This window comes from Pongo abelii, chromosome 1 (genome assembly GCF_028885655.2).
Source record: "Pongo abelii isolate AG06213 chromosome 1, NHGRI_mPonAbe1-v2.0_pri, whole genome shotgun sequence".
Taxonomy (NCBI): Eukaryota; Metazoa; Chordata; class Mammalia; order Primates; family Hominidae; genus Pongo; species Pongo abelii.
In genome coordinates, this window is record NC_071985.2 from 35,364,894 (window position 1) to 35,506,324 (window position 141,431).

The 141,431-nt window shown below is 40.5% G+C and overlaps 1 protein-coding gene, 1 long non-coding RNA gene and 1 other non-coding gene across 5 annotated transcripts; 2 read left to right on the forward strand and 1 right to left on the reverse strand.

The window, feature by feature from the left end:
* The first annotated feature begins 23,082 nt into the window (after positions 1–23,082).
* Positions 23,083–32,362, forward strand: LOC129047999 (uncharacterized). Its single transcript, XR_008509963.2, has 3 exons — positions 23,083–23,658; positions 31,241–31,389; positions 31,760–32,362. It is a non-coding gene; the product is annotated as an uncharacterized LOC129047999 (long non-coding RNA).
* A 1,405-nt stretch (positions 32,363–33,767) lies between these two features.
* On the reverse strand, positions 33,768–85,275 carry PROX1 (prospero homeobox 1). 3 transcript variants are annotated; one of them, XM_063725230.1, is made up of 6 exons: positions 84,732–85,272; positions 84,494–84,599; positions 75,018–76,809; positions 68,013–68,120; positions 61,595–61,789; positions 33,768–37,600 (listed from the first exon to the last, which is right to left on the reverse strand). In XM_063725230.1, exons 3-6 carry the CDS (start codon positions 76,740–76,742, stop codon positions 37,415–37,417), a joined length of 2,214 nt encoding a protein of 737 aa, XP_063581300.1. In that variant the 5' UTR covers positions 76,743–76,809; positions 84,494–84,599; positions 84,732–85,272; the 3' UTR covers positions 33,768–37,414. The 3 variants fall into 3 exon arrangements, with proteins under 3 accessions (XP_063581300.1, XP_054376481.2, XP_054376493.2); XM_054520506.2 differs by lacking the exons at positions 33,768–37,600; positions 61,595–61,789; positions 68,013–68,120; positions 84,494–84,599 and having other exon boundaries at positions 74,698–76,809; positions 84,732–85,275; XM_054520518.2 differs by lacking the exons at positions 33,768–37,600; positions 61,595–61,789; positions 68,013–68,120; positions 84,494–84,599; positions 84,732–85,272 and adding an exon at positions 83,894–84,023 and having other exon boundaries at positions 74,698–76,809.
* A 46,109-nt stretch (positions 85,276–131,384) lies between these two features.
* LOC112130845 (U2 spliceosomal RNA) lies at positions 131,385–131,581 on the forward strand. The gene has a single exon (XR_002913041.1). It is a non-coding gene; the product is annotated as a U2 spliceosomal RNA (small nuclear RNA).
* The last annotated feature ends 9,850 nt before the right edge of the window (positions 131,582–141,431 follow it).

The following is a 141,431-nucleotide window of genomic DNA, read 5'->3' on the forward strand; positions in this document are numbered from 1 at the left end:
AGAAGTTTAATTTTCTACTACTCAAGTGTCCCCAGCATGTTAGGGCAAACCTTAACTCATTTATGCCTAGTGTTCCATTATTGGAACGCTAAGCTTATGGGAATTATTTATAGCTTACTGCTCAAGGTCATCGCTAAGGTCTGAGTTTTCACACACAAAAATTGCAAATTCTGGCATAAATGGGTTAAACACAGCTACACACATTTTAGCAAATACAAATACCTTCATTCTTAAGGAATAAACAAAAAGAAATAAATGAGTTTCCCGTTTTCAATGAGGTCACATCACAGGGTCTTCAGTCCAGGCTCACTCTGCCTCCTCCTTAGAATTAATGCTGAGCGGGCAGATCGTGGATGGGATGGGTGGGAGGCAGCTTTGGGGACCTGCAGAATCTTGAGACAGTCTCCCCTGACTGTTTAAGCACATGGATGATGAAAAAAAATCACAAACTGTGGACTTAGCAGATTCTCCCAGAACAGGAGGGGAAGGTGATAGCCTTCTCCCAAGTCAGAGGAGGGATGGGTATTGAATAAATCACAACAAATATGTGATCTGTCCTGCGAATGATATGAAAAATTAAATACGAAGAAAAGTGAAGACAGGGCTTCTCAAATGACAGAGCTGCAGAGAGGGTGAAGGGGGAGGCAGAGGGAGGCAGCAGGGGGGAGGAGGCAGAGTGCTAAATTTGTGAAAAGAAAAACACTGATGCGGTGCATAGTGTGAAAGATGACATGTTTTCCTAGTCCAGATGGCATTTTTTTTAAAGAGTTTTAACTTGCATTTTCTGATTGAACAGCCTTTGCTTGGCTACTGTTATCAATGTTAGAAATCAGGGCTTGGGCACCGGTTTTCCCGCCAATGCAGGTTGACACTGCTGTTCAGGTGAAGGAGAGTTCAGAGTCTCAGAGAGCAGCAGCAGCTTGTGCTTCTGGGAAAATGGAAGGATGACTCCCAGGCAGCCGATCCTGCCACTCCATAAAATGGAAGAACCTTGGCTCGCCGTGTGAATTCTCTTTGTGATTTGGAAGACAAATACCTCTGCTGAGTTGTCTATGAACAGGTGCTGCAGATGGTTGGACCCTGGTTCTTACAGGCTGTGCTGGAAGTGAGGGAAGTGATTTCACTCTCGTTCAGCCCTCCTAAGTGGTTAGGTAAGGGTGGGCTCTTGGAAGATAATGAGTGATGTACAATATAAGTAACTCTGAGGGACAGTAGGAGTGGTAGGTTACCATATTAGGTCTCACTGTGAATAGATAATGTATTATATAAAGTTGTATAAAGTCATTGTGCAACTTGGAGATGTATCACCATTCCTTTTGCTGTAAGGCAGTGCTGAATACTTTTTCTTAGGGAATCCCAGGCAATAGGGAATTCCTCAGAATCTCTTCTCATCTTGATATTGGAATCCAAGGGCTACTTTAATAAGATCAAAGGACTTCAAGGGAAGCAAGAAAAAGAGGGCACCCAAATACCTTCCAGAATGTTTTGCTCTTCTTGAGAATTCTAGATAATGATGCATGGCCCACTCCTTTGTTCAGAGATGTCAGCCTGTGAATCAGAGGCTAAAGCTCCCTCTTGGTTTTAGTTGTCACTGATGTCTATTTATAGTCATGGCCAAATGTGACCTCATCCTCCAGGTTTTGCAAGCTCAGCAATATGAGGCCAGGTTAGCCTGGCCACAGGTCTCCGAGGAGCACCCCAGATGCTGCAGTGTGTCTTGTCAGCAATGCCAAGGTTTTTCTCTTTCTGCTACTCCTCAAATGCCTTTCAGCTCAGCATGTCAGAGAACAAGGTGATTGGAGGAGCCATCTTTGAGGTCAGGAAGAAAATGGAAGCCCATGAATATGTGCAAGAGTTGCTAATTTTTCCGTCTCTGTCGCTCTTCATTCTTCTGTTTTTTTCCCCTTTTTCTTTTTTTTTTTTTTTGAAGAATGGAATGGAGAAAGTATAAAATAGTGAATCAATGCAGGATGGGATAAATCTCTGATGGAAGAATAACCTCGAGACCAGACCACTAACAGTTTCCAGGGATTCAAGCAGGACCCTCATCCTTTCTCATAAGCATTTCAATATTGGGACCTAGTCAGACCACACAGCTGAGAAAGGACAGCTCTTGCCTTGGGAGAAGCCAAGGTATTTTGATGCCCTCCTTTTCTTGCTTCCCTTGAAGTTGTTTGATCTTATTAAAGTACCTCTTGGATTCCAATATCAAGATGAGAAAGGATTCTGAGGTATTCCCTATTGCCTGGGATTCCTTAAGAAAAAGTATTCAGCACTGCCTTACAGCCAAAGGGGTGGTGATACATCTCCAAGTTGCACAATGATTTAGGGCTCTCCCTAATTTCACAGTCCATTTCCTGGGGCCCCACTTTTTCTCCAATCAATATTTACTGTACACCTATATGCCAGGCTCCCGCAAAAGTCAACTGCTATCCTTTTCCCTGGGGATTTTCATCCCTGGTTTGAGAAAAACTGAGTATATAAAAAAGTTAGAGCTTTATCTTTAAAAAGCAACTCCATTTCTATGACACAGTCTACCTCGTGGAAGGTAGACTGTCTTGAAATCCAAGAGTCTTTATCAAGCTGGTGATGGCTCAAGTGATCCCTTCCTTCCTATTTCATTTCATATTTACTCAGCTTGACTGAAATAGTGTGTCTTCAAGTCTACAAAATCCTAGGAATCAGTTGATTTAGTCGATTCAGTTGAAATATCTGTGTAGCCAATTGTTAAAGAAACTTGCCTCTTTAGTCAAGAGCAGTTTCTGGGTCTGCATGTTGGTAGGATGAGCGTGGGTAACATTATGTGGGGCCTGGTACAGAATGATTTCCACGGACGGGGTCTCTGTTCACCAGTTAATCAATGCAGATCAAAATGCAGGGCACTCAGAGAACCTGAAGAATCATGGGGAAAACCACAGGAATGAGGAGAGTTCCACAGCACTTGGGGAAAATCCAGAGGCCTTATACTTGGGAAGAGAGCGTACATTCTGTTCTCAACTTTTACCAATAGAAACCATACTTAAATATCATTTGTGTCATAACAAAAATGCATTCTAAAATGAAACCTACTTTGATTTTTTGAAGTGTGTTTCAACTTGAGCTTTTCTAACATGAGGTTGGTCTGAGATAAAGATGAAGAAAATCAAGGAGTAAAAATGTGCAAGAGATACAAATATTCCTCTTTCACCAACATCCCTGTAAACTAAAATCCCAAGCAGCTTCTTTGATTTCATTTTTGGTAATTGCAACAGAAAATTGCATCTGGACTGACAATGTGTATGCCACGCTTCAGCCCAATGTGCTTACAAATTGCCAAGTTATAGCAAACCTCCAGCAGAAAAGATGGAGATTTCTCACAGAAATACTGGCAAACCCCTTAAGAGCAATGGCACTTACTGCCACGATGTCCTCGGAAAAAGAAATGAGCTGGAAACTGTACATCAGGGTAATCATCAATGTCAACCGAGTCTTGATTTTTCTTCTCACCCCCTCTTCCAATAATTTGGCTTTCAAAATTGCATCTGCTGTTCTCCCTTTAGTAGATACAAAAATTATACAACATCTAGTTGGAATTCTCCTTGTTTCTCTTTACTTCTGCCTCCTAGAAATTTCTTCATTTTAAGATAAATCTGGATATTTATCAGGAGCAGAGGGAAAAACATAGACAAATCTCAATCACATAGGTGGGTAAAATAATCAATTTTTAAAAGCTAGAATATAAATATTTTAGCAAATATTTGATTCCACACTGGTTTCCCTGCCCCACCTAGAACTCTCCTGGTCATCTGCCCCAGGTTGTCAGTGAGTAAGTTTTAAGGAAATTCAACCCTATTTCAATATTTACCTGAGTGGATCATGAACAGTTCTTAACCAAGGAGAACTGATTTTCATATACATCACTGTGTGGGATTAATATATCTCTGTAGTTATGAAGGCTCTAGAGTGAATTGGAGTTAAAAGTGGATGTTAGAACTTTCACTATCCTGCAGCAGTGGCTGCCAGCTTTGGGGTCCAGACATTCTGAGTTTACAGAGTGATTTCAAGGGGTCAGTGACCCCCTCTGTCTATAAGCATCATTTGTGTACAGAATGAATGTCACAGGATGCCAGGGGTTATAACAGGGTGCCTGTCCCTGAAGAGGCTGGAAGTCTTTTCTAGGACAAACAACTTTCTGGGTTTAATCCAGGGCTTTTGTCAAGTTCCCTGGAAGAGTTAAGAATCTGATCCTCTCCCTGACAGAAAACAAACAACACCATGACATATGCACATCCCCAATACTAAATAGCAATAACATGCTTGTGTGTACATATTTTTGTTTGTTTGATGCCTCGGGTCATGTCTATACATATAAGCCAGCTTAGAAAAAAATATATCAACATCCACTTAGTCTCACACAATAATTTCAAACAATTATTAACCAATTCCTTTGATGGTGTTCAAAATAAGCAGTTGTTTGGCAAAAATCAACTGCTGTTTCATCCTATTTCCTACAAGGTAAACAAGGGCTGAATCTCCCCTTGTTTTTGGTAATACCTGGCCGAAAAAAGGTGTTTACTGAATACAATTCACTTATTTATATACTGCAAATAATTATACCTTAATAATAATCATCATCTTCACTAAAATATAGTATTCTTTTTGTCTTTTTAAACATACAGGACTTCTAGAGAGTATTAAATGGTCACATGGTAAAAATTCCCACTAAAACAGGAAAACAATAGAAAGATACACACTGTCTTGTGTTCTTTAATAGATTCAACATTGTGCAAGAAGTCAATGTCCAGTCCTCTGAATAATTATCAGTCAGCCCCATCATGCTAAAGTGGGTTTCTATCAATATTGAGGTTAGCTTTGCTTTGCCTCGGTTGACCCCGAGTGGGAAAGGAAGAATAGCCCGGGCACACCTAATGGCTACTTTCCGTCAGGCAGCCTACGAAGGGCAAGTGTATTGAAGCAGCAGAATCAATCACTGGACTCATTAACCTGGCAGCCTCCCACCCTCCCACAGGCTCCCAGCCTCACAACTTCCCACCGCCCTCCCTTCTCTGTGCTTCCAACTCACTCAACTCATCTTCAAGGGGCTGTGCACATGCTCACTATACCACACTTCCCTCCTGGCCCACAAGTCCTTGCAAATGTGCAGCTGAAACTTATAAGAGAATATTTCCAAAACAAAACCCTCATTGGCCCCAGCACACACACACACACACACACACACTCGTACACACACACACACACACTCGTGCACACACACACACAAAGGTTCCACCAGTGCCTTGTCATCTGCTCACTTTCCTAGCCTCCTCATCCTTTCTGCCCCCACCACCTCAAGCTCTGGCTCTCGGTCCAGGGACGCCATGCTGCCTGCATTCTGAGACCCTCATGGCCGCTGCCTTCCCTCTCTCCTGCTTGGAAGCGGCCGCTTCCCATCAGGGCTCTGTTTGCCAGCTCTGTACTGTACTTCATTAGGCAGCTCTATTTAATGGTTTCAACAAAAGCCATCATTTTAGCCCAACTGCCTTGACTAAATTAAAATTTCCAATCTCTGTTTTAGTGTTCTGCAACTGATGTATACATAAGCAAAACTGGTCAACATCTGCCAGGGGGTTGGCCAAAAGTTCTGTAAAGATGTACTTCACGTTTCTGAAGCATGTGCAAAGTAACAGCGTCCTTATCCTCCCGAGAGCTCTCATGGTTTTACTTCACCATTTGTTCAAACACACTTTAGCTGCGTATGAGCCATACAGTTGATTCTCCCCTTGGTTGCCGTTTTATCTGTAGTGTCATTTTGAGTAATTGGGGTATGGTAGCTGATCAACTTACAGGTTTCTCATTGGCAGAAAGGGACAGTATTGGCACCAAGAAAGAATATGATGGGTCCTCTTGGTGCATAAGCAAGTGTCCCTCTCTTGCACTTGGCTACCCAAGGCCATTACAAAATAAGCTTAATAAAGCCTCCAAGTGTATATGTCTTCACTCTTCCCAGGCAGAGGGAGGCACCTATAGAAGAAACATTGCAAACCAGTGTGGAAAGATGGTCAATGTACATATTTAGTCAGTGATCCATGAAAGTTTTTGAATTAGTTTTTAAAGCTTTGTTAAGACCAGAACGCACAGATGTTGAAAACAAGTTCAGATGTAGCGACAGATGGTATTTGATTATGAAGCAGACTGTTCATATAATACAAAGATGCTGCTTCTGCCATACACAAGTAACTGCAGAGAGTGCAGTAGAAATTTTGGAAGGCAGGCAGTTCGAGAGGGTCTTTGTGCAGCAATAACTTTTCCATTTTCCAGCAGTGCTAGAATTGGGATAATTTTCCCCTTTTCTTCTCAATCAGCACCACTCTCTGCTCTTTCAGGCCCCTCCTCTTTTTCCAGTCTCTGTTTCTCCAGCCTTAAAAGCTCCTTTCTCCTTTTAGTGAGTTGTCTTACCTAGCCATTGCATCTCTTACAACAATGTCGAGTTAGAGAAATGCATGGCCTCACTGAGGCAGGCCTGCACCTAAAGTTAGAGGGAAATGGGAAATGATTGCCAGTGCTTCAATAGTCGAAGGAAACAAATTTCTCCTCAATTACATTTTGCCATGAGAATTCAGTCTTTAAACAGAAGCTAGGATGACGGCTTTGAATGTGCTGCCACAGGTGTGAGGCTGAGTTTCCTGCCGGCACAGCATGAGCGTCATTTAGACTCAGCTGCTTCTTCTGTAAAATGGGAATAAGGGTTGCCCTGCTTATCTCTCCAGGGTGCCAGGAAGATCATATAGGATGCTGCCTTAGTAAGTGTCTTGAGAAATAGGAAGTGACATTCATATGCGTGGGATTGTCATTGTCAAGATCAGAAACAGGATTCTGAGAGTAGGGGAGTGTGGGTGTCCGACGTTGAAAGGAGAAGTTGCCCTGTACCTTGGGAGTTCTCAATCAGAAATCCACTTCCTTCTTCCATGTAGGTCCTAGAAAAGTGCTGTGGTATCAGAAGTTCTGCTCATTAAACATGGTGACAGCAGCAGAGCCCCTGGCTGGAGAGCTACGCTCCTCCACATGATTGCTTTACTTTTTCACAACGGAGAATTTTGGGGATCAGTCATTTAGAGAGCATGTGCCGCCAGACCTTGGCCAATGGTAGAGTTTCTTGGTGAAGGTTCTGGTTGTAGTGCCAAGGAGAGAGACAGGTTTAGAAAACAAGAAGGGGGATTCGACAGCCTCAGTTCTAGCTGCTTTCACAATCCAAGCTTTTAAGTCTAGGTAAGCTACCAGGCCTTGTTTCCTAAAGGTTTTTATGGCCCTGGTGCATTTCTTTCTCAACACATTTGTGTGCCTGTCTGTGTCATGGTGTTGATGTGGGTGGGGGAGGGATGAGGAACCGGGGAAGCGCCAGCACAGCCTCATTCCTGCGCAAATCACAAGCCCACAGCCCATCCCCTGCAATCCAAGTCTCTTTTTCTGAAGAACTTCCTATGTGCCAAATAATATTTAACAAACACAGATGAGCAATAGGAGATGAGGGAAAGAACCGGCATGCCAAGATATATTGGAGGAGATTTCGAGGGAATGTTGTCAATGACACAGCTCCAGTGGAGAAGGGGGTGTGTAGGGAGTAGAGAGGAGTCCAGGATGGAGGTGGATGGAAGGAGCTGAGAGCAGTTTTCAGGAATCCTCCTGTTGTGGGACGCCATCCTGCGATGTTTCACATGCTGTTCCTACACATCCTTTCTTCTCTTTTGTTTACTTCATTGGTCTGCAGGCCAATGAAATCAACCTAGTTTAATTGAAAGTAGTGCTGATATGACACTGAATTATAATAAATGCCTGATGTTTGACTGGCCAATAAGAAAAGGGATTTCTAGTCTCCCTCCAATTTGCAAAGGTATTTTGAAGTTCATTATTGTATCTTTATTGCAGACAGGACCAGTGAAATAATTTTGTGGGGCTCAATTCAAAATAAAAATGTGTGACACATTGTTCAAAAATTACTAAGAGTTTCAAGAGGACAACAGCAGAGCAGTAAAGTAAATGTGGGACCCTCTCAAGCACAGGGCCCTGTGCGATTGCACCAGCTGCATGCTCACAGCATTGGCCCTGATTGCAGGAGGAGGATGCAAAGCAAACTTCTCTGCCCAGCTCCCTTTCTCTGTAGCACTTGGGAAACTTCTGTGGTTTGAGTATCAATGTATTGAAAGGGAAGACATGAACAGATGGCCCAGGATGAACAAGGAAATAGATGGCAGTGACCACAGATCCTGCATAGAAAGTGGGATGGAGTAAAAACAGGCTGGACAAGGATTCAGAAGTCCTGGCTTTACTCTCAAATCCTATCACTAATCTGATTTGTAAACTTACCCATGAGAGCGGGATAATCAGGCCTTCTTGCTCCATGAGTCTTCCACCACTGATGGGAGCCCAGGGATGATGAGGTGGGTGTCAGAGCGTGGGGCACAGAGAACTGACAAGTGTGTGCTCTTACTTCAGACGATGTACACTGCAGAGTTGATGAACCAGCAAGTCAGGATTTATGAGGCGGCCCTCATGCTCTATACTGTGGGGGATGTCAGAGTTACTGCAGTGATAATTATGCAGACACTGGTTGCTTGGAACCAGGCTGATATCTCCCTTTCTCTGAGTATTCCCCATGCCCCTGACTCAGGGAGAATATTTAAGTGAAGGTAGGCAAGTCCTTAGAGGCACATGGACCACCCGTGAATGTTCACTGGGGCAGGGAAACCAGCCCTGGAAGAGCCTATGTTAACCTTTCAGAATTACAGAATTGCAAATAACAGTGAACTTAATGATGTACAGAAATAATATCTGTCTGCTGAGGAGTAAGTACTGTTCGATTAGAGAGTTCCATTAAATAGCAAGACGCACAGCTTCAGATGCAGAGAAGAGAGGTGGCAGAGGTGTTTGGCCCTGACTCAGGCTCCATCCTCTTTCTGGTCATTTTTCTGACAGCTGTGTTTGATGGGGACAGATCAGGCCTTTCCCCTATCCCTTTTCATTTCTGTACCCCCACCCTCCCCATCCCCACCCTCCCTCTGTCACTCCTGCATGGAGGGCAGGAATCTCTAAGGGAAGCATTGCCATCACTGTGGCTGGGACCACTCTTCCCCATTGAGCCTGATTGGGGAATGAACCTGATTTGTGTGTCCTGCTTTTGGGGGAAATTGCCCCTATTAAAGTGAGAGTGCCCAGCTAGCCCATGCCCACATTCCTGCCTCACAGAAACTACAAGATAATGAATTTGCATTACTTTAAACCACCAAATTTGTGGCAATTTGTTACAAAGCCATAGAAAATGCATACATGTGGCAATATTTTATGATCATATAGTAATAGCTATCACTTATTGGGTATCTATTGTGTACCTGGCTTTGTATTAGAGGGTTTATACCTGTTCTCTTAATTGTCACAGCAACCTGGTGATGGAGGTATTTTGAAGCTTGTTTTAGGGAAGATGAAACTGTGAGTCAAGTCACTTGTTTAAGAGCTAAGAGATTGCGTGGAGGATTTAAACCCAGCTCTGTCTTATGCTAGATCTCATGTCAACTAAGCATAAGGACAATTACCTTTTATTGTGATTTCTGCCCTTCTTTCCCAGCCTTCATTCAATCTATTGCATTACTGGTTTGGTAACACATCAAGACTCTGCTCTGCACTTGAATTTGCTTGTTTCCATTGTCATTTCTGCAAAGTGTTGGTAAACCTAGCTCATATCCTGTCCAAGTCACTGAGCACCAAGCCCTCCTTCACAGACTCATAGCATCCCTTTGCCTCAAATAGGATTGCCCTGATTTGGCATCTTTGCTCCCTCCTGGGATGGGGTTCCTGGGGGTGTAACCCTTTAGGCTCCAGTGACTTCTCACAAGGGCAACACCACCCAAACAGACACTGCCATTGACATTGTAGTATGCATTTGTTTTCTATGGCTTTGTAGCAAATTATCACAAATTTAGAGGCTTAAAGCATCAGAAATTTATTATCTCAGCATTTCCAAGGGGCAGGAGTCTTGGTGTCAGTGAGTTGGGTCCTCGGCTCAGGGTCTCACCAGGCTGAAGTCAAGGTGTCAGCCACGACTGTGATCCGAGGTAAGTCGTGGGATTCTCTTCCTAGTTCTCCAGTTGTTGGCAGGATTCAATTATTGTGGTTATACAACTAAAGTCCCTGTTTTCTTCCTGGCTGGTGAGTAGGGACCACTTTTAGTACTTAGAGGCTGCTGTCAAGTCCTTGCCATGGCCTCCTTCATAGACAGTTCACACATGGTTGTTTGCTTTTTCAAAGCCAGCAGGAGACTCTCTTTTAAGAGGTTAGCTAATTAGACCAGGCACACTCAGGTAATCTCCCTGTTGATGAACTCAAAGTCAATTGCTTAGGAACCTTAATTATATCTGCAAAATATCTTCACCTTTGCCATGTAATGTAACCTAGTCATGGAAGTTATCTCTCATCACCTTCACAGGTTCTGCCCATGTTCCAAGTATGAGGACTATACAAGACATACACACCAGCTAATGGGTACCTTGAGAGCTGCCCAAATACTGCCTGCCATGCAGAACTGAAGAGAGTGTAGCTGTCTCTGAAGGCAAGAGGTCCCTGAAACATTAGCACGTAGCTGCTGTAATTCTAAAAGATGATTGAGGGAAATTCCATGTAGGTGACAGCAGTTGCATATCATGGTCTTCCAACGTAGACTGTAAGGCTGATGGCTTGGAGTCCCCTCATCCGGAGATGTTTAGAATTGCCTTCCAATTTGCCCCTTCCTACAGTTAGTAACACATTTTCCTCCCATGCACTTTGTTTCTCTTATTTATACTAGGGGGAAAATTATCAGTCTTTTTTCCAGGAAAAAAATTTATTATCAGTGCTTGCAATGTTCCTTCTTCCTCTTGGTTTCTAACAGGGAATGATTATTGCTTCTAGGGACAGCTGTCAGGTTCTCCTTTGTTGTGGAAAACCTAGGTGATGGGCATATGATAGAGAATATGAAAGAAATCTGAGCGCTTCATAGACCAGGTAATGTAGTAGTTGAGAGCACAAACTCTGGAGCCAGACAGACTAGGGTCAAATTCTAGGGTGGGAGTTTCTACTTCAGATGGGATTGTCAAGGAATGTCTCCAAAATAAGGTGACATTTAATCAGAGACCAGAAGGAAGTAGGCAACGGAACCATGTGGCTATCTGAGGGTTGAACATCCCAGATAACAGGAATAGCAAGTTCAAAGGGTCTGAGGCAGGGATGTTCTCCGTGTGTTTCAGCAACAGCAAGGAGGCCTGGATGACTGAAACAGCAGGATGAAGAGAATGATTGGGAGATGGAGTCAGAGAGATCATGGGGTCCACTTATATAGAGCCTTGAGGCCATGGGAAAGACTTTGACTTTTACTCTGAGTGAGACTAGCTTTTGAAATAAGAGTTTTGAAATGACATGATCTCACATTTTAAAGGGATCGCTGTAGCTGCTGTGTTGAGAATATGTTGTAGAATGGGGCAAAGGCAGAAGCCGAGAAATCAGGTGAGAATAATATGGCTTAGATCAGCATTGTGTAGTGAGGTGGGAAGTGCTGGTGTCTTGATACAGTTCTGAATGTTAGAGCTTACAAGGTTTGCTGATGAGTCAGATATGAGATGTGAGAGAAAAATAAAATCAAAGACCTGTCCAAAGTTTTTGGTCTCAGCAATTAGAAGGATAGAGTTGAATTTACCCAGCCAGGGAAGACTGTGGAGAGAATAGGTTTGGCTATGTAGAGAAATTAGGAGTCCATTTTGTGTATATTAAACTCGAAATGTTTAGTAGACGTCCATGTGGAAATGTTGAATAGACAGTTGGATATAAGAGTCTGGGGCCAGGCGCGGTGGCTCACACCTGTAATCCCAGCACTTTGGGAGGCCGAGGTGGGTGGATCACAAGGTCAGGAGATCGAGACCATCCTGGCTAACATGGTGAAACCAGTCTCTACTAAAAAAATACAAAAAAAAAAAAAATTAGCCAGGCTTGGTTGGGGGCACCTGTAGTCCCAGCTACGCGGGAGTCTGAGGCAGGAGAATGGCATGAACCTGGGAGGCGGAGCTTGCAGTGAGCCGAGATGGCACCACTGCACTCCAGCCTGGGTGACAGAGCGAGACTCCATCTCAAAAAAAAAAAAAAATACATATATATATATATATATATATATATTCCAGCAGGAGCTCCACATTTGGGAGTTGTCAGTGCATAGATAATATTTCAATCCTTGAGACTGGTTAAGATCACTTAGGCGTGGTACATAACAGAGAGAAGTTTCACAGTCATTCTAGGGTGCTCCTAGTCCTCCTGGTTTCCTTTGTACCTTCAAATATCACTAAATAAATCTCTAGTCATAGTTTTATCACCTTTAGACTGTTTCTTCTGACTTTCAAGGTGAATGTATTCATAGCTCCACTTTCTCTCTACCTCTTAACTTTGGTCAGTCATACCTTTGCTTTTTCATTGTCAGGGTTGATAACATTTACATTATTCTCTAACCATCCTTTTAGTCCTCTCCGTTAGGTCCGTGTGTTGCTTCTCAATGGTAAACAAACAAACAAACACACAAAAAACCCAGCAAACAGCATTTGTATTATTACAATTTATAAATTTTGGACCCTCCTAAGCCAGGCAGTGCCAGAACTATATTTTCTTCTTTACTGGTCCATAGTCATTCATGAAATAAATAGTTATCGATTCCCTGATATATCTCAGGCACTGTTTTAGGTGTTAGCATTACACAGAGCAAACTGCCTGTCCTCATATCATTTACCTTCTTGCATGGACTCCACATCACTTGAGGGAGAATATTTCTAGAGTTAATATTAAAATGATCCTTTTTAAAACTTCTTTCTAATCTCTTTTACCACTCTATTTGTCTGATATTAGTATCACTGTATCAGCTTTCTTTTGGTGTTTGCATGGTATAGTTTTCTAAAATGGATTATCTTCTCTTATAAATGATTGATTGCTTGAACTTACACTACATTTTATATTTCTTTAATTTCGCTTTCTTGTTTTTGCCTTCTGTTTTAAAAATCCTCCTACAGTTTCTATTTGTTTTCCTTATTATGAAACGGAGCATTCCGTTTTGTTTTCATTTCACAAGTAGTTTCCAGCTTCTTGCTTATTCTGCAGAATTAAAAAAATTTTTCTGAAGACATTTCTCTTGGAACCATTGGGTTCCTGTTCTAATTTGAACTATTAATAATTTCATCTCAGCCAGCTGCACAGTTGTCCACCTGTCCTTTATATAACTTTTTAGTTTATTTTACTCTTTCTTTATTCCACATCCTCCCCTTTCTTGGTTTTTACCTTCATCCTGTTGGAATACATCTCAAGTGAGTTTTTCAAAAAGAGTATATGGAAAATAATCTTTTGAATCAGTGAAAATTGAAGTCATTACTCTTATACTCGATTGATAGTTACATTGATCTTATATTCTGGGTTCACGTATTCAAAATCTGAATAGTGTTTTAAGGAGTAACAAAAAGTTCAAGCAGCAATGAGAAAAACAGTCAGGCAGAGGGAATCTATGCAAATGTATTGAGGCATGAAATGACAGTGTATGTCTTGGGAATCACAAGCAATTTAATATCTTAGGGACATGAAGAGCAATAATTAGAGGAAAGCAAGAAAGTGGTAGAAAATAAAGCTGAGGAAAATGGTAGGGGTCATATCTTAAGGAGTCTTGTCTGCTATGTTAAGGGGATCAAATGTAATATTCAAGTGAAAAGGAACCCCAGAGTAGTCTTAATTGGGGAATTACCATGGTCACAGATGTGATATCGAAAGATGGATTGATTACAGCAGTAGTGTGGAGGATGGCCATGAGACTAAACAAAAAGGGACCAGCACAAGATAAGTAACTTACTATAGCAGGAGTAGAGAATGGCAGTGAAGTTACTAGAGACAGATTAGAAGGGATATTTAGAGCTATGGTAAGGAGTTTGGGCTTTATTCTGGAGCAATGGTAAAAGTAAAACACACTAGATTTTGAAAAGAGGGACAGATTAAGACGTTAGAAAAATCACTTCTGGATGCAATGGAGGCAAATGAATGGATGTGGTGTAGAAAGGCTAGAGATAGGAAAGCCAATCACAATATTGTTAATTTGTTGCCATTGTAGATGCTAAGATAAGAGTCGATGGTGCCGTGAACCAAGGTACTGACATAGCGGCTGGAGAGAAGTGAATGGATTTCAATGATGTAAGGGAGATGAACTGACAACAAAATAATTGTTGATAAGATCTGGGGATTGAGAGAAGAATGACAGAATGTAGGATCTTGATTTGTGCCAAGTGAATGGGTGCTGCTGCTGTTCACTTAGAAGAAGACTTTTGTTTTGGAAAAATTCTTTTTAGATGAAGCAGGTCAGTCACTTGTACATCCCTTTCCTTTTCTCTTCAAATGTAAGCCAACTTTATCTGTCTGGTAAAGCGAATAAAATAATTTTCTATTTTTCCTCCTTCAATCAATACCCCCAATCATTCCATCCTGTCTTGGAAACATCCTCTTTTTTGATCCCTGGCTACAGAGCAAGCCTTCTTTCAGGTCCTCAAATCCTCTCCATTTCCTCCAAACACAGGGCCTTTGCACTTGCTGTCCCCTGGACCTAGTACCATTTTCCTTCCTCTTTGATCACATGCCACCACTCAACCTTTAGAGTTCAGTGCCAAGTCAGTTTTTCAGGGGAGTCAGCCTGCTCCTCCCTCAGCTCCAGGAACTTCTGCTTCACTCCCCAAGTTCCTTTTCTTCATACTACTCAGCTCCTTTGCCAATAAAACACCTTTTAGTCGATGCAGTTCCTTTGTGTTTGTGAACAACTATCTCCTCCACTGGAGTATTGCCTCCATGAGGTTAAGAACTATATTTATTATATGTCGCTGTTGCTGCGAAGGCTAGAACAAATGTTTTTTGAAGGAATGAATGAGAAGACTGTCTCGCAGCTTCGCTGTAGCTGTGACTACAGAGGCCCTTTGCCCCCGGAGTGAAATGACTCTTCTCAGACAACTCTCAGCAGCTGTTTGAGAAGTGGCGTGGCTGATTCCCAGACAGCAATTTATCACAGGCCATGCTGGGGCCACTGCACACGGTTCAAGCAAAACTGTAACTTCAAGGTTCCTAAAACACACTGCTTCAAGTTCTGAGTTGGAGAAGCCATACCTGCTGCCAAGTCACTCGGGGGCAACAACCAGTAGGGAGCGGCAAATTTACCTGGGAGGAAAAGGGGACACATGCAACCGAGATGCTCTGCTTCTGGAAGGTTTGCCACCTTGTAGACCATGAGCTCCTTGACTGTAGACTTCATCCTGTCTGTGGTATCCTCCTGGGTCCAGCTGAGTGCTGGGCACATAAGATGAGCTCATTAAACATGTTAAACAAGCAAATACATTAAGATGGTGCTACTGATCTACCACCTATCTACGATGGATCTATCTGTCTGTCTATCTATCTATCTATCTAGCTAGCTATCTATCATCTATCTATAATCTATCTCTGGTACAAATTGGTCCAGAATCTCCAGAAGCAAACAAGAGGACATTTTCTTTTATAATATGCCGCAGCCCCCTATCAACAACTGCTGGCTAGACATCTAGTCTCAGTTATTTAAGGGGACTCTCTTTCTCCCTTGAGGTTGATCTAGAACCCCAGGGTTTATGGGACCCAGGAAGATTGAGGATGGACCTTGGGTCTCTAGTTAATTGTGTTTCTTGTCCACTTGCTTCCTGCTTATAACACTAAAGGCTAGTAATGGAAGGTGACTCTACTAGGACACCTCTGCCATCCTGATGATTTGGTGGCAGATCTCTTTTCCTCTGCCTTCAATGAACATATTTATCAATCTGCTTCACAGTCACCCATGCAGCAGTTCTCCCACCCTCTTGCTTCAGGGAAGCAGTTTTCTTCCTACTCCTAACCCAAACCCTGAATTCCCATCTCCTCCTAGGCACAAGGACCTGGGGTGGGGCTAGTCTACATCCCTCCCTTCCTCTTTAGACACAAAAGCCTCCATCCGTTCCTTCTCAGGAACAATACTATTAACCCACAGATCTGATGATTAAAGATTTGTAAAGTCCCCTGGAATAAATGGGCCAAATTCAAGAATGCAAAGACCAGGCTGTCCTTAAAGGGAAAGGAAGAAAATTTTCCTCCTCCCCCTTCTTCATTTCTTCTTAAGACTAGTACACAAGAAAGGCATCAAGTAAATTCTCAATTACTCATTCTGTTAGATATACAAATAAGTATATTTTATGGGATCATGTGATTTACTGTATTTCATCAAATCTAAGATGCAATTGTAAGACATATCATCATTTTACGTTCTTCTGAGAAGAAAAAATGCTACTATGATAAGTATTAAACACTATTGATTGCATGATGCATCACAATTTCAAAAGTGTTGATATTTTAAAAAATGATCTTTAGGGCTGGGCACGGTGGCTCATGCCTGTAATCCCAGCACTTTGAGAGGCCGAGGCGGGAGGATCACAAGGTCAGGAGTTTGAGACCAGCCTGACCAACATGGTGAAACCCTGTCTCTACTAAAAATAGAAAAATTATCCAGGCATGGTGGTATGCACCTGTAATCCCAGCTACTCAGGACACTGAGGCAGGAGAATCGCTTGAACCTGGGAGGCAGAGGTTGCAGTGAGCCGAGATTGTGCCACTGCACTCCAGCCTGGGCAACAGAGTGAGACTCTGTCACCAAAAAAAAAAAAAAAAAAAAATTAGAATCAACAAAATGTAATACTACATTATTCAACTCCTAGCCTTTTTTAGTTAATACTTTGCCTTGGAGGTCTTTTCATGTTGATTTATAAGGATCTACTTATTGTATAAATCATTTCATGGTATTAATCATTTATCTACTGGTAGATCTTATTTTTGCATTTGAAAACAATGTTTTAATGAAGACTCATTTTTGTGCATTTTGTAAACATTTGTCAAAATGTAATATGATCTCGTAATTCTACCAGAATTACAGTCAATTTGTCCCATTAAAAAGCCTACCTACTTATAATCTTGCAATAGTGTGTGAGGCTGTTGTTTTCTTCATGCCCTTGTCAAAACTGGATAATACCAGTATCAATCTTTTCTATTTTTCAAATCTAATTGGCAAAAAATGGTATTATGTTATATTTTGCACTTGTCTGATTGTCAATAAAGTTAAGCCTATTTTCTTGTTTTCTTTCTTCTTCTTTTTTTTTTTGAGATGGAGTCTCACTCTGTTGCCCAGGCTGGAGTGCAGTGGTGCAATCTTGGCTCACTGCAACCTCTGCCTCCCGGGTCCCAGCAATTCTCCTGCCTCAGCCTTCTGAGTAGCTGGGACTACAGGCATGCGCCACCACGCCTGGCTAATTTTTGTATTTTTAGTAGAGACGGGACTTCACTATGTTGGCCAGGCTGGTCTTGAACTCCTGACCTCAAGTGATCTGTCCACCTTGGCCTACCAGAGTCCTGGGATTACAGATGTGAGCCACTGTGCCTGGCCCATATTTTCAAATGTTCATTGGCCATTTTTATTTCTTCCCTATTGACTATTTGTGCTCATTGCCCATTTTACCACTGAATGGTATAGTTTTTTTTTTTTTTTTTTTTTTTTGAAACAAGAGTCTCACTCTGTCACCCAGGCTGGAGTGTAGTGGCGCGATCTTGGCTCACTGCAAGCTCTGCCTCCCAGGTTCACGCCATTCTCCTGCCTCAGCCTCCCGAGTAGCTGGGACTACAGGTGCCCGCCACCAGGCCTGGCTAATTTTTTTTTTTTTTGTATTTTTAGTAGAGACAGAGTTTCACCATGTTAGTTAGCCGAGATGGTCTTGATCGCCTGACCTCATGATCCACCTGCCTCGGCCTCCCAACGTGCTGGGATTGCAGGCGTGAGCCACCGCCCCCAGCTGGTACAGTTTTTTAATTGACTTATAAGTACACTTAATGTATTAAGACTTGATAGTCTATATGTACTTAATATATATTTTATCTCTGCTTATTTTCTCTAACTTTTCTCATGCTTTTTGTTGTTATTGTTGCTGAGATGTAACTTTTATGTAGCCATATCTTTTATTTTACTTCTTTGTGGCTTCTGGGTTTTATTTTGCTTAAAATGTCTTCTAAACTGCAAGAGAATAAAATTAGTTTTCCAGAAGGTTCATGCATGTGTTATACGTGTGTGTGCTTGTGTGTTATACGTGTGTGTGCTTGTGTGTTATACGTGTGTGTGCTTGTGTGTTACGCGTGTGTGTGCTTGTGTGTTATACGTGTGTGTGCTTGTGTGTTACATGTGTGTGCTTGTGTGTTATGCGTGTGTGTGCTTGTGTGTTATATGTGTGTGTGCTTGTGTGTTTGAATACACATTTTCAACCTTTTGTCTATCAATAATTCATTTTTGCTTGTCATGAGATGTGAATCTAACTTTATTTCTTTGATATCATTAGCAAATTATTCCTATGCTATTTGTTGAATGGTTTATTTTTCCCTCCTGAATGGAAAGTAATCTTTGTAATAGACTAAATTTCCATGTTTCTGGATTTTCTTTTCTTTTTAGAGGTAAGTCCTTTCTCTGTCACCCAGGCCAAAGTGCAGTGGCATGATCATGGCTCACTTCAACCTCAAACTCCTGGACTTAAGCGATCCTCCGGCTTTAGCCTCCCAGGTAGCTGGGACAACAGGCATGCATGTGCACCACCATACCTGGCTATTTATTTATTTATGGAGACGGAGCTTCCTTGCTGTGTTTCCCAGGCAGGTCTTGAACTCCTGGCCATAAACAACCCTTCCACCTCGGCCTCCCAAAAGCCTGCGATTACAGGTGTGAGCCACTGTGCCTAACCTGTTTCTGTGCCCAACTTGTTTCTGGGTTTTCTAATCTGCTTCCTTGAACTGTTTTCATCAATTCTTGTATTAATAATACATATTTAATTACTGTAATTATACATTTGGTTTTTATATGTATTGGAGCAAATCAGAGAAACAATATTTAAAAATATTCATTAATTCTCCAAATATTTATTGAGTGTCTTCTATGTGTCAGGCTCTGTTGTAAGTAATTGAGCATCTCTGACAACTTTATTGAACTTTAATATAATTTTAATACTTTTTAAATTGATTTTCTTTTTTACTAGTGTTTTCTTCGGTTTTGTTTAAAGCATTTTCTCTTTTCGTGAACGTTAGAACAGTTGTGCTAAGATCTGTAAACAGTCCTCTAAAATTTGACTGTGATTACTTTAATTTATAGAGTAAATTCATTGCATTAATTTGCAGGGTAAAGTTATTGAGTAAATTAGAAAAAATAAGCATATTTATCATTTTGCATGTTTCCATTAAAAAAGTTACCTTATTTCGATATATCCTAGTTTCCTTGTTTGAAAAATGACGATAGGCCAGGTGCAGTGGCTCACGCCTGTAATCCCAGCACTTTGGGAGGCTGAGGAGGGCAGATGACCTGAGGTTGGAAGTTCGAGACCAGCCTGACCAACATGGAGAAACCTTGTCTCTACTAAAAGTACAAAATTGGTTGGCATGGTGGCGCATGCCTGTAATCCCAGCTACTTGGGAGGCTGAGTCAGAAGAATCGCTTGAACCCAGGAGGCAGAGGTTGCAGTGAGCCGAGATGGTGTCATTGCACTCCAGCCTGGGCAACAAGAGCAAAACTCCGTCTCAAAAAAAAAAAAAAAAAAAGGAAGAAAGGAAGGAAGGAAGGAAAGAAAGATGATGATAGTAGTGTTAACTGCCTCATGAAATTTCCGAGAAAATTAAAGAAATCACCTATGTAAAAATCTGAGAGAATTCTTGGCACATTGAAAGAACATAATAAATGTTAGTTACTATTATTATTATCATTATTGTCTGTCTCTATTTTTTAGGTCTTCTTTATGGCTTTACAGTTTTATAGCTTTATTCCTAATGTTTTATAGGTTTGGTTACTATATTTTTCCATTAGATGTTCCAGTTGTTTATTTATAGCTTTGTTCCTAATATTTTACAGGTTTAGTTACTATTTTATTTCCATTGGATATTCTAGTTCTTTATTGCTAACACACAGAAAAAGTAGATTGAAATACACATTAATTCTCCAAATATTTATTAAGTATCCTCCAGGGCCTGGTGCAGTGGCTCACGCCTGTAATCCCAGCACTTTGGGAGGCCAAGGCAGGCAGATCACGAGGTCAGGAGTTCGAGACCAGCCTGGCCGACATGGTGAAACCCTGTCTCTACTAAAAATACAAAAAGTTAGCCAGGCATGGTGGCATGTGCCTGTAATCCCAGCTACTGGTGAGGCTGAGGCAAGAGAATCACTGGAACCTGGGAGGCGGAGGTTGCAGTGAGCCGAGATCACGCCATGCACTCCAGCCTGGGCGACAGAGCAAGACTCCGTCTCAAGAAAACAAAACAAAACAAATAGTATCCTCCAGGGTTTTTTTTTCCCATTTCTTCCTCCAGTCTAGCTCTGGTGATATTGGGAAGTACCAAGAGTGAAGAAAACAAAGGCTAGAATCAGAAATATGTTATTTCCTCTCAAGGTTGATATGTTTGATTGCCAAAGTCAAATATAAGTACAGTACATTTTCAGTGCTGTATTGTTCATACTAAACTTCTGTGTAAGCAGTTTGGATACACTGAAGAACTGACTGCATTGAATATGGAAATAATTATTGCTATTAGAATCTTTGAATACTGGCTTATACTAAATGTGTATATTACTGTGTTTGACCATCTACTTTGTAAATAGACATATTATCTAAATGTTAAAAAACAAGTTTGTTTTGAGACAATTTGGAGAGTTCAGGATACCCAAAAGGAGGATATAGCATAGTGGATTCCAACCATTGCTAAGAGAGGAAATCGCTAAATGTTGCATAAACTACTAGAAATTTTAGATGTGTTACCTTGAAGAAGAGATGTTAATGGGTAGAACTTTAGGTGGGACATAGCAGCTGAAGTTGCTATGAGGCTAAAAGAATATCACCTGTCCTTTGAACAAATTGTCCGGGGACTCATCAGTTCATTGGGTAACTGAGTCCTTTTATTAATACTCAAAAGAATATTGTGATAATCTCTAGCATTTTTAGATTAAAATTCTCCCCAAAGGTCTCCACATGGAGATTTTCTTTTAGGGGTGGAGCTGTGTCCAGGTCTAGGAAGAAGTCACACAACTATACATTTATTTATGTATTTGCATTCTTTCAAATGTCAGTGGAGCACCTATAATTTATGCTTAGACAAGTTTAAAGTGAATATTGGTGTTCTGAACATTGTTCAACCTTTCCTTTTCTCTATTCGTTGTAACTAGGATGGTATCCCCTCAAGCATTACTGGCCTTGTTCCACTATGTGAAATGTATGCAGCAGAGAAAGGGGATACACCAGCAGCTGGAGTGGCTGAGCGGAAGGAAGGACACTAGAACATATTAATCCCATTTTAAGCAACAGGCACTGTGTTAAGTGATTTCAGATACAACCACATTTAATCCTCATAACAATCTTGCAAGGAGAACATTGTCATGACCATATTCATATATGAAGAAACTGAGGCTCGGAGACATTAAGATTTGAGCCAGGATCTGTGCTCTTCCAAAGCCCATGGGTCAGAAATGCCAGTTCATTCTGGTTCCAGCTAGAACTACCAGACATCTTAGGCCAGGTCTCAGGAATCCTTGAGGCAAAAATCTGCAAAATATTGAGGCCAAAGATGAGCCTAATAGAGTTGGACCTACCCATTTAGTGGTAGACTTCTTTGTTGGCAAAATATTCTGTCAAGATCTCCCCTGATGGACAAGTCAAAATTCCTTCCAACATAACAAAGACCTATTGTCATCATGGGAATGCTGCGATCTTGCTCTTTCAGCTCAAAAATCTACCTTCTGGAACCAGGTCATGGACTTGCAGGACTTTCCATCTACGATTTTGCTTAGGGAATTGAGATCAGATGAACAGGGCCGAGGAAGCTGTAGGCAGACAGAATTAGTGATAATTCTTTCCCACAATACTGCACTCCATTCTTCTAACATACCTCAAGTGCATGCCCTCGGCCAAAACAGATCTGGCAAGAGGAAGATTAACAATGATGACAAAAATAGTTCCTGACTTGATAAAACAAATATCAACTGGGACAAGAACAAGAACTGCCCATAAACCAACCTTGGGATCTAATATGTTCTTCATTAGGACAGGATTGCACCATCTTAAGTATGTCACCTCATGCTAACTCTGAAGTTAGACCTTAAACCACTGCCCTTGAACTTAGTCAATATTTGCAAACCGTGAAAAAAAAAAAAAAAAGAGGATACAGATCAGCATGAGGGGTAAATGTAAGATATTCTGAAATAACTTTTTTTTCGTTTTTCTCTAAGCTCCTAAGTCCCTATTTGTTGATCTTTCAGAACCAACCTTTGGAGACTAGGTTACTTAGGCAGATGTTTCATGTAATATTGTGTGCATTGGGAGGGTGGGGTGGTGGTAAATTTTCACTGAATAAAACGTGGCTTTGTCTGGGTCTGGGCTGCCTAATTTCCTCTCAAGATAAAGATGAGCTCATTTGAGCCTATCCGTCTCCAGATCAGTAAACACTCCGCATGGGTCAAATTCCAGTCCCAAACCCGGGGCTCCTGCACTTCGGGAGCACATCGATTTTCCCTTTCCTGAGGCTTCAGGGTGACAGGTCAGGGCAGGTGTGGGCGTGGGTGGCCCAGATTTCCTCTGCCTTCCAGCTTTGCCTCTGTGCATGCTCTGCCCAAGGCTCAATTCCCAGAAGTGGGAGTGTTCATTCTCACTAAGCCCAAAGCAAGTTTCAGCAGCAGTGTGCCTTCTTCACCATCTCCTTCCATTCTCCGATTTTGCCCTCTACTCAAACTCAGAGCGGGATTTTTGTGCCATCTGTTTTGCAAGTTAATTTCTTTTCCAATTACTTACCATGAACCCCCATCTTCCTAAATAAAGTTCCTCTGCCTCTTTCCCCACTCTACTCCACTTTTACCTTAACCATGGTAAGAACTGCAAACCCACGACCACACTGAGAACAGCACAATGCAGCATTATGACTTGTGTGTATTTGACGCCCTCCCTCCCATCTGTAACACACATACCTGTACACCCATTGGGAGCTTCCACCTTTTGAGGACAGGGCACATAGCTCACTCCTGTTCATGTATTCTGCTTGCCTCCTTTACCAGGTGCACAGTGTGGGTTGATTTGGGCTACTAAATTGAAGAAAAACAAGAAAAAAGGAATAAGGCACCAATGGTGGCATTTAAAATGCCAGTGACCACCCTGTAGGTGCACTCCTCGAGGTTAACAGTAATTTGTCCTATCCGACTTCTTCTTCCTCTACCCTCTACTAAGCACATGCTATTATACCACGTACCTCCCACAGCACATCTCATTTATTACTCAGTTTGAAGGGTAGATGTTATTTCATAAAAGAACAAATTATGACTCAAAAGGACTGACAAGTGAGCAAGTCATGGACTAGGCTTCAGACGCAGGTCTGTCTGACTCCATAGCCCAAGCCAGTAACTGCACCACTGCTCCCTCCTGCCTTCTTCAGGTGGAGTCTCCAACAGCTGAGGCAAGCTGGTCAGTGCAGACTGCCCATGGGCTAGCACAAACCAGACAAGGGGATGCGTGCATCCAGGCCAGAATCTTGTTTCCTCTCTGACAGTGAAGGGTATGTTCATCCCCAAACCCTGCCCCACTGCTCCTCTGCTCTTGTCTCTTAATATGCTTCCTGCAAACAAAAGTTGTGCTTGCTTGCTAAAAAATTTCAAACACTTTGGAAATGCATAAAGTAAACGTAAAAATTAACCCCTTACCTAAATGCTTCCTTGCCTATCTCCACTACTCAGAAATGACATTCATTTATTTATTTCTAAATTATTTTCTTTCATTTTAAGTTCTGAGATACTTGTGCAGTTACATAGGTAAATGTGTGCCATGGTGGTTTGCTGGACCTACCAACCCATCACCTAGGTATAAAGTCCAGCATGCATTAGCTATTTATCCTGAACTCTTCCTTCCCCAACCCATCTCTGACAGGCCCCAGTGTGTGTGTTTCCCTCTCTGTGTCCATGTGTTCTCATTGTTGAACTCTGATAAGTGAGAACTTATAAGTGAGAACATGCAGTGTTTGGTTTTCTGTTCCCGCGTTAGTTTGCTGAGGATAATGGCTTCCAGCTCCATCCATGTCCATACAAAGAGCATGTTCTCAGTCCTCTTTATGGCCGCATAGTATTCCATGGTGTATACGAACCACATTTTCTTTATCCAGTCTATCATTGATGGGCATTTGGGTTGATTCCATGTCTTTGCTATTGTGAATAGTGCTGCAATGAACATACATGTGCATGTATCTTTATAACAGAATGATTTACATTCCTCTGGGACTATACCCAGTAATGGGATTGCTGGGTCAAATGGTATTTCTGGGTCTTTGAGGGATTGCCACACTGTCTTCCACAATGGTTGAACTAATTTACGTTCCCACCAACAGTGTAATTGTGTTCTTATTTCTCCACAGCCTCATCAGCATCTGTTGTTTCTTGAAATTTAAAAATCTCCATTCTGACTGGCATGAGATGGTATCTCATTGTGGCTTTGATTTGCATTTCCCTAATGTTAGTGATGTTGAGCATTTTTTCATATGTTTGTTGGCCACATAAATGTCCTCTTTTGAGAAATGTCTGTTCACATTGTTTGCCCACTTTATAATGGGGTTGATTGTTTTTTTCTCGTAAATTTGTTTAAGTTCCTTGTAGATTCTGGATATTAGACCTTTTTCAGATGGCTAGATTGCAAAAATTTTCTCCCATTCTGTAGGTCATTTGTTTACTGTGATGTCAGTTTCTTTTGCTGTACAGAACCTCTTTAAATTAGATCCTATTTGTCAATTTTTGCTTTTGTTGCAATTACTTTCAATGTTTTCATCATGAAATCTTTTCCCATGCCTATGTCCTGAATGATATTGCCTAGATTTTCTTCTAGGGTGTTTATAGTCTTAGGTTTTACATTTAAGTCTTTAATCCATCTTAAGTTAATTTTTGTATAAGGTGTAAGGAAGGGGTCCAGTTTCAATCTTCTCCATATGGCTAGCCAGTTCTCCCAGCACCATTTATTAAACAGGAAATCCTTTCCCCCTTGCTTGTTTTTGTCAGATTTGTCAAAGATCAGATGATTGTAGATATACAGTCTTATTTCTAAATTCTCTATTCTGTTCCTTTGGTCTATGTGTCGGTTTTTTGTACCAGTGCCATGCTGTTTTAGTTACTGTAGCCTTGTAATATAGTTTGAAGTCAGGTAGTGTGATGCCTCCAGCTTTGGTCTTTTTGCTTATGATTGTCTTAGCTATACGGGCTCTTTTTTTGTTCCATATAAATTTTAAAGTAGTTTTTTCTAATTCTGTGAAAAATATCAATGGTAGTTTAGTGAGAATAGCATTTAATCTATAAATTACTTTGGGCGGTATGACCATTGCCATTTTCACAATATTGATTCTTCCTATCCATGAGCATGGAATGTTTTTCCATTTGTTTGTGTCCTCTCTGATTTCCTTGAGCAGTGGTTTGTAGTTCTCCTTGAAAAGGTTCGTCGCTTCCCTTGTTAGCTGTATTCCTAGGTATTTTATTCTCTTTGTAGCAGTTGTGAATGAGAGTTCATTCATGATTTAGCTCTCTGTTTGTCTATTGTTGGTGTATAGGAATGCTTGTGAGTTTTGCACATTGATTCTGCATCCTGAGACTTTGCTGAAGTTGCTTATCAGCTTAAGAAGCTGTTGGGCTGAGACAATGGGGTTTTCTAGATATAGGATCATGTAGAAATGACATTTATTATGATGTGGTGTGTTCTTACATATTGTGTGCGTGTGTGTGTGTGTGTATGCTTTGTAGGTATACATAAAGATATATCACTTTTTTTTTTTTTTTTTGAGATGGAGTCTCACTCTGTCACCCAGGCTGGAGTGCAGTGGCATGATCTCAGCTTACTGCAACCTCTGCCTCCCAGGTTCAAGTGATTGTTGTTTCTCAGGCTCCTGAGTAGCTGGGATTACAGGCGTGCACCACCACACCTGGCTAACTGTTGTATTTTTAGCAGAGATGGGGTTTCACAATGTTGGCCAGGCTGGCCTTGAACTCCTGAACTCAGGTCATCCACCTGCCTTGGCCTCCCCAAAGTGCTGGGATTACAGGCATGAGCCACCATGCCTGGCTGATATATCAACTTAAAAAGCACAAAAGTGGAGTTATGTTATCTAAAAATATTTCTGTATTTACTTTTCAAACTCCATAATATATTATGAATAACTTTTCACTTCATAGCTATAGCTCAATCTCAAACTTTTAGTAGACGTACAATATTCCACAAACCATGGAATCAAAATACAAATTTACACCTGAAAGCACAAATAAAGCTTTTTTTTTTAAAGCAGGTATAATTTTTGTGTGGTTGTGGTGACATAACAGGGAAACAATTATTCTTAGGGTTAGTTCTACCCAATTTGAGTTCACCTTAAAGAGGCATAAAGTCACACAATTTATTTCAACAATTCACCTGCTGATGACATTTGGTTTGTCTACAATTTTCCATTACTACGTATAATCCTGCAATGACTATTGCTGAACATGCAACATAAAATTTAGATGTATTAAAGGAGGCCCACCTGCTTCAAACTCCAGTTATCTGTGACTCTTCCCCATTCAGTCATGGGCAAGCCCTGCTTCTAGAAGGGATGCATAAAGGAAATGCAGGGAACAAAGAATCAAGGTTTTGACCACTTAAATGTCTAAATAAGGTCTTAAAACTCAGTGTTGAGAAAATAGTCTTGAAAATCAAGGCTTTTAATTTGCTGGAGCATGGCTTTTTTGTGTGCATAATAAAAAGAGTGTTTTTAGTTTCAAAAGTTTTAGCACCAAAGAATCAAGGCATAAAGCTTAAGCCGGGGTGTCCAATATTTTGGCTTCCCTGGGCCACATTGGAAGAAAAAAAATTGTCCTGGGCCACACATAAAATATACTAATACTTATGATAGCTGATGAGCTGAAAAAAATTAAAATATTAAAAATAAAGAGATACATTTCATATATTATTTCTGTCAAAGAGTCCTATTGCATATAATGGCAACTCTTATAAGCTTTATCAAATTGATTGGGGTCAGCACTGCCCAACTCAAAACTTACCCTACTTATCCTTTCCTTTTAGAATATAAACAAATAGGTTTTAATTTTAATTCAATATTTCACAAAATAAAAATATCATGATTCCCTTTATGTAGAATGAATGGCCTCTCTTTATTGGCATTACTTTGTTGGATTTGTTTTTTTTTTCTTCTTTATTTAAGTTACTGAGGGAAGTCCTTAAAGCTGCACAAGATGAATCTGGCTTTTTCCAAAAACTCAGAGTTCCAAAAAAGATTTGTTCAAGTAAGTCAGGGCCTCTTAGTTAGGTAACCTTGCAAACTAAAATGGCTGAAAGAGCAAAGGTTATTTGGCCCTAGTAAAATAAAAAATTAGAAGACAGTAGCACGTAGTGATTGCCCAGTAGCAGATAGCTGACAGCCCAGAAAAGAAATATTTGCTTTCACCATTATTAGAAGTTAGAGAAAGCAAATCAATCTACCAAGAAACTTTCTCCTGCATTTCACTCAGAAGCAAGTCCAGATCTTTCTTCAAATCAGCTTGGTACAAGTAATGAGCCCTATTTGTAGTATAATATTACTTTTACTATATGTACTGCTGGACTGGATTTGATTATGTTTTGTATTTACATTAATACATGTGGACTTTATAAAGAAATTGAGTTATATATAAACACTGTACCTATGTGTATAAATACTGTATATATGTGTAATATGTATACTATTTATACAATATAACTTATTTTTGAATAGTTGATAGAATTCACCCATAAAACTCTGAAGGCCAGGTGCCTTTGGGGAGAGGAGAGGAGTTTTGTTTTGTTTTTAGAGCAACTTTAAAATTTTCTTCTGTGGCCTTGATTCTCTTGAAGGTGTTTGCTTCTGGAGTAAATGTTGATACCTGTATTTTGCTTAGAAATGTATCCACTTTACTGAGATTTTTCACATATGTAACCACACTGTTGATTCTACAAATTCCCAGATGTTAAGTGAAGAAAAGACATCAATAATGCTCCATTGGTAACCTATATGTTGTTCATGAATTTTTCTAGCAGGAGATACCTACACTCAGATGCCCATGCTCATATTATGCTTGGACACGTGCACATCTACCTTCCTTTGTGCCAGACTTCAAGACTTGCTCTGTCTTACTGTCAGTTGCTGAGCCGTGAAGGGGAATTCAGGGAACACTTTTTTTTTCTGGTTACTAAAGATTTTTCAGTTGTGAATAATCGGAAGTATGACCATTGATTTGGGGAATTATTTCCCAACAGGTCAAGGGTAACAACAGTGACAAGAAATCCATAACTTCAATTTTCATGGTCTAGAGCTACTTATACCAAGGAATTTCCAATACCAGCAAAGCACAGAGTACTATTTGCACAAGCACTGGGGAAAACCCAGTGCTTTCTACACTGGCAGATTTATTTGCAGAGACACAGGCATTTTTTCCAGGGTGGCTGCCAAACTATCTCCTGAGCCTGTCTAGCTAGCACCTGGGAGACTCAGCAGGGGGCTTTGCAAATAATACCCTCCCCTTTGCCAGGATTGAGGCAGCCTAAGTGATTCTGTTTCAGTGTGTTATGGCACCTTAATCTTTCTAAGCTGTCCCACTCTTATTCTGGAGCCTAGGCAAGCATGGCTGGCGGAAGGTGTGGCCACAGCAGCTATAGGCCTGAAGCTGAACACAGGGGCCTGGGGAAATGGCAAGAGTGGGGCAGAAGTTTTTAGTTCCTGCTGCACTTCTGTGTTCTTCAAAATTTGAATGTCCTGGGAAGTTGGAATGGGTGTGGGTATTTAAGCCCTTAGATCACAACTTAAAACAACATCGCAAAGTAACTAAAACCACTGACTGGAAGAGAAGAAAGAGAACAGAGATTCAGTACAAACCAAGTGCCAGGCTCTGTGCTGTTTCCATGGTGCAAAAATAGTCTCTTTTTTAAAGGTTTGATAGAACTCACATGTGTTATTATCTATTTTAATTTTCCTGTTCATCCTTAAAAATCTCTTACCCTACCCAATGGGAGTATTGAGTTGTGTTGTTGAGCAGAGAACTCCTTTCTTTAAATGAAGATTTGGTAGAATTACTCGTTACTTAATACTCATATTCATACATAGAAATCTGTTTTATCATACTTAAAGAGATAATTGTTTTAAGCAGAGAACTCTTTTTATTAAATGACTATTTTATTATACCTCAATATAAAGAAGAAGCTCCTTTTGTTGAGGTCCTAATCTGGTGGCCCCTGAGATAATAACCACATTTCTCTAGAGATCTAGGGAGTAAAATCCACTGAGTTAGGTTGTCTCTGAAATATCTTCAGTGATAATAATTTTTCTTTGGAACCAGAAAAACAAACCAGGCTTTAGTGGAGAAGTGTGCCTCCTCCTGTGAGTTTTTATGAATGATTTTTGGGGGGATGTAGAAGGACTCTATGATTATGGGCAGGAAGCCAGTCCTGGAGACAGAGGGGAAGGAGGCCTGGGAGACAGAAATGCCCTGACAGACCATACCGCCTTTTGGCAAGATGCAGCCAGGAGCGACACCATTCAAAAAGCCTGGCCTGGTGTTTGGTGGGGAAGGCCTCCAGTACATAATCACTCGCATTCAGGTGACCTCAGACCTAATACAGAAGCAGTAAAAATGTATTCTTGTATACTGCATATCTTTTTATGAATGTACCATTGGTAAGAGAAACATATCAAGTCAGTGATATCTTAATGTTAACTTTAGTAGACGGCTTGTTGCTGTGAACAGAGGGAGGGCTGGGGCAACCCAGGAGCATCAGATGCTTGACAAGAAGCAGAGACACTTACCCAAGAGAGAACCAGTCACAAACAGAGAGAGAAGGATCTAGAGTCACACTTGGCTATCTTCAGAATTTTGCCCTTGTCACTTAAATTGCCTTCTCACGAGAAGCAAAAACATCCTAACACAGCATTTTCTCGGCAGGTAGGAATCCCTGGCAGGTGAAAGTCAACATGGTGACCACACTGAATCTAGCCATCCTTTAGCTCTCATAATTATTTCAATTCTCCTGGGACACTGAAGCACTAAGTGGCTTGCTTAGCTTTCTCTGGGTAGGCTGTGTAAAAAGTTTTAGAATTGAATGGATTGGAGACAGGTCTCCTAACACCCAAAGCAATACTCTCTTGACTTCTTTAGTTTCAAAAGCTACTATTTAGCTTTTTATCCCAATGTAAAGACTCCCTCTACCACATGGTTATATCTTTGGTAAGGGAGTACAGCACCATTTATTTCTTCAGTAATCTTTCATAAATTTGCTTAGTTATTGTATCTGTTATTTTCTAAAATTGTATCTGCCATTTTCCTTTGTACACCCTTCTCTTGTATTTTATGCCTTTTAAAATTCAGGAATGTTCATAGACCCCAGCATTTTGCAGTACATGACAAACATCTGATGTATTTCTATGACTTTTATTCAGGGGCATCTGTATCTCACCTCTGCATGTATTAAATTAATTGTAAATATGTACTGATTTTTAGCCTTGCTTTTGAAGAAAAACTTGTTAATTTTTAAAAATTAATGGAGATGAAAATGAATAAAACCAATCTTTTGTTTATTATGAGGTTGAGAAGCTTATACTTTCAACTCTAAAGTGGGCACTGGTCCCACTGAGATGCGTGTGGAACAGGGTTTACGGTGACGGCTCAGATCAGTGTTGAAGGTGGTGCATTTTATTCTAGACTAATGACACCAGATGATTTAGAGTCACAAAAGTAAGGGCTTGAAGGTATATTTTTAGTAAACCTCCTACCTGCTGTAACCTCTTAGTGATTTGGTGGCTATGGAAATTATCCAATGTGGCATAAAGCAGATAACTGTTAAGTACAAGAAGATGGAGGAGTCACTACATTCCTGCAAATGTCTTTTCCCTTCCAAGAAGAGACAGTGGAAGGAGGGAATTTTTTTTTTCCAATCAGGGAATAACTATTTTGGCACAGAGGGACTTAAGTATGCACTTTTGCAGAGTTTAGTTAGGAAGACTAGGATTTAAATATGTGCCATTGATAGAAAAAAGAGCTGAAAGTGGAAAAATGCTATTATCCTTTAACAAAGTTTTAATATTGCATTGACTCCAGGCACCCTTGTGTCAACAGGGTCAAAATATAAAGTTTTCGTCATTAAGGGGAAAGCAAAAGAAGAAATCTGAGAGATGATGAAGACTCAGTCTGCAACAGCATGTACTTTCACAAGCGAGGTACAGCTGCAGTGAATGGTGGATAATAGAGTCAATCTCAAATAGCAGGTGATTTCTGCTAGTTCCTCTTGCTCTTAATTTAAGAATAAAGGAGATATCATTTTAAAACAAAGTGAAATAGATAAAAAGAAATTTTCAATAGCCATAAAACCAATGCTCTTAGTATGGAACATGCTGCCAGCCACGTCAAGAGAAACATTTTAGAAAGGTTTTGAAAATTTACATTAGTACTTAGTTCCGAGTACATCCAGAGTAAGAACAGTGCAAGCCCCAAATCCCCATATTTTAAGTAATATATTTGCCATTCTGTGACTTTTGGGAACATCTTTCCTTGTTCTTAGAATTGTTCAACATTAACAATTGTTGAATTAAGAGTAAAATATTACTTTGAGCTAAAGCTTTTTTTTTTTTTTTTAAGTTTCAGAGCTAAATAAAGTTAAGCCTGAAAGAAGATGTTTCACAGAGAGAAATCCAAGCAATTATTCCAAGCATCTAAAGTAAAAACGGTTATTGCTAGGAGTTGCACGTTAGGCTAACAGAATGAAGAATTGTAGTGAAAGAAAATCTCCATACTTGATATTACAGGCACAACTAGCCTACTGTCCTGCAATTGGATACAGGTCCAAAAATTAAAAGTCACTCTTTCTTTAAGAAAATCAAACGGCACTGAGCTTGTAATGTATATTTTATTTTGCACAAGCTTGCATATATACTGCACATACATTCAGTTTAAGAGGAGATGGAAGGCACACAAGGCAATTGGACTACTGTATCCTTTAAGTGGTACAAAGCAAAAGGTAAAAGTTTGGAGAGTATACAAAAGCTTAAAACACACAAAGTAAAACCCCTTTCCCACCCTCCCCACAACAACTTTTTTTTTCCTGTTTTAAAATTTAGTAGCTGCCAAACTAATTTTTTTAACTTTTCCTTTAAAATCAATTGTCTACTGCACCTTTTTATTTTCTTTTTAATATGGACAGGGAGTCTCATTGTGTTTATCATTATCAATTAATATTACAGTACATCCTTGGTAATACAAAATTGTACACCTTCATCAAATAAATTAGGATAAATTAAACCAATAAATTATGCAAAGTCTTCAGAACAATAGACAACAACAAAAATTCACAATTGAAATTGCCTCTAGCTAAAAAAAAAAACAAAAATCAAAAATTGACTTTATCAGTTCAGTTATTGTACTATATTCAAATCAAAGGGTCTTTATTACAAAAAAGAGCTTAATAATGCTATTTACAACATATTGCTAAATAATATAAAGGCAGTGTTTTGTCACGGTTTATACTATATACATATGAGAAATGGCTGGGACAATATTGAGGGAAGCCACGACCTTTGATTCTTCTAGGTAGCGCTGAGACCAATCCCAAATACGTTTTTTTCTTAGTTCTAAATTTGAAGTGGTAATATATAATTTTAAAATGTTTTCTCCCCATTTTTAGGGGAATTGAATATTTAAAAAAATACAGAATGAATACGTTTTCACAAAAGAAGGTAAGCTTGTTTGCCTTTTTTGCTTATGTTTGTGCATTTTGAGGGGGTGTCAGATTTGAGAGAGGGCTCAGTTGAAAAGACTCAAAGTCCAGACACTTCCACATTCTGTTATATTCTTAGAAGGATAATTATAAGAAGATGCAAAGGTTAAATACCAGTTTTGATCCCAGCTCTGAATATGAGCATTTTAGCTTTAGTTTTATAGATGGTTTACAACCAACAGATCTACAGAAAACAAAACTGCATTTCCTTCAACATAACATTTAAGTGCAATACGGTAACTGCTTACTCATATAAACCAGTTACATTTTTTAAGGGGAGCTTTTTGAAAACAATGCTTCTTGTAAATTTGCAAACACAGAGTTTGTACCAGAAGGAAACATTTGTACTATTCACACCAATGAATACGCTATAATATACATGGCAAAGAGATTTTTGCACTGTCTTCACATATACACTGCTTCTTTCAGGGGAGTCTGTAAACTACTCTTTCTTTCATAAATTTATGATTGTTCCTGGAGGACATCCTATTTTTTAAAGTCCCCAAATCATTAGCTTTATGACAGTGTGTGTGTGTGTGTGTGTGTGTGTGTGTGTGTATGCGCACATGCGCGCATGGGAGGGGGGGTGTTACTTACTAAATGTCTTCATGTACATAGAAAAAGAAATTTCATAAATTTACAGAAACTGCATTACCCTTGCCCTTGACATCTGATAAAAGAGATTTTTAACTTTTAAAAGGAGAGAGCAGGATTTTCAAGAATGCTTTCAACTGTCTATACAGTCACTGTAGTGTTCCTAGTAAATTCGACAGATGTCGTGAGAATGTAGTTATTTATTAAAATCTCATGTCTTACATAATGACAGCCATAAGGTTAAATATTTACATTGCTTTATAAAAGTTCCCCTCTTGCTTTAGTGTTTCTGTTTTGCTTTTTTTTTGTTGTTTTAAATTTTTTAAATGATATTCACCCACATCCCTAGTACAGTAACAAAGATTCTGCAAACATAAAACACTTTAATTAAATAATACTCGGAGGCACAAAGCAAACTTCAGGAATATGTGGGTGAATGTTTACTTAAATAATTACTACATTCTAACATCTTCCACGTGTTTTACCATTTAATGTGAAACGTCCTCATTAAACAGCCAGAGATACAGTAAGAATTAAATGTTTTGTTGCAAATAGAACATTCTTTTCACAAAACATAACAAATGTCTAAAATAGGTTCTTAAATCTAGATAGGAAAAGGTAAGCTTTCCACTTCACACGCATATATATATATGTATATTTTTACATGTGTGTATATGTGTGTATGTGCTTTTATGTTCACACATCTGCACACACATATATAGCACATGGTATGAAATATTGCTTCTATACTACTTTTCATTAGGCTAAGAAAACACAAGATTTGCACCACAGTTACAAAAAATTGGCTTCTACAAGAATTTTCAAAACTCGAATGCTGCTCAAACAATTGAGGAAAAAATAATTTGCGGTATCAAACTGTTCTAAAAATTCTCTTCTTCAAAAACGTATTCTCCCGCTTTGTTTTAAAAAGACACAAAATATGCATAGCTATCAACGTTATGTCAAACAGCCAGAAAAAAAATCTAGTGTTTATTGCAGCTGTAGTAATTGGAAATAAAGTCAAAAAGATGAAATCGAAAGCCACAGAAGGCACAAGAACAATTGTACTTGTTGGGAAAAAACTGGTATTTTGAAGGATTTTTTAAAAATCCCCCCCGCTGGTGCATTTTAGGTCTAGGCACAGACTATAACCTCAAGCGTATACGCAAAAATAATTTAGGGTTAGCAGAAAATAAGTGGTAGTGTGGTTTTTCAACATGGACTTTAGACTTTTTTTTCTTTTCCTATGTAAACTGTCCCTCATCCTTCACCCTCCCACCATAGAAAGTTAACTTTCTCCCAAGTAGCCAATTTTCACTTGGTGAGAGTTGAGCTAAGATTTGAAAGATGGTGATTTAAAAAAAAAAAAATCAAACTGTTAAATAGGAATTTGGAGAGACAGGCTTTTGTCATTTTCCAATGCACTTGGGAGGCACAAGATTTTGACTGTAAAAGGGAAAACCACCAGAAAGCATAGTGATAAGTTCTATTTTCAGAACAAAGAGGTGAGTTTATCCTCATGCTGCAATTTCTACTCTGAAATAATTTCTATGCCTCAGTGAACATTGAAAGGATATTATCAGCAGATAAGAGCATCAACATTTGGTTGTGAACACACACTTTTGCTTAATTTGTCTATTTAAATTAGAAAGGGAGGGGAAAATAATACTAAAAAAATCCAAATAAGTCTGGAATCAATATTGAACTCACCCCAGATCAAAAAGATATCTAGCAATCTGTCTACATAGGTGAATACACTACAGCTTTGCCTTTTACCTTGCAAATGGCAACACAATGTTGATATGAATTACACGGAACAGCAAAAACCCAGTGGTATACTGACACGAACAAGGAATGCCATCCTCTTTTAAAACAAAGCCAGTCAAAAAAGTGTGACTACAAGTTGGGATTACTTCCCTATTTTGTGCTGATTGAATTTTTTCTTCCCACTTTATTCCAATGTCATGATTATCCAAACTTCTTTTTTTTAAAGCAAGTGAGAAAAATAACAAATTGGATCTAATGACTCTGTGCATTAGTAGAGTGTGAGCTGGGAGATGTGTGAGGCCGTGGGTGCAGAGTGAAGTGGCTGGTGCCCCAGCCCATGTGGCTGCACCCTCTGTCTACACTGCGAGGCCCTGTTAGTCCCCTGGATGGTGCAGGGCATCATAGGACTGCACCATTTAATTTAAAGTCAGCAGGTTTTAAGGCTTTGTGCTGACAATAATTGAGTTCATACATTCCTGTCCATCAGCAGAATTTATAAATGACGTTAAATTACAGCGATCGGGTCAGCTAGTCAGTCACATGGGTCAAAACCTGTATTCTCCAAAGTCAAATGTAATTCTTATTAAAATTGAATTAAAAAATGGCATTTATGTTCTATATGTTCTAAATACCAGATTTGTTACTGTGTCATTTTAGGAGGTGTATATCAAATTACCTAAGGGGAAGGAGGGGTCTTGAAAACAGTTTTAGGATGAACAATGAATTCTTACTGCATCTGCACACAAAAACCCACCTAAGAAAAAAAGTGTGAATGCCATACGATTTTTTTTCAATGCAAGTAGGGAACACTGTACATCATTGAAAAACAGGGAAAAATAAAAAGGAAAAAAGAGGAGAACCATTGAAGAAAGCATAAAATAGCAGCTAGCTTTCTTACGTGTGCTGGAATTGTGTCTTTTGGGTTAACTCCAAATTTTCCTGTGCTATACACTCTTCTCACATTTTGGTCAATACTAGCTTCTGAATTGGAAGAGGCATTATCAATTGCTTTAAAATATTATACCTAAAATGAAGAAACACTGAGTTAGACTGTCACCACTTTGCATATCCATCAGGATAGTGTGGAATTGCATGTGAAAATATATGTGTTCCTCTTAGGAGATGACGATCAAGTCAGCTAACGGCTGTCAACAAACTTCTAGTGTAGGCAAGAATTTTATGGCCAAGTTGGGCTTTCCTTTATTCCTTACTGGAAGAAAGTGTTCAGAAAATAGTATTTTAGGGGAAAAAATTGTTAAGTAAACAGAATCCTTTTAAGCATATAAACAAAGTTGAGCAGTGTAAATTGGAAAGTTAGTGCCTTTTAGTATCTGAAGCAAAAATGATAACAAGTTATAGGATTTTTCTTTATGAAGAATGATGTAAGCTCACTTATGAAGAAGAACCTATTTTCAAGTTTAGAGAGGTGGCTAGAAGACCAGGTATGAATTTCTAGTCTCATCTTGAGAGAGCTGGTTTTGTGCAAAATTGCTTTGCCTCCAGAAGAAACTGGTACTACTTTCAGAGTTTGCCTCTTTTCTTAGACAAGGCTTGAGAGTGATTATTTTTCTTTTTTAATTTGACCTTTTGGGGTACTTTGGAAAAGTGAGCTGCTCATCTGTCATTGGAATTATTTTTAAACATGTAAGGAAAAGCTACTGATTGAGTTCAAACCAAACAAAATACTTAAATGTATGAAGTGGTTTCATTAAATTTTCAGACCTTCTTAGCAGTAAAAACAAGAGACACATCACTGTCTGTAGAGTTGTGCTGTGTCATGGGTTTTCCTCGGCCAACCGCCATTTGCAATAAGTCATCAATCAAGTGGATGCATCGTTAACAAATTCCCTTCATTGCTGATAGAGACTTTACACATGCCAACATTCTTTTTCCCTGAAAATTAACCCTATTTTAAGTGTCCAAATGTTAAGGGCCTTGGGCAAAAGTAAACTAAAGGCAGAAAGAAAACAACCATCCCCTTGCAATGGAAAACAAAAGAAAATGAGAGAAAGGTGATGAGGAGGAATTACCAGCTGATTTCATAACATATCCATGCCTCCCATACACATATATATGAAATCAAAATCTAGACACGTATAACTTGGACATCCAAAGGGGACTGCTACTCTTCATACATTCAAAAAGAGTTGTTGAAATTTCTACTCATGAAGCAGCTCTTGTAGGCAGTTCGGGGATTTGAAAATCTCAGGGACTTCACTATCCAGCTTGCAGATGACCTTGTATATGGCCTTCTTCCAGGAAGGATCAACATCTTTGCCTGCGATAATGGCATTGAAAAACTCCCGTAATGTGATCTGAGCAACTTCCAGGAATCTCTCTGGAACCTGCTGATACAAGGAGACAATGGCATTAATAAAGTTTTCAGTTTCAAGTCTACAGTTATTCCAAGGAAACTGAGCTAAGTTCACTCTTGCAGAAAGGAGCTTAGATGGCACCTGCATTTTCTAAAAATGGCTGGCTTCTATTCTTTTATGTAAAGTCATTATATATAGTAGCATTGTGATGTGGGGTTGACAGCTTTGTTTTAAGAAGAGTGTGTGAAAGATCTAACGCAGACCTATTGAAAAACTAGGATTTCATTGTGGATATTAGGATAGTAATATGGGATGTGACTTTTGGGATTCCTCACTTTATTAAATAGGCGCTATCCAGAGGAAAGTCTCCAATTATTTTTTCAGAATTTGAATCCTATTTCCTTTTGATTGCCATTATGAAAACAAAATACGTTCTCAAAATAGAATAACAAATAGTTGGTCTTCTTTATAAATTAAACCCACGCTTTAAATGAAGAAAATCTTCTAAAATCTCAGTTATCTGTTTGTCTCACAGGACTGTTGACTCAGATGCTAAGTTGTATGTTAATCTGCAATATAAAGTACTCTATATACATAAAGGAGTAAAATAATGATATTAACATGAAGTCACAAAACTGATCCTAAAATATTACATCAGAAACTACTTAACCTTGAGATTAGAATTGCTCCATAAGAGAGTGATTTATTCAGCTGATAATAATAATACAAACTAACTTTTTTTGAGTATTTACTACTTGCCAGGCTATGTTTTACGTACTGAATGTGAATTATGTCATTCAGTTCTCCCAATCTCTCTAAGAGATGTTATTATCCCAGTTACACAATTTCTCAAGGCTTTTCTTCCACAGCAATTAATATGTATGTGTGTTTTGTGTGTGTGTGTGTTCTCTTAATTACTTATTTAATAATCTGATCTCTTGACTAAGGAAAGCGGTAGCTACTGATGTACTTATTTAGTATTCTTTGTAAGTTACTTATAGTAAAGCATGGTCTATCTATCCCCACACCAACATAATAGAATCACAGAATAATCCATGAACTCATAATTTTCCAAATACACATTGACACTTAGTAGATTTCTTTTAGTGGGGTACTTATACACCAGTAAAGTTTCATTTTTACATTAAGTGCAGACATATGAGGACATAAATGTATCATAGGTGTACATGTAGCCATATTTATCTACACATATACAAGAGACGAAAGACTTTTCATCTAAGTTCAGACATGCCACGTACCAAAGTAAAAAGGAAGTATTGTAATATTGAACATGTTTCATCTCTTTCTTCCCACCCTGGGTGCAATGTACTTTCTAATAATAGTAGTAACTGGTAAAGAAAACCAGAATCATCACCCGACATCCCTGTTTTTCACGTTTAAAATTGGACAAAGAAGTTCATTTTTCCCATTGGTAAGTTAATTGTTGTTTATAAAGAAATGTAATAACTCTGCAGAAAAAATGAAGGGGACTCCATTTGGGGCCAATCAGTCTTAAGCTTACATTTTTAGCAGACCCTCCTAAAGACTTTCATGCTGGCCCATTTCTTAGGACGTATTTCCCAGTGTTGCCTGGAAAATCCTTCAAAGTGCCGCCTTGTCCGCCATGAATGTGCAAACCCATACACCCCAAGGGCCATTCTCTGCTGAGAATTCATGTGGATTTTCTACAGGCCTTTGGGTGATTTCCTCCCAAATTTCTTGTATACATGAGTATCTGTTGGAGGAGAGCTTAGCCCTCCCACTCACGTTATACAAATAAAAATTCATGAAGCAATCTTTTTTAGCACAGTCACCTCCACCCCCAAAGATAATCCTCCACGTTCTATCAAATGAGCATTATTGAGGGAGGGAATGTGGCTGGAGAAGAGTGAAGCAGTGCAACTGCCCACTCTCACTCCTTGGATTGGGAGCTGTTAGCCAAATGCTACAGAAACATAATCATAGGCATTTATTTATTTATTTATTTATTTATTTATTTATTTATGTATTTATTTATTTGAGATGGAGTTTTGCTCTGTCACCCAGGCTGGAGTGCAGTGGCATGATCTTGGCTCACTGCAACCTCTGCCTCCTGGGTTCATGAGACTCTCCTGCCTTAGCCTCCTGAGTAGCTGAGATTACAGGCAAATGCCACCACGCCTGGCTAACTTTTGTATTTTCGGTAGAGATGGGGTTTCACCATGTTGGCCAGGCTGGTCTCAAACTCCCAACCTCTGGTGATCTGCCCGTCTTGGCCTCCCAAAGTGCTGAGATTACAGGTGTGAGCCACTGCGCCTGGCCAATTATAGGCATTTATTAAAATAAACGTTCCAAGAAGGGTGGTTTCATTGGCCAACAGCAATACAGCCTCAATGAAATTCTACGTGCCTTGAGCACTCAGGGATGCAGCATGACATGGCAGAGAGCTTTGAGGGGTGAAGGTGTGGGCAGCTGCCCCAGAGAAGCCAGAGAAGGCCGGAAGCCCTGCCCACACCAAGAACTGCACAGGAGGTCTGGGGAACCAGGGACAGGGGAAGGGCAGCCATTGTTCAAGATTGTCAGAGGAGAGAGAAGAGGTACATCTAGAACATCAGCACAAGAGGAGGGAGGGAAGTGTAGTTGTAGGATTTGCATGAAAACAAGGCAACTTCTTTGGGGGTTGTATGCAGTCTCCTCTTCATCATTTTTATAGTTTGTCATGCTTGTTAATGGTTTTTAGTGGGTTTTAACCTGTTTTAAATATTCCTTTCTTGTGGTGGCAATCATAGGCTATCCTTTATCATCTTTTGCATTTGTGTCTTGATGCTGTTTAACTTTTTACCTACTTTTATGTACTCTCAATTACCTCATCACAAGGTGTCTCTAGATAAGGAGCCTCAGCAGAGTATCTTTTGCAAAGTTATTTGATAAATAGCTCATAGTGAGATCTTGCCTTCTGCTTTACTCCATATTGCTGTAGAGTAGCAGTTACTTAATACTTTAACAATACTTAATAAAGGGAAGCTTCAGCCTGAGCAACATGATGAAACCCCGTCTCTACCAAAAATGCAAAAAATTAGCTGGGTGTGGTGGCACGTGCCTGTGGTCCCAGCTACTGGGAGGTGGAGGTGAGAGGATGGCTTGAGCCTAGGTGGCGGAGGTTGCAGTAAGCTGAGGTCGCACCATTGCACTACAGCCTGGGTGACAGTGAGACCCCATCTCAAAAATAAAAAAAAAGGAAGTTTAAAATAATGGTAAAGTAAGATAGAATTCAAAGAGTTGGAATAGATCTCAGAAATCATCACTTTATAGATGAAGAAAGCATGAGATTCTATGAGATGAAGAAATGATGAGACGAAGAGATTACTGTGAGGTAAGGTGTCTTTGCATTAAACGATGCTGGCTCCCTTTTAATGCTTTTTCAGCAATTTCTACTATTTATATGAGGCAGCAAAACCTTGAAAAGCTGTGCCTCTGTAATCTTGAAAAACCACAGAGAAGCTAGTAACTTCAAAATAAATGGAAATGGTATAAAAGATGCGCTGGAGGAGACTTTGGTTATTGGTTTATGTTTGGGAAGAAATGAATTCTTTGTGAACAAATAAAATGATTAGTTAATATAGTGCTTACTTTGAGGTGATACTCATGCAATGGACTGGACTGGATAAAAGAAAGTTGTAATGAGATACTGAACTACTGGAGCAACTCATGTGTTTGGTGGCTCCCAGAGGTACACTTTTGGGTAGCAACTGATCTTCTGAGAGGGTTCCAGTGAGTTTCATCCACACATAGATACATAACCCATGGAAAAAGAGACCTTTACCTCTGCTTGAAAACACCCAGCTCCATTTAACAGAATAATAGGGGGTACTTTCTGATGTTTTGTGGGAGCATCTTAGAAATCAGTCTTATCAGAATGATGTTGTCCATATTTTTCTGCACCTCTTCACACCTAATGGCTTTCCAATCACCAATAAACATCTGCAGAAAATCCCTTAGTGACAAGTAATCCCTTATCTAGGTTTCTTTTAATAGAACCCAACAATCTGCAGAATGAACCCTAGAGTATCTCCTCAGCATCAGGTGGTAACAGTCAATCAAGTCACTGGAATGCAAGACAATGCAGGCAGCCCGGGGGGGGGGTGGGCGGAGGAGGGGAGAAGGCCCTGCCTTTGGACATGCCACAGGGAAAAAACAAAAGGCTTCCAAAGTCTTTGGCTGGAACTCTGAGGCTATTGTGGGAGCTGCTTTGCCCAGCGTTCCTCAGGAGAGGAGAGTGGAAACTTTGTTTTGATAAAAAGGCATCCCAGTATAGGAACGTCACCCCAGATGGTCTTGCCTTGATATTTGTAGGAGAATATAAAGTAATGAGGTACTTGAAGATATGCATAAATTTGAAGGGGGTTGGCTATCAGCTTCTACCAATTTCATCACAGACTTGAGTATCCTCAGAGCAAACAAGAGCCTTCTGGGCTTCCATGAAATGCGGAAAATGAGAGGAGGTTTTCAAGTCTGCCCAGTCCACGGCTCGGTTGCGTGTGTGTGCGTGCGCGTGCGTGCACACACACACACACACACACACACACACACGGTGTGTTGGATGGGTGGTTGTTTTGCTGTTCTTTTTTTTTCCATCGGAATGAGTGGCAAAGACACATTTTTCTCCTGTCTTCCTCCTCTTCCCAGTTGCTTTACCTTCAAGGATGATTTGTTTTATTAAACTGACTGTCCCTAGCCTCTGCAGTACATAATAAAAGCCTGACATAGCAGGCTGCCTGCCTTCTGTGTCCTGCAGATACTCATCATAAGTGTCAGGACATACCAAGGTTAGCGGTCACTGGAAGTGTGCTCGCTGGCCCAAACCTTGCCAAACGCTCTTGGCAGCTGAATGAATGTCACAGAGAATAGAAGGGGAATTACAAAGGTTAAAAAGAAGACAGCCTCTCCTATTTTCTGGAGACAGAGAAGCTGATTTTTCACACCTCTGAACCGTCCGTAAGCTCATTGATCAGCCTCTTGCGGGGGACCTAAACCTTGCCCCTTGCTCAGTTCTCCACGGACACTCCTCCCTCCTCAATCCCCTTTAAAAATTGGCCCTCTGGCCTCATTTCATCACTGAAATGATCTTCACTGAAATGGACAGAAAACAAACCAGGCATCGACTTCTTTCCCTGGCCACCCACCTCCCAACCCATAACCAAAGGCTCCAATGGCCTATCAAGCCTATCAGTAGATTACAAACTTACCAAGGGAAATCATCTTTATAGTTGATCTTTTAAGCTAATTTCTGTTTTTCAAACTTGCTTCGATGGAGAAATGGAAAAGGATGCATGTGCACTGGCAGGCATGGCTAGCGAATGGGAAAGTACAATCCTGCCTAGTATTTTGGTGAATTAGTTTGTGTGTGGGTTTTCCTTCTTCTTCCTCCTCCATTTTTTTAATACTATAAAAGGGCAATAAAATGCTGACTGTAAGAAGACAATGTCAAGGAGAAAAGGGTACTGGTATTTTGGATACTCTTCACTGCTCGCCTTGGAGAGAGAGTTATTCTTGTCACAAACCCTTTTGTCTGCATCTGCTGACTGCTTGCCTGTAGCCAGCAGCATACTTTAACTGTTTTGTCACCTCCTAACATCACATGCATCAGCTGTTGGGCTTTTGTTACGGGTATTGTAGAACTAATCCGCTGTGGCTGTTCTACTGTGCAGTAAATAAAACAGAAACGGGCTTCTCAGACTATTCTGCATGAATATTTCAGATGGCTTTTACAACTCCGATTCAGAAAATCAAATAAATAAATAACTCCCCCAGCCGCCCCCCAGCCTCTCCCCAAACCCAGAAACAAAACCCCTCGATCTAGCCCCAGATGCCTCCAAGTCAACTGCATTCAAGGGGCTGACTTGAGCCTTCAAGCAATTGTTTCAGGGAACTCGAAAGAACAGTGCTCTCTCAATTTTCACACTGTGGAATTCATATACAGTATTAGAGTTAAATACATCTAATGCTGAAGCAGCTCTGAAAAATTGGAGAAAGTTACTTTTTGTCCCTGTGGGCTTTTAAAAATATATAGGTAATGCCATCAAAAATACATAGTTAAGAGCTGCCTTGTCAAACTGCTTTTATTGTTTCCATCTGTATTTTCTTCCCTTCCACTCATCTGAAAGGGGTCAAAGGTAGATGCTTGTGCATTTAGTTTATCCTAAGAGTCTTTCCAAATGGTTGACCTATATAAGAGCACAAAAGAAGAATCAAACTTTGCTGGGTTAGAAAAACTGAATCTGCATCATGAGTTCTTTAACGGTATAATGATGTACCAATCATACATAGCGAGGTATTTTTCTAGATGACTTCGAAGTGTCTTTGGAGAAGTTAAAAAGAGAATGGGCATCTGCACACGTGTGTGCACACACACGTACACAAAAATCTTAGGGAAGGAGACAAACAGTTGAAGTACTTTCCCGAGCATTCATTCACCCTAGTGTGCACACGATTCCTCTAAACAAACTCTCCCATCCCTGCTGTTTGTTAAGTAAATATTGATCAAGGAGAGACCCATCTCCTGACAGCAGTGGCACAAGCTGGGGACTTACACTGCAGACAGAGTGGACTTAAATGGATAAACTCAGATGCTTTAATAACTCCTCATAGAGATTATCAGGTGAAAAGGCAAGAACAGATACGTTATTGCTGCTCCCCTTCACTGTCTCACTCACACTAAACTCTCCTGCCAGAGGCAGAAAAGAGGAATCATGGAGCTGTAAAATATGGTCACAAGACGCAGTTACTAAGGGTCTCCCTTTGCAGTCATGCATGCATTTATCCTGTGTGTACAGCCGGGGACTAACAGGCCCTCCAGAAGAGAAGGAATGGTACAGGATGCTATACACGGTGAATCCTGAGATTCTATTCCAGTGCCCTCTCATTCCAGGGGAGGATCAAATGGAAAAGCAAACATGAATGCACTTTGGGAAGCATAAAATATCATCCAAATATAAGGTGGTTTACAAGTTTGAGCCTTTAAAGAGGAGCCCTAATTCCTGGGAAGCATTCACTGTGATTAATAAATGTCTGCAAAGCATCGTTTTGAGAGGTGCTCTGAGGAGGTTCGCTTGGGTGAGTTTGTTGGCTGAGTCAACCAGTTGAGAAAAGTTGCTTTGTGTTCCCTAAGTTTTATTTTGGCCATTTCATAATTATGAGTCAAAATCCTGTTTTCTGCACTGTTCGTAGCTGAATGGATACGTGTACTTCTCTGGGAAGGTCAGTTTTAAAATCATCTTTAGAGATTAGGTTTTGTGTATTGAACACTGAGCACTGTGGTCAAAGGGCAAGATGTTATATTTAGAGTTCCCAAACAGCTAAATGGTGTTTGAATTTTATTAGGATGCTTGTATTTGGAAAAACTAGCAGGATCCAGGAGCACTGGCTGTGAAGTTGCTTTCGGGTGCCTGCCGAGTTACCCCAAATGAGGCAGAGGAAGGTTCTCCAGCAACATCTGGGCTTAGGACTAAAGTCTTTCTCCCTCTGATGCTCCAGGTGGCATTCAGCTTTCAGGAACACTGAGGATTAGATTCATCTAATACCCATGCAGTTTGGGCCCACTTTCTAGTTACATGTTTTGCTGTTTAAATATGTGAAAAGTAAATGCTTGTAGGAAGTGGCTATAGTTCAAGGCTGTCTTAAAAAAAAAAAAAAACCTAAAAACTATGTTTCCTTGGTCTAAACAAAGGAACACATGGCAATAACAGTCTGTATCTTTTTTTTATATATATAAAGCTTCGAAAGAACAATGTTCTGTTAAGCAAAATTCAGTAGCATTCTGTAAACATTAATTTAAGGAAATCAATAGACTCAGTGAGCTAAAGCCATATTGCAAGATAAACTGGCCAGAGTGCCACTTTGTCAAATAGATTTTCGTTTTCTCGGCTAGATAAAGACAGTTTCAAAACGGGGCAGACGTGTTGCAACCAGGGTTTGAAAAGTATGTGGCCTTCAAACAGTCTGCTTGTTCCTACTACAAAGCTGGATAAACATACTTTAAAAATGATAAGCCTGGTTTAGAATTGATTTGGCTTTCAAATTTTACATATAGTAGATTTCTTGGTCATCTCACAGGAAAAGAATAAACAAAATACCATGCATTCAAAATAGAAAATGTACTTAGGTGAAAGGGGTTAAATTGTCTTGAGAGACAGAGCTTTGGGAGCAGTTTCGGTTGATGCTTGACTTTAAAAAAGAAGGGAAGAAAGAAATCTTTATTCATGCTGACCTGATGGGCAATTGGCCTTCTTGCCAAAATCCCGAAGCCAAACTCTCTAGCGAGTTTGGGATCAGAGGTTTCAGCTGGTGGAAGCTGCTCTCGTTCTGTGCTCACCAGGCAATGTCATGTTAATATGCGAGGGGGTGTGGGGGTTGGGGGAAGCAAACCCAGGGAAAGGCTAGAGAAGGAGCAGAAGTGATGAGCCACCCAATAGCCCCAAGGTTTTTGTCAGCCAGACCGAAAGAGTTGCAGGGATAATCCGAAAAGGTGGCAACGGGAAAGCAGGTCTCTCCTCCTGTCACCTACATGGAGCTTGTGGCAGTACACTTCCAAGTCAGACCACTTGACATCCTCCAATGCCACACCAGCTCTCATAAATGCTGATAGCAAACAGATATGACGTGGTGAAAATGGCCCTCTGGAGGAAATGTAATAAAAAGAATGAACAGTCACATGCAAACTGCCAAGGAGGGAGGTTAAGGATCTACCTTGAATGGACAGGGAAACTCCATGGAAAAGCATCACAGGAACTGAATTTTGGTCTGCAGTGTGGGGATCTGGGGCGCTGCTATTGGCCAAACCCCTTACACAGACTTCTCTGACTGCAGCATGAATGAAGGGCAGAGATACACCCTGAGTATCTTCTTTGTTTTTCTTCCTGAATTTGAGTCTTTATCTTTTAAGAGTATTTAGAAAATACAAAATTCACAATAAAATTTCTACAACATTATGATGTTGATAACATATGTGTTGTTAAAATATTATATAATTATCAACAATGTGCTAGAGTTGAGCATTTCGAATAATTGTGACCTTCAGGTAATAGAAAAGAATGTCTTAACATCTTCTATTCTACGTTTAATAAATTGTGCGTACATTTTAAATTATGTAAGTATTCCATTGGCAATTCTGCATGTAGGGATCGAGGTAAGTAAAACCATCTCTTCCATAGCCCCAGTAAAAGATAGTACTAGCTTGCTAGGAGCAGAATGACAAATGTCTATGAGAGACTGTCAAAACTATTTTGTGGGGCTGAAATTTGGTCAGTGAACATGCTTTAAGTGGCTAGTTTATTTGCTCACACATGGAAGCCTTGGTATTATACGTGTTAGGAAACATAATTGTCACATTATTGGTTGTGATGAAGCAAATTTTCCTTCTCTCCCAAACTCTGCATAGGTCTTAAAAAGTGATTCCAAGTTTAAACAAACAAACAAATATGCAAGCAAAATCAAGGAAAAAGCATCAAAAACTAAAACCTAATACCTCTTTCTCTCCCCGAGATACTACACAGATACTCTTAAGATCTTAAAAACAACTAGAAGCACTGTGCAGAAATTGCTCATCTGGTAGGCTGTTCAGGTAAGAGCTGGACCAAGACTATTCCATCAAAGAATCATAGAATTGGCCAGGTGCGGTGGCTCACACCTGTAATCCCAGCACTTTGGGAGGCTGAGGCGGGTGAATCACGAGGTCAGGAGTTCAATACCAACCTGGCCAAGATGGTGAAATCCCGTCTCTACTAAAAATACAAAAAAATTAGCCGGGTGTGGTGGCCAGCGCCTGCAATCCCAGCTATTCAGGAGGCTGAGGCAGAGAATTACTTGAACCCAAGCGGCAGAGGTTGCAATGAGCCAAGATCACACCACTGCACTCCAGCCTGGGTGACAGAGTGAGACTCCGTCTCAAAAAAAAAAAAAAAAGAAAAAAAAGGGAATCACAGAATTTTGGAACTTGAGAATTAGAAGGAATCTCAGAGAGTTCATGTCCCACAAAAGAGAGAAAAACCTTCAGCCAGTGGTCAGCAAAATTTGTCAGTAAAGGGCCAGATAAATAAATATGTAGGCTCTGTGGACTGTATTTGGTCTAGGTTGGATATTCTCCTTATTTTTTACAACCGTTTAAAAACTTAAGTCATTCTTAGCTTGGGGCCATAAAAACAGATTGAGGGGCAGCTCTGCCCATAGGCCATACTTTGCCAGCCCCTGCTTTTAGCCAAACTTGAGGGCTAACAGCTTTTCTAGAGGCCTAATGGTCTTTCATTCTGCACTGATCCTGGGTGCCTCACTGGGTGGGCACACCAGTTCTTGCAGGATAGTTCGATTTATTCACTTGAATTTGACCTGCAAGGCCACACCATTCCCCTGATGGAGTTAAGGCTGCCCATGTCTATGGGAATAGAGTTAATAAACCACACACGTGGTGGTCAAGGACCAGGAAGACTTCAGTCTTACACTGCTCAGATTAGGAACCTTTAATTGGGAGCTTTCCTGCCAGTACATATTTAAATGTGCTAAACAGAGGAATGTATCCTTGCTTCATGACACATCTGACAAATCAGCTCAATACTTAGGTGGAAAAATAAGCCCTGCAATCATATACCAGTCACTTTGTAGTGTTAACAAGTTCCCCTTTAAGTCAGCCCCGTAAATTTGGTGCCATTGGTGTCTGAGTTCAAGACAAGCCGACAGTCCTTGAAGTTTGACTTTTGCTACAATTACTGGGTGAGGTGGTAAAAGAAGCAGGGCCAAGTTTGGTGCCATTCTTGGATGGGACATTATCCAAAAACAACATAGCACAAACACTCCAATATTGCATGAAGGGAAGCTGGGGCACAGATAATCCACAGTTACTCCTGTTTCGTTCGAGAATGTATTACGTGATTGTTTTCTGCCACAGCTTTACCTTCATAATTAAGCTTTGCCTAGGCTAATATTAAAACTAGTCTGTGTGCCCTGTATTGCTATTGATGGAGCAATGTGAGTAAGGAGCCTAGGGAGAAGCTGTTAGGAAGTGGAGTTCAGGCAGGTTGTGATGAGAAAGGGATTGCTCATAGTAAACACCAAAGAAAGCGCTTGTGATACAGATGGTAGGAAATCAGACAGAGCTTCAGAGAACACCAGTTCTTGGGGGATGCTGGCACTCTGCTGGCAATAGCTTATGACACCCCAAATAATATCCGAGTTGCTTTAGGAAAGGATGGGGATTATTGGCCTCAATCTCATTCCTTGGTTTTGACTGTGAGATATTTGTTCTGTCAGAGAAATTCTGTTCTGTATTTCCAGGGAATTCTATTGGTCTTTACTCTGCAAGCACCCTTTGCAAAACTAAGGATGGGCTGTATTTCAAAAGCTACTTAAGAGCTTGTGAAGGGCTTTGGAATCCCTTTTTCAAGACAGGTAAATAGATTGGAAAGGCAGGCAGATTGCAGAATGAACTCAGGGGCTTTTGGAAGTCCACTAGACTCCTACCTAATGGGACTTGAGGTAATGTTTAGGGTAGGACAACCTAGGATGCTGTCAATACCTAGGATTGGCCCTGTTGAAAGGCAGTTTCAGGTATCTACACACAGATTATCTTGTACACCTTCAGGTCACTGAAAATGATAAATCTTTAAAAATGGATGCTCTAAATGAAAGGAAACACAGTGGCCTTGAAACCATGACCTTTCAGCTTCTTCTACATACGGTCAGCTTCCCATCATTTCTCTGTTTTCACCTCTACTCAAACCATCCTTCCCAGCCCAAGTATTTACTTGTTCTCAGGGAATACATTACCTTTTGCTAAAAGTCACTTTTAGCACCATATTCTAATTTAAAATGTTAATGTAGCCTTAAGAAAACAGAACTTAGGTGCAATAGCCATAAGAAATATGAAGAATACATATCCAAATGGCTTGTATGAGGACTCAATACCTCCCAACCACAAACTCTCATACATGCAAAACAGTCTCAAGGGAAAAGACTTTTATGATCTATATTACTATCATTTGGGGAATATTTAAAGAAAAGGGTGGTGTTGCTTTTGCAAACACTACCAAGTAGGCTTAGTAGGGAAGGTAGTTATATCATATAAAACTGCCAATTCTGGCTGGGCATGGTGACGCACACCTGTAATCCCACCTACTTGGGAGGCTGAGGCAGGAGAATTGCTGGAACCTGAGAGGTGGAGGTTGTGGTGAACTGAGATCACGCCACTGTACTCTAGCTTGGGCAACAGTGCAAGACTCTGTGTCTCAAAAAAATAAAAAAAATAAAATAAAAGAATAATAAAAAAAAAAAACCCACAGCCAATTCTGCTCTGAAAGAGAGGAGATGTACATTATATAGAGGTTAATGCATATTATAAATGCTGATAGTCTGTGTTGAGGCCTGCATGGAATGTGTGTGGGGACACTTAGTTTGTTCAAGTCCATACTACCTCCTAGAAAACCCAATGGCACGAGGGCTTCACTGACAAATTTCCTCATTGTTTGGCCACCCTGGTCAAGGCAACAAATAAAGTGAGCAGCAAGTCTCATGATAGTGCCAATTCAGTCAATAAATTGTTTATGAATTTGAAAAATTAGTCTCTATAATCCCAGTAAGGGAATTGCCATGTCTCCAAGGGCACTGTTGAGATTTAGATCTGCAAATAGGGCCTTGGGAGAAAACGAAAATGGGCACCCTGGAGATTTTGACGGAGATAATTAAGCTGCAGCAGAGTCGCCAGGGTAGAAGGGCCTCACATGGAAGCCATCTGGATTCCCAGGGCCTCTATACTCACTGCTTAAAGCTTTGCGTCATGACCAAGACTCAAAAGAGACTATTTAGAGAATGCAGAATGCCCCTCTATTCCAGAGTCACAAAATTTCAGAGCTAGAATGAAACTGCCCCTCTACTCTAGAGTCACAAAATTTCAGATCTAGAATGAAACTCTTGAATTTCATCTTATCACTTTCCAAAAGGTAAGCACAGTAGACCCCAATGAGGCAGGTATGGCCAGAGCCAGACCCTCCAGGCCAGCGCTCCTTCCACCACCCCCAGCATCTCACCGTGTCCTTCTCATCTGGAACGGATGACCCCAGAGTCCTGGAGCTGTTCCAGGCTAGTGTCGCCTTTTCAGCCACATTCAGAGCAGGAACACTTGCTCTTGTGAAAACCAGTTTTATATTGAATATATGTCCCAATTCTGATGAGAGCTCCCTCATTGCCTGTTTGTTTACTTTCCTATTTAGGGTCAGCAGGAAATGGTGCAATAATTGGACTACAGATGTCACAGCAACAAGGCAACATTTACTTGGCTCTGCAAATGAATAAATGTGAATGCTTATACAACACTTACTTTGTGCTAATACACTTGTGTAGATTCATTTAATCCTCACAATACTCTGTGAAGTAGTCACTATTACATCCCCTGTTTTACAGACAAGGAAACTGAAGTACAGGCAGGGTAAGACACTTGCCAGGGTTTCACTGCTAGAAAGCAGCAGAGCTGGGATTTGATCCCAGGGCCTGGCTGGAGAGTCCATGCTGTAAGTTCTACATCGGTATTGATCCAGGACCACTGACAGTGGAAAGACTCCCCAAAGCATTTTCTTTGTAAGATTTCAAGGGGTTGCTTTTATATAAAATATTGACTACTTGCAGGTGAACATTTCATTGCCTGCCTGAGAATAGCATCAAATAAAGCAGAAACTGGAGCTTTCCCCCAGAGTTGTCATTATTATAGACTCAAGTTCAAGACTAAGGCTATCTCCTCATGATGTCAAATACCCCAATGCTTGATCTACAAGAACACTGAAAACATCTGGACGGCCAGGTGGATTTGCCTATTTTCTATTTGGCTGGGTATGTCCTATAGACACAATCATATTTGCCAGAGTACTGGCCAAGAGTCCCATCAGCTGGTCTCATAGGATCATTTTAACCAATAAGAACTACTGAGATCCAACTCCAGGATTTCAGCTTCTGAGGATAAACTTTTGGGGTAATCAAAAAAGTCTCACTGGTTGTGCACGAGGCACCATCACCAAACCGTGGCGTGACTGCCCACACCTGGAGTTCTGCCGTGTGAGTTAGTAACTGTAACTGTCCCTCAGAAAAACACAGTCAGGCTGGAAGCGCATTACAGCAGGACAGCTAAAATGATCCAGGGCAGCCCACTTACTGTATGAGATTATGCTTTTAAAAAGGATTAGATCTCCCTAATCTGGAGAGATGAAGATTAAGAGGGAGTAATGATCAAAGTCTATAAAATCAGAAAGGAAATGGAGAATATGGACACAACCCTGTTCACAAATCCCAGGATATTATAACAAGGGATATCCCTGTGGAGTTCTAGGGGAATCATTTTTAGAGCCATAAAAAGAAGACAGTATTTTCCCAGCAGGTAATACACTTAGAGAATTATTATCTTAAGGAGTGGTATATTCTGACAATGAGGTTAAGTTTAAAAAAGGTTTAAGTAAAACTCATGGGTGATAAAACCATAATGGTGGGCAACTGGGAGGTTAGGAATATTTTGGATACATCTCAAGCCTTTTGAAAAATGATTCAATGACAGGTACCAGCCTCTCCCAATATGCACCCTGCCCAGGGCTGACAATGGGTTGGGGAGCCCACCCGCCTGATCTGACCACCTCTCTTTTCACCTTGTTGGCTACATTGGTCCTAATATTTGCAACATGCATATTCTTGTGCCCCTCTTTGATAACTATTTGAAAATCGCAGCAACCCAGTACAATGTGGCAACTCATTCCTCTGAGGAAGTTTTCTTTAATCCTTAACAGAGTCTTGTCTTGAATTTCGAATTACAATTCATGGCAGTGATCTGACCATGATTTCCATAAAATATACACTTAACTCCTCTAACTACATCTGAAAACTAAAATCTTATGGTTTGCTCAAAGACGGAGACATTTAAATCATTTTATGTTGCAGTAGTTAAAGAATTTAAAAACTAGTTAAACTCTATTGGAAAAGCTGCTCATAATATGCTAACACAGATCAATTAATTCAAATTTAAGGGGAAATTAAACATACCAATTATGTAGTACCCATCACAGCCCAAGATATTAAGCTCTAAAATTTACTGCAGCTAATGTAGAAACCAGCACACCTTCACAAAAGCTGTGGCTCTGTTAGATATATAGAATAAAACTTTAGAGAGAGAAATGTTTTAGCTGTTTCCAAAACAGCCAAGTGTTAATCACTTTAAGTATCTAATAATAGGTCATTGTTAAGGGCTGGGGCAGAAGGAGGGGGCAGTGGTTTTGGGAGAGGGTAGAGTGGAGATGAAGATTCACTTAGAGAAAGGAACGTTCAGAAGACTGTAACATGCACAGCGAGGCATGAAGAGTATTTTCTGTACTCACATTTCAAAGTGCTTTCAGAAAATTGGTAAAATGTGGCAATGCACAGATGCAAATAAAGGAGCCAAGGAAACAGTGAGGGGGGTAGAGTGGGGACGGAGGAGGAAGGCACACAGATAATAAGCAATATCTAATAACACCAAACTCATTCTAACCCTGTCTCTCATCATAAACTGGAAGCAATTGCTTGGTGTCTTTTCAAATTGCAAGTCTGAAAACGTTAGTCTTCATGGTGGGGAGCTATTCAAAGTCACTATTCATTTGGGGAAAAAAAGAGTAGGAAAGGTGGTCAGGAGTGGGGAAGGATTCAAGGGTAGAGAGTCACTTCGTTTCTCATTGTAGACTTTGGAGTGATTTGGGCAAGAAAACTGGGACATCTGGAGTTCAGAAGTCGAGGAAAATGGGGAAGAACCAGGAAGATGAATACATGATCATCAGCTACACAAAAGAACGGAGCAAAAAGAAGCCGGGATTTGGGCACAGGCGTCTGGCAAGGAGGCCGGCAGCAGGGCTAATGAAGCATTTGCGGCGTGGGACATTTGCCAACGCAACAAAGAAGATGTGCTTGGGCTCTGCAGATGTGCCAGGGCCCCCAGAGCAAAATAATGACATAATCACCATCAGTGTCACAGACCAGACTGTACACAAGGTGACAGGGGAGGGGAGGCCTGTAATGCACACACAGGGAGGCCTCCCATGGCCCACGACGGCTGCTGCCCTGAGGGTCGGGATGCAGGCAGGACTACCCACCTAACGATCTCTGCCTAGATCTTAAATCCGAAGGTGAGGTTTGCACCCGTCTTTGGTGGGTGTTTTCTGTCCAACCCTAGTGAGGCAACAGAAATCTGAAAAGCTATAGTGAGATTTGAACTAAATGGAGGCGCAAAAGGAAAAGAGGCAGCAGGAGTTTTGTGAGTCAAACTCCCCGTCCTCTGCTAGAAGTGCGCAAACTTCCAAGAACCCGTGCCTAGCCACACAAGCGTAAGGCAGAAATATGATCACGGATGTCAATGTTGCACACTGCAAAGAAAATGCACAACATATTTTGGGGAGCCTGTTTTGGGGTGGGGGGGCACAAATGAGCAGTCAATGGGCCATCTCAAAGTGAGTGCAAAAGCAACGTTAAGGCACGAGAAAGTCACCCCTGCTCATTTTCAACAAGGTCTCTCAGCAGGCCTTGTCACCTGCCAGTGGCTCTTGCTCAGTAAGGTGGGTGTGTTAGTACAGCTGTCTGGCTTTTAAGTGACTTTTGTCAGTTTGAAAGTGAAAGTCTGTTTGAGGAGCTGAAAGAACAATAGCTCAGAGCCCGGAAGAAGAGCTTGTAGCACAAAGAACTTGGCTACACTAGTGTCCCTTTTCATTGCTTCTCATGAAAGATTCATAAGAAGAACTTTAATTTTTTATGACCCCCTTTTTGGTATGACTATATTAGTTGTGTCAACTTCCATATACAGATTCTCTTTAAATACCAAAAGGTCTGTTGTGAAATTGTTTTCAAAGAGCAAAGGGGGCAGAATCGATTCTGGCCATCCTGTCGGTCGTTTCCTCCAAAAGAAACTGCTATAAGAGACACAGAGATTGCCTTTAAATATGGTTCCCTTCAGCCTTGAAGTTGTCATGAACACTATAATGTAGTTATTTTAAACCTCTGTGATTTACTAGTTCAACTGCTCCTCGGAAGAACGATTATATTTGTTTTTCTTGGCTTCACCCTATTTAACAGGAACAGTAGTATAATGATCATTAATAGACGGTTCTCTTTTTCCTACCCTTCTCAAATAGCTCTCTCCACACTGCATCTTTATTTTGTATCTCAGCCAAAAATTGGGGGGTGCAGGAAGACAAAATGCATTTGTTTCACATCATCTTACAAGATAGAATTGAAGATTGGCTGAAGGCAGTCATTGAAGGAGAAACAATATTTTTAAACTAATTATCTGCCTTCAAGTATTAAACTTCTATGCTTCATCAAAAAGGATGTTAGCAAAAAATTTATTGTTGTAAATTAATATTGATGTATTTAAGAGCAATGAGTGAATAGTCATTAAAATTTCTGCCCTGTGACTGACAAAGAACCAAGCAGTTCAAGTTAAATAACATCCTGCGGGGGGAAAAATGAAGAAATTTGATCTACAATGTTATCTGCCATGTGAAAAGGGATGGCCAACTTCGAACAAGCTTTGGTTTGCTAAATGAATTTGTTTCATCTAGGCGAAATAAACAGGCTGTCTTTCAAAAGGTTGTTAGAACTTCTTCAGACATTTAATCCAGGATGGGCTGAACACAATGATAACATCCCACTGAAAGCTACAGCCACCACCAGCAGCTCTCAGAAGAGAACTTGCTCTCTTTCTCCCATTGATAACCCTTTGTGGGAGGAAGAAAAAGAACCAAGGCAAGGAGAACTGAATATCAGACAATAGGCATCACTCCACACACTGTTTCTGAACTTTCCTCATCGCTGAAGGACAATTAATTATGAAGGCCTTAGGGGTAGGTCGAAGCAAGGGAAAACCCGCCACTGTCCCAGCACCACAGCCGCTACCTCTGTGTTTGCTAAATGGCTTCGCCTGTTGGGGTACAGCCGCCGAGAGAGCCAATAGATCATTTGGGGGGGGTGCGGGAGGTGAGGGAGGAAAGCAAAGATTTTTTTGTGTGTGCGCCTGCCCTTGTATAATTCTATTCTCACTGTGAACTCATCCATACACAAAACACAAGGACGATTTTTTTTTTTTTTTTAAAGAGAGAAAAGCCACAGGGTAGGTTACAGTCAGAAACGGCCTCTCAGTGGTGTGTTAAAAAGGATGGTCTTTTCACCAAATCATTTCACAGAGGCAAAACAGACAAACACAAAGAGTTGAGACTTTTTCTCCTACATTAAATGGAGTAACTGATAAGGTCAGACATATGATACCTAAAGACATGAATCTGTGAACTCTTGAAGTCAAAGGGCCTCTCTGTGCCGAGGAACAATCTTTCAAAGGAAATAGATCATAGAACTCCACTGAATCCCCTTTAAACTTTATGAAGCAGGAGGAGAAAAAGCTCTAAGTAGGGAAGCTTGACAGAAGAGCCTTGAACTATTTTCTGAAGGAAAGATGAGACCCTCCCTAGGCTGCCACAAAACATCTTTTTTTTTTTTCTAAAGGCTCCTCTGAACTTTGATATGTGCCAAGACACTGCTATTGAAAGCTGTATAATTATGTGATATAGCCACTGTAGAAAATGCTTTGTTCACCCCAACAAAGGACAATAAGCAAAGTAAAGCGACATTACACTGTATCTTTTTCTTTAAGAATGTTGAGAAAGGTCATGGAATGCTATAACTAATAAAGCTGTTGAGTAAGGAGGTTTTAAAGTTGATCTTACTGTGCTTGAATGTAACCCAATGACAAAAAAGACACAGGGAGCTAAAAATGCAATGACATTACCAAATAGATGATAAATCAATGGGCCCGCTTCATTATACTGATGAACACCTTGAATCCCAAAAGGACAGTGGTACAAAAATGAAGCCTCATGCACGCATAGAATTCTACCTCCACTCTATCCCCCTAGCCCTTCAACCCCACTTCCAACCTGGTGTCTTTACTGCGCTCTCCTTCAAATTTCAGGCAATCATTCTGCGGAAGGAATATGTTTCCAGGCAGCCATGTGTGTACATATATTTAGAGAACATTCATTTGGTCTCTTAAAAGATCAATTTGGCTTGTCAACGGTGGGACTGGCAAGGGAAGAAATGGTAAGGGTTTCTTTTCCTCCTCGCCACCCACCAAGAGTGTGTTATGCGATTATTTAAACGGCTCAGCAGCTTTGAGGCCAAAAGACTGCAACAGCAGTGGAAGGCTCTCACTCATGTGCCAGTTTTCTAAACGATCACTCATATTTAAGTATCTATTTGGAGCAGAGGGAAGCGCTTCCTAAATCCACCTGTCCTCATTTTTCTTTAAAGAGATGACAATGCGAATAAAAGTCTTCCAAATATATTAAATCTTCTGAAAGGTGGGTTCTGTTGAAAGTGGGAGTAGGTTGAGAAAAGAGTAGGTATGGGGTAGAGAACATATTCAGCAAGTGTGTATGTATTAGTGTGTGTGTGTGTGTGTGTGTGTGTGTGTGTGGGGAGCAATGGGGTGTTGCTTTTTTAGTTTCTATTTCCAAGAGGAAAGTAAGAAAACACATTCAAAGGTGTGCGGAAGTACCCTTCTTCCCTGTCACGTGTCACCCAGAAAAATGTCAAACCCACAGTCTCTAAGATGGAGCATCTGCCCAGTGAGGTATTAGTACCTTAGAAAATGGCATTCATAAGGCCACTAATGAGTGAATCAAGTTCCCTATTCAATTTATTTTGAAGCCTTCCATTCCCAAACCTGGGCCTTTAGCGAGGATAAGAGAGATTTGTCATTCTTACTGGAAATTTAGACCCTGCCTACAGGTGAATGATTAGCCACTGAGGGGCCCAGGAGGGATGCGTGGCTTACCATGGCATGGGAAACACTACCTCCCGGTACCCTGGAATGAGAAAGAGAGCTCAGTGTGACTGGATGAAGGAATCTGGCACATTCTTTTCTCAACCTACACTCAGGCCGTAACAAACCCTCCGACCTTTGGATGATTCTGCGTTTCGCAGCTGCACCATATAGAGAGGCCAACCTAGGTAATGCAGTCCAACCTAGGGTGCTATGTCTTTTGGCTCCTTACGTTGTGCAATTAACCTTTGTGAGTTACACAAATTAGTTGTCTCGGTGGAGCTCTTTGCAAAACAGGTAAACCAGCCTCAGAAACTGACAGAGATTGTCATCTTCTTTTCCTGCCACAGTTGTGAGGAAAACAACAAAAGCGATAAAATCCAACTCATATGCCCCTAAAGTCACAAGTATCAGTATGATTTAAAAACTGGGAAGGAATCCCAAACTTGCTTTGTCTGCCCACAAAACTTTTTTGGAAGCCCTTCAAAGTGAAGTGAGAATGAAGCATAGAAATATATGCCATCACACCTGGAAAGACAAATTTATTGTTGCCAATCTCATTAAATGTGAGGAGCAGGAATGAAGGATACAGCCCATAATTACACACCCCTCTCCTGCGTGCCTCACACACTCACGCACAGAAGCAAGACACCCCACCCGGTGTGATATGGCCAAGCTTCTGCCCTTTAGCACAAACTAAAAGTGTACTTCGTATTTTTCCCCTTCGGTGTCTTCTTCCACATCCCTTGGGTCTTCTCAAACGCTCACCACCCTAAGGCTGCACATCGTGCCAAGAATTCTGGCAATTGTGTAAACTGATACAAAAGGCAGAACAAGCTCTCCTGCCACTTAGAAGGTCCTGACTCATAAAGGCCAGGAAATGCAGGGTCTAGGAGAGGAGAGCAGGCAAGCCACTCCCTCTTTGCTGCTGATAAACCTTCCCCATCTGCTTTATTTTCCTGTAGGCCAGGGGTCAGCAGCCTGTCTAGCCTTGAGAGCCATCAGCAGCAGGGGCTGGACGGGGGTGGTGCTAAGCAGTGACAAAGGTGCCACTAGCAAGCTTATGACAGAGGCAGAGATGGGAGTAGAAGGCTGAGAGAAGACAAGGGGTAGAGAAGAGAAAGAAGGAACAAAGTAGTAGTGAAGAGACGTCAAACCTCCTTCTCTCTCCCTGGCTGGATCTGCCTCTGCCCAGTTAGAATAACTTGAAGAATAGTAAAGCTTTGGGCAAATTGAAGTTTTTCTTGTAATTGTATTGGTATCACCGTCATTATTATTACCCACATTAAATAAGCCCTATTTTGGTAAAACACTTAGAAGAGTGCCTAGAACATTAATGAACAGTCAATAAATGTTAGCTATTTTATTATTGCTGCCTACAACTGATTGAGAAATCTGGGAATACAATCAATACGACATTTTATTGTTTGACCAGCTACTACTAAGCTGGGTGACACGATTCCTTGGAATCGACTGGATCTTGGGACACTGTGTAGACGTAGCTTCAAAGTCCCTCTACCATGTTTTAGTTCTGTTTATAGCATAGTTCTCCATTTTGCCATCCTCTTCACTTGCTAATACTTAAACTATAGGTTCATTTTACTTGACCTTAAGAGGAGAAACTTAAATACAAAAGTAAAGCCGTGCACACAGTATCAGTGGAGGTATTCAGCTGAAGGTGCCGGATCTACTTTTGGCTCTCAGCCACGGCCCACACTAGCAAAGCTACCACGATAAGAACGGTGGCTTTTTAAGCATCTCACTTAAGCAGTGACCTCCATGCACAAAGGCACGGAAAAGAAGGGCTCACCTTCTCTGAAACTGTTGTCAGTAAATGAGCCAGACCAAGAGGCTAAAAGAAAAACGATTTCGTGATATTAGGATTATGTGTGGTGGTGGGTACGTGTGTGTACCTATGGATGCGTAAGTGTGTGAGTAGAGGGGGCAGGGCACACTGCATGGTCCTGCTTTCTTCCTTCCTTTTCACTGAAGGAGGAATCAGATCCAGAATAGTCCAATAACTGTCCGAAGTCACATGAGAAGTGACAAAATTCCTGCCCAGGCCCCATACTCCTTGCAGTGAAGCAGTCTTAAAATAGACACTGCAGATAAAGGAGAGGTGGCCTGGCTGGAAGTGGATATGATTCACAAAGAGAGAAATATTAGATGTTAATCATATTAAAGAGGATTTAGATGATGCTAAATGGAGCAGCTTGTCGGGTACCTCCTGATGCCAGCCGTCCCCTGTTTGTGTCGTTTTGGCCTCTGGCCTGTGGGTAGGGGATTAAATTCCAACCAGGTAAGGTTTAAGCAACCCTGAAAACCCTCATGCACACTTTAAGGATTTGTCCTCTTGGGTATTTTATATAGTAAAAATGCAGAAGTCATCTCATGAATCTTGGCCAATTCTTTCATGAAGCTTGATGTATGCTGCCAAACAGATACTTATGTCATCATGTAATGTAAATAATTCACTAGCACACAGAAGTCTCTTAGCTTAAGGTTTAGGGCAACAGGCTTAGCAGAAGGGCGGGGGAGAAAAGATGCTCTTAATGAGATTTCTTTAAAATGGTTAGCCATAATCATATTCTTCAGCTTTAGAAGAAATCTGCTAGTGCTCTGCCATTATAGTGAGCCAGTGCTCTGTTACAACTGAGACTTTAAAAACAGATCTTAAAATAGTGGAGCAGTACATGAAGAATTCTCACTTTTAATGTATTTAGCAAACACACACACACACACACACACACACACACCCCCCACCCAAACTTCATTTATCACACATTTGGCAAAAAATATATTAGTCTTAGAGAGCAAAGACAAATTAGTAGCTTACACTATAACTACTCAAACTTTCAAAGAAAAACTGTGACTTTCCCATTGCTGAGCTTCCATATTCAATTCTTTATAAGCCACTATAACTGGTCTGCATTGCCAAGAACCGTAGGGACAAGAGATGAAAAAAGGGGGGTGGGGCAAGCAGGAAGAGTACTAGGGGTCAGACCCATTAATTGACAGAGCGAGGCCAAGATGTCCTCTTTCCTTTGAAATTTGGAATTTCCTGGGTATTCCTGGATACCTATCTACAAGAAGAAAGCAAGAATATTAACATAAGGTCCAAGTGCACACAGATGTTGGAGAAAAAATGCCTACCCTCAAGATGGCACAGCATCTAGCCAAGATAATACAAGAAATGGACCAACTTTGTCAAGCCACAGCGTGTCTGATCTCATCATCAGGGAGTTCAGCCTGCAGAATTCTTGCCATGTTCCCACCTCCAACTACTGTTGCCTCAGCCAGCAGGGCTCAGCAAAATGCCTTTGTGAGTACTGGGAGATTTGCTAGTGTTGTCTCACAGAGAGTCATCATGTTGTGATGAAAACTGTTTGCTGAGGCACCACATTAGCCCATAAAGAAATGCCTTACTCATAGCCACACATCTTTCATTGTTGCATGGATATTGCTTTCTGGGAATTCTCTATGCTGCTTTGTGTGGATCTAGAATATACATGTCATAGATATATGTAAGTGTGTATGAGAGTGTTTGTACGAAGAGTAGCATGCTTGTGAAGGTACACTTAGGCAAAATAAACACACGAGTCTCTCCTCCAAAAAGAACAAAAACAGAAACAAAATCCCAAAAAAAGATGTCAATGGATCTCTTATGATACATACTTAGTAAATTATCATACCATTTCCTCCATAAAGGGAATAAATGTCAAAGTCAGAAACCATGGAATCACTCCCCCATCAACGTTTCTAGACTTTTTAAGAAAACAACATTGGTAGCTACCATTGCACATAGCATGTATCAGCTCATTGACATCTCAGAACCTAAATATGAAAAAGGTCTATTGGAGTAGGGACCTCTTCCTTGGAAAATGAACCACTCTGTCTTTGCTGCTTGCTGCAATTTTTCTTTGGATTCTACAGTTCCCTTTTCTGTGGCCAAATGAGTCTTCCATACAAGCTGAAAAGCCAGGGAATGGGGAAAAAAATGGCAGTGGGTCAGAGCCTCATGATTCCAATAGGGGCTATGGAAGCTCCTCATCACAGCTCTACCTGTTACTCTATTGGGGGATGCTTATATGCGAAACCAACACAAAAACAGATTTGGGTACATTTCTAAAGAAAATAAATTTTTTAAAAAAGGAAAGGGAGATGACCAAAAAATAAAGATTAGTTCCTACCTCAAAGTCATTTGCTTTATTGTAGTGCATGTTCAGAGCCCTGTACAGCTCACAGTCTCTGGTTATAGACAGCTCTTCAGTACTGGTGACCCCATCGTTGATGGCTTGACGTGCGTACTTCTCCATCTGAATGTAGTAAAACTCACGGAAATTGCTAAACCACTTGATGAGCTGAGAGGTAATGCATCTGTTGAACTGTTAAATTTAAATGTTGAAAAGGATAAGAACATTGCCATTTTCTTCATTTTTTTTTTAGTGTCTGAAGCATTTTTAATGTTCCCGTCCCTTCTTTACTTGGAAAGATACATATTTAACTCCACCAAAATGGTGGCAAGAGAGGCAAGAGGAGGAATACAGTTACTAGAAATTATAAAAACCTGTCAGTAATGGAAATCATATCACAACCCTTTACCTTTCAAGTGGAAAAGTCACATTCTAAATCAGACTTTCCTTAAGCAGAACATCTTTATTTTTAACCATTGTTCTTCATCTCTCAGTAGAACAACTTGCATTTATATACTTCTTATGAACATTCATTGAAGCCATAGAATCCTGCAAGTGTTGTTACTCCCAAGTACCAGAGGTGATGTGCCACATGACTCTACCACTAGTTTGATATACTTTTTTTTTTAAGTGAGGATTTGTATCACCGCATTACAGCCCCCTTCAATGCAGACAAATGGCCTTCCCACAAAATGGGAGGAGTTGGCATTTGCTTATTTTTTTGGCAATGAGTGATTCCCATGTCCATCCAACTGTGATTCCACTTAATGTTTGCCCACGGCATTCATGTCTGGTGAGGTCTGGTCAGCTCCTGGTGCCTGTTCACCTGCTTCCTGAAGCCAGCATTGGATAAGACCCATGTCCCCCTCCCTTGGTATCTCTGCCATTTGGGAGGCATAGTTAGGACACAGTACACGGATGGCATAGACAGGACATTTATTACATTTTTTTTAAATGCCAAGTTACTATAACATGGTTAGGCCTTAAAACTTTGTTTACCAAGGTTTCCTGATGACCTTTGAAACGAAGATGTCTTCCTGGATGCACTGCAAATGATACCATGCTTATTGACAGTCCTCTGCTCACGTAAAGGACAGATGCGTCTCAACTTGCCAAGTCAAAACCAATAAATCCATAGCTCTATATCAGGCGGGCTGACAGACAACCCCCTGCCTTTTGTCATCACAGGCATCCCCTTCCCTGGGCCCCCAGAAAAAGATGTACATTCATCAAAAATCAACAAAGAGCACTTATCAAACACTGGCCATGAGAACATCCAGACTCCAACAAGATGACAGCTAAAGTGTGTATTGGGGCTCTAATTACTACACAGAAAGTTGTTTCTATACTAGCAAAGATAATAAATGAATGAAAATTTATGGCAGAGAATGGAAGTCACAAGGAAACAGAAGCAGAGAGACTGGTGTTTCTCCCAAAAGGCCAACTTGCATCATAATTGCCATGGAGTTGCAAGGGCCCTTACAGATAATTGACCAGAAAATGATTAAGTCATCAGCAAATCGCTTCTGCTTGCAAGAGTTCAAACATGTACTTAACCTATCCAAGAATTATATTTTCACTCTGTGTGTCTGCTCTGTCTCTATTCAGCCTCGCGGGGAACCCGATTAAAAAGACAACTGAAGGACCCCCATTATCTGATCTTCTGGTTGCCGATTTCAATAGAACTTAAACCCATTACGATTTGCTGAACTTGGAGTTCTTTCCATTTTATCTCAGCAGTAAAATACACTGTCCAAATTTCCAGACACTGAGATAAGGACTACAGGCCCCCGTGACGGCTTACTGTTCCTTTTTAATTCTTTTAGAATAAGAAACAAAACATTACAAAATGATAGCAGGCTGTGCACTGGGGAATGAAAATTGCTTTGACATGGAGATTAGGCTTCTGCATTGTTACAAGACATTGTCTCATATGGACAAGAGTACTGTAGAGGAAAAAAATAGAAGGGTATTTTTTTTTCTAGAATGGTCATGAATGACCTAATGGGGAGGACAAAAAAGTAAGTGCACTTGCCATTATTTACGAATGGGACATAAAGGGAGATTTAAAGCTTATTGTTGGAGAATGGAAATACCAGAGAGAAAGAATGGACAAAAACAACAGACTCCCCAAACATGAGACAAGTGAAATGACCAGCCCAACAGCCTAAGGAACAGGGTTTCCCTCCAGGAGAAGTGAACTAAAATTTGTTCAGTTTTAGTTGCCGGCTAAAAGCAAAAGCAAGCCCCCCCTTTTCTAGATATTCACACTGGGGGAGAAAAAGTATTAAACTTTAAAGAGTTAATTTCCCTCATTCTGTAGTGGCTTACAAGAAAAGGATCAATTGTTCTATAAAGGAAAGCTCTGTAGTGTGTTAATGTGTTACTGCAAAAACTAATCGCTACAATAAAGAGGCTGTGTTTCCACAGTGTACGAGTCTCTGTGACTTTGATTAATGCTTCCCACGGGACATCTCAGCCTCAATATGGGCTAAAGAAACTTCCTAAATATTCAATGAGCATGGTCAAAAGATGTATAAAACAAATCAATCTGACACCTTAATCTGGCTAGGCAGCAGTTGACTCAAGGGGTGGAGGGAATGAGATACATCATTTAACACTGCCGGCTTGAAAAGCTGTGAGCGTCTGTTCTTCAAAGCTAAAATGACACTGAATCTGCTGTACTTAGTGGTCTAAGAGTTATTAGTTTGTACATTAAAATCCGCACCCAGTAGTGAACGGGGAGCTGGTGCGGCCCATCGATCCCTGGCAGCTCTCTCACATTTGTCCACTTGTCCTTCTCAAAGGATTTGTAGCCCCGATGAGCTGAGCTTTTTGTTTGGCTAAATGTCATTATGAGGGAATTAAGTTGGCTCTCTGTGAGAACATAGAACTTTGTTTAGATTCTTGCTCTAGGAGTTAAACCAGGTCGGCCCTGGTTTCATCCTTCATATACATCACCCCTGTAGAAGAAGAACTCTCGCCATCCCAACATCTCTGAATTGTATGATTTCCCTCCTCTTTCGTTCCAAGGTAATTGAAAAGCATTTACCTCTTACCCAAGTGGAAGTCATTTGTGGAGAGTTAAGCACTGTATCCATTCCTAAGGAGAAATACAAAGGAGTGGGCACCACTTTGGCCTGACTCACCTTCTAGAGCAAGTCAGAGGATTTACCCCATCTAGCTCTATCCTCCAAGTGTGGCTTTGATGGACAATTACGTTATACCATATTCAGGAAACAAGATATTTTCTGCTCACGTTTTTTACTCCTGTTTTTTTTTTTTGCTTGCAAAGTGAACTTACGATCACTAAATAAAATATGAGGGCTGAGCGCGGTGGCTCAGTGGCTCATGCCTGTAATCCCAGCACTTTGGAACACCAAGGCAGGCAGATCATTTGAGGTCAGGAGTTCAAGACAAGCTTCGCCAACATGGTGAAACTCCGTCTCTACTAAAAAAAATACAAAAATTAGCCAGGCATGGTGGCACGTGCCTGCAATCCCAGCTTCTTGGGAGGCTGAGGCGGGAGAATCTCTTGAACCCAGGAGGTGGAGGTTGCAGTGAGCTGAGATTGCACCATTGCACTCTAGCCTGGGTGACAAGAGTGAAATTCTGTCTCAAAAAAAAAAAAATTGAATAAAATAACTTTATTATTTGAAAGAGTACATTTTACTAAAGTTAGGAATTTTCTCCTAGATGAATGTGGCCATGACCAAGTAGAGCCTCATGTCATTATAACAAGCATTACATGGTCCATGGATATATGCATATATATTGTTCCAGATAAATGATGCAGGTTTCATTTCTGAGAAGATCCTAAGTTCTCTTCCCCAATTTCTCTAGTGATTTCTTGAATCCTGGCCAAAATAAAAGTTTGGATTGTATATTCATATATAAAGAAATACCTATTTCTTTCAGCCTTGCAAATAAATAGACACGCTTTTCTATCTGTATGTCAATGTCAAGCTATAGATATGTGTATATGTGTATATGTGTATTGTGAACCCATGCACATGCACATATGTGTGTGTATACATTGTCAATATTCACATCTGCGATTATCCTTAATATTGAAGAAATCCCAGAATGCTCTGCCATTGTTTTCTGGAAAGTCTCTGGACCACATCGCCTGGACTACTTTTCCCTTTCTTTGCATGGCTTTCTACTCTCATCAGCGTAAGCTCGAGGGATACAAATTCATTTATTACTAACCAAAGAAAAAACATAATTAGGAAAGTTAAAAATGTATAATTCCTTCCAAAAATAAAAGAGAAGTGACCTTCAGTGATTTTCTGCTTTGCCTGATATGTCCTACTGTTTCCCCTCCATTAGAGTGGATAATTGGTATGTAACCAGACTCACATATACTTTAACAGCCTTCTCTTCCAGTATGGGTAAGGTATGGATAGAATCAACAATCTGAATATTAGTGCTTTTGAAAATAAAATATTCACCCAGGTATTCCATTGTTATCTACACAGAGTCAGCGGTTATTTGCAAAGCTGAATTGCTAGGGGCATTCTAGAGGAATGGGAACAGTTTCTTGTTGGTTTGTATTGCATGGTATTTATAAAGCTACAGATCAATAATCTTCCCCACTTGCCACCACACACCACACACATGCAGGCATGCTTGAACTCTCACAAAAAATGAATGTTTCTAATATTGACATCTACTGTTGGGTAGTGTTGGCTCAGAACGGCTGCTGTTTCCCACCCTCCAGGTGGCTGTGTTTCCATGGTGGGTGAGTGATACCTATGTGTGCAGTTGGTAAAGCTCTTTGGCCTACTTCTGGGTGAAAATTGCTATGCAAAGAATATAAGTTATTGTCATTATTATTTCACAACACTGCAGATCATTGCCCTAAAAGGAATCAGTAACATGGACAACTGCATACACAGACACACACACACATATATGTGCACACAATAACCTTTTTCTCCCTGTCCTCCATGTCCCCTCCTAGAACTACAGTGTTGGGAGGATTCCCTGGAAGACAAACTTTACCAGGTTCTACTAGACTCTAGAAGCTGGTCAGTCCTCAACCAGGTGACAAATTGCCTTCAATTTGTGTATTCTAGTTTGTCCTCTACAAAGCCCAAACCCTTTTCCTGGCCTCTATGTCACTCAGCCTTGTTTGTGCTCACTTAGTCTTAACCAGATATTTACATGATGGACTTTCCCTGCCTCCCCATCTTGCCCAGTTTGTTGGCGCCAAACAAGGAGAAAACAGGCCTTCCACTTAAGGAGCACAGCCAGGGAAGGAGAAAGATAAAAGGCTGAAGTTGATACACAATTCAAAAGCAAACAGGAGGGAAAACAGAACTTTTCTTATAAGGCCAAATAAAACACCAGTGAAGGAAACTGAAATGAGTTGGCCTGCAAAATGGGGCCAATGAAGCCACTTGGGCATCAAGCACAAAACAAGCTGTGTGCGGGGAGCGGTGGAAGAGCGAGTGTATTTTGGCAGCTTGTGAGTTCTCCATGGCAGAAAGAAGAACTTGTACATATGGGGGTGGGCAGGGGAGGGGTGGGGAAAAAACACCCACCCCTAATAAACTAATCTCAGCTAATGTAGTGTTTATCAAGTTCCTGGGATAATGATACCATGTGTGTCATTATCATCATCAAAACCCAATCTATGTTTTAAAAAGTTACAGATGATTAACACAACATCAAGTTGATGCAAACAATTACTTAAAACCCACACACAGACACAGACACACACACACACACACACACACACGCATACACACACACAGAGAACCAGGAGGTCCCAATATTCTGTAGAATGAGGGAGGCTGCAGCTGTAGGCCGACAGCTTTCATATCCTCATTTGAATAATGTGTCCTGAATCTGTCACTTTATTCATTCTCCTTATGCTCAGTGTACTCTACATCAACAACAAATTAAGTTGTAAATAAGAGACAATCATCACTTTTGTTTTTAAGCAGCTACTGCATAGAGAATTTCAATGTACGCTCCTTTTCGACAGGGGGAAAAAGAGGTGCTAGAGTTTGCTTTCATAATCACAAATATGGGGAAACCAACAGAAACAAAAACAGAAACAGTTTACTGTTGCTGAGGGGAGGGAAAAAACATTCTCTAAAGCATCCATCCATTACCAGCTGAAATTTCTTCAAAGAAGCTACTCAAACATATAAAGACAGAGGCTAAGATTTTCAGACTACATTGGAAACTCATGCGACTTATTAACACCAGTCTTTCAGTCTTAATACACAAGTGGCATCTTTGCTTAACACACCTTCAGACAAAAGGACAAGTGCATTAAATCAATTATAACACAGGTGTAGGAATAAACCAATTCCACATTCGTCTCCATTAACTTCCGGGAGTTGAAATTACTGCCACATGCATAGAAAATGAAAAAATTAAGAATAAAAAAAGTCCCTACCTTTACATCGGAGAAGTAGGTCTTCAGCATATTGGAGCTGGGATAACGGGTATAAAAAAACATGAGCTTTGCTTTTTTCAAGTGATTGGGTGACAATCCTTCCTGCATGTAGGATGCAATTGGTTAAGGAAAAGAAATTCTGTAAGCAAAAGGACTCCCACCTCCCTCCCTCCAGTCCCCACCTCCATAGAGTCTGGGGGTCCACCGAGCTGCCATGGGAGCGCTGGAAGGTATATGACACTGGCTATGGCATCCATTGCTAACTTGCTGCCGTTTGCTCAGTGACCGTCGCCTGTTAGAGGTTGCCACATGCAATGGTGAGGATGCAAAATTGAGTTGCAGAATCTTGGCTACTTTAGGGGGAGGATGGCAAAGTATTTTCCTTGCTTTAGGTCGGTAGGCTATCTATACGTTCACTTGTTGCTAAGGAGACAAATGCACCCAACATGTACTATACAACTCTTGTCATAAGAGGTTTTTTCTCTTCCTTGCAATTACAGTTCTGTTTGTTCTTCTCTCCACACTCTGCAGTTTAAAGCAAATTATTCTACTAATGTACATGAAAATATAAAATGCATTATTTTGAACACTGTTATGCAAGTTTCACATTTTACCTTTTAGTGTTAATCTAATGGAGCATCTTGACTCACTTGCTTTTTATCTTATTATATCCTTTTAATTGTTTCCTTTTAAATAATAGCTAAAACTTGGGAAGAGTAGTTTTGGCATGGAGAGGACAGGGAGGGGGCTGTTGCTTTTGTGAAAGCAATGGTCCAAAACCAAATACAATTTGCCTGTCTTGGATTTATAGTTAACTCCTTTGAGAGTGACGCAGTAGTTGGGGCTAACAAATCAATACATGTGGGTTAGCAGATCAATAAATGGCCACTTACCCAAAATAAGAAGGCCTATTTATCTGGAAACATCATTACCTTTTAGATCTGTAAACAGCAGCAACTAAAACAGTTCCCAAGAGAATGTGAGGCTAACCATAACAATCCAGGCTTCCTGATTCTCCCCCAGATTCTTGGCACTCCTCAGCAGACTCAGAGCTGGGATGGCTCTGGTCACATCTGTGCCGCAGCCTGGCCCTGCCATTTCCTCAGCAAATTAATGGCTTTATAATTTATCAGAAATGAAGATGCACGTGGAGAAAATCAATGTGGTCCCCCACAAGGTCAATTAAGGGTCCTTCCTAGAAGCTTCTCTAAGGATTTTCTCTTAGAAGAGTGTCTGAGAAAAATAAGAAAAAAAAAGAAAAGAAAGTGTGCATGTGTGTGCAAACACACACACACACAACTACCCAACAAAAATTTCACCCCTTAGGCAAAAATGTCAAATAAACACAGATATTTAGGAAAGGTAAAATTTTCCAAATGACCTTCATCAAGTCTAGCATGACTAATCTTAAGAATGGAGGGAAACCAGAAAGTTACTAGAGAAGCATAATCAAATTAATATGGATAAGCTCTTGACTACTTATAACAGGGTGTTTAACCAAATATTCTGCTGACAATTTGTTCAATTAACATTCCCTTTAATATCCCATGCAATTTTAAAAAGATCACCTTGGTCTGTAAATAGAAAAGTTAAGTAGTGCAGGTTTTTTTTTGTTGTTGTTGTTAAACTGAAAATAAACACTAAAGAAATTTTGATTTTATATCTGTAAGCCAAAGCAGCTTAACTGAACTTGTGTTTTTGTTTGAGATCCTTAATGATTACAAAGACGATAATTTATGACTGACATACTTCTTGTGCCAAGGAGAGGGCTGAAAGGCCCTCCAGTAACCTCCATTAGACTGATACAGAAGACTAAAGGAGCCCAGCACACTTCAGGACCATCTGTCCAAATGGATAAGTGAAATAATAGTTGCAAGCTGTCTGCTACTGCCTTGTGATAAGAGTTTTAGGCAAGTCCAAACTTTGACAGACACTCTCAGATCTGGGTTCTAATCTTTTCTTTCAGATGGCTACATTAAGACAACGTCATGCATTTAATTGGAAGTCGCAAATCTTTTAAAATTTGGTGTCATACAAAATACAAAGTGTTTTTCTGTGTTTCTTAGATGGGCACTGAGCTACCCAAACTTCCTGAAGCTTTTAATACATCTAAATTATGCTAAGATGTTTTCGTTCTTTTTATCTAAAAACAGTAAAATATCCGTTTTATTTTGATCAGTATTTAGAGGCTTTTTATCTAACAAAAAATTATTCTGATTTGGATTTCTCAAGTTCATTTTTGCTTTAAAATGTTTCCTGTTGGTAATACTTGGAACTGATCAGTTGAAATGGAACACAGAATTAATCTTTATCTCTTGCTTATTGAGTAAGATAAAATTCCCATAAAATATATGTTTCTAATAAACTATTAAAAATAACTAATGAAACATTTAAAAGGCAACAGTTAGATAATCCTTTTTTTCTCCTCAAAATAAATCTGAACTGACCAATTGGTTAATTTCCCTTTTAAGTGCTTGTGCTGAAAAGCAACTGTTCTTCCAAGAAAGCACTAGCTGTTTCCAGGATACTTACACACGCACAATGACTCATGATGGAATAGATTCAGTAAACATACAGCTGTACTGAACACGAGCTAAGCTCCATTCAAGGCCAGGAAAGAAAATGAGCACAAATAAATATTAAGGAGGTAAAGGGGAGTGGGGTGAGGGGGGATGGAACGCAAACAAGATCTGTCCCAGCAGCTCATGTGGCTGTGCCTCAATTCTCTTAGCCATAGCTTTGTGAAGACAGATGACATTCAATTCTATGTGTAATGCAAAATAGACAATAACTGCTGAAACTTGAGACAGCTGCCAGGTGTAAAAAAAAAAAAGAAAAAAGAAAAAAAAAAGAAAAGATGATAAATCCATAAATTAATGAAAGACATCTGCTCGGGAATATAAAAGATCAGAGAAGCAGGGTACTGCAGCTGAACGTAAAGCAGTGTTCAAACAACCTGAGAATCTAAGTGTTGTCTGTTTACCAAGTACAATATAACCTTACCTAAACAGCAGCCACGGGAGGAGCAGCGGAGGCAGCAAAAAGGCAAATGGGAGAATAATAGGCTGTGAAAGCGGAGGAAGAAAATTCTTTTTTTCCAGCTAAACTCTGGATTGTAGCTAGAGATTGTACGTGCTGCAGTTCCCAGCAAATGGGTTGAGACTATTTACATTTTCCAAAACATTTGAAACCTAAAGAATTTTAGTTCTGCCTTATTCCCTAATTTGCTAAGTTTCTAAGAGGTTTTCCCACTAGAAACTAAAATGGGGAGAAAAGATCTAAACTCTCTCACATAATGATAGTGATAGAGCAAGTTGTTACTCCCACTAGGAAGTTCACCATAATCGTAGGGCTGTGTAGTGTATGGAAATTTTTTTCTAAATTTACTTACTTTATAATTTTTTTCAGGGGAGGGGGATAGTTTAGGAGCCCAAAGTCTTTTAGTCTTTAATCTACATGTTTCGCTCTAGCTAATATAAGTACTATAGCCTCCACAAGACTTCTAAAAATGTATAAGATCAATTTCTGTGGATTATTTCAAATTTCAGAAATTCATTTCTAATCTATGGTTCCTGGTTGGATTTTAATTTCAAATTACTAAACCATTTTCCTTTCTAAACTTCAAGTCTTTCTAACATTCTCCCTAAAAGTTGAGTAGAAAAAGCCGGCTGTTTCAGAGAACAGGCTCAATTTCTTCACCTGCACATCTTAAGGGCTTGTACTACTCCTCTTGTGCTTTAATTGGGTGCATGCAAATGTTTGGGGCCTAAACAAGGCTATTTTTCTTGAGATGCAAAGAGGATGAATGACAAGGAACATCATGAAGAAAAGCAATTGGCTGACTGTTTCTTTTGGAATTTGAATAAAACTTAATATTTGATTAAACAGATTCATTTGCAAAGATACTGAACATATTTTTAAAATCCAAGACATGAGCCCTTGGAGCAGGTGCACTGAAAATCAGTTTAACTTGCATACACATTCACTGTTTCCCTTCTACTAGACGGGATAATGAGGTAGTGTGTTCTATCCTACAGAACATATATGTTTAATGTAGTGAATGTAGAATGGGTTGATCTGATAAGCTGGTGTTCTTAATAGTTCTTATCTTAGCTACTTTGTTCAAAAAACAGATGGTACCTTTTGGAGTGGGAGAGAATTGTTCCTGAAAAATTAAATTATATATAACAGTTTGGAAAGCCATGAACTAAAAATAAAAACATAATAATAGCAATCACAATGGTATCATTTCATTGCATTTCTGCTCATTTCTATTGATCTTTTCAAAGAATAACTGTAGAACAGGTTCATATATGGCCCCGTATCCCTAAAATTGAAGTAAGACATCACTCACTGTGATTCCCAGAGATTTCTTCAAAGTAAAAGCTTGAGAACTTTGCTTACACACTAACAGTTAAATCAAGGGAAGAACACACTGCCATACAGAGGTAGAGACAGGAGAAAAGTGGGCCCAATCTCTCTACAAACAAACAGATCCTCACTGGTTTCAGAATTGTGGGAACTATAGAAAAGGTTGTTTGCCTATCTTACTCTTCCTGAGAAATAATATACCAATGAGATAAATGGTTAAAAGTGCAACGTATTAACAGTAGAGGGGGGAAAAAGAATAGGAGCATAGAAGGCCAAAAGGTGGAAAATGTAATCACTAATTGACACGAGAGGCCGACATTATTTAGCTATACGAAAGAAAGAATTCTGGGTGTGAGCAACTAACATTTCATATGAACACGGGTGTTTCCCAACAGAATCACCGCTCAACAGAAACTTATGTTGATAGAAGAAAGGAGAAGTCATGCCTCTGAAGAAGAAGCAAGTATATTTTCTTTAAAGCCTTTGATATGTATCAAAATAAAAGGAACTTCTTTCAATTCAAATCCTCAAAATTCCTCCGGGGATTTGGAGAGGTTGAGACAATGAACATAGCCAACACTTAAAGCAATCTAAAAGATATTTTTCCTAGAAGACTAAAAACAAAAAGCACAGCCATAATTATAATGATCTGGTTATAAATGAAAAGTCTAATTTAAAGAAAAACCATAAACTGGCATCTTGAACTAAAGAGCTTAGTGTGGACTTATAGGAGTTCTGAAACCTGGCATTAAATCTTTAAATATTCACCAAAATTGGCATGCATGTCACTTTACTCTGTGTGTGTGTGTCTGTGTGTGTGTGTGTGTGAGAGAGAGAGAGAGAGAGACAGAGAGAACCCACTATCACAACTACCTGGTTCAAAATGAAGTTAAGAGATCTCTGGGGTGCAATGGGGTCTTAGCCCTAGACATTAGCCTTACATGAACCTCTGAAGATGCTCTTTTTGCAAAGGGCACAAAAACCATTCAAGCCATTGTGTCTTCTTACTTTGCTTTTCTCATCACCAACGGCGATATTCCAATCATTTTGATCAATATTTACTGCCTGCTTATAATATGTAAGTCATGGTGCTTGGTGCAGCTTTGATTCATGGCTGGGGGATTGAATTTTAGATCTTCAAAAGGTCAAAGTGAAATCAACAACCAAACTAAAACTCCATTTCTACATATATGTAGAAATCTCCCACATCTTTCTCTTCCCTTTCTGTTACAATGTTCTTCTCCTCTTGCTCAGTATAAGAGAGACTCCGTGTTTTAACTGCCCAAGCAGGTCTCATGATTAGGGACCTAGTAGTTCACCCTATCAGAAATCTACACTGTTATCCTGAGAGTTGGCTTGAAGTACGATCTCCACTAACCAGGAAAACATATTTCCACTCATAGCTGGGACTTTGCACTTACGTGGCACCCTCTGGAGTGGGCTTAGATACGAAAATGTCAATCTCTAGTCATCAAGACAATTGCTCAAAATCCTAAATTTAGTCACAGCCAACTTAATTGCTAAATTTTATATCCATCTGGTTATTTATTATATAAGAAACATGCCTCCACCTGCCCCCAAATGCTACTATTCTACTACTCCCAAAAGACCAACGACCACAAGATTTTTAAAAATTTACAGAAAGAACCGATATACAGAGAGAAAAAAAATCTTCAGTTAAAAATAGCTGGAGTTTGGGATAGGCCTAATGAAAAAAATATAACTGTTATCTCTACATAAAAGTCAGTTTCAGAATTTAAAAGAATCATAAAAAGAGCCATTTTTAAGTCGAATACAGCTGAGTTTTATATTTAATTGTGCTCTCTCGCTTTCCAAAATAATTTGCTTTGTGTATGTTGGGACAAAAGATTTCTGTGTATGGCTGAACAGAGGTTAATCATGCATAGAGGCAGCTGCACCAGACCCAAAGAACAGACCTTGGGTGAACGAGAGAGAGAGACCGATGCTGTCTGAATAAATCAGTACCTGTATATTTCCTTAAAAAAAAAAAAAAGTCTCACTTAAAGATGAAAGAGACACTCTAACTCCCCACCCACATCCATTTTTCTTCCTCCTCAACCTCCCACTTATAAAGTGCTCTTCCTAAGATTTCATCGGGACGTCTTCAAACGGACCAGAAGCCTTGCAGATGGTTTACACTGAGAATTCTTCTTATGGGATCTTAGGGATCTGAAAACTGACTTTTCTCCTTATTCTGTTATAAAACTTATCATCTTTAAAAAATATCTGAAAGAATTCAATCAGTATTTACAATGAGACTGTTTTCTCATCTCTGAATCTACTTTTTTTTTTTTTTTTAAGAGATAGGGATAAGAAGATAATGCAGGAAGAACAGCAGAAAAAAACATTGCTGAGAAAGCACATATTAAATAGGAGCTCCTCGAGGCAGTGAACAACTTGTGGAAGCTGCAAAGATGTTGGTTTAGTTTTAAGGTTTTCTGCAATCAGGAATGGCACACGCATGCTGATAAAAGCCTATTCCTTTGAATAATGGGAAAGGTTGCCTTCTTAAGAAGATACTAATCTACATTACTCTAGATATTGTGTAAACCCAACCTTTTGGGAAACCTTTTTTGGTTTGTTTTTTTCCTCGAGGGGAAAATAAAAGGATATTGCACTTCCCGAATAAGGTGATATTTCAGACATATCTTGAAGATCGCCGCACTCGGACTTTATGAGCGACAACGAGAGCCCTTCGGCGGTGCTGGGCGGGTGTGCTGGTGAACAAGGGTGGTGGCTCAGGTGGTGAGATGACATCTTGGTCCTCAGACTCGTGGTATCCCTAGTTAAGTCTAAGGATTCAGGAGAGGCTCTGTCTTTTCCAGAGAAGGAGCCGGAGGGAGCACCTAATGGGCTCTGAAATGGATAGGCCATCAAGGGAAGGGGGAAGGGGTGGCGGAAGGTGGACGTGGTGAAGCCTGTGGTGGCAGAGAGAGGCGACTGGTGCAGGGGCTGGTGGTGGCCGCCAGCGGCAGGGCCGGAGGCAGACTGGTCAGAGGAGTTTTTGCGGACAACCAGGGGCAGTGCTTCTGTCTGGTCAGTGGAACTGGCCATCTGCACATTGCCAAAGGTGTCCAGGGGGTTCGGAATGATGACGTCGCCAAAGCACTGCAGGCGCTGGTTGGCGGTGTGGAAATTGTGGTTTTCCCCATTGACTGCAAATCTGGCCTGGGGGATCTGGAGAGGTGGGAAGACCTGAGGAACCTGGCGGGAGGGCTTGGCCGAAAAGACTTTGACCACAGTGTCCACAACTTGCGACATGGCAGTGTTCAGTTCCTGTTTCAAGGTCTCAGCCAAATGTTTGCCTTCCGGTTGTAAGGAGTTTGGCCCATGGTCTCTTTCTTTGTTGTTGCCTTCTCGCTTCGGCTTGTTTTCAGCCATTTCCTGCTCTCTGATCAGGGCTCGAGCTCGGTCAATAAACTGTCCTGGGTCTAGCTCGCACATCTCATTATCTGACCTTCCGACAGAGTCCTGGGCCCTGGCATCCAGGATCTCCGAGCGCATGCTGTCTTCAGACAGGTTACCATCTTCATCATTTTCCGAATCAGTGCTGTCATAGATTTGGTAGAACTTTTCCTGCAGCTGGCGCAGCTGTTTCTGCATGTCCTCCAGCTGCTGTTTCAGCTGTCGGCGCTCCTCTCGCTTCTGTTCCTTTCGGGCTGAAACCAGCTGCTGGAAACTCTGTTGCTGCTGCTGGGGAAGCTTTTGCTTGCGTTTGTTTTCTCTGTAACTTTCTCGGGGACTCACAGACTGCGGGGCCATCTCTCTTTCATTTTCATTGCCCCTTAATGCCACACTGGGGGAATGGCTCATACCCCGAATTATATTCTCAACCCGGGCGCGCTTTGCTCTCAGGTGCTCATCACATAAGCGATCCATATCAAACTGGCTCATAGTAGGCCTGCCAAAAGGGGAAAGACACTCTGGGGGGCTGTCTCTTGAAGAGTTGCTGCATATATCCTCCTGATGTACTTCGGAGCCTGTACTAGAGAGACCGCTGGCTTGGAAACTGGGCTCCGTGCCACCATTTTTGTTCATGTTATTTTTCAACAGCTGGGAAATTATGGTTGCTCCTGGAAAAGGCATCATGGCATCTTCATACGAGTTCGCCCTCTTCAGCAGCTTGCGGAGTACATTTGACTTTTCCCCATCTGCATGCTGCACCACTGAATACTCAACATCCTGCTCAGAACCTTGGGGATTCATGGCACTAAAAAACGTTGCTCTTGCCTTAGCAAAAAATGCAGATGCTGTCCCTACCGTCCTTTTCACTCCAATGTCAACTCTTCTCCTCTTGGTTTGCCGGCTTAAGAGGGCTGTGCTGTCATGGTCAGGCATCACTGGACGGTTATTGTGCCATCTTCAAAAGCTCGTCAGCTGGGCACAGCTCAAGAATCCCGGGACCCTGGCCAACAGAACAAAAGGACTGATGAATCATTTTCTTTAAATTTCTCCAAATTTCCTGACCTCAATCCTGAATCAAATGCAAAATGCATAGGCTCTGGGATTTATGGCACATTACAATTATTGCAATTTATTATGCACTCTGCTTGAAATGAAACATTTTTAAATATTTCTGCTCCACTGGTTTAAGATGGATTAAGATTAAAAAAAAAAATAAAGCAAAAACTGCTTAAGCACCAGTAATATGATTCTCTTTCACAAATGCCTAAAATGATACTGTTTATCTTCAGAAGAAACAGTAGATTATAAGAACACAGCCTCTGACAACCAACTGATTAAATTTTGGGCATTGAGATTCATATAATAAGGAAGATGAAAGTGCACTATACTTAAGAAATAAGGTTAAATTTTGAGGCTGTGAGAAATTCACATGAAAAATTGCATTTCTGCATTACAATTATTGTGGTTTTAATGCTATTAAAGGAAAAGAACTCTAAAATAAATACAAATATATAATAGAGAGCTTTTATTCTTGAATTTTAAAATATTTTTGTCATATGTAAAATGGTAAGGAGAACACCCTTAGCAGCAGCATCTTTCAAACATAAATGGTCAGTTTAGCATTGAAATAAATGCACAATAGTCATTTTACAAGTCTGCTTATTTAGCTTAGCTATGCATTTTTTACTTGTAAAATCATACGTGAAGATGATATCTGTTGATATATCTTAATGTAACTATAAGAATATTTATACATTTTCATAATGTCCTTTTAATGACAAATTATTACAAAGTTGGATTCACTGCAAAACAAGGATGTTACCACATTTTAGAAATCAATATGAGGAATAATAAATTATTGACCTAGATAAAGAGAAATATATCTTCAGGACTAGTTTCCTTCTGTTTAAATCTGCCAAAATAATATGTCAAATGCCCAAAGAAACTCTTTAAAATACATAATTTGTGAAGCTTATTTCCTGTGCCAAATTAAAGGGGAAAAAAACAGAAAAAACTGAAAGAAGATTTATAAAGAAGAAAGAAAATAATGTCCATCAAATGTGTGAGAAAGGGAAATATTTCTTTGTATATGAACTTCCATTGTTTCTTGGAAACAAAATATAAAAAGAGAACATCCTTATTTGCATTTCATAAAAGGCACTTGACATATTGTGTAACTTATTAACTAGTGATGCTAATCTCAAATTTTGTAGACATATAAGATGTCACATCTTTTTGTTTATAATTAACATTTTATGAAGAGAATGAAAATTTTTTTTCACGTTGGGTTTATCTAATATTAAACTTCATGTTTGCTTAACAGAGCACATCTTCACAATAACAGGGTCCATTGCCAAAGGCAGCGTGCAGAGTGTCTGGAACGGCTCCCATCTCTTTCGGTTCACCTGTAAAAACATCTACGTGCTCCCTAGGACTGCATCTGTGGCTAGCTTTAAAGAATGACTATCCATGCAAATAGGCATAATTTCAGCATGAAATAACCTGTAAAAATCAAGAAAATGCTCAATGCTTAGATGGCAACAATATGTATATTTTTTTAAGTGACAGTGATTTCCTCATGCAATCTTTGCTCCTGGTTTCTATAGAAAGATAAAACATTTTAAAAGAGCCTGCTTTAGGGTATCATGAAAGCAAAATGATACCTCTTTATATATATATATTTTGCATGCTTGAGAATGAAATACTTTTTGCATGCTTCAGGATAAAATTTCCTGAACTTAGAATGGAGATGGAGTTCTCAATAACTACAACATTGGGTTCAAAATTGAATTCAGAATGATTGAGATCCTTTCAAACACTAATAATAAAATTGGTTTCAGGAATACAAAAATGCAGTGACAAATACTACACAAACACATTAGATCTGATAAATCAGGTTAGCTGTCAGATGACAGAAAGAACAAGAAGAGGTTGAGACAAGAAAGAGGATGAATCATTTCAAAGCTCTGTTAATCACAGAAACACTTGCATGGGGGGTGGTTACAAGGAAGACTTTTTTCTGTGTGTATATCACCTTCCCCAGAATAGAGCTTATTGCCCTTATTTTTAAATTTTATATGTTTTCTATTTGTATGCAAATCATTTTCTCTTGACTATCACCTGCAAAGCACATGGATCTCCAATCAAAACATCAAACAAACTTTTTGCAGTATTTTTTTCTCTCCTTGTTCACCTTAACACCCAAACTGGACTTTCCTCCTGCCATCCTTGCTATGGGAAGAGCACCTCTGCCACAGAGGCTTGGAAAGGACAGACTGGTGTTGCTGATGAGCACAAGGTCATCCCCAGGCATCCTTCCTTTTCCAACTGCCATTTACCTCTGCGTCAACTGCACTTCCTCTCATCTAGCCTAGGTATCAACAGCTGCATCCCTGCCCCATGCTGGAGCCAAGAGGAGGGCTGTGCTCTTCCTAAGGTGGAAAGAAATGCTTGTGGAGTCTGTTAAGAACAAGATATAACTCCCTTGATATTCACCAAACTAAACTCATTTTGTAATTCTATTTCAGTCAACATTTTTATATTAAATAACGATTTGTATCTGTCTTGGGCTAAAAGAATTTAAATACTTTTAGGTCTTGTTGTAAAATGTCCAGCTGGAACATAACAAATAAGACAAAACAAATGGGAAAAATAAGATAAATTATATAATCCAGGACAAGGCATTATATTAATAGGCACAAATAAATATATCTCTCCATATAGCTTAGATCTAAATTTAGAAATAAAAGTATAGTGGTAGCATACACTGGAACCATAACCCATGGAAGCTATAGACATGATTAAATAATAATAACTGGTTGACACAGCACTTTATTAGCATCACATTTCATAAACAAGATATCTATATGAATATATTTACCACATAAGAAAATGTACTGTTACATTACCATAATATAAATTAAATCTCTTAAAAACATTTTCCAAGTGCTTCCATGATATTCCAGTTCAGAATTTAAAGGAAGCCATGGAATGACTTTATCACTGATATTTTTTAAACTCCTTTATTTCTCAAGATATGTATTAAGCCATCATGTTTCAACTGCAATTATTATTGATGCGTATCATATTTGCATTTTAACATTAATTTTCAGTTTCACTAGGCAATATGAAGCTTTTGATCAACACTGGTGGATGTCCAAATCAGCAAGGATGCAGAAAAATACTGATGAGAATTTGAACCCAAATGTATTATTGATCGGATACAATTACTCTATTCCTGTAAACCCCTCTTTAATTAATGTGAAAGTCTATATAGAATTTTTCATCATTAAATATTTTGTTGCATCACTTGGCATATAACCTACACAAATGCTTTAGTATTCTTATACAATGCATATCTTAACATAGCAGATTCCTCCCAGAAAAAGATATTATAAGAATAAACATCGAGGTATAATCAAAACAGGTTTTAACTACTCCAAAAGAGTCTTCTTTAAATACCTGAATTATCTGACATTCTCTTTAACATGGAAAATTCTAAGGAAACTGACGACTTAAGGTTAGGAGGAAAGAATTTTCAGTAAAGAATTTCAAAGGAACACTGCAATGTGAAGTATAAAGTGGTTAAGTGCTCTACTTTAATAAAGAAGTTATTTCAGGGAGGAGGATTCAACTTTTACTGCATCTATCTGGAGTCCAGATTCTGGACAAAGAAGTGTTTCATTATGGTAATTATCCAGATAGTTCAGACAAATCTTTTATGAGGCAGGGAGAGTGTAAGGTTGGCATGGTTTCCTGCTTGGATTATTTAGATGATCTGTCTTTGTTGATAAAATTATTTGAAGAAATTGTGCAAGCCTACACTTGACTTCTTTTAGAAAATCATCTTTGGATGGGCCTCTAATCTACTTGGGTCAACCTGCTTATGAAATTTCAAATAGAATATCATTAACAAAGAATATTTCAAATCATTCTGGAAATTAGTGATTCAAAGGGGAAAAATCAGATGATCTGATTTAAGTAGCCCCTGAATCATTAAATTGTCCCCTTCACTACATTCAAGAATTTGTTTCTGCTAATTAGCAACTTTTTCTTCAGAGATATTGGAGATATTTCTGCTCCCTATCAGGTTAAGAAAACCTTTGAAATTTATTTTGAAGAACTCACTTGACATAAGTTAATACCTAAATTAACTAAGATTGCATTATCATGTTTTTAAATTTCCTGTCATAATATACTTCTCAAATAATTTAAGATTTCATTTAAGATTCTCCCATCCTATCAAAAATTCCACACATTTTTCACCTGCAAAATGAACACAGAACATTTTCTGAGACATGCCTAAAATATTAATTTCTACTTGCTTAAAAACTAACAACTTATCAGATAGGTAAATAAGAGAGAGTGCTAAATAATCTTAAGAAAATACACTTTTTTCTTTTTGCAGAAAATTGAACTCTCTAAATGTCCTTTGAGAATGCACAGGCAATAAGTCTGAGAAATTCCTTATGTATATGTCCTTTCCAAGTTACACAGGTACTTAATTAAAATCCTATAATGATACATCATGCACAATCCATTTTCATATTATAACATCAGTCACATTTTATAATTTCTTTTGTTAATCTGAAACCTAAACTTCTTATATTAACATTGCAAATTCAAGACAATCCCTAAAATGATATAAGACATTCATGAAAAGAAGGCTGTTTGAGTTTTAAACAAATAAAGAGGAAGTCTGGCAACTTATAGAATAAGCCAGCTTAGGTTTTAAGATAGCATGTGCTGCTTATAGAGGAATGATGCTAGGAAATGAATAAAGTGAGAACAAAGATGCATGTTATGTATGCATGACTTTTTTTTCCCACAAGGTGGTGATTAAACTAAATAGAATTCTGCATAATGGACACATAAAATATCAATAAGTGCCAAGCACAGATAACCCCTACTAAAAATAAAGCAAATGAACATAGGCATAGATGACATTTTAATTACCAAAGAACTTCAAAAGTATCCAAGGAAAGTATTGGGTGTGTGTGTGGGGGGAGGAGGATGTTAATGTTGAAGTCTACAGAATAAATGACACATACGATCTCATTTTCATGGAAACAATAACCACCCAAACACAAAACCAATGACCAAAAACCATTTGCCATCTAACCTATTCCTATGCAACTCAGTCTACAGAAGTAGCCTGTTAAAAGATAATTTTAAAAGGTCAAGTTTTAAGAAGCCAGATATAGTGCTTACATTGAATTCCCAACAACTTTCCTCACACATCAAGCCACAGTCCTTAGCTTCACCTATTTTACTATTATATATACATGTTCATGTTTTAACCCATGGATAAGTTAATATGAATACTCTCGTTTTCCTCCCTCAACACAAAAAACCCATTTCATTTTGGAAATACTCAGAAGTTCTTGCAAGAAACTCCCTACAGAACTGACTTCTCACATCTTGCATTAGAATAGAAAAGCACAGTTACCTTCTCATGTACTTGAGATTTTCTTTCTCCATCAAATTCATATCTAGGACATTTGGCACATGTCTGGGACAATGACAGGCTCAGTCTACTTTATGAGATTATTTAACATATGACTTGAAAGAGTTTATGTACATACCTATTCTTTCTGGGCAAGGAGAAAGCATGCTTAAAAAGATAAGCTTTAACAACAGTAACACTTTCAAACTGACTTTGGAATTCTTGGCAGTTACACACCACTCATTGCTATCCAAAGCATACACCACACACACACACACACACACACACACACACACACACAGAGGGCAGTTCTCTCTCTCTCTCTCTCTCTCTCTGCCAAGCACAGACCTGGGAGATAGGCATAAACTGGTAGGAAGCAAAGGAAAAGTCAGTCTCCCTCCACCTGCTGCCTAAAGTGGGGGTGCTTTGGGCTGACTGGCAGACAGAAGCCTGGGACACAGCCTCAGCAGTAGTCTGCCAATATCCTTAAGAAAAATAAACAAACACATACCAAGTTGCCCCCAGCCCCCACCCCAAGAACTCACATGGCAGGGCTCAAAAGAACAACAGCCCAATTCCCATTAGCCCAGACAATCCTATTAACCAGGACAACCATAAATTCATAAACCTCTCCAACCCTCGAGCAAGCATTGTGGTCTAGAGCTGTACAGGCACACACAGACACAGAGGAAATTTGCACCTGTCTTTCTTGACACAACACACCTGTCAGGCCCTGCCCATGCGCACTCTGCTAATAGATTTCTGCCTACCTAGTTTAGGAAAGGAAATGAGTTCTTTTTTTTTTTTTTTTTTTTTAATAAGGGAGGGCATGAGTGGAAAAGAGAACAGAAGAAGGGAGTCTTCTAGCCTTGACTTTGCGAGGAGGCCACCCTGTGCTTCCTCTGTTTTTATAAGCTCAAGGAGAAAGCACAGACCTTCTCGGAAAAATAAAAACAAGCAGGTGAGTTTCCGGCCTTCCCCCAGGCAGAGTAGCCTTCTGGGTTGCCAAGAACAGCAGTTTCACACTCCAACCTGCCTCCTTGAGCTATTTAAGACTAAGCACCACCCCTCCTTCTAGTTCTGTTCTCTGTCTTCCTGGAGGGCTGTCAATTTCCCAAGAAGCTGGGAAGGGGCCAGAGACTTGGGAGTCTGTGGAAAGCTACTTACTCCTCCTTTACCATCCCCACCCTCCATCACTCCACCAACCTTCAGCTTCAGCAGGAGGTGTAATGGGCTGACACACCAGAAGAACCAACAACTTGCTAAACTGGACTTTGGGTGATGTCTCCCCCCGCCCCCTGCGTCCCCCTCCTGGTCTGCTCAGGCAAGATAGCAGCTCTTCCCTCCCTCTTCCCGCCCTCCTCACTAGTCTTCCCAGTAACAATTACTCTCACCTCTCCTGTCCTCCCTCCCCAGTCCTCCTAACTGGGGCAAAACGGTAGGTACCACCCTGACGAGACCAGACCGAAGCTGCCCAACACCATAGTCTGCCAGCGATGGCTGAGAGATACATCGCCTCCCATTTCTGCTGCCCAAGAACCCCCTACTCTTACCCGGACCGCGATCCTCCGGTCCTCCTCGTGCTGGTGCCCCAATCCCACCGCCACGCGACCCCCCGAGCCTCCCGGTGCCGCCTTACCCTACTCAACTTGACCCAGCCCTGGGTCCAGGAGCTCGGAAGAGGGGCGCCGCGCGAGTTTCCCGGGACCCATCACCGCACCGCTCCAAGCCCGATTTCCACAATTCGGCTTCGACAGCGTTTTGAGACGAAAGTAACAGAGCGCCCCCCCCACCCCCCCCCCCCCCACCTCCCTCTCTCCTCCTCCCAGCTCCCGGTCCTCTGCTGGGGTTAAAAAAGGAGAAGTGAAAGGTATGCAAATGACAAGCAAATTGGAAGAGCCGGGAAGAAAGGCAGCTATAATAAACAAGACAAAGAGAAAGGACGAGGGGACAGGCCCCGGAGTTTTAGCCTGGGGAGATCGGAAGGATGGGGTTTGGCGGAAAGCGGGGATCTCCACGAACAAAAAAGCGACCCGGTCCCCCTCGCGGTCCTCTCTTCTGAGAAGAGAGAGCAGGAGAAAGAAGGAAAGGGAGCAAACGCCTCCTCACACCCCAGAAACAGTACACAAAAGGTGACAAGATCAGCGACAAGTCCAGCAACATCAGCCTCCCCCCCATCGCCACCGCCACCCCCAGCCACCAGCAGGAAAAAGAAATAAAAGCCAAGCGGATCACTTACTCTTAGGAACTGGGAGGAGCGGAGCGCTGAGTTCCACGGAGGCTCCCGCTTGGAAACTGTTTAGAGGCTATTTTATTATGATTCATTTAAATAACACCATTTTCTCCTGGGGGGAAAAATGTTTACACGGGTCTGAATAATGGGAGGCTCTTTTCTTCCCTTCTCATTCAAGAACAAGCCAGTGCAAGTGATTCTGGAAAAGGGGAGGGACTCACGAGGGGAAGAAGAAGATACTTACGCGGTGCAGGGAGCAGTGGGACCGAGCCTCTCTCTCTCTCTCTATCTCTCTCTCTCTCTCTCTCTCTCTTTTTTTCCCCCGGCAGGGAGAGGAAAACACGCGCGCGCACACACGGTGATATCTTGCGGGTGATGAATATGATAATTGGACAAGGGACGGTGAGTCTGTGCGACAGCGAGAGAGCGAGCGGGGCGAGTGGGAGAGGGAGAGGGGAGAGAGAGGCGGGCGGGGAGGGGAGACGAGAGAAGAGGAGCAGGGGAGAGGCGAGGAGAGGGAAGAAGAGGAGAAGAAAAGAAGAGGAGCAAAGGGAAGAGGAGAGAGCAGGAGAGGAGAGAGAAGAGCGGAGGAGAGGAGAGAGCAGCAGAGGAGGAGAGGAGAAGGGTAAAGAAGAGAAGAGGAGCGAAGCGGAGAGGGAGCAGGCGGACCCGGCGAGAGCTCTTTTGCGCCGCTCTGCTTTCCCCGGCTGCAATGGTGTATTATTTCAGAGCGCTCCCTCAGCTGAGGGCTCCGCTCCACAACAAGATTTACTTTAAGACACAGCTGAAGGAAACAGGAAGACTGCACGTCACAGTCTATCTGACGTACCCGGCCCCAGCACCCAATCGCGAGGCGCCTTCGGATTCAAGGGGGGATAGCAAGGCAAGAGAACTTGTGAGGAAAAAAAAATATAAAAGGGGTGGGGGTGAGGGGCTGGGAAGAGAGGAGGGGAGAGGGGCCCTGCGCTCCCCCTCCCCGGCCTCCATTCCCGGCCCCCACCCCCACCCCCACCCTGCCACTGCTTCGGGACGACTGGATCGCCGCGCCTGGGCCGGAGCGAGCCATCTGCGGGCACTATGCAAAGCGGGAGACGGCGCGAGCGGCGCCCGGCTCACACTAGCTCTTCCAGGACGCAGGTCCTTTTTTTTTTTTCTTTTTCTTTTTCTTTTTTCATTTCCCAGATACAGCTGATCGAGTTCGCCAAGTGGCCGAGCGAGTGAGCGCTCCTCCGACTTGGGTGGAGGAAGGCACGGAAAAGTATACGGGAGAAAAAGTGGGGGTTTTAGGGGTGGGGGTGGCATAGGAGGAGGGAGGGGGTGATCTGCAAATCATTCCACTTTTTAAACGATCATAGGTAGTGTCAAGGATACGTGTCACCCTTGGTTCCTTTTAAAGGGGAGGTGGACATAAAATACAGGTAGGTTTGGTATTAAAATAATAGGTGCCAGAGGTTTCACATCGGGTCCGCTGCATCTGTTATTAGACGAAGATCAACATTGGCTGAGTCCCAGTTAATCTCCAGTCCAAATTATTAGGAAGAGGAATATTTACCCTTGGTTACCTCTGACATTATTTGGATTGTAGGTAAAGCAGCCTGTAAAAATATATATGTTGCAAACATCTGGCGATTACCCTTCACTAATTCACTCGCCCCAGAAAGACCAAAGAAAGCTGCCCAATACAGGATTCACACAGTTTTGACGCCTGGGCAACAAACTTTAAAGTTTATTAGGCAAGAAATTTCAAATGCTTAAATATCAGGCTCTAACATAAAGCCCTAGAAAATTTACTTTGGTTTGACATTTCTTGCTTGAAAAATAACCAGCAAAATTTCTTTAGATAATGTGGCTCTTAAAGATCTCCTTGGGATTTGCAAGTTACAAATGCAAGCGAGCCTCAGCCGCAGCTAGAACGTCCCTTTCACCGGCCACAGTAAACGGCTTTTAATAAAGCAGCCGCGTTTATGACCTAAAGATCCTATAAAAGCTGGGACTTGCAAGAGCTGCGAAGCAGAAACATTCACACATAGTCTATTAGACACTCATTTTTGTAAGTAGGAGGAGAAGTAGTTTTCGTGTGTCCCTCAAATTTAATCAGATCAAAGGTTGAATCATGCTGTGTCGTGACAACAGGGTATATATGAGGTGTGTTACAAGTACACTGGCCAAACACTACCAATGTCTTCTGCGACACACATACACGCACACACACACACTCCTTCCTAGGGAATTTACAATTTCAGCCTCAAATTCACCAAACCGTAAAGAGGATATTAAGCTCTCCCTTTGAATAAGAATAGCGATGTTAGTATGTCCGAGTCTATCCCGGCAGGAAACTTTTGGCACGAATTTCAAACAGTGAAAAGGAGAAAAAAAATTAGGTCGGTCAGGTTAGGTGTCGGCGATAAGAAAAGAGGTTGCGGGAGCATCCCCAGCCTTCTTCTTTCCCCTTTTGCCGCCCCCACACACTCCCCCCACGCGTCTGTCACGGAAACAACACAGAGGAGCGCACACGCACCACTCACACCTCCAACTATTGACTGTTGTATCAGGTGTTCTAACCGGGACGTGACAGTTTAGGCTGGGAGCAGAAATAATCAACACGCCCATTAGATACAGGATGGAATAATGCTTCTATTGGTTGGGTCCCTTCGAGGTAAGCGGGTGTATTGAGCGGGGAAACTTGGGATCTGAGAATGGATCAAAGCTACTTCCTTTCTTATTTTTCGTCCTACTAGTTTTCTTTCAGAATCTTGGTTTGTACATATAAGTTAGCGCCAGCCCACAAATAAACTGGTAGGAGTAAGGGCTATATACCTTTCCACACCTTAAAACCATCTGCTCAGTTTGAGATTTAAAAGGGCGGAGAGCAGAGAAGGAGGAGGGGGGCGTAGGGGGAAGAAAGGAGGCAGGGACAGAGAAAAAGATTCAAACGCGAAAAAAATGGCTTGCACTTTAGCCCACAAGTTTGTGTCAATTGCACATAGCGCTTGAATGCACGTTTTGCACACACCACGCCCGGGAACTGGCGGCGGGAAAAGTTCCCTGAGAATCCCAGTAAGTCCTGTGTCACGCCGTGGGGAAAAGCAGGCCTGAGTCGAGGTCGGGGTAACCCGCTTGGCGAACAAGGAAGCTCTCCCACCCCCAGCCTCGGCGGCGGAGGCTCCCGGCTCGCGACGCTCTGCCGCGGCGGTTCGCAGCCCGCATTAGGGCGCAGGAGCGGCGACTTGAAACAGGAGCGCGCGCGACGCTAGGCGAGCGAGATCGGTTCGCAGCCCAGCTCCGTGAGCTGCCTCGGCGCAGCCCTGTCCCGTGTCCTGTTCTCTACTGTCGGGGAGCCGTACAGGCCAGGCTCCTGGCAACCTCTCTTGCTAGAGCTGCGGCATTCTCCTGGGTTTCGGGCGGCCCTGGAGCAAGACTTGAGGTCCAAGCCCCCTATCTCAGGCGACTCCCGCTTTGTTTTCTGATAGGGGAGAAGCCTGGAGACGAGGAGTCGCCTAGATATTGGCTCCATCTCTGAAACCAGCCGCCAAGCCTAGGGTTAAGACAACTCCTCCCTCTGCCCCATTTCCAACACAACCCCAGTAACTTAGAAGTTAACGCAAGTTCTGACCGGTCTTGTAACGAACTCTATCCGTGCAGGTTGCATTTACTTATTTATCTGAAGGGTGATCTGTGTGTTCTTAGACAAACTCGCAGTTATCACTTGTGCATCTGGTTCTGGGTTAAATACACTTCGCCTTGACATTTGCTCGGTGTATGCTCACGCCTCCTGTTCTTAAAGCGGTTAGGTGGGGGCAGGAGGGAAGACAGTGTGTATAAGTAATTTAAAACCTTACAAACAACTGTTATCAGATCCTAAACAAACCAATTCTGAGAATTACAACCAGATTCAGTTGAGAGGCAAAAGTGGACGTGGATTTTGGAGAAGGATGCCTAAGGACTTCCAGGTCAGCCACCCACCATCACCACCACCACCACCACCACCACCACCACCGCCACCACTACCACCATCACTATCAGCACCCTGAAGAAGGGAAGAGAGGAAAACCAACCCCAGGGTGCAGGCCTTCCTGCTGCAAGCTTTCTAGAGGCAAAACTGACTGACGGCCTCTCACTCTCATCTCCTGTGCTCGGTGTGACGCCAAGCCCAACCTGGATTTGTTCTGAATGGGGGAGAAGTGAAATGCCACAAGATCTGTAGCAAGTAGCAGCTGCAGCGTTTTCTCTCCTGGGAACCCCACTGCTTAGAAGCCTCCCGAGTGATGTTTGTTTAACCAACAGCTTTCTAAGTAAACAGAAGCCAATCACTCCAAAGAAGTTGAAATATAACCCTTACAAGAATTTGGATCCAGGGGTGCTGGCAGAAATAAATTTTTAAAATGATAAAGAACCCACTCCCAAATAAGAGTCTGCCACATTGCTTTAAAGAGCGCAGAATTGTCATGAAAATATAAATTCATCGAAAGGGCTCATTATAATAAGTTGACCTCGAAGAAAATCACTCTTCGCCCACAAAGACACACCCGCGGGGATGAGGGGGTTGTCAGTGATTGAAGGGACACACTACTACTTGATTTTATGGAAGTGGGCGAAAACAATCAAAGGGAAGTACATTCCCTGCCCTGGAGTAGAAAAGTGTAGGCTGGGAGCTCTTTGCCGCCAACCCTGGCTTTGCCTCAGGCACCGAACTTTCCAATACCAAGATATTAACAGATGGTGGTGAGCACATGGAGGGCTGCTACTTACATAATCCAGCCACTCCGCCCGGCTGCCCAGAGCCAGGCGAGGAACCCGCCAGGCCGCGCGCGCGCCTTCCGAGGGGTGCTCCCTGACATAACTTGCCTTTCTCCAACCCCACCCAGCGTTTTGAGGGTTAGTATTTGGAGAGGCCGTGATTTAAAAAACCAAACAAAAACAAAAACACCCAAAACATTGATTTGGCTGTGCTTTGTCTTCTTCAGTCCATAGTAGCAAAGAAGCTGGAGACCCAAAGGCAGAGAGAAACGGAGGGGATGCCTTCGGGGAGAAAGGGGTGCTCTCCCTACGTATCTGGGGGTGCCCGCGAATGGAATTTACACAATTTACAACACTCTTGCCCACCATCTTTGGTTCAAATCCACATATCTTTTGCTGTCGCTTAAGTACAAAGGCAGTCTTGGGCCGCAACTCAAGGGGAGTGGGGTGGGGTGAGGCTTAGTGTGAAGGGGACGCCTTTGCACGCGGGGGCGCAGTGGGCAAAGTTACGCAAAGTCTCTGGGCACCGCTACACTTCCGAGCTGTGGCAGGGTTTTAAGCGCTGGATCCCGCTCGCAGGGAGTCCCTTTCGGATGTGTGGCCGCCTGCTGCCTTCACGCCCTCAGCCGCCTCCCAAGAGGCCCTGTCCCTCCTGGTGTGCCTGTGTACCTCCTCCAGTGTGCCAGGGCACGTGTGCTTCCCGAGCCTCCTCCCTGACTGCGACTCGGGGCCGCCGAATCCTGCGAGGAATACGCCTGCGTGTGTTGGAAAAGTTTCGGGTTGGGCAGGAAGGCTGGGAATCTCCTCTCCAGGCACTCGGCGGGAGCGGGGCTTCCTCGCCCGCGGCTTCCTCCCAGTGCCCTCCTCCCTCCCCGGCCCGCCCTTCCTAGCCTCGGCCCCGCGCTAGGTGTCGCGGCCTCTCCGGCCAGAGAGAGCGAGCGCCAGATGCTGCGGCTGCCGTGGCGCGGCGCTCCGCAGAGGGCGCGCCCCTTCTGCCTGCGCGGCCAAGTGGGGGTCCAGGCCGCCCTGCTGGTCCCTCCTCGCCCTGGCCCCGTGGCACTTGCCTCTTCCTGGGCCATCGCAGGGGCTGCAGCCTCGCTCAGCTAGCCTGGGCTCAGTGCACGCCCGGGACGCAGAGGGCAACCACCTGCTCCCGGAGCGCCGCAGAGCCGGGGAACGTCGTGGTGGCTGGGGACTTCGGTCGCCGCCAGGCCTGCGCTGCCCCCGCGGCCTCTCCTCCCCCGCCGCCCGCCTGTTGCTGCGGGGACAGCCGGTGGACGCGCTCGACCTGGGAGGGGAGACTCCCTCCCGGGTCCGCGGGAGGGGCGTGCACGTTTGAAGGGATGGAAATCTCCCTTTCTGCCCACCCCCTTTCTTTTGTCAATTACTCTAAGGATGTTTGGCCGTTACTCCCAGCTTCCCTCTCTTTGGTCTTTCATGTCAAGGGTGTGAATTCAGGGGTGCTCCATTTTCAGGGGCTTTGGTGATAGGACTGAAGTTTTCCATATTGTCCATCTTACCAGAAGCTTTTATTCAGGGTGAGGAGTGGACTAGAAATAAAATAGGTGCCGGCCTGACACAGCGAAAAGAGAAGGACGCTCCCAGTTTGGATGCATTTGGAGAGAGAGTAACTGGAAAGTTGCATTTTGTTTAAATTAGAGCAAGATGAAGTTGAAAGCCAGATTTCTATAATTTTTCTGGTAATATTTCTTTTATGAAGTATCTAAGTGTCTGTTTGTCATCATTTTGAGATCAAAAGGAAAATCCATATGCTGTATAGTTTTTCGAAATTGCTATTTAAATATGTTTTAAATATTTTGTCCAACGTGGAGTAGGCTGCTTGGAGGCAAGGCTGGTGTCAGGAATAGTGGGATGGTTTGATGTGGAGTGGTGCTTCCGAAGACCTGACGAATCATTGGAATCACCGAAGGAGCGTTTTTTTTTGTTTGTTTTTTGTTTTTTTTAATAAAGACTTCTGGGCCCACCCCAGTGAGGTAATCAGAAGAAGGACCTGGGAATCTAGGGGTCACCCTGTGTCTTTAATTACTGCTCAGCTGGTTTGTTACTGACTTTGTGACCTTGAGTGTGTTACTTAATCTTTTTGAGACTCAGTTCTTTTCATCTGTGAAGTGGGGATAATATCCAAATCATAGATTTATTGACAGACTTCTACATGACTAAACTTGTTCAGCACATGACTAGTGCTCAATACTTGGAAGGTATATTGCCCACAAATGTGTGCTGTGTACACTCGAGCTGACATGTATTCTTATAAGGACCTGTCCCTATCCCCAACGTTTTGGTGAAGCCAGCTGGAGTGTCATGGGATATGTATGTGTATGCACATTTTAGCTCATGCATAGTTGTCACCTTTACATGCTTTCCCCTCCCCCATCTTTTAGGCCATAAAATAAATTATAATTGGCACATTTGGAAGCTAGGCCCTGTGCTCTTGGACCTAGAACTGTCCATCAGGCCTACTGGCAAAGGGGGGAATTTACCAATCTGAAGTCTGCTTCCTCCTCCACCCCACCCCCACATTTTTTGGCCCTTTCACCTTCCCTGCTTTATAGATGGCAAGCATTTCCTAAAGAAACGGCCAGTCAGACCAATGAAACCACAGGACAAAAAGTTCTCTTCAAAAGAGAACAACAAGAAGGAAAAAAAAAATAAGAAGACAACATTCCTAGGTAAAACAAAAGCAAATGTAGATCATATGTTATATGTTTTTACATGTTTGACTCAACAACCTCCCCCAAATCCATGTAAAGTAAAATATAACCTTTCATAAAGTTATGTTCAAACCAATGAATAGAAGCATACCCCAAGGTGATTAGGGGAGAGCCAGCCAAGGACAGCTGTGAGAAGGGAAAGGAAGCTAGGCAGGAAGGTGCCATGCCCGGCTGTGACTGCAGAAGTTGGGGGAAGAAAGCCAAGAAAATGGAACGGGCTGAAGCAGCAAACAACAGCTCAAGAGGGCTGACAGTTTTTCAACTGCAGAGGCCTGTGAGCAGCTTATTAAACATCCCAAGAAAGGTGTTTTGCTGGTACCCTCAAAAGGCTTGAGATAAAGTAATCGTAGATTCCTGGGGGTGGGGGAAGTAAAGAAGGGATTGCCAGCGTGGGGCGTCGGTGGGCCCAGCCCCTAGTGAATGGACCCCAAGGATCGGGGTGGGGGCACTGCACTCTCTGAATGAGGGAAAGAGGAAGCATCACCCCTAGATGCCTGTCCTCCTGGTGTCCGTGGTCTTTGGGCAAGTGTGGAAGGTTCCTGCTCTCTGGCTACTTTCTCTGTACCTAGGTGGAAAAAGTCCGTGACTCTAGGGGACACAAACAAAGGGCGCCCCCCAAAAACTAGAGAGAAACATATTTGGGGTCAAGCTGTACAAAAATGGATGGCAACTTCTGGCTTCTCCTCCCCAAGCACCCTCCTAGTGGAAAGAGCTCTCCCTATTCCCTACACCTGTAGGTGGACAGGGGGCAAAGGCCGAGTGGCAAAGGGTGTTGGTGGGTGAGTTGGGGGGAGTGTGTCTGCAGAGTGTGAATGGGCGGGACAGGGGTAGTGTGTAGCTGTGTGTGTGGGGGGAGGGGCAAGGGAGTGGAGTTAGGGGGAGCGAGTGTGGGTGGGGTCTGTCGGGGGAACTTCGAACTGGGGGGTGCAGGGGAGGTGGGTGGAGGGGAGTTGGGTGGGCGAAGAGTGCCAGTTTCCCCGGAGGAGGCCCGGGAAACAGGCGGGGAGGGGGCGTGTGGAAGCGTCGTTTGAGGGGCGGAGGGGCAGGCCGGAGAAAAGGCGAGGCGGGAGGCTAAATCTGGCAGCTGCTCCAGCCCGGCGAAGGCCGACGCGTCTAGGCTTCCTTTCGCCTAGACTTTTGAAGCGTCTGGCTCGCTAATCCCGGGTTGGCTGAAGGACTTGGACCCACAGCCTCGGGGGCCGTGCGTCCAGGACTCTCTCCCGGGGGGCGCTATGGGTGGGGGAGCGGGGCTGCCTTGACTCTCAGTGCGGGTCCCCGGCGCCCTCTCAGCGCACTGCGGGTGCGGGCTGCGCCTCGGTGTGTGCCCCCCTGCAGCGCCTCGACAGCGCCCCTCACGCCAGCTTCCTACTTCCTCCCAGCTCCATCTTCCTCCGTCCCCTCCCTAGGCCCTGCTGCTCCTTTCGCTCTTCTGGGTCCCTGTTCCCTGCCCCACCGTCCTTTTCCCACCACCATCAGGAGAGTTCATCCCCTTCTCTCCCATTGCTAATCTTCTGATGGCGGTGCTGGGGAGAGCGGGAGGGGGTGCTTAACCCAAAGTGGACTCAAAGAAAACAGAATATTTCAATTCATCGGATAATTACTGTTTGCAAGACACTGCTAAGCATGGCAGTTGGTGACCCTTTGAAGGAGCAGAGTGGACTGAAGGATTTTGGTTCTGACCCAATATGGGCAGTTATGATCGGTGTTTGATTTAGGCAGATCTCGGAAACCTCAATTAGAAACTCTAGTCTAGAAGGATCTGGACGAGGGGCAAAAGTGTCAGCACCTTCTTCTCTCCTATTCCAAAGTGATCTTTCCGTGGGAATGCGGCAAAGAGGCAGCAGGCATAGTGAAAATGGGCGGCGATGGATACTCCCAGCACTTGCTGAGCACTGCTACACCTCAGGACTGGGACAGGTGCTTTACACCCCACAATTCCCGTTTCTTAATTCCAAAATGTCGTAGATTATAAGACACACCATTTAAAGATGGCCTTTAGGAGAAAAGGAAAATACGAGGATCTTAAGTGCACAATGGATTGTGAGACATTGATTTCAGGAACATAAGATATGAGAAAAAGTGAATCTTAGAAGTGAGGAAATAAAGTATAGTATGTGTAATTCTCCCAACAGCCAAGAGACGAATTATCCCCATGTTTGAATGAGGGAACTGAGACTGGGGAAGGCTTCACCACTTGCTCAAGGCCGCAAGGCCAGTTAAGTGGCACAGCCAGAATTGGAATCCAGCTCTGCCTGCAGTCTGAGCTAGAGCAATTTCGCTCAGGGCAGTAGCTTCCGCAGGGATTGGGCTGTGTCAGCCCTTTTCCATAACCCTGTTTTTGCCTTGACCCTTTTACCATCAACACCTGCCCCCACACCCCCAAGCTATGGCTATTGGGGGGAAGATAGGAAATAGTTAAATTACATTTTTCACATTCAAAATAAAGTATTTAAAGGGTAAAAACCATGTATGCCAAGTTTTGCTGTGCACCACAGGAAGTCGATGGAATTCAAGGATCCCTGTATTGCTGAAAATAGAATTGTAAAAAATAAAAGGGGTGGGGGGAGAAAGTGAATGAAACTAATCCTATTAAACGTGGTAGCATGTTTTTGTGGCACGCAGGGAGAGATTAAGCACAGGAAAGGGGATAAGTACTTCTTCAGTTTCACTAAACTAATGTGACAACTTGTCATTGGAGATCTTTACAGCTTGTTAGTAGATGACTAGCTGATTCAGAAGTGTTTTCTATCATTCCCTTTGTGTCCCCATGAGTTTTTGTAAAAAAATTTTCTTTCTTTTCCTGTTTCTTTCTTACTCATGCTGCTCTATTTTGCTTTATAATCCTCAGTGTCTCCTTCAAGTCAAAACATTTAGCTGGCTCTAATCAAGATTTGGTTTTGAAAATGCCCCTTGACCTGGGGTTGCCCAGAGAAGCCCTTGTTCTTCATACTCAGCCCCGGAAAGGTCCTGTGGCTTGAGAAACTGAGCTTCTGGGAAAAAAGCTCCCTTTTTGGACTTCACTTTTCTGTAGTCCTTCTCCTTTGCCCTCCTTCCTTTTATTTATTTTTTTGTTCTATCCTTTTATTCTTTTCTTTTTGCCTTTAATTTCTATTCCTCTATCCTCTTTTCCCCTTTCTTTATTTTTCTCTCCAGTTTTCCTCTCCTCACTTACTTTCTTTCCATCTTCTCTTCCTTAGAATTCCTTTCTCTTCTTTCATGCATTCCAATAACTGTTTTCCCTTTTCTTCAGATAAGACAGTTACATTCATAGAGAAAAGTTATGAATTTTTGATGGTTTCCAAGTTGAAGTAGCTCCCAGTGAAGGGGGCAGTGGTGAGGGGATGGGCAGGGAGCCAATCACAGACCCGCAGGGAACAAAAGGCTGATCAAAGTGAAGAGGAAGCCAGAAGTCTAGGCTTGGTCACTGTCTTTCCAAAGCAGGTGTCTAGCTTGTTTGGAAACCTGGCTGACCGTCCCACTCTTTTGCTTTGGCATCACTCTCTCCCACTTTCCCCCTCCCCCGCTGCAACTTTCCCCACTGGCTTACCACCAGGCGAGATGTTGAGTCAATGGAAAAACAACATTCGCCAACATTAAAGGGAGACTGTTTAGAAAAGGAAGGCCCTGCTGAGGAGCAGAGGAAGCCTGTGCATTAACACGGGCCACCTCTTATCTGGGGCAGCTGGGCCTGAGCTGCCTGTACTCATTGCCTGGCTTTGCCAAGGGGCCTTGGGGAGTGAAGGGTGGATTCTCACCCACGGGCATCACCAGACCTTTTAGAGACAAAAAGCCAGTGCTTTTTTTTTCTCCCAGGGACTTAACTGGAAAACCTTTACACATAAACACTGTTTTGCAAAAGGCACATTTCTCTAAGCCTCTGTCTCTGGACACTTGTCAGGTGGACCTGGCCTCTCTCATTTTCGGTGCTCTTGAGGACTACCATGCCTTGTAAGGACTGGCCATTCAGCCCTGAATGTGAATTATGGGGAGGGGCAAGCTGAAGTGACCCAAGGGAAAGAAGAAAAAGGCATGTGTGTAGGTTCACCCTGGCTCTAAATTGCTTACCGTTAAGTCTTGAGCCAGCTCCTGACGGAAAGATAAGGTAAATCCCTAATCAGTCAATAATTAACCATAGCTCCATTAACGATCCAGTCAGCCAAATCCTGCTGACACCTTTAGAACCCTGCTTTGGTGGGAAGGATTAGGCAGAATCTTTTGACAGAAAGGCCCATCTATTCAGACTGCCACAGACCCCACTCATGGGTGATCACAAAAGGAGTAAAGTTATGCCTGTGTCTGACAGTGAAGTCCTTTCTGGGGTTAATTCTCTAGGATAACTTCTGGAAATTTCACTTTTGGAAATCTCAGCGTGTGTGTGTGTGTGTGTGTGTGTGTGTGTGTGTGTGTGTGTATACACAGAACAGCTTGGAGATCCAATTTGGTTCCAGGTTGGTTTGAATCAAATCCCAGATGTGCTCTGATTGTTGCTACATTATTCTTCTGAGAGGATCATATTTTCTCTCCCTCGCCCATGTTAGTTTGTAGTTTATTCCCAGTATCTCTAAATATTCTGGTTCCTTGTTTCTCAATGTTAGTTCTTCTTCGATTCGTGATAAAAGGAGAAGTGCTTTTGAAATGATAAACAACCCCACATTCCTATCAAAGCATGAAAATTATTTTTGAATTTCAAATAAGTAGAAAATTAAAAGACTAATAAATATTTGATTTTGGTACTTCTGGTGGATCGTTTTTCTTTTCCTTTTCTTTTCTTTCTTTCTTTTTTTTTTTTAACTTCTTACAGAAGCACATGTTTACGAAGGTGGGCTTAGATCTTTTTTTTTTTTTTAATTTAAATTGTGGGCTTTTGGTTTGCTTTGCTTTGTTGTTCTAGACAGCATTTAGTATGTTACCAGATGCATGTAGTTATAGATATTATACCATTAGATGAGAAAAAACTGTATAATCAGTGTGGTTTAAGTGTTTCCTAAGGTCAAGTTGTAGGTCATGACCCTATGCCAATCAATGAACTTTGCTCCTAATCTTGTGTTTAAATCACTTGAAAAAGGCATTCTTTTAGAAAGAGAAACAGAGTACAAGAGTGTGTTATGATATGAATCCATCTCTATCCCAGGACTAAAGAACAAAGATCGTTTGGCTGCAGGGGCGCTCTTCCTGCATGTGGAAGATGGTTCATTCAGCTATACTTCTGTTGGTTCCACATCTCAGCCTCTGTAATCACCAACACACTATTGTTCTCCTCTCCTCATAGAACCCAGTAGTCTGGGTGTTCAATTAATCTTTGGCTGCTTCGGGGAGTTGCCAATGAGTGGAAATTCTGCCAGTGATCTGTGACACCCTTTTCAACAAACATTAATTGAATGACATTTCTTTTTTCCCCAAATCATCCATCTGTCCTTTCTTATGCAACTTTTGAGTTTCAAAGGGTAGAAGGCAAGATTTCTTTTGGTCACACATGTGGCCTAAGAAGACAGTCTATGTATTGAACACTATAATCTACTGTAGCCTTGTAAATAAATCTAAATATTCACCAGTCTGAACCAACATGCTAAATATAAAATGAATTCATTCAGCCTTCTTTTCCATTTGCCCATGAAAACATCTTGCTTTTGTGAAGGGCTTTGGAAAATGTAAGATCCAAGGTTTTTGTATGCTTTTTAATTGTTTAGGGGTACAAATGGGGGTGGAAAAGTAAGGTGAAGGCAGTGAGAACATTTTCAAAATTCATAGGCTAAAAAATATAAGATCCAGTTTTTTTTAGTTTATATATAATGTTAAAAATTGTTTTAAAGTACCAAAAAGCATCTCACTTATAATAGTGCTGTTTAGTAAAGCAGAGAACATACATCAAGTTGTCTTTGAAGTCCCGTTGCTTGGATATTAAAAAGAAATTTAAAAAAATGGAACTGGTATCTATTTTTCAGTAGGTCAAAAGGCATGTATAATTACACTCATGATTTTTGAGTATCATGCTAATGAGGCTAGGAAAATGTAAACCTTGACATTGCCTTGTTTAGTTACATTCACTATGAAAAAAAGAATGTTGTTTACCCCTCGGGAATTTTCTTAAGGAAAAGAAAAATCAATCTCTATCAATGAGCAATATTTTTCTCCCCAAGGGATATTGATTTGAACATTGACTTCACAATGGGCGAGTTATTTTCCTCAGACTCCCTACTATGAATTGTTAGGTGACATGTCTTTTGTGAGCCAATAAACATGTTGTGTCTAGTGTAGTAATCTCATCTGGGAGATGACAATTTCTGTAGAGTGGTTAGTTTGTAGTATTTTGCCTTTTGTATGTCTGTGTTACATATTCTTGAGAAGTATATTTCAAGTTTAAAAAGCGTTACCTCTCATACTCTTCTTAGGAGAACAGTTGGCATTGAACAGTTTCTTTCCTACATGCTCCTCAACTGCATGTCCTCTAGGCTTGCGCATAGACCCATGACTCATGAATAGTCTTATAAATGTCTTCATGATTCCCTTTTCTCTCTTTATGCAATGGCATAATTTGGCATCTTTAATTTTGAAAATAAAACAAATATTCAATTTATCAGAGAAACCATTCTTTAAAGGAACGCTGTAATGGGTGGAGATAAGGGAAAGGATAAGGACTGTAGAATTCTTGTTAATGGGCGTGATCATACTCTATCTATTGGATTCATGTATAATATGTTTTCTTCATATATGTAATCTTGTAATGTTTTCTTCTATAATATGTAATCCCAGCACTTTGGGAGGCTGAGGTGGGTGGGTCACTTGAGGCCAGGAGTTTGAGACCAGCCTGGCCAACATGGTAAAACCCTGTCTCTACTAAAAATACAAAAAAATTAGCCTGGCGTAGTGGCGCACACCTATAGTCCCAGCTACTCAGGAGGCTGAAGCAGAAGAATTGCTTGAACTTGGGAGGCGGAGGTTGCAGTGAGCTGAGATCACGCCACTGCACTCCAGCCACTGCACTCCAGCCTGGGCCATAGAGGGAGACTGTCTAAAAAAAAAATTGTTTTCTTTATTAGTTTTCTTAAAGGGCACATTTAGAGTTTATATTAGATTGCCTTGAGCTGATTTCTTTATTCACTTATTCTTTGAAAAATATTAATTTATACTTCTACCAAGTGTCAAATACTGTACTCAACACTGATGATACCAAGACCCACCAGAGACACTAACAGTGCCAGGAAGAAATTAGGTAGGATGGCTATGGGCACACATTGGCACAAAATACTTTAGGAGTCCTGAGGCTTGTCTTCATGGTAGTTTGGAGTATCAGTGAAGCCTTCAAGAAGGAAGTGAACATAAGCAAGTAATTAGTCACACTGGGGGCTTAGGAGCAGAAGTGGGTTTATGTCCCTGTTGCAAGGTAAGAGAACTCTTAAGCAAGCCTCTGTACCTGTCTGAGCCTTAGTTTGCTTGTCTTGTCTGTACATGGAGGATAGTAACAACATCTGCCTTATGAGATTTTTGTGAAGATGAAATGAGAATGCATGGAAAGGTCTCAACACTGTTCCGGGCACAAAGTAGGCACTCAGGGAGTGTGCACTAGAAAGGTGGAATAAGGGTGACATTTTAGCTCAGTCCCTAAGATTTATTCAACAAATACTTTTTGGGCACCTGGCACGTGTCATGTTCTCATGCTAGGTCCTGGGCAGGAGACCAACCGTGAGTGTGAAGAGGGATAGAGTGATGGGCAGCTCGTGCAATGGCATGGGGGATATCTGTCCCATGTTTGGGGGGCCTGGGGTGGCCTCTTGCTGCTGGAATTCAGAAAACCAGGGGATGCCTGGTGGAGGCAGAGGCAGCAAAGTGTTGTCCTGCCACACTAGGAAGGGCCTTTTGTGGCAGTAATGGCCTTCAGGCAGTCAGGAAAGAGACAGTGAGTCAGTTCATCTGTGGTTTCTTGGTTTCCTCTAACTTTTCCATGGGTGTGTATTGCCTTTTGGTAGTGGGCTGGCTAGGCTACATTCTCTTCAGGAACAAAGGCTGACAACTTTTTGTGGTCACCACCCTCTCCACATTGCCTATTATAATCAGGTGCTTCTGGCTGACACTCAATAAATATGGTTAAGTTTTTATACTTCTGTATGTTCTGAAATATTCCAGCAGCTTCTCATGCCCAATTTCAGAATGCTCACATGAAAATGCTTCCTTTTGTGCTTGTCAGAGAGATTCATGAATTAAGAACTTTGGTCATGTCACTGCTTAAAACTCTCCATATTGCTCTTGGAATAAATCTACAATTTTGAACATGTCCTACAAGATTTTGAATAATCTGGCTCTTGTCCATGGCTTCTGCCTCATCTCTTGACTCCCCCTTTCCTCAGCATGATTCCACATCACTGGTCTTTTCCCCTTTATTTCAACCCCACAACTACCATTATACACGCTGGTGCCTCTCCTTGAAAGGCCTCCTAACCCCCTCTCCAGACAAGCTCTTCCTCATTATTCAGGGTCCAACTTAAAAGCCATTTGTTCAGGAAAGACCTCCCTCATTTCCTAGGTTAGAAACCCTAATTGTACATGCTCATAACTATAGTTTTATTTTATTCTGCTTTCCCTAACGGAAATGAATAGTCTCTTTGGACATAAGCCTTATTTATTCAACAGCATTCTTCGAGCTCTTAATGTGGCTTAAATGTTGGGTACACCACACAGGAAGACAGTTAAAGTCCCTGCTTCATGGAACTAGTATTTTAGTAAGTGATGCAATGAACAAAAAACAAATACAGATATGATATGATGTTAGGCAGTGATAAATACTTTGGAGAAAAGCCAAGCTGGGTAAGGGCACAGAGAGGACTGAAGATGAGTTGAGGATGTTAAGAGAGAAGGTTGTTCTGTGTAGAATTCCCATTACCTAGCACGGTGCTCTGTATTAAGAAAGTGCCTGACAAATATTTGCTGAGTGAGAATCACATTGGTGCCAGTAGACCTGAAGGAGTAAAAGAGCTGTGAATAGGGCTAACTGGGTTATATAATTGTGCTTCTTTCTCCCCAAGTTCCTTAATTACATCTGGGAAAATGTAGTCTGTGCATTAATTCTGTATCTAATATGAATTATCCACCTTGATTCTCTGCTAAAGTTGATTGCATTCACACCTGTCCAGTGGTAATATTGCATATTTTCTTAATTGCCATGGGCAAAATCACAACTGGTTGGTGAATGAAATATTTATGCTTTGAAGAATTGGTGTTCTAATTTCTTTCTATTTATACTGATGATCAATTATTTCTCAGTGAGGAGGAGGCGAATTTTTTCTGTGATCTATGTGCTTCTAAATGACTAATGAAGTCAATCTGGGCCTGGCAGATTTTGCCACCACTTGGACAGACGTAGCAGTCGTGGACGTTGTGTTACTTCTCAGCTTGCTGGTTCCCTGTTCCCTTTGCAATGATCTCATTATTGGCATTTTGTTTTCAAAGTGTTATCATTCCCATTTTGCATTATGCCTCTGTGTGCTCTGTGTGGAGTGTGTTTTTTTTTTGTTTTTTTTTTTTTTCAGATAGAGTCTTGTCTTGCTCTGTCACCCAGGCTGGAGTGCAGTGGCGTGGTCTTTGCTCACTGCAGCCTCCGTCTCCTGGGTTCAAGTGATTCTCCTGCCTCAGCCTCCAGAGTAGCTTAAGGCACTGTCTGCCACTGTTCTTTCAACCAAGTTTATCTTCTTCAAGAATATTCTAAATATTAAATGTGTTTGATTAGCAAATTTATTTTTTTTAATTTTGGTGAAATTGGGAGAAGGGGACTTATGTTTTCATAAACGTCTTCTTTAGTTGAATAAAAAACTGGACTTGGGGCCAATTGGGATGGAGATCAAGCCAAACAATGTTCATTTTCTAGGCTTCGTTACAAAACTGAACAGCATGAGGGAAACAAGGGACAAGAATGGTTCCTTTCCTCTTCTCTGGACCCTAGCATCGCTCTGTGTGCTGTTATCTGGTCCTGCTTCTTCGATGAGATAGTCTCTTTCCCTAGCCCAGAGACCTTTTCCGGTTCAGCACTTCTGTAGCTATCAGTCCATTGCTCTATTGTATCACTCTTTGGACAAAAAAATGCCAATCACGTCCATATTCTTAAGTTAATTTTCATTCTTATCCACACTATTTGGGGCTGTCCCATCTCTCTTTCTGTGAATCTCTTTATCTCCATGACCAGATCCCAAATTCAACTCCCCAACAGAAAATCACCTATTTTGTATCTGCCATTAACCAGCTGCCTTAGCCAACCCCACGCCATTGTAATGAGGTCTTCATGTTGCTGTTCGTGGGACTGGTTAAGAAAAATACTGAAAAGTACTGGAATCTATCTCTATCACCATGTTGTTTCTTTTAATGTTAACAGTTTGTAAATATATATATAACTTACCAGCTGCTCCTCCTTTCCTCAAAGTATAAGCCCTATAAAATTTGGGAAATGTGTTTTGTTGACCAAAATATGCTTGATGCTGGCCAGAGTAAACATGCTGAATGAATCTCTATGGAATATAGGAGTGAATGTAGAGGAAGAGGAACTTATTTAGGAGTGAATGTAGAGAAGAGGAACTTATTTAGGAGTGAATGTAGAGGAAGAGGAACTTATTTCACCCTAAAGAAGTGAAATGAAAGCACTTTGGTGGATTTTGTCTAACTGTGGGCAAATTGGTATGGACTGAGAAATTCAATTAACTGTATCCATCAATTTTTGTCTTTGGGGAGGAGTCATGAGAGTAAGACCCAGAATTCTTGGTCCCACCCCTTTTGCGGCATTAAAAAAAAAAAAGCCCAAACTTGGCATTTTATACCAACCAGATTTTTTTCTTTGTCTCAAAAAGGCTCAGCTGAACACTAGATTCTTCACCCAGTGCAACAATCAAAAACTCAGAAAACCTCAGCTGCCTCAGATGATGTCACAAAACCTTTAAGAATGCTCACTGCTGAGTTGGGCACAGGTCCAGCAAACACAATTCTTTCTGCCAGTTATTCAGGGTCTTTGACAGATTAGGTGGTCTTTTTTATTCTTCTTCATCTTCTTTTTTTTTTTATCCTCTTAAAAGGCAGTTCAGTTTACCTCTAAGCAAGACATTAACTCTGGCTACCCCAAATAACATTTTAATTGAAGTCTCAGTCCAAACAAATGCCTGGCCTCTTTATTAACCCCAACAGTGTAATTTTTCAACCTAAGGCTGATTCAGGGGGAAACTGTCTCACTTAAACTGCCATGCAATGGAACATGGCAGTTTTCCTCAATCAGTCTCTTTTCTGACCTTAATTTGAACCTTAATCTCTTTTAACCATGTTCTCTTTATTAGCTGCTCATAGCCGTGGCACAATACTAATTTTCCTGTTTTTAGGCTATCAGTTTACAAAGGTATTTCACTCCTCCTTCTATCGCCAAATGTAATCATTAAGGTTTCATGAACCCTTTTGGGAGAGAAAAGTTAATACTTATTCTTGTTTTTTTTGTTGTTGTTGTTATTTTGGTTTAGTAATTTAAATAGCTGCTTTGCAAAATGTTCTGTAGAATTTTAGATGGTTTATTCCTGAGTATATAAGATTTATGTACCAAAACTCCTATATATTTAATTGTTATGAAAACCTAAAGAATCATTTAAGATTATTACAAAGATTTTTTTTTATCAATAGACAGACCCACACCTATAAAATAAAGTAGAAAACTAAGGGCATTATCTGAATAATTCAGGAAAAAATAATATATTTTCATTAGAAACCTCATCTTTTAGGAGAGACCTGAATTATCCAAATAATTGCCTCAATTCCTTTTCTTAATTTTTATACTTAAATATAAACTGAGTAAAGACAGGAAAAAATAATTTTTTTCTTAATTATACCTTCCCATTTTTTGACATTGGTCAAATGATCCAAAGTGAAAAGAAAAAAAAAGCACCCTTTTCAATAACAATGAAAAAAAAGTGTTTCTCATTTGGAGTCTACCTTAATACAGTAAAACTATGTAAGTAGAAAAACAGTGCTTATGATCATGTGCTCAATTAAATTTATAATAGGTTTTTGTGCTTTTTGGCGTGAGCATGAAAGCATATTGGTTATTATTCTTTATAATCTAATTGGGGGCTTTGTATCTAGTTACTCCTCCATTCTCTGCTTAATACAATAGTTTGTTGATTGCAAAAATTACATTTCTATGACTTTAAAGTCCTAGAACTAGGATTGTCATTGAAAGTTGGAGATTCATCTCAGTGTTTGGGGCAGGGACCATGTGCCCCCTCTGTATGAGGAGGTAGGCAGCTGGGAACAATTGTCTGTTCCCCGCAGTGTTCAGTGGCATTAGCAGCATGTTGGCACAGTAAACTTTGCCTTCCTTTCACTGGCTCAAACAATTAGTGGGATTGAATCAGAGTTCTCCTGGATCATAGTTTATTATATGTTATTAAATTCCATTATTCAAGAAGTTGCTGCTATGATGATAAAAACTTGTCATCATTTCCCACAAAACCTCTATCTTCTTTCGCATGTATTTTCTTTTCAGTTTATCATTTGCTTCTCTGATAGACAAGGTGTCTTTTTATTTGCTGTTGGTACTTATTTAAAGAGCTAAGAGCTAATTTGAAAATACATCTTTGAAAGGACAACAAAAATGAGATGTGAAAAAAATGGATGAAGATTCTTAATTAGTCCATTATTTGACACGCACGATTTAACATGGTATGCTTAGCATTGTGCATTCCCCAAAAGAACAAGGCTCTTTTTTTATCCCAAACTTTAACTCCCTCTCATTCATTATATCCCTTCTTGTCACTTTCCATTAGCTGATCATGACATCCTTTGCTGGAAGGGCGAGCAAGCAGATTACTTCCAAACTGGTGTAAGTGACACTCAAAAGACTGGCCTAAAGGAGCTTCTGTGATAGCAGCAAGCTCCTCGGGCCCTGGAGTTGGAGAATGTCACTTCAATAATATATTGGAGTCCATTGTCACATCTTTTCTGCAGCAACTTGGCAACCATCCAGGAGTGGCAGGAATGGGTCTTCTGCTGCAACTCATGGGGGATAGTATCTAATGTTATTACTGTTGCTGATAATAATAAGAACAATAACAATTTATGGTGCCAATCCAATCCTCCTAGCATCTTGCATTTTACACATGAGGAAACTGGGACCAAAGAGGTTAAATAAATTGTCCACGGTCACACAGCTGATAAGCGACAGAGCTAAGGTTTTAAGTGAGGTCTGGTGGATTCCAAACTCATATCTGTTTCTATTATAGCAGCATACTGACTTCTGGAAGACTTCAGCACATCTCCCTAAATCTGAAAGGGAAAGAAATGATCAAAGGACTAGTCATTTTGATGCGAATGTCACCAGGCACTTCTAAATGTTGTAGCGGAGGATGATGGAATGAGCCAGTCACGATCAAATACACATAGATAGATTGTGCTGACTAAGAAAAGAAGTGGAGAATCTGATGCTCTGATCAGATCAGCCCTGGAGAAATGAACCGTTCCTCATTCTGGCCCCCCAGAATCCCTCCCTTACTCCCAATGATCTGACCTGGGGAACAGATCCTCGGCCTTGGAATGGCATTGACATGGAAAGAGACAGAAGCAGACTCTGATCTGAACAGCACCAGGACCAATCCTAGGTACTATTCAGATCCTGACACCAACCTCTGGCCTTATATGGTTTTGTGCTCCTAAGAAAACCAAGTTTTCTTCATTCATCAAGTTTCAGGTTCTTTTTTCCATTAAGCAAGTTTTAGTTTCTTATCCCAGTAACCTTTGAAAAGTTCTGATTATAAAATAGAGAATGTGGAAATACAGAGTAATACACTGGATAAAATAAAAGTCACCTGTTATCCCATCACCAGGAGAAAACAGCCTATGGTGTATATCTTTCTAGTCTGGGCTGTACATACATATGCTGGGCAGTAAAATGTGGTGGTTATAGGGATAGACTCTGAAATCAGACTGTCTGTATTTACATCTAAACACCTCCTCTAGCAGTGTGACCTAACCTCTCTGGCCTCCAGTTTTCTCATATGCACAGTACTTTCCTCTTATAATTGTTGAGACACTCAATGATCTAATTGATATAAAGTAGCTAGGCCATGGGAATCCCTTATTGCACGTTAGCTACTGTTCCTTATGTTTTGGTCCAGTGTTCTTGTCTTGTTCGCTGTTTCTGAATGTGCCCCAGCCTCCTTGATTTGAAGACCATGGATAACTTCATCCTCAGTGGTGATTCTGTTCCTTCTCAGTGCATTTGGTTTGATCAGCCTTCCCCTGACACTGCATCAGTGAGTTTTCAGGTCTCAGTTCCTACTCATTTAAACATAATTCTTAACGAAGCATTGACAGCATCTTACCTTATTTTTGTTCCTGTCTGCTGGACATATTTCTGCCTGGATGCCCTGCTTACCCAGCCTGGCACTAAGGCAAAACCTAAGCAGCCCTTCTTGTTCTTATCTGTCTTGAACTCCTTGAGGTTAGTGCAGATGGAGGCAAGATCAGGAGTTTGTGATCACAGAGACAAAAGCAGCATCAACCCACAATCTTGGGCCTCTGGAATGTCAGTGACAAACTAGATTCCAAATATATATAGGCAATACAAAGGCAAGTTTATTTGTTTAAACCATTTTGAATGTGAAAAAGAAGGTAATTATGAAGGATATTTCTTTATTATCTTCTTTAAAAATCCTCTGTTGGTAAGCCCATCTCTCAGAGACCTTTTCACCACTTAGTAAAAAACTCTATCTATCTATCTACTTACCTGTCTAATTTTTTTAAATGGGGAACTATGTGTGATGGGTGAGTGGATGTCAACAACAGGAATCAGAGGGGTGGGGAGGGTGAATTACATTTAATGAAGCTGGAAGTTCACATGGACCTTTCAGACTTAAAAAAAAAATGTTGATTTTACATGCCAAAGTCTTGAAAGGGGCTTGACGGCTCACGGCTTTAGTGTGTTTTTCCAGATGGCAGATGCCATTTTGTGTTTTGCATAAACTGACTAAATTTGCTTGCTCTTTGTACTTATTTCAGAGAGAACCATTCTCTGCTTTCAATAGGACAGAAGAGCTCCTTGGCACTGGATGCCTCCGGGTCTGGTTGAGAGAGGAATGGTTAGGAGATTGTTCTGAGGATATGCAGACATCATCCAAAGCTTCCTACATTCAGATGAGGACAGAGGTTGGGCTAGAGCTTTGTATGCTTGTTACCTAAGTATGGTTCTGACCATGTAAGCAGATCACAGAAGGTAAGCCATGCTGAAGAACTTATAATAGTTATATTTCCAGTTTGTCCATTTTTATCTCCATGGGTAGCAAACAGGTTCACGATGCTCTTATTTCAATTACTTTACATCCTGCTAAAGGCTAGTTGTGTGACCCTGTAACTTAATTTCTCTGTGCCTCCGTTTTATCTGAAAGAAAAAAAAAGATAATAGCACTTATCTCTTAGGGTCATTGTGAGGATTCCATGAGTTAGTCCAGCCAAAGGCTTTAGAACAGTGCCTGGCATATAGTAAGTGCTCAAGAAATGTTGGTAATTATTATTGCTATGATTCATTTCCACAAAAATTTGCAGTTTTTTTTTCTTTTCTGCTAATTGACTTTGTCCAATTCCCATCATCATTATGCAAATGCTTTGGGTCATTTTTATGGAAATAGACTGGTAATAAGAGTGGTTAAGTTACAGGCTTTCTAGTCAAATAGAGTCAAGTTGAAGTTCTTAAAGCAATATTTAAGAGCTGCATCTTCTTGATTTACTTTCTCCAAGCCTCAGTTTCTTAATCTATAAAATAAGAAGGATTATAAATCATTCTACTATAAAAACACATGCACACATATGTTTCTTGCAGCACTGTTCACAATAGCAAAGTCTTGGAACCAATCCAAATGCCCATCAATGAAAACCTGGATAAAGAAAATGTGGCACATACACAGCATGGAATACTATGCAGCCATAAAAAAGGATGAGTTCATGTCCCTTGCAGGGACATGGATGAAGCTGGAAAACATCATTCTCAGCAAACTAACACAAGAACAGAAAACGAAACACTGCATGTTCTCACTCATAAATGGGAGTTGAACAAAGAGAACACATGGACACAGGGAGGGGAACATCACACACCAGGGCCTGTCAGGGGGTGGAGGTCTAGGGGAGGGAGAGCATTAGGACAAATACCTAATGTTGATGACAGGTTGATGGGTGCAGCAAACCACCTGGCACATGTATACCTATGTAACAAACCTGCACGTTCTGCACATGTATCCCAGAACTTAAAGTATAATAAAAAAAATTTTAAAAAAGGATGATAATAGTAGTTGCCTCTTAACACTTTAAGAGGATTAAATGGGACAATACTTGCACAATGTCTGGCAAGCATATAAAGATTATAAAGAATATTATGTATTGGTATTATTTTTGCTGCCCTGAATATACAAAACAGTGCTCTTATACTCAAAAGTGCTTCTAGAAGCTTGTCAAGTTTCCAGGGCTCTAGTGTCATGTCAATATTCCACCAGGAAAGAGGAAAAAATCCACAGAAATAGAAAGATAGAAAGATGCTGGATGTTGTGACTTTACTAGGACCCTTTGCCAAATAATGAAGTGGAATTGAAAGGGTTGAGTCTTGCTCAGCATAGATTTTAATTCAAGTTAGAAAACTCAAATTTCTTTTTAAAAATTGAAATTGTATATTTTTGAGATGCACAATGTGAGGTTTTGATATACATATACATAGTGAGTTGATTTAAAAATCAAGATAATTAATATATGCATGTCTTCACATAGTTACCTTATTTGTGTGTGGTGAGAACACTTAAGATCTACTCTCTTAGCAAATTTCAAGTATGCAATACAGTATTATAAACTACAGTCCCAGTGTTATACATTAGGTCTCTAGAACTTGTTCATCCTGCGTAACTGAAACTTTGTATCTTTTGACCAACATCTCTCCATTTCCCTTACCCCTTTGTCCCTGAGAGCCTCTACTCTACTCTCTGCCTCTATGAATTTAACTCTTTTAGATTCCCCATATAAGTGAGATCATCTAGTATTGTTCTTTCTGTGCTTGGCTTATTTCATTTAACATAATGTCCTCCAAGTTCATCTATGTTGTCATAAATGACAGGATTTCCTTCCTCTTAAAGGCTAAATAGTATTCCAATATATACATACATACATATGCATATATACATATATACGTATGTATATATATGTGTAAATATCACACAATTTATTTATCTGTCAATAGGTAATTAGTTTTTTTCTATATCCTGGTCATTGTGAGTAATGCTGTAATGAACATGGGAGTGTGTATACCTCTTTGAGATGCTGATTTTATTTTCTTGGATATATACCAGTAGAGGAATTACCGGATTATATTGAAGGTCTATTTTTAATTTTTTGAAGAACCTCCTTTTTGGAAAACTCAAATTTCTGAGCAGGCTGATCCTGGACTCAACGCGGGGAATTGTTTGAAAGGGTAGGAACTAAAGCCTTATTCTTCTGTCCTAAACCAAAAAGTAAAGTGTAGAGCAAAGTAGCTTGTAGGGAAGAAATAGTTACTTGTGCTGGTTGCTTCTTATGGGGGATGTGGCATTTGCATATGATAAAATACTCAAATCTCACATTTAAAAAAATGTATATTTCTTTCCCCAAACTAAAAATGGATAGGAGTTACATCTGTAAATGAAAGAAAACTGTCTAAATACTATTGTGTTATTAAAGAGTTGAAAATGATTTCAATCACATTTGCCATTCTCATCCAGCAGTAATGAGTGGTCCCTATTAATAATTGAATAAAGAGAAAATAACTCAACACTGGAAACTTTTACCCCAAAGCCAGCATGAAATCTGAAAAACTGAAGAACTTGGATCATGGAAGCATAAAAAACAACAACAGTCTTGCAAATATCTTATTTGCCATATAGGTTTGTTCTGACATCTCCCTTCCAATGCCTATCACTCCTAACAGTCAGAATCAGATGCTATTTGAGTTTTAGGAAAAAGTGCTAAAGTTACTTCCTCCCACAAGATGACAGCTCCATCTTTTTCTCCCAACCTCATGCTTAGAAATTACTCAGAGTAGAGAGTAGGACGCTATGGTTAATTATTATTAGCAGTATAATAAAAGAGAAAAGCAAGATCAAATGGAAGAGATGAAAGGGAAAGTTCATGTCAAAAGAAAAAGGAAGAGAAGTTGGAAAGACCAGGAGGAAGCTGTATTATTAAAGTGGGGAAAATAAATTACATGGCAGCAAAAAAGAAACAAAAAGAAAACTTCAGAGTCCAATGCAGAAATGGCTAGCTGACCAATGAAGATTCATCCTCCTCTCCTTCCACAGTGTAGAGTTCCTTCTAGGAAGCAATTGCTCAGCCAGAGAGACAATATCTCTCTCTCTCAGTCTCTTTCTCTCTCTTTCTTTCTCTCTCTTTCTCTCTCCTTTCCCTTTCTTCATCTTCTGGCTGGATAATGCCAGGATAACCCTGATGCCAGAAGATGTAGAACCATAACATGAAAGAAATCGGGATCCCTGAATCTCTTTTCAGAGGAATATCCACATTAGACTTTTTGTGAGTGAGAAATAAACTTTTAGATGTTAAGCCATTTAGCTTTTGGGGATTGTTTGTTATGGCAGTGAGCATTACTTACCCTGACTAATACAGAAGTTGATATCAAAAGGGAGCTCTAGAAGTAGATGCTTGTTCTTTTTATCTTTGTTCAAAAACCAGTTAATTATTTCCTGATAGCCTCTTATTGTTTTACTGTGTTCCCAAAAGCAGTCAATAGCAACCAACACATGTTATTTTTCACCTACAAGCTCAAGAGTCATGTGGTCTTTCATGTTACCAAAGGCAACAATGTTGCCAAATGTTTTTCCACTCCATGATATGGATCTCCAGCCATCCAGTCTATTAGATCTGTTTCTAGAAACACTACTTGACTATGAAGTCTATGCCACATATTTTACAATTTTGTTACAGGACACAGTATTTAGTATCAAATATAACCATCAGATTTAATTAAAGAAATAGAAGTCTGATAAGATGCAATGTGTTCATCATACCATTTCCTCCCTCTGGGCACAGAGGAAGACCATAGTCTCACCCTTCCTTACAATTTAATTGGGGCCTTGAGCCCAGTTTTTTTTTTTTTTTTTTTGTAATGGAATGTGAGAAGTACTGTGTCAACTTTATTCTAGCAGTGAAGAGGGTTTATGTTCTTTCTCTATGTACTGTCTTCCTCTTCCACAGAGATCTTAGGTACAAGATGAAGCCAATCAGCCTATGTCCTGAACAAAGAATAACCTTATCTTGTTATACTATTCAGAGTTTGTGGGGGGAGTATTTATTACTGAAATATATCTATCCCATTCTGACTAATATTCTCTAAGTATTTTAGTTCATTAGGAAGGAATACAATATATGGAATTAGAGGTTTTATGAAATCATTGGGAGGGTTGGGAGTGAAGGTCAACTTCCAGGAAGTATGAAGTGTTGGAATCCCTGGGAAGCCAAGTTGCCACCAATGGTCTTAGCTGCCTACAGCACTGAAGTGGATGATTCTCAGAAGGATGATCAGAAGCTGACACATAGTCCCATGTCTGCTATCTGCCAGTGTGTCACAAACCCGCCTGTAGCTACTGAAAAATGTCTTTTTCTCTTCCATTTTCTAGTGATTGCAAGAGCACCTCTCAATGGAAGATTATACCAAGAACTCCATGGGCAAGAGAGCTTAGGAAATGTAGTTTCCAGGCTTTCAGTCCTTGTAATATGGGAGGAGCTTAGGGTCAGAGATGGTACTTACTGAGTCTCAACAAAACAATGCCTGGCACACATGGTCCTTATCCTTCTTATGGGAAATTCAGGTGTCATACTTCCATAACCCATCACTCTGGAAAGCTCCTTGAGGATAGATCTTACAATTCTCCATCCCCAGTGCCAGACAATACCAGACAATAAATCATTTTGAATTGATTTGAATAAAATGATAATAGATTCAATAGAAAATAAGATTTTCCCATGTGTTGAAGCTAGATTTCAAGAATTTTGTCCATTGAATCTGATAATTCTCCTTAATGACTGCCCTAGATTCTGCCCTAGCTTAAGCTATTTTGCTCCCTAGCCTGCTCAGAGTGACCATGAAGGGCTGCTTGCCCAACAGGTGACCTTGAGCTTACTCTGGATCCTGTTTGTACAGACAAATAAAAAAAAGATTTGATGATGGTTGGTTTATTGGATCCATGGAGACTTTCAATCGTGTCTTTTTTGTTTTAAACTGCATCGTGAAGTTGATTGTGTAGAGTTAGTCAAAGAGCCTCTATATTTTATTCCATGTGCCTTCTGCCAATGCCTACAAACCTGCCTGTGGCTACTGAAAAATGTCTTTTCCTCTTGCATCTTCCAGTGATTGCAGGAGCACCTCTTTTGAACACAGCCTTTGGGCTCTGACAAAATTGGAATCTCTTCGGGAATGGGGAGTTTGTGAATTAGTGTGGGGGCAGGGTGGGGAGTATTTTGTAATTGAGAAGGAGGTAGGGTGGGTTTGTGCACTAAGAAGGACTTATTCTGCCATAAGAAGTGGATACTCAGAAAAGAGAGGACCAGACCCTGATGTGGTTTCATCTGAAAAGGCACAAAGTTAAAACTCCAAGGAAGATTAAATACATCCTCTTGATATTTATTTTCCTCACCAAAAAAAAAAAAAAAAAAGAAAAAAGAAAAAAGAAAGAAAAACAATTGTGCCTGTGGTAAGAATGATGGTAGAGTGACTCAGACTTATTTGCAACCATCAAAACAATGAAAGATGTGGATCATGTCATTAATTGATCTTCTTGTCATTATGAAATGGTGACCATATCCAGCTAAAGAGCTCTGTGCACATAATGGTACAATTATGGGGGATGTGATGAGGTAAGAGCTGCTAGTGTCCAACATTTAGCCTCTTGTTTCCATTCCCACCCACCTTGATCTCCGGCTATATTTAGTTGCTTTACACAGTGTTACCTAGCCCAAAGTCTATTCTACAAAATTAAAGGAAGAGAGAGAAGAGTGAGAGTCTTCATAGAAAGATTAGGCTCCCCAAAGTCTGTTTTCCCTGGTTTCCCACGTTCTTTCTTGGTTAACATGTTTTCTTCTCCTTTGTACCTAGGATCATGGCTGAAATGCAATCATGAGTTTTCTTTGTGGAAAGGGAAGTAGGGCACTGAGCAATCATCTAATGAATACGGTCAAGATGGTTGGTGAATTTGGAAAATTCCACTCTCAGAAAAATTACTTTCTCTATTCTGTAGCAGATTTCCTCTTGGCCTTAATTACCCACAGAGTTGTCCAATTTTCTGATAGTCTTTACTGTTGTTGACATCACCTAAATAATTTATTTAATGGATTTCACTGGGTTCATTTGGGAACCCTTTATTCTAAGTGGCTTTCTTTTCTCAATCCATTTACTTATTCAATAAACATTGAACACTGTTTCAGTTATCTATTGCTGTGTAATAAGCTACCCTAAATCTAGTGACTTAATGAAACAATTTATTACTATCACTCATGGTTCTTGGGACTGATGGACTCCAGTGGGCAGTTCTTGTCTCTCATTTGGTTGGATTGTAGCTGAGACTGGAGCCATCTAAAGGTTTCTTCACTCATATGTCTGGCATTGGGCTACTCAGGAATCTCTCTCTCTCTCTCTCCACATGGTTAGCAAAGCTTTTTGGTCTCTTGGTAATTAGGCTTCTCTCTTGTGACAGATTTCCTCAAAGCAAGTGTTCTAAGAAATCCAGGTGGAAGTTGCAAAAATTCTTAAACCTAACCTTGCAAGTCATACAGATCACTTCTTCCCTCTTGTATATGCCAAAACAATCATGGGGGAACCCAGGATCCAGTAGTTGGACAAATAGATTCAGTCTCACAAGAGGGGAATAGTTTGTGTATTCAACTAGGGAAAGAATTGATGTGTTCATCTTAATGAGAAGCTGCCACAAGCACCCACTGTGTGGCAGACACTATGCTATGTGCTGGTACAACATGTTGACAAAACGGGCACACTCCCCTTGGTTTGTGGAGGTTAAAATCTAGTTTAATTTGCTTTGACTCGACAGTTTTCACAATCAACTGCTGTGCAATACATTTCAATATTAAGTCTATTTAGTTATGAAATGTGCAAAACATCTATTCTGGTCATTTGTGGTTTGGTCATTTTGACTTTTTCAATAACCAAACTGAATGAAATTTGTGGGTATCTGATCTGTAACTTGATGATCAACTTGATGAGCTGATTCATTCATGAATTCTTTTTTTAATGCATTCTTTAAAACACAGTCTGAGCAAAACTGGGGTGTTCACCTCTTGCTTAACAAGCATGTTGAGTTCCTGATGTGCATGGGGGCTGAAACTGAATTCGTTGACTCATAACAGGGAATATAAAAGAAATTGAAAAGTCAGATTTTGCCCCAGATGAGCTTCCATTCTTGTTAGCAGTTTGGGTGGTATGCAGGTGGAGCAGCTTGTGACAATGACAAAGAGAAAGGTGAACCTAGACAGTGCGTGATAAACCAGACAGGTGGTATCACTTTCCTTCCTGAGAATTATCTTTTGGAGAGAAGTAATTGATTATTTGCCTCCACTTTCTTCTCTCTTGTGCCATAAACAGAAAGTGATCTAGGTTTGTTAAGTAAAAGGAGATTTCAGGACAGGAATGTTGACAGAAGAATTGGTGGTGTTCAGCAAATCTCAGGTCTTATCGTTTCTGGCATAGTTTATGTCCATTCAGTGGTACAACTATGAGGGGCTGGGGGAGGAGGCTCATGATGACACAAGAGATACCTTGACATTTCAGAAACAAAGGTCAAAGCTTGAACAGGTCCAAGAGCATGCACAATTCTTGTGCACACATGTCAAGTTCCTGACATGAGGTTAGTATTATGTTGTGCCTTCTTATGTTGGTATCTTTATGTTGTCTTACATAGCATAAAAGAAAATTATGGGATATTTTAAGCAAAACAACAACAACTACAATATGAATGTTGCCTTACTTACCTGGATGTTTCAAGCAAAACTAAAATTTGGCTTGTCATATCAATTGTCCTTTATCAATCCATTAACTTTAATTTCATAGCTCATACTTCATCCATATGGGTCCTTTTCCCACATTAGTGAAACCTGTGTCCCCAGGGTGTGATTTGCTAAATTAAACTTCTTTTCATTCATCATGCCAATTTATTTTTCTGAAATGTTTGCCCCCCGTTTTTCCCTGGAAATGTATAATAATCAGATTTTAATTATATCCCACTCTTTTTTCTGCCAGTACATACTTGTTTGATATGTTTTATGCTATATTATTTTGTGCCTGCTGATATATCACTTTATAATTTTTCATGGGTATGCGATTTGCCCAACTAGATGGTAAACTGAATGGCAGGAGCTTCTCTATACATACAAATTTACAGGTATGTGTTTACATATATAGGTGCATGTGTAGTATATGTTCCCATACATACATAAGAAACACTTCTCAACAGCTGATCAGCTCTTTCCACTCTCCACTTTCCTTTTATTTTCATAAGTTAGAGTCAAGTAGACTATTTTGCAGTTACCTGGTGAATTGGATCAATGCATATGTCTGATGGATAATTCAGACTTTTAAAAAAAAATTTCAACTTCATATCCTCTAAGATGAAAATAATCTAGAGTATTGCTCATCTTTTCCCCTGGGAAAATTATTTTTATAAATTCATGAAAAACGTAAGTGCTTGAGCTAAGCAAGTGCTTGTGATTGATTATTTGGGACAAAAATGATTTTTTAATTGAATTAATAAAAGTCTTTATCTAACTCATCAACTCAGAAAAATTTCCTACCCAACGTGTTAACCTTACCTTTTCTAACCAATTTGCTGTTCTTAAAACCTTTTTGTTTACTAAGTTTGCTTAAAACCTTTGTATTTACTAAGTTTGCTGCTGCCACTGTATATGCAGGTATGTACATTGATGAGGAGCTTCCCAACTTGTCCAAGATGAGGGCCACCAGGAAACATTTTCAATTCTCCAAATATTGTGAATTATTTTGGCATCCCTGACATCACATGAAAACAAAATAAAGCTTTCTTCTCATAATTAGACATATACTTAAAATGCAGATACTCCTGGAAGCCTCACTATAATGATGGGTCCTTATTCACAGAAGATGATAATGACTACTAGCAGATATTTTCTTGAAAACAGGTTTTTGATTAGACCAAAGTACTGATGGGATTTGGGAGAAAGACAGCTTACTGCATTTCTTAAAGCAGGGGGCTCAGATTTAGGGTATCTGTACCTCATGAAGATTCCAAAATGAAAGAAGATATTTAACCTACTATTTATTTCATCTTAAATTTAGATTTTTTTTGGTGCATGTGTTTTTGATGCATAGAATAGAGTAATACATATGTAATTTATAAATGAGAATACATACGATGGACATGTTCAAAAATTTTTACCATATGTGATCTAAAAATTTAGAAAACATTGCTTTCCAAAGGTGAATTGAACACGAATAAGGGCCTCATGATGCTATGGGGAGGAATGGGAAATCGTTACGGAACAAGTGTTTGTAATCTCGGAATTCTGACTCTGGTTACTACTGGTTCCAGTTATTTGATCAATAGGGAGTTCACTAACTCTTAATCTGACGCCAGGACAGTCCCTTTTAAGATGTGAAGAAATTGCTCAATGTTAGGATGTTGACCGAAGAAAGTAGATTTCAATCATGCTTTTTTTTTTTTTTTTTTCATTTTGTTTTCTCAAGGGTCCCATGGGAACAGAAAGTTGTGAGGGAGTTTACTGTTTGTGCAAGATGACTGGTTGAGTAAAGAAGTCCAAAGTTTTTTATCTGCAGAACAAATAAAGCCTGGGCAAAGGTAACTGAAATGAACGTCTCCCACCTTGTCCCTTTTGCATGTCTAAGGTGATGTTTGTGCCGATGGTTGCACAATGGAGAACCCAATCTATGCACGTCAAATGGACAGGAAGTGCATTTTAGAGTCCTCATGATTAAAAAGAGTCAGTGACCTTTATTCTTCTTACTTTGACAGGCAATTATTTGATGACAATGCCTATATAAAAATCATTTAAAATGAAAAATATGTTTGCTGATGAATTATTGCCAAATACCCAGGTATTGTTTGTCAGACAGCCTCTGGGTGGCTGAGTTGGAGTTTTTCCTCTTTCTGCAAAGATAGACACACACAGCTCTAAGGAAGTATTAAAATGAGTTTATAAATTCATGGTTACTCTGCACAATTGTTGTTGCTGGTTAATGACAACAAGGACAACTGGATTGTCCTTATGATTACTCCACAGCAATTACTAAAAAATATTCTGAATAAACAAACATTCTGAAAATGTGAATCACAGTGTGGGGCTCAACTTGTGTTTTAAAAGATAAATTTCTATGTATAAATATTGAAAAGAGAGTAGGATATGACTGAATTGTTGAGGTTAAGCATTTATTATGGGGAAAAAAATTAAAATGCTTTGGAGCTCAGTGATCCTTACTGACCAGATATTTGCTTAACCATTCTTTTCATTTTGACTCTTTGTTATTGTTGTTTCTGTTGGAACTTAGGTTTATAAGGCTCGTTAAAGGTGCATTTTATATAGGATAGTCAAAAGGATGATAATGAATGAGCCAGCAGCCAATTATGAATAGAAACTAAGTAAATTACACAGCCGACTTCTCATTTTAAATTAGCTGCTATAGAGTTTTACAAACCTTCCTCAAGACATTTATCATCCAATAATTTTTCCTCAAGGAAATATCTAGAAAAGGGTTTAGACATTAAGAACAAAGTGGTAAAAGTGAGACCCTCTGCCTGTTTTGGATATTTGAAAAAAAATCCTAATGGGACTGAAATTGTGAGGTGGGAAATCCACAGGGAATTGTGTTTGTCTATGTGAGTATGTATGGATATATGTATAATATAGAACAGGGGTCCCCAACCCCTGGTCTGTGACATGGTAGGATCTGGGCCACACGGCAGGTGGTGAGTGGCAGGCCAGCAAGTAAATCTTCATCTGTATTTTCAGCCGTTCCCCATCACTCGCATTACCGCCTGAGCTCTGTCTCCTGTCAGATCAGTGGTGGCATTAGATTCTCATAGGTGCTCAAACCCTATCATGAACTGTGTATGTGAGGAATCTAAGTTGCATGCTCCTTATGAGAAGCTAATGCCTGATGATCCATCACTGTCTCCCATCATCTCCAGATGGGACCGTCTAGTTGCAGGAAAACAAGCTCAGGGCTCCCACTGATTCTACATTATGGTGAGTTGTATAATTATTTCATTATATATTATAATGTAATAATAATAAAGTGCACAATAACTCTAATGTGCTTGAATCATCCTGAAACCATCCCCCCACCCTGGTCTGTGGAAAAATAGTCTTCCACAAAACCAGTCCCTGGTGCCAAAAAGGTTGGGGATTGCTGTTATAGATAACAACTAAAATGAATGTCCAGATTATCTGAATAATTGCAACATTTACTGGTATAATTGTTTAAAATTTAAAAGAAAAAACTGAAATTTTCCAGAATGGAAAACATAAATTCCAGTTTCTAAGCTTAAGCCTGCTATGACCTGTGGCTTGGAATTTCATGTGTGAGCAGCTATTCAAGCAGAATAACTAATTGTAGTAAAAACTTAGGTTAATTAGTTGGAAGCACTTCTACTATAGACTGTGAGCCACTGAACCAACCTGTAAATGGGGATGAACTCTTTCAAGGTCCAGGGTAGACTATGATCTTTCTGAGATTACAAATCTGTAGTTTTTCCTGAAAAAAAAAATCTTTGGAGTTTCCCTCAAGCTCTAGGATTCTACCAGCCACGTATCCAAGGTTTGAAACATTGTGTGTATGAATAATCTGCCCTGACCTAAAAGGAGCTACTTTCTGAGGAAGGTTTTTGGCTGTGGGGAGATGTGAATGTTGAGAGACAGAGTGAACTGCATGAGTAGAGATGGTAGAAGAGTCTGTGATTCAAAAGTGGGTTCTGAAACCTCTGGAGCCTATTAGATTAGTCAGTTAATAGTTGTGAAAAACGATGGATGTATACCCAGGATCACTAAGTCACTTGAGTGAAGATTACAGAATGGAAGAAAAAAGAGAGAGAGAGAAGGAAAGAGAGGAGAGAGACAGAGCCATAGCATGCATGAGGTGTGCGGCTGGCGGGCCTCATGCTCCAGCGCCTGGATTTCCAATCTGGCACTCAGCTTGATGAGTATGTTTATTCAGCTCCAGTATCAGACGTTCCCTTTTCCTGCCTGAAGAAGTCCCCTTTGAAGAACGGCTCTGCTGGGGAGCAGTTTCCCCTTGGATGGGCTACTCCTGTTTGCAGTCCTAAAGGAAAAGATCTGGAAATGCCACAAGAATGTTCTTTAAAGTGATATTCCAGCGCCACGTGAGGGGAGGATGAAATAGCTGTAAAAGATGTATTTCCTGGTTGAGGTATTTTTTTCCCCTCTCAAGTGAATGAGGCGCTGAACAAAGGTGTCACATGAATGCGATTGGGGTCATATGTTCTTGGGTGCCTCCAGATCTGTGTGGGCAGGTGGAGGCTGGGGGTGGGAGGGTACTTCAAGCTTCTGTAGGCCTGGAGAGAGAGAGAGAGAGAGACAGAGAGAGAGAGAGAGCATGAGAGAGAGAGAGCATAAGAGAGAGACATAGAGAATTCCAGTAACCTAGTCTTGCATGTCTTTATCTGTAAAAGATCAGCGGTGGTGACTTATCAGAGGACAAGCCTATACTTTCAAAGCAAAGCCACAATGAAACACTATCTAGAGAATTGAGGCACAATGTTCATAATCAAACTGGATATTTCCAAGATTGACTATTGTACTTTGGGTTTGATATTAATTTCTTGTACTTCAGGGACATGTTTTACTTTTTTTTTTTTTTTTTGAGTCAGAGTTTCACTCTTGTTGCTCAGGCTGGAGTGCATTGGAGCAACCTCAGCTCACTGCAACCTCTGCCTCCTGGATTCAAGTGATTCTCCTGCCTCAGCCTCCCGAGTAGCTGGGATTACAGGCATGTGCCACCACACCCAGCTAATTTTTTTGTGTTTTTAGTAGAGATGGAGTTTCTCCATGTTGATCATGCTGGTCTCCAATTCCTCAGGTGATCCGCTTGCCTTGGCCTCCCAAAGTGTTAGGATTACAGGCGTGAGCCACTGCACATGGCCATGTTTTACTTTTTCAAAAGAGTTTTTCATCTTGTGAAGTAGCTGGAGTAGATGCTAATCTCCTGAATTTTCCTCTTTGGAAAATGATGTGGCTAAAGAAGGAGAGATGGTTTCCTAGCCTGTTATTGGTAGGGCAGAACGGCAACCCAGGCCTCTTGTCTCTTGGACCAGGTCTCCTTTCTCTGTGTTCTTGAACCTGTACAAAGGGACAGTGGGAGTTTCAGAAAAAAGGAAGGTGACATTCTCTATCTCCTCCCAGGCGTGTAGAAGGTTACTGTGACTTTGAAGCCACAGCTTTGCTGTGCCCAAATGCTCTCTCGGGGACTAGCAGTAGGGAGGAGATTCAAAGTGGACCCTTCAGAGGATGAGTCTCATGTTCTAGTCGCTGTGACTGCCCAGGCCTGTGGTTGGTTTGCTCAGTTTGCACCTAGGCCTCAGAAAACAGTAGTTCTCCAGAATGAAAAGGGTTCTTTGTTCAATATCAGAGATGAACCTTTTGAGTGAGAGAGATGACACTTCACGGTGAGGCCTGGTTTTCCATGAGAGAGGATGGGATCCACACTCTCTTCCTGATTCCTGGCTGAGACTTCTAGGACTTACATAGGCTCTTGAGGCCTAGGAGTGAGGTTCATGCATAAGGGACCAGAAAGCACTGACAGTGTGTACTTTAGGAATAAGAGTGAACAAGAATTTCCTTTTCGGGAATATGAAGGCTCTTCTAGGTTCTGGTTCAAGGAGGAAACTACAAGAGGTGTTACTCATTGGCTGCTTTTCTGCTTTGACACACAGAGCCTTACATTTTATCATTTCTGGATATTTGTCATCTCTCTACATGTAGAGCCGGAGTTGTTTGACATTTGAGCAGTATCTTGTAATTATTTGTATCTTCTAAGGCTTCCTAGTACTTAAACTATCTGATGAATGAATAGGAATCAATTTTCAGCCAATCCCTTATCCCAGTGTCTCTCAGCCTGTAGTTCAAATAGGCCTCACCTGGGAAACAGGCATGTGTACTTTGAAATGAAACCCAAGATGAATCTCATGTGCACCGAAGTTTGAGAACTGCTGTTTTATCCTTTTCTCCCTTGGCTTTAAGAACTTATTGTGACTTTGCATAATGCTATAAGCACAAACACAATCTCAGGTTTGTGTAATGTTTTATGACTTCTTGTATGGCTTATTTCACATGTTTGTCTAATTTAATCCTGATTTAATGGGGCTAATTTAATAACAGGCTTATGATGTGAGTTCTTTTTCCACCCATTGTACAGAGGCTGAGGCAGAGGAATGATATTTTTTCGATCCTGTTTGTGGCAGTATGTGCCAATTTGTGGCAGAGCCTGTACTCATCCCACCTTCTGAGTCCAGGGATGGTATTCTTTCCCCTACAACCCCTGTGGCTCTATAGCTCTTTCAGGCATAGCTGTTCTTTGTGTGGAAGTGTTATTATTCCTGATAATGCTTGCTGTCCACATAGCTGGGGCTAGTTACCATGATATATATGTGAAACCAGCAGAAGCTAACACAGTCTGTATTCCTAATGAAGTCTATAGTAGGATAAGTGGATAAGACTATGAATGAAGTGTTCTTTCATGCAAATATTAGAGTACAACATTTTTGTTTGCTATCAGATTGGAAAAGCACAACTGGGAACTGGGGCGAGGTGAAAGTTCTTTCAGAGAAGGACAGCCCGTTTGGTGATGTGTGATTTAAATTGTGCTCTCCTGACTTTTGTTTCCATCTTGTTGTACTGGGAATAATGGAGAAAGAATGGGAAGTGAGCTGAGACCCTTGAACTTGCTCTGCAACCTGTAGTCCCAGTAGGGTTAGCTCTATCGAGGCTCACTGTTTTAGATGTCTGTGAGGTTCACAGCTAGAGCCAAACAGGGCTCCTGAGGAAGTAGCGTAGACTTGTGGAATGCTGTAAAGGTAGCTAGCTTATATCTCCCTTAATTCAAAAGATCAGAATGCTCAAATGTTCACTTGATGTTCAAGGGAACATGTAGCCATGCTTTCAGTGGCAATTTAATGGTTGCCAGAGTATTCTAAACAGAACTTTCTGGATGGCTGTTTATGCTTTTATTAATTGCAAAGTACAGACAGCCATCAGAAACTGAGACTTGTCAACTGAAAGAGAAGGTGGGCCTGAAACTTCTGCTGGTACCCAATTCTCTTCCACTTAGCTGGGAAAGGACCTCTTCTTTAATCATGGAGTAATGGATGATTGATATGACTGTACCCTGATTTGAAAAGGTTTCATTTTACTTGTGCATGGTACATGGAATTAGTTAAGGGTTGCATAGGAAAAGAAGTGATGGACTATTGTTCACATTAAATTATAATGACAGCCTTCCTAACCACTGTGTATTTATTATGTAAGAAAAGAAAATGTCTGGTAAAATTCTGCATAGGTTAATAACACCTTCATAATATACTCCTTCTTTTCTATTGACTTGAATAGCCCTCCTACTGACTTTTAATGGATTATTAGAGTTAATTACATCAATTGCAATATAATTGAGTCTTAAATACTATGTAGAAACCTCATACAATTATGGAAAAACAAAAGTTATCTAGACATCTCAAATCAAAAAAGATTTGGAATTCCTGCACATTTAATTTCTGATAATCACTAGTCAGTTTGGACATTAAGATTGCATGGTGTCTTGTTTTCTATTTGGTAGGTTTTGACAGAATTGATAGTTTTGCAACATTTAACTCAATATGCATAGAAATATAAGATTAAAGCTGTGAGTGCACTTTTTTTTTCTAAAAAAAGATCACTCCATGGCTTAAAAGCTGAAATGTGTTACCTGCCTAACATTGACAGAAACAAAGTCAAGGGAAAATCAAAAGTAGATTTGATGTTGAGTTTTAGAAATCTCTTCTCTGCTGGTGTAAAGATTCCTGTGGGTCTTAGGATTTGTTACCTGGGGGCTTTAAAATATGACAAGGGGATGAATTGTGTAAAGGGGCCAAAAAAATCCCTCCCATTTTATTACCTAGATATAGGCTACGTGTCCTAATGTCAAAACCACTGGTTGAAAACTGAAACATCATTAATATCTGGTATTTTATGTCATATAGATGAAAAGAAATCCCTGTAATGGAGTTATCTGAATGCAATCTTTTTTTTTTAAACTGATTTTGAAAAACCAGTTTATGGGTATTGACACTTATAAGTGTGAGTTTTATTTGACGTAGTAGACAAGTCACAAGGATAAGAATCAGCAGACCTGATGTTTTCTGTCTACTTGGCTCAGTGACTTGAAATGTCTGGGACTCAAACATTCTCTTTTGTAGAATAAGAGAGAGACTCTAACTTCTCTGCCTTGACTTTCCTGCCTTTTTACTCTTAGTGCTCTTATTTTCTACAGTAACTCATTTGATTCCTCATATAAGCTGCCTTGTATCAATATGCATTAATCAATATGCCTTATATGTCTATATATATATGTCTTATTTTCTTAACTAGGTTGTAAGTTTTCGAGGACAAAGATAATGCCACATGTATCTCTGTATTCTCATAACAGATACTAGAGTTTTCTAGCATAGAATAGGCTACTGTTTGGTGGATCGAACAGTCAATCAAAAGGAAGTGTTTCCATTTGTATCCCCTGAAAGTTTTGATGTGATATAACAAAAATAATGACAGTATATCCTATTTATTATAATAATTTAATTTGTAAAAGCATTGTAAAATGTATGATTTTATTTTATGAAACACTGATTGTGCTTTAAATCAGACAAACTTAAGATGTAACATTTCACTCAGTTTCTTATCAACTGAAATGCAATGGGGTTTTTAATAGAATGTAAGCAGCCTATTCTAAAGTTCATTCGGGCCGGGCTGTGGCTCACACCTGTAATTCTAGCACTTTTGGGAACCTGAGGCAGGTGGATCACTTCAGGTCAGGAGTTCAAGACCAACCTGGCCAACAAGGTGAAACCCCATCTCTACTAAAAAAAAAAAAAAAACACAAAAATTAGCTGAAATTGCTTGAACCCGGGAGGCAGAGGTTGCAGTGAGCCAAGATCGTGCCACTGCACTCTAGCCTGGGCAACAGAGTGAGACTCCATTTCAAAAAAAAGAAAATTCATTTGGAAGGGAAACAAATGACAGTAGTCATAAAAAAAACAAAAAAAAAAAAACAAAGTTTGAGAGAAGACTTGCCTAGTAGTTATCAAACAAACTACACATCCTAAGAAATCGGATACACAAGTGTTGTGCTAGAGAAATCAACTAATCAAAAGGGCTAGAGTCCAGAAGCAGAACTAAGAATATAGAGGAATTTAACAGATAATATGGAGGCATTTCAAATGAGTGGCTAAATGGAGACTGTTCAGTAAATGGTATTGTGACAACTGGCTCTCCATCTGGACTCATACTATACACAAAAGTAAATTCCAGACGGAATAAAGCTGTAAACATAAAAATCAAATCTATACCAGTATCAGAATGAAATATAAATTAATAAAAAATAATCCTAGGTTAGAAGGTCTGTGTAAACAAGGTGAGAAATCCAGAGGCCATTAAGGAAAACCTGACAGATTTGACTTCATAAAAAAAAGTTAAAGAAGAAGTGACAGATTGGGACAAAACATTTGAATTACACATGACAGAAAAAAGGGTTACTATCTATTATTCAAAGAATGCTTTCAAGTTAATGAGAAAAATATAACTAACACTGAAAAAAATGGGCAAAAGATATAAAATATGTCATTCTCAGAAGAAATCCAAATGTCTAGCAAACATTTGAAAAATATGCTCAACCTCAATGGTAAAAGACGTAAAATTTAAAAGGGTATATGTTGCCACTTTGTACCTATCTGGTTGGCAAAAAATTAAGGGAGTTGATTGGATACATCAATTAAAATGAAAGAATATACTGTATAAACTGTCAAGGACAGATGTCGGTAACATGTTGTTAGGTGAAAAGGCAAGTTGTAAAACACTGTACATTATGTTATGTCATTTTGGAATACTTTTTAAAAAACTAGTATATAAAATATATTTTAACAATTGTTTATGCATTATAAACATATAGCAGTTATCTCTTGGGATGCTGTTAGGGTAACTAGAACTCTATTCTTTGGATTACTTTTCAGCTGGAAAACATTCTTTTATTATGCTTTATTTTACACTCATCAAGCTTTAGAATTGATCTTTAGGAGGTAGTTACAAGTCATTAGTTCAGAGGATTTAACTGAATCAAGTATTGTATGAGTACAGTGTAGCATTTTATGGACTATCAGTCAATTCTGATCAAATTTTTCAAATCACTTTGTTGAATTGGGTGAATTAAATAGGGTTCTGTCCCTAAACTGTGGCTTCAGTCAGATCTTATCTTCAGTCTTTTAGGTTCCCAAGGTTTGTGCAAGGGCTATCATGCATCCACCTCCTCTGTCAGCTGTCCTTATTCCATATGACATCCAGGTGCACTCCTCACCCCAAGTGTTACATGAATCTGGACATCCCAGAATCCAGGCCCTCAGCAGGGTTAAACAAGTCAATGTAAATACAGTCTTGTGATTCATTTGAACTTGCTTTCAAGTTGCTTGTTAACAGGGAGTTAACAAGTTCAGACCTTTGGTCAGATGGGTCTTTAAGGAAAGCTTTTTTTTCCCCATTCCAATGACTTCCTGTTCATGGGAAAATGAGAGGAAATGAACCTCTAACAGGAGGATGGACCCACCCTTTTCCAGTCGTGTGGCTAATTTGTCAGGTGTAATATTGGCACCTGGTGGCTTGTGTTGGCTTCCTGCCCACCCTTGGTGGGGAAGTATCCAAATACTTGTAACAGGCGGTGGAAGACTTCAAAGCCATTTGTAAAAGAAAAGGATATTGTCATTAAAGAACTCAGTAGTGAATACTCCCAATCATTTAGTGATGTCAAGATAAAAGGAAAAATTTAAAAACACATTATCTGGAGTTTTTTCTGATGTATCATATGACCTGTCAAAACAAAGCAATGTAGTTGATTTGGTAATAATAAATGTTCATATATATAAAAACAATATATATTTATTGATTGTTTAGTGTTCTTGTTTTTGCAAAATTAGCACAAGTATCAATTATTTATAAGATGATTATGAGTTATTTCTTTAAGTATATAATTCTTCTTTCTTAAATTCTCCTTTGAATAGGTACTCTCTTTGTGCCTGATAATGGAACTGTTTCCTTTGAATCAAAAGGAAATAACTACAATAATATTTAGTGATTCAATAAAGGGATGAACCACTTTATTGAAAAGGTTGATATGGATTGTCAGAATTCATTAGGAATTTTGGCTGGGAACACCTAGTTTAGTTCTATACCTCTCAATTTCCAGCTAAAAATAATTACTGCCTTTTGAACAATGGTATAGTTAATAGTCCAGCAATTCAAAGTAGATCTGTCCATAAATGAGGATTAATTGAACTATAAGCAGTGGTCATTAAACCGTAATAAATTCTGTAGAACAATGAAACTTCCTTCAGTTATTGTAATTAATATAAGCCATATAGGCTTAGTGTGTCTAAAACTCTCATGGCAGGGTCAACAGTCATGGGTATGGATAAAAAGATTAGTCTATTATAACATACATTCATAGTGTCATCATCTGTAAACCTCAATCAGCTAATTGTTTCTATCAAATGATCCATGAATATTTATTGAATTTTTTTGCCTAACATAGTATCAGACAAATTTAATAAATTATTAAGTGAATAGATATTTGTTGAATAACTGCTGTGTTGAAGGGTATATCATTGGATTTGATCTGGCAGAGACTGGATGACTTTCACAGGGAACAGCAAGGATGAATTGCATAGGATTTCCTCAATCTTAAGAGTTGATGGCGAAGTGGTTCCAGTTTTCAAAGACCTTAGAATAGTTTATTATCTACCTGACTGGCAAGCTTGAAACACATAAATAATTAGAATTAATACATTGTGTACTCTAAACCGTCAATGGGATTAGGATTTGGGCAAAGAAGAGATCAGTGTTGATCAAAATAATCTTGGAGGAAGAGGTTAGTTAGCTGAATCTTGAGAATGAATAGTATTTATACAAACAAAAAGGGAAATAGTGGATATTCTAAGTGGGTGGGAACTGGGAATGAGTGTAGAGTGAGGGAGGGTCTTGGGGAGGTCCAGATGACTACAGCATTGGTTTCAGGTTCCTGCATGGTAGGAAATAAGGTAGATGGGTTGGATGGCAATAATATGAAAGGTCTCATAAGCTTAGCAGAGGAACTTCCAGGTTTTTGAAGGGTAGGGGTAGGGTAATGTGATTTAAGTAGTCATTTAGGAAGATTTTTCTGGCAGTTTGACTACAACAGGGAGAGACTGTAGTGGGGAGATTTGTTAGACTCTCGTGGGAAACAGAGTGAAAAGACAGCCATAGATGGTGATGGTAGAAAAGGAGAAAGATAAATGAATTCAAGAGACATTTCGAAGGAAGGAAGGAAGGATGGGGTTAGGTGGCATTGGATATAGGGGTTGGGGAAGGAAAAATAAGTCAAAGATAACTCCAAAATTTCTACCCTAGAAGCCTGGATGGTTAATAATGCCACTGATCACTTGATGAAGGAAAATGGTGAGTTTTTTTTTTAGACAAATTAAATCTAGGTTCAATTGGGATATCTTGTGGAGCTATCTTATAAGCAACTAAAAACATGGGATTAGAGAGTAGCTAAGGGGCCAGAAAAAGACATGAAGAATTAATGATGAACAGTTACTCATTGCCCATAAATCAAATTTCATAGTTGGATTTTCAAGGCTGCTGTCATTGAGTCTCATACTGCTTATTCAACTCATCTTCAGCTACCCTATAGTCTGTCCTCTTCCTTCTGGGTCAGCTAGTTAGCAATTATGCTTTTCTTCCCCTTGTGACAAAATCCTTGCTGTTTTTCTTGCCTGGAATTCTCTTCCTAGATCTCTAGTTATTAATATCTCCCCAAGCTTTAGGACCAGCACAGGTCCATCTCACGCCATGAAAATATTTCTCAAAAATTCTAGTCCACAGTCTTCTCTCTCTGTTTCAAAATCTGTAGCATTTACAGGTTGCGTTTGTATAAGCATTCACTCCTATGCAAGTCTATGTTGTTTAATTAGATCAAACATAAATGTCTACCTTGTTTTGTCAGAAAACTATAAATGCCTTGAGGGTAAGGATCAATGTTCCTCTTGCATCAGTTAGGAATTATATTTCACTGTCAAGAACAGAGGCTCCTAATCAGAGGCTTAAAAATCAAGGGTTTTATTTTTATCATATTGTGAGATGTATGGAGGCAGGTAATCCCAAGCTGATTGATGTGGCAAATCTTGGTAAGAGCAGAGACTCAGCCTCTCCCCACCTTCTCATTTAGCCCTCCTTAGCATGGATTTGTCACTTCAAAATCACAATCTGGCCGATCCTCTTGAAGCACAACATCTGTGCAATAGACAGAGAAAAGTGGGAAGGCAAGGAGCAAATGAGGCTTGCAGACTGAATCAGCCCAGCTTTTTAACATGCTGCCCTAGAAGCTCCATACCATGATTTCTGCTTACCTTTCATGGGTCAGCAGTTAGATATAGAGCCACCCCTATTTGCAAGCAATGCTCCAAATATTTTCAGTTAGACATATTGCTATTCAACAAAGTCTGCATTATTTCAGTAAAGAGAAGGGCTATTGGTAACTAGTAGGCAACTAGTTGTCTATGATCTCTGTCTCTCTATGTACATCTATTCAAACATGCATATATACATATAGATGTATACACATATAAACTTTTATTCAGTTACCTACATGTATAACATTATATGTTATATATACATATATTTTTATATTTAGAAAGACAGAAACAGAGGGACAGAGATTATGCTTTATCTCTATCCCAATATCTGTATCTCTCTACTTGAATAATAATAATATATATAATTTATTTATGCATATATATGGAGAGAGATTATGCTATATTACTCTCTTCATCTGAGCAAATCAAATAAAGATTACAATAAAAATAACCTGATATTTTAAATACTATGCTGATTACTATGCCTGTAATAGACTCAATGGAGATATTTTTTCATAAGTAACTATTGCTTTCTTTACAGAATTAAACCAAGTATTTTTTCCTTATTGTCACAGAAGCTTTGATTGGTTTCCTATATTTGGCATTACTGTTTTTTTGTTTGTTTGTTTGTTTGTTGTTTCGAAACAAGGTCTCACTTGGTCACCCAGGATGGAGTGCAGTGGTGCGATCACAATTCACTATAGCTTCAAACTCTCAGGCTCAAGTGATCCTCCCACCTCAGCCTCCTGACTAGTTAGTACTACAGGCACACACCACCACGACTGGCTAATTTTTCTTTTTCTTTTCTTTTCTTTTTTTTTTTAGAGATGAGGTTTTGCCATGTCACCCAGGCTGGTCTCAAAGCCTTGAGCTCAAGCCACCCTATCGCCTTGGCCTCCCAAAGTGCTGGGATTACAGCAGTGAGCCACTGCCCCTGGCTCAGCATTACTGTTGGCAGGAATCTCTGAAAACATTTATGCCTCACATTTCTTAGAAGTTAAAAGTACTGAATTAGTGATTAATGTCTGCATTTTAGGTTTCCCCCTTTGCTCCCTTCTATCTCTTTGATTTAACCAGGTGTCCTCAAACTGTGTTTGTGACACATTTTTGAATCTTAAAATTATTATCAGCACATATGAAAAGATGAAAAGACTTTAGAGTAAAACCGGAGAAAAGATGTCAGAGTATTGTGTGATAACTCCGCACAATGATAGCCGTTTTAACACAGCTTCACAGAGCCGGTAGAAGCGTCCCCCTAGAAGCGTCCCCCAATATTGGGTCTTTTACTTTGTCACTGTATACTCTCTTATGTACTCCCAAGGAAGTGAGTTGATCAGTTTATGAGCAAAGCCGTGATTAGGACTCAGGTCACTTAACTCCAGGCTCAAAGCTCTTTCTACTACATTATTCATGACAACAACAACAACAACAGCACTTTACATCTGTGCAGAACCGCACAGACTGCCTCACCAATCATGCACTAGAGACGGAATGAATATTATTGAGCCCTTTTGATAAGGAAACATTATACAAAACTCATGGCAGGTAGTGGAAGAGCAGCTATTAGGATGTTCTTTCACACTCATTGGTCATTGTAGGGGCTTCCCCTGATAGATTACACATATCCTTGGTGCCTGTTAACCAGGCCAACAGATTGGAATGCCCCAATCTGAATCCCTTGGATTACTCTGTTGGGATAAGATGACATTTGCTTGCAGGGCCATTTCCTAGCCACTCTTCCTATTATTTAGTCTTCTTATTATTACATTAGTCTTAGCCAATGTAATTGTGTCTTGGTAGTGAAACAACCAAACCTATAAGAAAAGGAAAAATCTGCTATATCCCCTTGCTATACATCATTGCCTTCAATACGGCACTTGCACTTCTAATTTTCCAAGACAACATTATCACTTAGGGTTTAGGCACATCTTAATCTGCTGACTGATGGAGTGTGTGGCAGGCATTTTCACACTAGGGCCATATGTGATATAATTACCTAAGCATTGCAAAGGAGATAGGTAGAGGGTCTATTGCATATCTATTAAGAAGGTGACAGTGCTTAGGATAATAAGAGTGGTAGCCTGGATGGATGGCGGTGAAATAGTTAAAGACAATCAGCATTAATTGGAACCTCCTTGTTTGTTTTCTTTTGAAACTTTAAAGTTATCCAAATGGAGTGTTAATTTAAGAAAAAAAAGAAATGTTTTCTTGGGAGAAGACAATATTTTGAAATGTTTTTAATTTACAAGAGCCTGTTTCTTTCAGTCTCCCATTGCTGCATGAGGTTGAACAAATGTTAGCTGCAACGAATTAATTAAGTTTGCAGAAAGTAGCAGCAGGGGATTGGAAACTTGAAGTGGAAGTGAGCATTTTGACTGTAAACATGTTGCCTGCCTGAGAGACTATATCTGGATTGAGTGGTTGTGGAGTTATCCAAAGAAATGCAGTATCTCTGGGAAAGTAAGTCTTGGCAGGGAGAAAAAATAACAATGTCTCTTGCTGGCAAATCTATTCATTTATTTCCTGGGATCATCTCATGTGTTTTGTTTGATTCTGGCCACACACTATTATTCTGCTCTCCTCTCTGCAAATGAAGGTGGTGCTACAGACTTGCCCTTAGAAGGAAAGGAACTAATATTTATCTGTGCCAGCCTCTTTATATATGCCATTTCTTTCTGAGGGCAGATATAATTTTCTTATTTTATCACTTCTTGGCCTTTTGGTGAAGACCAAGTGTAGTATCTGTTTTTATCAGTTTAATTTTCTTATTTTACAGACAAGGAAACCAAGACTCAGAGAATTTAGGAACTCACTCACAATCAGTTTAGAGGCAAAGAGATTGGAATTTGAATCCAAAATCATCTGATACTAGAGCTTTTTGAGCTACACCAGGATGCTTTCCCATGGTTATGGTGGGGGAAGGGCTGCAGGGATCCCTGGCAGCTTCTTGCCTGGTTTCCCTTATGGTTGAGGGAAAGGGAAAGGCCTGGGGCCATGGAATATGGAAAGATGATCCTCCGATTTGAAGGTGATCAGTGGATTATACCTTGAGAAACAATGGATTAGAGAGATTTCTCAACAAGATACCTGAAGTAGGGCCCTTGTAGGCTTCTGGCTATGTTGGACTAGTCATACTCCTTCTCTTAGGAATTTGAACCCAGACATAATACCAAATGAGAGGAGAGGATTAATGGCAGAAATGAAACCTGAATGAACCATGATACAGAGGGCCCAGGGCAGCCATAATGGACTCTGAGAGATCTGAGGTTGTGAGTAGAACAACCATGACTAATCAAAGGAAGTCTTTTCTTGAGAGAGGAGGCAAGAGCAGAGATACAGAGAGAAGAAAGGACATGGCAAGTTGAGATAGAGTCAACCCCAAGTCCTTAGAGCTGTTTCAGCAACCAAGGTCTTTGTGTTCCAGTCATGATGCAAGGCATGTTGATCTTGCCATTACAAGCTTACCCCTTCAGTTTCATCATTTTGCTCTCTGCACTGCCAACACTAGACATTATTACTCTTTAAAGACAGGCTTGTGCCAGAATTTTTTTAAGAATGCAATAGACCAATTCTTAATTCACAATGAATAGACCACTAGATACTACAAAAGTTTTAGAATATCAGAGAAGAATTGCACACAATTTTCTTAGAGATTAAATAAGACTTAAGTACAGACCATCATCTTTTATTAAGTTTGTAATAGATGTTACTGGTAAAAATGATCAATACAAAATAAAAATTACAATATCTGAAAGTACACACTGTACTTGGTAAGATGTATTACAGTCTAAAACTTGTCTGAAGAATGTAATCTTCTTGACTAAGTTTAGATATGCAAAATTTGAAGGTGTAAAATTAAACTTGGTCACAGATGAAAATTCTATGGTCACACACGAAAACTCACAATGGAAGATGCTATGAATGATGGAATTTCATATGGTCAAAGATGCTGATCAATAAACCACATCTTGGTTGTAAATATACATGGTGAAAAATTGAACTAGATGAAAATCATGTTAGTAAAATAAGAATGAAAGGCAAAAATACCAGGAAAAGCCTGACTATTCTATATAGAAAATTATTTGTGGAATTAATTTGTAATAATGGGGGCTTGTGTGTTTCTGAGTAGAAGGTTGAGGCAAGTTGTTGGTTTTTGCTGTAATAACTTGAAAAATTGGATAAATTACAAAAATTATATTTTTAAAGACATAGGAGATGTAGGAAGCAAAAAGTTATAGATAAGTTAAAATTCCAGAGAGATGCTCCCTTCACAGATGAGCTGAGGTCACTGACCATTTTCTTCCCTAGGGACTATTGCAAGTGCGCTCACAGACTGCAGATTGGTCAGGCTTGGCTAGACCAAGGGACTCTACCACGAAAAGACAAACCTGCAGAGGATGCTGATAAGCTGGGATCTGGGGGATTTTAAAGGCCTTAGCCAATTTCCCCAAAGGACATTTTCTGAGTGCTGGGGCCTGGGGGAAGGGATGCTAAGAGACTAGGAGGCTGGGCTGGAAAGCCGAGTCAAGTGTCTCACTCTCTCACTGACTCAAAGCACTTGGAAAATCCTTGAGACGAATAGCTACAACAAACACACAACTGTCCTTGAGATTTTTGAAAGCAGAAGTGAACTAAGTCTAGCTGAAGCTGCAATCTAGCTCTAAGCCAGTTCAATTTCTGATTGGATGGAGGTGATTGATAGATAGTCCCTCTCCCTATCTGTTTTTCAAAGGAAAGCATAAGTGCTCTGGAGGAAATAACAAAGACAGCCATCTCTAAGATTATTTTACACATAATGTTCACCATACAATTAAATACTATGAGGCACGTGAAGAAGCAGAAAAACATGACTAAAAGTAAAAAAAAAAAAGCAATAGAAGCAAACCTATAGATGATCCAGATATTGGAGTTACCTCAAAGGCCTTAAAATAACTATTATATATATGTTAAATAAAATGCAGAAAAATACATACAAAAGAGATGAAAAGATGAAGGTCAACTAAGAATTTGAATCTATGTAAAAGGATCAATCAGATATTATATAACTTAAAAATATTATAGCTGACATTAAGAATTTGTTGGACAGGTTTAGCGAGAGCTTGGCTTGCATACGGCAGAAGACAGGATTAGTATACTCAAAGATAGGCCCAAAGAAAATAGCAAAATTAAATCACAGAAAGAAAAATAAAGTGGAAAGAATGGAACAGAGCAAAATAAATATATGAGACATAGTAAATGGTTCTAACATATGTGTAATTGGAATCCCGAAAGGATAGAAGAGAGACAATGAGGAAGCAGCAAATTTGGAGATAACTGTTGAATACTTTCTAAAAACTGATGAAAGACATTAAGATTCAAGAGTCTCAGCAAATTCCAAGCAAAGTAAATATTAAGAAAATCACACTTAAGTACATCATAGTGGAACTGCTAAAAACCAGAGATACAGTGCTCACAGACTGAGCACTGAAAACACGATGAAATTGAAACACTGAAAACGCTGAAAAACAATAAAATTTGCTCCAGAAAATTGTTTCTCGATGAAAAGTTTTTGATGTTGCTGTTAACTCTGATTGAAATGTTTACATTCACTAACACAAAGTCAACATGTTCTTGAGGTCAAACTGGAGGAGTTAAAACAAACCAAACCAAAACAACAGCCATGGTTAAAACATCATTTTTTTTTTTTCCCTCATATGAGTGGTTGAATTTGTTCCTTGCAAGAAAAGAACCTAACTTAAATCTTCCTCCAAGCATTTCTACCTTACCAAGCCTCTTCTTCACTTACCTGATCATTCTACCTTTTTGGCGGAAGATGGGGCTTTTAATTCTGCCCTTTTGTTTAACTGCTATTTGCAATCCTGGAATTCCTAGATTTTCAAAGTTGCCTCTCTCTTGCCATTGCTTTTTCACCAAGAAATGGCCAGAGAAGGGAGGGAATAGCTTGTGGGGTTCTAATAACACAATCAGCTTGGTTTTTGACCCTGAAAATCAGCATCCAGCACCATTCACTTTTACCTTTGGCTTCTATTTACTATAGTAGAAGCAGGCAGTCAGTAAGGAAGAGTACAATGGATTTTACTTCGTGTTCTGGATTTACTCAAGTGATTTTTTAAAAATAGATGCATATACAAATATCACAAAAGGTGTTGTTCTTAACTTGGAGACAGATGGATAGTGGGAACATACTAAAGCACCTAGAGACTGATGGATTTCAGTTAGCGTCCTGTCTTTCATGCACATAAAGGGATGGATTGGTTTTGCCTGGTCCACATATTTGTCAGTGCCTACATGTTTCCAGTTATGTTCTGCTGCAGGTCTTAAGGTTATTTCACCTCTTTTCTTTTCCCTTTCCAGTTCCTGAGCCAATACTTGTCAAACCTGGTACTGTATCAAGATCCTCATGACCTATACCAAATGCAGTCCGGAAGTGTGGTTGGCTGCTCACATCAGGAGTCAAGTGTTCATATACAAACCCCTGCACAAACCCTCCCCTACCACTCCAGTTCTCCCACAGAGTCTGGAGCACAGTCAGAACTGAGATTTTTTTTTTGTTTGGGGCCCAGATTTTCTTCCTGGACCTTGTTATTCCCTCTCCCAGGAGATAGACTCTGATCTGGCATCCATGACTGTTATCTGGAGTTCAGTCCTATGTGTTACAAGATTATTAGTTCATTCATTATTTCTTTTAATGAGTTTTTATTGATTACTTACTATGTGTGTGGCACCATGTTAGGTGCTGAAAATACAGCGATGTATAAAATGATGTAAGCATAGTTCTCAGAGAGTAGTTTATTATTCTGGTGGGAAAGAAAGGCAATGAATAAATAAACAACTACATAGCTCATTAAAAATTGATAAGTACTATGAAAGACAAGTACAAAATCCTAAAAAAAAAATAAAAAAGAAAAAGAAAAAGCAAAATCTGAGATTGGGTCAGGGAAAGCCTCCTGAGGTCAGCCAAGTGAAGACAAGGGGAAAGAGTGCTATAGCTAGAGAAAAAGCAAGTGCAAAGACTTGGAGGTAGCACTGAGGCCTTTTGAAGACTTTAGCAGAGGCCAGTAGGACTACAGTGGCTGTTGCTGACCTGCTGAATTAGTTTCCTTTGGCTATCATAACTAATTACCACAAATTTAGTGCCTTAAAATAACAGAACATATTTTCTCATAGATCTGGAGGTTCAGAAGTCTGACATCAGAATGTCTGGGCTGAAATCAAGGCGTTGGCAAGGCGGTGCTCCCTCCAAGGCTCTAGGAGAGAATCTTTTTCTTGCCTTTTCTGGTGTCTGGTGGCTGCCAGCATTACCTGGCTTGTGGCCACATCAGTCCAATTTTCAAGGTCAGAACCTTCAAATCTCTCTGTGTTCTATCTTCACCTCACCTTTCCCTCCGTGTGTGTCACGTCTCCCTCTGCCTCTCTTTTACTAGGATGCTTGTGACTGCATTTAGAGCACATCTGAAAAATGAAGGCAGTCTCCTCATCTCAACATCCTTAACTTAATCCCATCTGCAAAACCCAATTTTGCCATAAAAGGTAACATTTACAGGTTCCTGGAAGTAGGACTTGATATAATATTTGGGGGGGCCTTTATTCAGCCCACTACAATGGCTTGCAATGCAATCCTCAGGGGAATGTTTTAAGATGCAATGCTCAGGCTCCACCCTAGATCCGTTAAATCAGAATTTCTGGGTAAGACCTGAGCATGGGAATTTTTTTTAAAGCTCCCCAGGTGACCCTAATATATAGCTAGGACTGGGAACTACTGGGCTAGAGCATAATGAGGGATGGGAAGTTGTCATGGCAGGCAGGGTATCACCCCTGGAGATTTTTGCTGTCCCATTAAGGACCCTTAAATACCAATGCTGTCTGCATGAAGCTGTCACAGAATGTACTACTTTGAACTGTTTTGTAACCTGCTTTTCTTGGTGTTCTTGGCCCTTTCTCATTCAGTTATTGCTTCTTCTTCCCGTCGAGCTGACACTGAGGCCCTAGAATGTGTGAAACGTGAGTCCATTCTTGTTGTGAAGAATATGCTGACAAATCAATAGAGAACAAACTTAGCTGACTTCACACAAACATGTTCCAATTCTGCTCTAGAACTGGAAGTGAAAGTCTGCAGAGCATGCAGTAAGGGAAACTAGTAAAATTGTTAAAAAAAAAAAAAAAGATAGCTTCAGTCTGAGCAAAAACCACCTAGAAGCAGGCCCAGAATTAGGAAAATATACCTGAGACCTAGGACCTCCAGCATTCACTACTACTACTTGTCTTAGTCATAAAAGAGGATGTCTTCTTTCCCACTCTTCCCACTTTTCTATGAAAATATTGAGGTTTTTTTTTCAGTGAATATATTTGGAACAAAATGGGGATTTGGCCTATCAATATCTATCAGGATCCCTAATGGTTATCAGTAGCTTTGGTCCTAAGGACAAATTTGGTCTCACAACCACATAGGCACGTCATCTGGAAGCTATGAAAATGGTCATGTAATTTCCTGAGAATTTGATAATAGGAGGGAAAAGAGGCAATTTAGGGAGTTTCTATAAAGCCTCAATAGCTACTTGCTAGTAGATAGACATTTTTAAATGTCAGGTTGGGAGAAATTCCCAAGCTCAACTTACCATTGGTCAATCAGGGATTAATTTGAGGGCAGCCATCTTTGCTTTTTCAAATCACTAAATTTTCTCTGGAGAAGTAAAGATGCAATTACCTCACTTTGTAGACTACAGTCTTTTCGTGGTCAGATCTACTAACAGACCCCATCCACAAGGGAATATTGGTAACACCTGGGAAATGTGGGTTGTGTTTCTAAGTACCGAGAGTGTTGAACTGGAAGTTCTTTGCAGATAGGTTCAAGGTCTACATAGCATCATCCTTCTGACTCTAACCTGACATCATCCCTAGCACAGCACCATGTTGTTTGCTGCTCTTTGCTGCTAACCATCACCTCAACTAGGGCTGGACATCATGAAATGATTCAGTGAAAGCATGATGCTTCTTTTGGGAAGTCCTTCTACCACCTTCTTCTCTTTTCCACCCATAGCTACTCTCTTCTTGTTTCCATAATTACTTGCACCAAATTATTTCATATCTCTTGGAAAAAATATTAAAGTGTATCTGCTTACTAGTGGGTACTCCCTTTGGGAACTCTTTTAATATAGGGAGGCTAGGTGGTGGTGTTTCTTTCTGGGTCTTTATGGCTGAGCATGCTCACTGCTCAAATAAAGATCTGAATGAATGCTGGCCTCCCTTTCAGAACCCCTCTTAAATGCTTTCTTAAATGCTTTCTACTGAACACATCCTTCTTAAATACTTTCTACTGAACACATCCCTCTTAAATGCTTTCTACTGAACACATCCTTCCTTTTCCTAATCGGCACTTGCACATCTTGTGAATATCTTGTCTTTTTTTCTCTTGATTACCCCAACTAAGTGGAAACCTGTGATACACATGGCAACCACAAAAAGAATTCTCACCTGCTAAGAGGGTCTGGCAGGTGGTCCCAGTAATACCTTTCTTATCTAGGAAGTAGCTCAATTGTTTTCACCTCTGACAAAGTGATAAACTTCAGAATACTCACCCAAGCAAGAGGATAGAGGGAACTGCTAGCTCCACCACCCCAATGTGGAGTAAGTTGTCTGAACACAGCCTCGCTCTCTAGCATAAATTCCCCTCTTTCTCCAAAGAGCCACAATGGCCGAGGTGCTGGCATGCAAATACTTGCAAAGTGAAAATAGATACACTTCCACAGCTCCTCATCTCTGGCCTCCAGTGGACAGCTTGCCAACCATGCATGCATGTTGGTTTGGCACCGAGACAAATGTTCCCTGGAGCATAGACTGAAACCACCAAACTGATATCACATGGGATGCCAGCCAAATTCTGACCTTGCTCTCTGTAGGTGAGTGGCTGTGAAATTAACCTGTGATGGTTTCCTCCTTCCGCCTGGTTGGTAGCCTGGGTTTTTCTGTTTGTTTTTTCTTTCTTTTATTTTTTAATGCCACATTTGAATCTTGTTGTTCTCCCACTCCACTGGTATCTACGAGCCACAGACCACTCTCTTGGTCTTGGCTTGTTGACAGTGGGCAGCTACTTAGTTCCAAGAAATGGGCAAATGACAAAATTCCTTCTTGCCATGGGTCTTCTCGCCCCTTGAGAGGGAAGGGCCACCAATAGACTGCTTTAAAATCACACCCAGGTGGCGGGGCCTGTGGTCTAGCATCGCGGGCATCTGTGATTGCTGTCTGTTCCTTTTGCGTCCTCTTCTATTTTTTCGCTGCTGCTCCAGCTTCTCCCATCCCCCTTTTCTGTTTCCAACTCTTATTTATTCAGTGCTTCCAATAGTCTAAGTTTTTCATGAATTCAGGGCTTTAATTTAGCATGTGGGGTGCTGGCTCTTCCAGCAAGCTGCTTTGGTCATTATTTCCAACTTGAGGGGATAAAGAGGCAGCAGGGTGCAGTGGAAAGAGTCGGGGCCTGAAGCCAGAAGGCCTCGGGTACTAGTCCCAGCTCTGTTTCTAACTAGCTGTGGGACTCTGGCTGGGACACAACCTGGCCATGGGCCTCAGTTTCCTCACCGATGGGATGAGGAGTTTGGATGAGATTTTGAATGCTTGTCTCATTTTATCATTCTATAGAGCTCACTGGTGATGTGAAATCTGTGTTGGGTTGTGCCAGTCTCACTTTTGTTTTTCTTTTGAAAAACTTTATTGTTGAATGGCTGTTAATGAGGAGATGCGAGAAGAGTCCCTAAACTAGATTTCTCAAATGCAGAATATGGGGTGAGGGGAGGAATCTATTTTTAAAAATCACTATCTAGAGGTTTATAGCCTAGAAATAAAATTCCCCTTCCTATCTTAAAACGTGAGACAATATTTTCCACCAGGATAAGAAAATGATTCAAGTGGCATTTGTTGTTTTCTGAGGATCCTATTTCTGTACTGTAGCATAAGCACATAGAATGGTTCAAGTAAAATTGTACTTTTGGAAGGAAAAGGTTAAAGTTGGCTACTGATATTCATCAGGAGATGGATATTTAATCTTTAATCTCTTGTCCTAGGCCTCTACTCTGGATCAACTCATTATCCCGAATAAACGATGTGTCATTCCCATTATTTATGTTTCACTGCAGCCAAAGTATCTGGACCTCGTTTTAGTAAGCGCCATTCATTTCGACCCATTCAGTATTAATCTCCCTGCTAACATCTTTCCTGTTCTATGTGCTGCCCCTTATTTGCTTTTATGTTTTCTGCAGAGTGTTTATAAAAGGATAATCTTTTACAAAGCAGACAGAATTTTTGTGTATAAACTGCTCTGTTTGAATGCCTCATTGATATACCATCTAAAAACTGAAGTGTTCAGCAAGATTAGCAAAGCCCTGAGCTATTGAGACGAGGGAAAACATGAGAACCAGGCTCTTCTCTATAGGAGGCAAAGGTGACGGAAGATGCCTTTGCTTTCGCAGTAGTAGCAAAAACAGAGCCATTGCCCCCACCGGGCCCCGATAGACCTAGTTGCTTGGAAATGAAAGGGGCACAAAGCAAGCTGCTTAGAAGTTGCTGGGGAAAAGGTGAAGAGTGTGGTCGTATGACTTATTTCCTAGAATTTTCTTAGAAAATGCCATGACTCTACAAACACTGAATTTACATGTAGTCCCCAATTGAGCTAACTCTTTTAAACTTTCATGAAGTATCCACACGCGTTGCTCAGTTGTTCATTGATGTTACATTACTTGTGTCATTCTAGTGTGCCCTATGGAAAAGGCAGTACTGTAGAAACCAAGTAAAGATCCAAAGAAGGAGGATGGTCTCTTTCTGCCATCTGCATTTTCTCTTTCCAAGGATCAGGAGCTCCCCCGAACAGCTCTCTTTTGCAGAGAGGATGTAGAGATCACTTCATTTTACAATGGACAAAGAAGGGTACTTTGTGGAATTTTGCATGGCTTGGGGTCCCAGATATGCCACCGATTAAAAAACTTAACAGATGGACTCTGAGAATAGGAATATGTTCAAGAAAATTAAAAAAAAATCAGTGGAAGGGGGTTGCAAGTCTGGCCTCTGTGGGAGCTGAGCATGGGAAGCTTCACTGAGCAAACGCTTTGTACCTTAGATAGGGTGAGTTCAGCTGGTAGAGATGGGTGGAAGCATCTGAAGCACAAACTGTGCTTGGGTTTTTAGTTGGCAATGCTATGAGGGAAAAAAATCCCAAGATGAACAGTGCCAAAAATTATACGTGCCTTCAAAGAGTATTTTTTTTCCAACAAATTGATCACTTTGATTACTCAATAATAAGGCTTGTTATTTTCTGAGGTGTGCCCTTTGTATACATGAGAATTTTTGCTTACATTTCCACATTTATTAGAGACAAGTTCAAAACAGACATGTGGTCGTGTCATTTTAATGGCATAAGCCCTTAAATACTAAGGGACTGCCAAATCTCTTCTGAAGATCTAAGCTATAAAAACACTCAGAATTTATCTGTCAAGACTATCAACACGACACACTATTTAGGATTTTATCGTCACCAAATGGCAGCATTGTTGGCCATTTATTACGGTGTTAACTAGGATGGATGCCCTTGCCTTAATCTACAATCCCCACCAAGATGAGGGCTTACAAACGTTGGAGAAGAACTGAATCCGGCTTCCTTGGGGTGCCCTGTGTGGCCTTTGGAAAGATGACAACCTGACAACAGCTAGTTCTCACCACTTGGCAGGAAAGCTTAGTACCTGGAGTGGGGAGGGACTGGGGGAAACT

Coding starts and splice junctions, on each gene's coding strand:
- PROX1 (XM_063725230.1), bottom strand. CDS start 76,742: ATGCCTGACCATGACAGCACAGCCCTCTTAAGCCGGCAAACCAAGAGG. Junction 68,121..75,017: donor CACCTTATTCGGGAAGTGCA/ATATCCTTTTAT, acceptor ATTGCATCCTAC/ATGCAGGAAGGATTGTCACC. Junction 37,601..61,594: donor ATAAAGCAAATGACTTTGAG/GTAGGAACTAAT, acceptor TTGTATCAGCAG/GTTCCAGAGAGATTCCTGGA.